This window comes from Ranitomeya variabilis, chromosome 5, assembly GCF_051348905.1.
Source record: "Ranitomeya variabilis isolate aRanVar5 chromosome 5, aRanVar5.hap1, whole genome shotgun sequence".
Taxonomy (NCBI): domain Eukaryota; kingdom Metazoa; phylum Chordata; class Amphibia; order Anura; family Dendrobatidae; genus Ranitomeya; species Ranitomeya variabilis.
This window is the reverse complement of record NC_135236.1, coordinates 526728888-526873066: the sequence shown is the minus strand read 5'-3', so window position 1 is coordinate 526873066 and position 144179 is coordinate 526728888.

The following is a 144179-nucleotide window of genomic DNA, read 5'->3' as shown; positions in this document are numbered from 1 at the left end:
CAGGTTACGGCCTTTGTCACACATGACCATGCCTGTCAGGTTCAGTGGTGTCATCCAAATATCTGACTGCTCTTTCAGCGCTGTCCACAACTCTTCTGCATTAGGCGGTTTGTCACCTATGCAGATTAGCTTCAGCACAGCCTGTTGCCGCTTGGCTGAGGCAGTGCTACAGTGCTTCCAGCTTCTGACTGATGTGTTGATTTCAGTGATGGAGGCTGAGGAGGAGGAGGAGGAGGTGCAGGAGCAGTAGACTGTGGGGGCAACCCTGATTGACATAGGGCCCACAATCCTCGGCATGGGGAGGATGTGTTCCATTCCAAGGTCTGATTGGGTCCCAGCTTCCACTATGCTAACCCAGTGTGCCATCAGTGAGGCAGTGCTGCAGTGCTTCCAGCTTCTGACTGATGTGTTGATTTCAGAGATGGAGGATGAAGAGGAGGACGTGCAGGAGCTTTAGACTGTGGGGGCAACACTGATTGACGTTCCATCCCAAGGTCCGACTGGGTCCCGGCTTCCACTATGTTAACCCAGTGTGCCATCGGTGAGACGTACCGTCCCTGCCCACAAGCACTTGTCCATGTGTCCGTGTTTAGGTGGACTTTCCCTGTAACATCATTGTTGAGGGCACGGGTAATGTTGTGGGACACATGCTGGTGTAATGCTGGTACGGCATACCGGGAGAAATAGTGCCGACTAGGGACCGAGTACCTTGGGATGGCCGCCACCATCAGGTTGCAGAAAGCTTCCGTCTCAACGAGCCTAAAAGGCAGCATTTCTAGCGCAAGCAGAAGAGAAATATTAGAATTTAGGACTGTGGCCTGTGGGGCGTTGGCTGGGTGTTTCCACTTGCGTTCCAAAGACTGGGTTATAGACAACTGATGGCTGTGCTGGGACAAGGACGTGGACTGGCTTGATGATGGTGCTGCTTGACTGTGGGCCACAACAGGTGCAGGGCTAGAGGCACCTTCACATGCACAGTGTACTGGGGATTGTCTTCTATGCAAAACAGTGGAAGAAGCAGTGGTGTGACTTGCAGGCAGTGTTCCTGGAGCTCACAAAGTCGGGTGCTTTGCTGCCATGTGCCTGATCATGATGGTGGTGGTCACGCTGGTTGTTTTGCTACCCCTGATGATGCTGGCATGGCAGGTGCTGCAAATGGCCTGTTTGGGGTTATCGGCAGAGTCTAAAATGACCATACTTGGGAAGATCTAACAGTTGGAATGGCAATTTCCCTCATGTTGGTGTTACGTGGAACGGATGCACGCCTTCTGCCTGTGGCCAACACACTGCTTATTCCTGCCTGTTGGGGTGATATGCCATCTTCCCCATGTGTGCTGCTGCCCTGGCTCTGCAAGTCCTCCTGGCAAGATGGGTCAGTCACATAGTCATCCACCACTTCATCTTCCATATCCGCACCCTGCTCCTCCTCCAGACACCTCCTGGAAGGGGCTCGCTTTCCCTTCCAAGTTTACACTGACCACAAAAGTTTGGTCTATTTACAGATTGCCCAGCGGCTAAATTCTCGCCAGGCTAGATGGTCCCTGTTCTTCTCCCGGTTGTAAGCAACCTGCAGATCTAATTTTGTAAATACCCTTGCTCCCCGTAGCCTATCAAAAAGCTCAGATATCAGGGGTAATGGGTACTTGTTCTTAACGGTGATGGCGTTAAGACCCCTGTAGTCTATGCATGGACGTAAGTCTCCACTCTTCTTCTGTACGAAGAAGAACCCAGCCCCTGCTGGTGACACTGACTTCCTAATGAATCCTCTTGCCAGATTCTCTTGGATGTACTGAGACATTGCCTCCATCTTTGGGAGAGATAATGGATAGACTCGACCCCGTGGAGGCTCAGCACCAGGCAAGAGGTCAATAGGACAGTCATAGGGGCGGTGAGGCGGAAGGGTCTCCGCAGCCCTTTTGGAGAACACGTCCGCATAGGGCCAATAGTGTTTGGGGAGAGAGGAAAGATCTGCGGGTACCTCTGTTGTAGCAACCTGAACGCAATCCCTCTGACATCTACCCTCACAGGATTTACTCCAAAATTCTCCCTGAGGATCACTCTATATGAGGAGAATGATAGCGTAGCCATGATATCCCCAACGGGACCTCATCAATTCCCTCAGGAATGACTAATAGGGAGATAATCTCCTGATGTGATGGAGACACAGATAGAGTGAAAGGAATGGTTTGGTGGGTGATCTGTGAGGGTAGTGTCAACCCATTTACCACTTGAATGGTTACAGGTTTGGGAGCATCACCAGGGGTATTGCGTGACGCTGGGCGAAAGTGGATGACATATAATTACCCTCCGCCCCAGAGTCCACGCATAGCTCTACCATAAGAGTGGATGGGCCTATGGTAATTGTCCCCTTGAAGGACAACTTAGAGGCAAACATCGCCGTGTCTAGTGTACCTCCTCCAACTGCCACTAGACGCTGACGTTTCCCCGACCGCTGAGGACACTTGGAGGCAAGATGTCCTGACTGCCGGCAAACATGACAGACCTTAAGTGCACGAGCGGACTGGGACTTGGATCCCACTCGTGTCACCTCTATGGCCTCATGTGACTCGGATGCCTGGACTGGAGGTTCCAAAGGTCTGGAGCCAGCTGAAACCTCTGCCTACACTGGGCTCGCTCCAACCTTCGCTCGTGAAAACGAAGGTCTATGCGAGTTGATACAGCTATGAGCTCCTCCAGTGTGGCAGGAATCTCCCTAGTGGCCAAAGCGTCCTTCACATGGTCAGCCAGCCCCCTCCAAAATACAGGAATGAGGGTTTTATCTGACCATTCCAACTCAGAAGCTAATGTCCGGAAATGGACGGCAAAATGGCTGACCATGGTTGAACCCGAGTCAAAGCCAACAGTTGGAGCGCTGTATCATGAGTGACTTGAGGTCCCACAAAGACCTGTTTCAGAGTGTCCAGAAACTGAGGAACACTCCGCACCACATGATCGTTGCGCTCCCACAGCGGCGTAGCCCACTCCAAAGCTCTGTCCGACAGGAGAGAGATTATAAATCCCACCTTTGCCCGCTCTGTGGGAAAACGTGCAGCCAGGAGCTCGATGTGTATACCACACTGGCTCATGAAACCCCTACAGGACTTACTGTCCCCAGAGTATTTCTCAGGCAATGGGAGGTGAGATAAAGTCGGAACAGAGGTGGCAGTGGGTAAAGCTGTTGCAGCCAGGCTAGCAGCCTGAACAGCTATTGCGGTAACATCCACCACTGAGGTTGCACGCTCAAGAGATGCCAACCGGCCCTCCAGCAGCTGGATGTACCCCTGCAATCGCTGTTCATCCGCCATTACTTAGCCAGATCCTGGCGCTGGTAGACTGTTAGGGTTGGCTGAACGCACCGAGTATATTTATTAATGAGATAGGTGCGTTCGCAACCCGGGATCCACCGTGCAGGAAAGAACCTGCTGCTAAGTAAGGCGGTGAAGTAAATGAGAATATATGAACTCTGTTACTTCACAGAGCCCATAGTAAAGAGAACGCTGTGCCCTGTTTAGCTCACAGGGAACACAGCTACTGAGTAGAGCCGACAGTGGTCATGCAGTCCCAACCAAACACGCTGCTCCTCTCCGGTGGAGCCAGAATTCTAATGGCTATTAGCCAGCCCTGAATTCACTCATGAGTAGTGTTGAGCGATACCGTCCGATACTTGAAAGTATTGGTATCGGAAAGTATCGGCCGATACCGGCAAAGTATCGGATCTAATCCGATACCGATACCCGATACCAATACAAGTCAATGGGACTCATGTATCGGACGGTATTCCTGATGGTTTCCAGGGTCTGAAGGAGAGGAAACTCTCATTCAGGCCCTGGGAACCATATTAATGTGTAAAATAAAGAATTAAAATAAAAAATATTGCTATACTCACCTCTCCGACGCAGCCTGCACCTTACCGAGGGAACCGGCAGCGTTGTTTGCTTAAAATTCGCGCTTTAACTTCCTTACGTGAAGTCCCGGCTTGTGATTGGTCGCGCGCTGCCCACGTGGCCGCGACGCGACCAATCACAGCAAGCCGTGACGTAATTTCAGGTCCTTCAGGATTTTAAAATTACGTTCCGGCGTTGTGATTGGTCGCGTCGCGGTCACATGGGCGACGCGACCAATCACAAGCCGTGACGTCATGGGAGGCAGGAGACGCGCGCATTTTAAAATGCGCGCGTGTCCAGCCTCCCGTGACGTCACGGCTTGTGATTGGTCGCGTCGCCCATGTGGCCGCAACGCAACCAATCACAGCAAGCCGTGACGTAATTTCAGGTCCTTCAGGATTTTAAAATTACGTTCCGGCGTTGTGATTGGTCGCGTCGCGGTCACATGGGCGACGCGACCAATCACAAGCCGTGACGTCACGGGAGGCTGGACACGCGCGCATTTTAAAATGCGCGCGTCTCCTGCCTCCCGTGACGTCACGGCTTGTGATTGGTCGCGTCGCCCATGTGACCGCGACGCAACCAATCACAACGCCGGAACGTAATTTTAAAATACTGAATGCCTAGAAGGACCTGAAAATTACGTCACGGCTTGCTGTGATTGGTCGCGTCGCGGCCACATGGGCGGCACGCGACCAATCAGAAGCCGTGACGTCACGGAAGGAAGGAAAAGCGCGCATTTTAAGAAAAGAACGCTGCCGATTCCCTCGGTGAGATCCAGGCTGCGTCGGAGAGGTGAGTATAGCAATATTTTTTATTTTAATTCTTTCTTTTACACATTAATGTTGTTTCGATACCGATACCCGATACCACAAAAGTATCGGATCTCGGTATCGGAATTCCGATACCCGTAAGTATCGGCCGATACCCGATACTTGCGGTATCGGAATGCTCAACACTACTCATGAGAAACTCCTCGCCGGAGGTGCCAGCATTCTAGGGGCTTATTTCAGCCGGGTCCCTGACTGCATACACACAAAAACTCCTCGCCAGAGGTGCCAGCATTCTAGGGGCTTATTTCAGCCGGGTCCCTGACCACACACACGACCACACTGGCGCTGAGCTCGTACATATTTGATACTAGCGCATGGCCGTGCGGTCATGAGAACCTTTTATAGTTGTAGCACCTACAGGACCTTCCAAGAAGGACCAATGGAAGTTGCTGCAGTACCTGAGCATGTGACCCTAGATCTCCACTGAGAGATCTTGCCCTGGGCATGCTCAGTGTGTGCAAAGCAGGACTTAGTCCCAGAAAAGCCTGCTCGCCGCAGAACAGTGCAGGGTACAATAGTAAAGCCTGGAGAGGTAGCAGTAACCCTTTGCACAGTATCCGATTCAGTGAGACGCTGGGACCGACGTCTCCGCTGAGCAGGCTTCACTGTGGCCGATGCAGAATGGCAGACCGCAGCAGACATGGTTTGAGATTTCCCCTGTGCAGCGGTGGGAACTTGACTCCTAACACCTTGTGTCCTCGTTATTCTCAGCTCCATTCACCATATTACCATCTACACACCGGGAAGCCCTGGGGATATACTTCACCTGTGGTAAGGTATACCATCTAGCTGCCATAACATCACCCCAGCGGACCCCCTTAAAGCAGCGTCGGTCACCCTGACCGAATACCACAGGTGGCGTCATGAACATTCCCCTTAAAGAACTTTCCCCCTTTACATGGACGTCCCAGGGCCACGGACTGGGTCAGCCACCGTGACATCCCCCTGTGAACCGCAGGACCCAGTACAGAGTACCCCACGGCCCTTGGGGGGCAATCCAGAGACCATCAGCACAATGCAATCGCATCGCTTTGTGCTTATGGAAGCACACAGGGACCCCACTCCCTGTTCGATCTCCTTGATGTTGCTGTCACTATTGACAGCGACATCAGAGAGGTTAAACGCCTGTGATCGGTTCTTGCACCGATCATGGATGTTGCTGCAGGGTGTCAGCTCTCATATAGAGCTGAGAAACACATCAGTTTGCCACAGTGCTCAGCGGGAGCCTGCTCAATCGTGACGCTGTATATATACTTCTTTTTGCAGGAATGCAACTCCCAGAGAGCAGTATATGTACGGTACATATCAGGGAGGGGTCAAAACTGTCCATCTCCACCAGCCATAATGGCAACATTTCAAAGGACAAGAATTTTGAAATGCTTTACTTCAGGACCAGAGCTCCTGGGTGGGTAGGGGGTACTTACGCTTTCTCTCCAGTGTTTGGGGGATGGGCAGCTGAACACTTCCATAAGACGGTGTGGAGAAGCTCGGTGACACTGCTTCTGGTGGTAGTGCTGTCACATCCACTCTTTGTGGGAAGCCAGGTAGCCCTGTTGATTGAGAGTAGGAGGAAGAGGCCACAACGGAAGAATGAGCTGGAGGAGCCTCATATCTTCTTTTTTTCAGATATGTTCTAAAATGCAGCTCGTGCTTTGAACACAGATACCTAGTCATGCAGGTCGTGCACAGATTCAGAACATTTATGCCTCATTTCAGGCTCTGACCTCACAGCATGCCACCCGTCTCTTGTCGTCACACATTGCCTAAAAAAATGCCATGCCAAGGTGTTCCTTTAAGCTGGCTTTCATGTGCTCAGTTGACAATTTGGCTAGGGACCAGCCACTGTGCTTTTACACTCTGCTCCCCTTTTGCTGTGTAGCTGGTGCACAGTGGTCATATTCTTTTGCTCCGAATTGCACACATTACACAGATGGCCTTCACTCCATGTGGGGTCTAGGACATCATCATCCCCAACATCATCTTCTACCCACTCCTTTCCCCTGCCCTCCTTGCTGGTTTGCACACTGCAGAAAGTTGGCACCTGTGTTCCATCATCATCACCATCATAAATTTGCTGTTGTGGTCTGCTGACCATGTGCACTGTTATGGACCTGGTTGTTAGGAGCACCCAGAATGACCTGATGAGTAAACTAGTAATCAGAACAAGGTCTGGGAAAGTGGGAACTCTGCTGACCGCAAATCCTACTCCTATCACACACACTAGAAATAGCTGTGGAGCGTACCTAACTCTCCCTAGACGCCTCTTCACAGCCTAAGAGCTAACTACCCCTAAAGATAGAAAAGAAGCCTAACCTTGCCTCAGAGAAATTCCCCAAAGGTAAAGTCAGCCCCCACATATATTGACTGTGAGTTAAGAGGAAAGTCACAAACACAAGAATGAAACAGGTTTTAGCATAGGAGGCCAGACTTCAGTAAATAGTCAGAGGATAGCAAAGGGAACTATGCGGTCAGCACAAAAAGACTACAAAAAACCACGCAGAGTAAGCAAAAAGACTCCCCACACCGACTGACGGTGTGGAGGTGCCACTCTGCACCCAAGAGCTTCCAGCTAGCAAGGAAATATCATGATAGCAAGCTGGACTAGAAATTAGCAGTACTAAGAAATATATTCAGGCAGCAGTAACAACAAATGAACTAGCAAAGACTTAGCTTCTGCAGGAGTAGACAGGTCCTCAGAGAAGTCCAAGAGAGATCTGAACCAATACTGAAACATTGACAGCTGGCATCAAGTAACGATCTGAGTGGAGTTAAATAGGGAAGCCAGCAGCAATAAACGAGAGCAGCTGACAAAGCCAACCTCAGTGACCAGCAGTTCCGCTCAAAGCCACCAGAGGGAGTCCAAGAGCAGAACTAACCAAAGTACCATTCATGACCACAGGAGGGAGTCCGAGAACGGAATTCATAACAGTGCACTAACCCTCCCATGGAGGTCTTACCTCTACTAATGAAGTCAGCTCAGATGGGGACAGCGAGCATACAGGCATGCTGTGGTCTGTGGACTTCTGTTTTCCAGTCCATCAGCTATCTCAGTCCGCGGGCCAGACAGCCAAAGGGTCGGATGTGACCCGTGGGCCGCACTTTGCCCAGGTCTGCCCTACAGCATAACTGTCCAGTTTGCATACTCAGAGCCATATATGGCTCATTGACTGGCCTTGTCTGACTGGTGGAAAAGGACAGCCAAAGAGTTGAAATAAAATGTAAAAAGTTTATGCAATACAACTGCTTTGCTGTTACTTGGAATGTGTCCGCTATTTTGTTTTTCAATCTATATATGTATATGTGACTACGCACTTTCACAGTAATCACTACTATAAAGGTGCATAGGCATCACGTACATATGTAAATTGAAAAGAAAATAGCAAGTGACTACAAGTGATACAGAAAAAGAACAGCATTTAACACTGACAGTACACACCTCCAGGTTGCATTTACAGTCCTGATTCTATATTATCTCATTCATCTTTTCCCTGTGTTCTAAGTGTGAATCCGGAAAGGTTATTATAGTATGCTTCCTTACACTTAAGACCAGTTGTTCTCTTATCCCCTTTACGTCCTATGACTAGTGTTGAGCGATACCGTCCGATACTTGAAAGTATCGGTATCGGAAAGTATCGGCCGATACCGGCAAAGTATCGGATCCAATCCGATACCGATACCCGATACCAATACAAGTCAATGGGACTCAAGTATTGGACGATATTCCTGATGGTTCCCAGGGTCTGAAGGAGAGGAAACTCTCCTTCAGGCCCTGGGAACCATATTAATGTGTAAAATAAAGAATTAAAATAAAAAATATTGCTATACTCACCTCTCCGAGGGAACCGGCAGCGTTGTTTGCTTAAAATTCGCGCTTTTCTTTCCTTACGTGAAGTCCCGGCTTGTGATTGGTTGCGTGCCGCCCATGTGACCACAACGCAACCAATCACAGCAAGCCGTGACGTAATTTCAGGTCATTCAGTATTTTAAAATTACGCTCCGGCTTTGTGATTGGTTGCGTCGCAGTCACATGGGCGACGCAACCAATCACAGCAAGCCGTGACGTAATTTCAGGTCCTTAAGGATTTTAAAATTACGTCCCGGCTTTGTGATTGGATGCGTCGCAGTCACATGGGCGACGCAACCAATCACAAGCCGTGACGTCACGGGAGGCTGGACACGCGCGCATTTTAAAATGCGCGCGAGTCCAGCCTCCCGTGACGTCCCGGCTTGTGATTGGTTGCGTCGCTGTCAACCAATCACAAGCCGGGAAGCCATTTTAAAATGCGCGCGTGTCCAGCCTCCCGGCTTGTGATTGGTTGACAGCGACGCAACCAATCACAAGCCGGGACGTCACGGGAGGCTGGACACGCGCGCATTTTAAAATGCGCGCGTGTCCAGCCTCCCGTGACGTCACGGCTTGTGATTGGTTGCGTCGTCCATGTGACTGCGACGCAACCAATCACAAAGCCGGGACGTAATTTTAAAATACTGAATGACCTGAAATTACGTCACGGCTTGCTGTGATTGGTTGCGTCTCCCATGTGACTGCGACGCAACCAATCACATAGCCGGAGCGTAATTTTAAAATACTGAATGACCTGAAATTACGTCACGGCTTGCTGTGATTGGTTGCGTTGCGGTCACATGGGCGGCACGCAACCAATCACAAGCCGGGACTTCACGTAAGGAAAGAAAAGCGCGAATTTTAAACAAAGAACGCTGCCGCTTCCCTCGGTAAGGTGCAGGCTGCGTCGGAGAGGTGAGTATAGCAATATTTTTTATTTTAATTCTCTCTTTTACACATTTTTACATTAATGTTGTTTCGATACCGATACCCGATACCACAAAAGTATCGGATCTCGGTATCGGAATTCCGATACCCGCAAGTATCGGCCGATACCCGATACTTGCGGTATCGGAATGCTCAACACTACCTATGACATATAGTCCATGAAATTACTGTGATCACAGTTCATAAAAATTTAGATTATATTGAATCAGCAAAATAGTTAATTCCCAGTCATGCCAGATGATCCTTGTTCTTCCTCTAGATTCAAGCTATCTATGATGTTCAGGCCATGGTCATGGAATGTGAAGGCTGACGCACTGTCACGCAGTCTTGATTCAGTTTCTCCTCCAGAAACTCCTTCCTCCATTCTTTCTAAGTGTATTGTAGTTTCATAGATGGAGGCAGAGAACACTAAAACTCAATCATTGGCCCGGTCCTCCACTCCAAGCTATTTGTACCTGTTGTAATGCTGAGGTAGCACCGTACGCAGTGAAGAGGCAGTGACCCACAAAGTTAAAACACAATAGTCTCTTTAATGTGTTACTTCACACATAAAGGTGCATAGCATTTTATAGTACACATCATAAAAGTTCAATACACACAGTTGCATCTTGTCTCAGTGCCCGTTTCATAGCACTACACATCATATGGCTTTTAGACTGCAGTCCATAAACATGCCGGACCTCTCCTTGTCCAGTATCCGTGGGGCAACCACTTGCCATATTAGTCTCCAAACACAGCTTCACATGTTGCAGACACTACACACGCCATCCTGCTCTGACTAGTTCCCGTGGGTATCCTGCTACGCTGTATCACAGACTCTTTACTCACACAGCCGTACACAGCCCAGGATATTCTTCGGATAGCAGCCGGGTACCATATCTACCTGTTTGCAATTGTTACACATGCCAGTCCTCAGGCATAGGACATCCACCTTCGGTACGCCTCTAGGCACAGGAGTGTCCACATCTGACTATTTCGGGCACAGGGCATCCACCTCTAGCTCCTCTGGGCACAGGACTGTCCATATCTGAGACCATTTACCATGGACAACTTGCATCGCTGTGTATGCTGCTGGTGCCACACACGAGTCATTGCCTCACACTGTGTACTTTTGATTATGCCTGCTTAATGAGTTTCATGATTCTGTCTTAATTTATCACCCTATGGTCACAGCTACGCAAAAAGCTATTTACAGACTCTTTTGGTAGCTGTCTATGAGTAATGCTGCTAAAGATTTTGTATCTCCCTGTGAAGTCTGCACATGTGCCAAAATTTTTCATAATGAGCCGGCCAGGGAATTGGTTCCATTGCCAATTCCGGAAAGACCATGGACACATCTATCCATTGATTTCATCACAGATTAGCCTGTTTTATAGGAAAACTGTTATCTGGGTGGTAGTTGACCATTTCATTAAACAAATTGATTTTGTTCTGTTGTCATGGTTATCTAATCCAGAAACACTCTCCAGGTTTCTTTATTCGTCATGTAGTGAGGTTGCATGGAATTCCTCTTAACATTGTGTATGATAGAGGAGTGCAATTTGTCTTCAAGTTCTGAAAAGCTTTTTGTAAGAAACTGATGATTAACTTGTCTTTTTACTCTGCTTACCACTCTGAAACCAACGGGCAGATGGAGAGGACAAATTAATCTTTGGAGCAAATTTTGAAGTGTTTTGTTGTTGCTCAGCAGGAGGACTGGTCCTCATTCCTACTTCATGCTGAGTTCGCCTTTAATATTCAGGTTAATCAATCCACTGGAACTTCATAATTTTTGTGTAATCCCGGTTTTCATCTCCATTTTGGTGAGTTTTCCAGGATATCTGAGTGTCCGGGGGGTGGAGGTCGCTAACTGAAGCTTGAGGATGTTTTGAAGGAGGTTGAAAGGAATATTGGGGTTGCTCTAAGTCACCAAAAATGACAGACTAATCGGAGACAGCTCCTGTTTCAAGATGGGCCATAGGGTCTGACTATCATCCAGAAACATTAAACTTAAGGTACCATTGACAAAGTTAGGTGAGGGACAATCGACTGGTCTGGGTCTTTCATGTTAGGTTTACTGGGAGCCTAGATATCCAGTGACCCTCTGGAAGAGAGGGAAGTGTCACGGTTTCATAACTGACTGTGGTCTAGGAACTCTAAGGGTATGTTTCACGGTCAGGAAACGCTGCGTGTTTGACACTACATACAGCCGCAGTGTCAAACATGCAGCTTCTAGATGTTACAGCATAGTAGAGGGGATTTCATGAAATCCCGTCTCCACTAAGCATTAAAAGATGCAGGCGGCAGACCTGCGTAAACGGACATGTGGCACATCTTTCCGAAATGCAGCATGTCTGTTTACAATGCTGCGTAAATTTTCCATAGACTATCATTACATGCGGTAAAACCGCATCTAATGATTAGTCACATGCGTAATAACTGGCTAAATGCAGCATACTATGTATGTCTACTTATTTAAATAAGGTCTTACCTGTCACACCGCAGGAAGTCCACGTCCACTGCAGTTCTTGCGATAACCTAGCTTACCACGAGAACTGTCGTGCACGTGACCAGAGGTTATCCTCGGTCAATCTAGGCTAGTTCTCATGGTCAGCTGACCGCGACAACTAGAGTGTAGGTGATAGCCAGAGAGTTATCTCAAGTGGTCGCCTACAAGCTCTGCTATGTCTGGATGTCAGGCATCCAGATGTAACAGAGCTGGACCCATCGTGGGACACTCATTGTTAAGGACTGCGTCGGACCAGGGAGTATACTGTTGGTTTACTTATTTATATATTTTTTTCAGAAGATCGATGGCTTTGCTTGGATTACCAGTGTAATAAAGATGGCAAAACTGCGTGGTGTTTTATTCCATTAAATTACTTTATTCTGCATGTGTGTGTGTTTTATTAACCCTTTACCAACTATAGGATTAGTAATGGTAGTAGTCTTATTGACACCTCTCCATTACTAAGCTGACTTAATGTCACCTTACAAAGGTGACATTAACCCCTTATTACCCCATATGCCACCGCTACAGGGCAGTGGGTAGAGAGAGGCTAAGCACCGGAATTGGCGCGACTTACAGATGTACCATTTATGGGTTTGCTGTGAGCTGGTATTTGTAGCTGGGGGGGCCAATATGCATGGTCCCTCTCTCGGCTATGAATATCAGCCCGCAGCTGTCTGCGTAGTCTTTCTGTCTACAAATAATGGGGGACCCCACGTCATTTTTTTGGGGGGTCCTCCTATTTTAATAGCCAGTAAAGGCTAAATATACAGGTGTGGGCTGATATTCATTGCCTGAGAAGCTCCATGGGTATAAACCCCTTCCCAAGCTGCAAACATTGGTCCCCAAGTGGCTGGCTTACCCTCTCTGGCGCAGAAAATTGCACAGGAGCCCTCACCATTTTTTTTCAATGTTTTCTTTAAATAAACAGATATTGTATTTAAGGCCAGGGTCACACTTGCGAGAGTCTCACACGAGTCTCGCACCTCAATACCCGGCACTGCCGCCAGCACTCGGACCGGAGCATTCAACCGCATAGAAATACATGCAGCTGCACGTTCTGCTCCCGAGTGCCAGCGGCAGTGCCGGGTATTAAGATGCGAGACTTGTCCGAGATTCTCACATGTGTGATCCCGGTCTATTTCTTTATGTACCATTTTATTATGTATATTACTAAACATCGGGCTTGGTATTTATAGATATATCTATTATCTATTATCTATCTATAGCTATATCTATCTATCTATCTATCTATCTATCTATATCTATCTATCTATAATCTATCTATCATCTATCTATCTATTATATATCTATAGATGTATCTATCTATTGTGATGCAGCGATAGCACAGTACACAGTGAAGAGGCAGTGACTCACAAAGTTCAAACACAAAATGCTCCTTTAATGTATTACTTCACACATTCCATTAGAATACATAGTACACGGCTTTAGATTGCAGTCCCTAAACAGGCCAGACTTCCCTTTGTCCAGTTTCTCTGGGCGGCCGCACGCTGGGACCAAGTCGCTTTACTCACACAGTGCACAGCACGCTGTATCCTACTCCTGGTCCACAGCTAGGAAAACAAAAGACAATCTGAGATGCATGGTGTCAGTCCATTTGGTTCCTCCTGCCCCTGTGTTGCCTCACACAGGGAGTTCTCTGCAGGCAACTGCTCTGTCTGCTTCCCAGACCAACACTGATACATCTCCCCCTATATTACAGGGCTTTTAATCAGTCACTGCTTCACCATTCTAATCACAGCTACACCTGTGACCGCAATACGCCCTAATGGCCTCACTACGCCTCCGTACACATTCTGGAGAGCACAAACAGCACCCCCTAGCTGTAACAGGGGTCACTGCCTCACACTATCTATCTGTGTGTGCAAACATTATTCTTCAATGGAGTATGTAAAAGAAGAGGTTGGACAAGGAAATTACATCACAATTCTTTTTTTTTGTATATCTTTATTTAGCTTACAAAAACAAACACAAATCCGCATGAAAAAAACATGAAAAACACATCAAAAAACGCAGGTTACCTGACAATGACCTCAGATGCAGATTTTATCTGCGTCAAATCCTGAGCAAATACTGAACCATTCCTGACCATGGAAACATACCCTAAGGCCGGGGTCGCACAAGAGAGGAATACGGATGTATGAGAGGCGCAAAAACAACACATTGCACACGGACCAACGATTCTCTATGGGGCAGCTGCTATCTGACGTATATTTCTCAGCTGTATTTTACGGGCTGAGAAAATCGCAGCATGCTGCGTTTGTCAGTGTATTGCGGAACAAATCTGCCAATAAAAGTCTATGGGGGTGAGAAAAATACAGATTGCACACGGACCATACGTGTGATTTGCGAGAAATACACAAGACTTTTGCAGGTGACAGGAAATGTGCCAAGCCCTCAATCAGGAAGCTTAGACATGCTAATTAGCTTAAAAAAACAAGCCAGACAGACTTCCCGGAAGTCTGCCGCATGCCTCCATGGAGTCACCTACATCATGGCTTCTATCATCAATGTGGATATGCTTCTGGTCCTGGTCCAAGAGAGGCCAGAAATATGGGATCAAAGGGATGCCCATCATTCAAACCGGACCAGAAAAGAGGCTGCATGGAGGAGCATATGTGGGCTCATTTTCCCGGATTATGAACAGCGGCCACATAAGGCACAGAAGCAAATAAGTTCACTCATGTTTCTCAAATAATATTCTATACTGCAGTAACTAACATGTTTTCGCACTATCCCCTTAAATCCTATTGTGCAGTTTGTGATTTTATTATTATTACTGAATATATTTTGTTAGAAATGCAGGTTACTAGGCCACATTAATATGTAAAATCACTGACACCTTGTTGTACCACTGTGCACAATGGCCTTATACATTATTTTCCTCTCTGTCATTGCAGTGGAAGATGTTATGAGATGATGGAGCAGCATTCGGGACCAGTACCACAGAAAAAGGCAGCAGCAGGCCAAGAGTGGGGCATCTGCTCCTTCAAAACGAAAATATATTTATTTTGACAGGCTGTCCTTTCTGGACCCCAGTATGGATCTGAGACCATAAGTACAAACCTCACACCACATTACACATAAGTTTTGAATGCTGATATATTAAATTGTATTTTATTATTCTCATACTTTCCTAACAGAACTCAGTCCAACCTCATTGAGAGGGAGACCGCCTCTGACTCTGAGGCTGTGATTGAGCCAGTCGGGGAAGAGGTGGCTGGCCCATCTTCGGATACTTCCAGGTCCATCCCTCCTGGTCTATCTTCTGCTGCACCACAAGCTCCGGCAACAACTGGGCCAGGTGCTGCACCACCACTCACAGCACCACCAGCTCCAATAAGTCAGGATGATCTTAGGAAGAGCAGTAATCCTACTGTCCCATTGGAGACCTCCCCACAGCCTGCTGTGACTTCACGTCGTGGCTGCAGAAGGAGAGAGCTTATGGAAAGTAGGCATGTGGACATTGGTGCCCTAAATTATCTGGCCAGGGCTGCTCAGGATGAGGGTGAGGAGGCATATTCGCGGAGCCTGGCCGGGTAACTCCGTCCCCTACCCTGTGAGGTGGGGCTACATGTGAGAGGGTGCTTTAAAATCCTTCTTGATGCATGCACCCCCCCAAATAGCCTTTATGAGTTATTTGAATACATTGCCTACACCTTACCAGATGCCATCCTACCAGCAACCTTTTCAATATGTCCACTTGTGTTGCCACTTGTGACCCAGTGTTGGAGACTGGTCCCAACCTGAGTTTGGATGACATGGCCATATTGGGGGGTATGAGTCATGTGACTATTACCATCCTCATGAGGCCCATAGTGTAAACCCTTATGGCTAATCCACAACTGGCCAATACGAGCATGCACAGTATTTGGTGCAGGGGCAACAGAGATTACCCACACAGGGTGAAGGACAATTGGCCCAACAAAGGCCACAAGAGCAACAACCTGAACTGCTGCCACAAAAGCAATATGATATAAATATGGCATTCGAAAAAAAGGATTTGGCTTTTGCTAAATTTAAAAAAAAATAGTCAAAGGCCAATTTATGTTTGTTGTACCAAATATTATAACACCATACACAATTATTAGATTCTTAATCATCTCTTAAATAAGTAAATTCAACTCATACAGTTAAGTAACATAATTTTATCTTTTTAGATGTACTATATATATATACATATATATATATATATATATATATATATATATATATATATATATATATATATATATATATATATATATATATATATGAACAAATCACTACATAGAGACATCATTATCTTGCCAGGGCAGCATCCTGAGGTGAAAGAAAATAATTTGTAAAAATATACCAAACTTTGATTCCAGAAAGGGGAAGATGCTGAGGAAGGACATGTGGTGTAGGACTACCCACTTTGGGCAACATGCCTTCAGCACTATCAGCTGAGGAGCATTCATGTAGTCTGGTGAAGTTATGTAATACTACACAAGCTTTAATAACATCATTGATGTTTGCTTCACTCAACTGAATTGCAGACTGGAGCACCCACCATTTGGCACAAACAATGCCAAAGGCGCACTCCACCAGTCGCCGTGCCCATGAAAACCGCAAATTGAAGATCTGCCACCGGTGGTCCAGGTTCCGACGGGGATATGGCCTCATGACATGCCTTGTCAACTGGAAGGCCTCATCTGCCACAAGGACATATGTCACAGCTTCTACATTGGAGCCTGGGAGTTGACGTGGTGGTGATAGGTCCAACTGGTTAGAACGCAAAACCGCCGACGCATAATGGAAGAATTGAAGACTCTAGAGTCTCCAGTTCTCCCAAAGGCCCCAATATCTACAATTATAAACCTGTAGTGACTGTCAACTACACCTAACAGCACTACAGAGAAATACTGTTTATAATTGTAGAATTGGGACCCTGAGATCGGCAGCTTACGCACCCAGATGTGTTTCCCATCAAGGGCTCCAATACAATGTGGGAAATCACAATGGTCCTGAAAGCCACATGCAATCTTCACCCAATCTTCTATTTTGGGCACAGGCATCACCAGTTCGTGTAGTCTGGACCAAATTTCCACACACGTAGCCCACACTATGCTGGAGATAGAGGACCTCCCAGCGTAAGAGATTCCAGTTGACAGGAAGCTGAAAGCAGACAAAAATATCAATTATTACCAATGTTAAAATGCTTGTGAAAATTCTTAGTCAACACAAGTAATGTGTGGATATAAAAAGGCAGGATGCCAGTACCTTCAAAAACATACACTGGCTATAGAAATGTAACATTAAATACATATTTTAAGTTGGAATTTAATATAATTTAGACATATAATATTAATCTATTTACTTCACCTGCTGGGGCAACAAAAAAAAAACACATTTAGATTAGAAAAACATCATCAACATAGAGTATGTGAGGATGGTGAATACACACCGTAAAGTAAGGAGAAGACACTCCTCTTCGGATATACATTTCCATATCCTGGTGTTCTGGTATGTAGTGCCAGGTCGCACTGTCTCCAACAAAATATCAAATGTGGATATACTCATGCGACAGTACTGGCAAAATTTGTCGGGATGTGTCCGCAGAGAGGTATACAGCCGGTGAAATAGGCCTTTAGTGAGGCATTGCCTCAAAAGCGGATGTACCCACATTCTTCTCCTCCTCCGTGGATCCACTATCACTGGGTATGGCTGGCCAAAGCGACGTGACAGCACCCAGTTATATAACACCCGCTCAGTTGGGGTGAAATGCAGAATGTCAGACATGTTGCCAAAGAACCACCAACACACCAAGAGAAGCACAGCAACAAAGTGGCCAGATTGGAGGGTGCCACCTGTTGTAGAGGCCTTAAATAAGGTTGATGATGATGATTTAAATTAATTTCAGGCCTGAAAACTGTATTATTATTATTATTATATAGGCAGGATTACATGGGCAAAATATGCTGCCACACCTTGCCAACGGATTACATACGGAACACTGTTTAGGGAACATTTCTGAAAATTACACCCGTAAAAAAAGGACTGTATTTTCCTACGCTAAGTGTGACGCTGACCTAAGAGTGATGGCTCAGCTGCCCTATGGAGTCTGAGTGTGCTGTACTGTTGAATTTGTGAGTGAAAGTCCACTCATCAAGTCTGATCATGAGGTGTGCTAGGATGAAAGCATTTTGATTGACAGCCCTGCTTCTCAATCTGGTCTAGTCTGTGTGCATTTCCCCATGTGATTTGCTGCTACTGGTAAGAATTAAGCAGAATTATGTTCAGCCCTCAATAACAATTTGTCATGTAGCTGCATAGCTGGTTAGGAAAATTAATTGCAAACCCCTGCTCTAACACTATTATGCAAACATTTCTCAACAGTTTTTACCTATTTGTGTACTGACTAGGGTTGAGAGACCTTAACTTTTATATAATCGGGTCGGGTTTCACGAAACCCGACTTTCTCAAAAGTCGGGTCGAGTGAAATCGGCCGATCCTATAAAAAAGTCGGGGTCGGCCGAAACCCGAAACCCAATGCACAGCAAAGGGATACTATGGTTCCCAGGGTCTGAAGGAGAGGAAACTCTCCTTCAGGCCCTGGGATCCATATTTAAGTGTAAAATAAAGAATTAAAATAAAAAATATTGATATACTCACCTGTCCGGCGGCCCCTGCAACTTACCGAGGGAACCGGCGGCCTGCTTTGGTTAAAATGAGCGCGTCCAGGGCCTTCCGTGATGTCACGGCTTTGTGATTGGTCGCGACGGCCCATGTGACCGCCACACGACCAATCACAAGCCGCGGACGTCATTCTCAGGTCCTAAATTCCTAGAATTCTAAATTCTAGGAATTTAGGACCTGAGAATGACGTCAGCGGCTTGTGATTGGTCGCGTAGCGGTCACATGGGCCGTCGCGACCAATCACAAAGCCGTGACGTCATCTTAAGGTCCTTCACGCGCTGATTCTTAGGAAGGAAGGCTGCCGGAAAGAAGCAGGGCGCGTCCGAGGGTGAGTATATTCCTATTAGGTATATACTCACCCTCGGCTTCTTTCTGGCAGCCTTCCTTCCTAAGAATCAGCACGTGAAGGACCTTAAGATGACATCACGGCTTTGTGATTGGTCGCGAAGGCCCATGTGACCGCCACGCGACCAATCACAAGCCGTGATGTCACCGCAGGCCATTCACGCGCTGATTCTTAGGAAGGAAGGCTGCCGGTTAGCACCAGGGCGCGTCAGAGGGTGAGTATATCAATATTTTTTAATTTGATTCTTTATTTTACACTTAAATATGGATTCCGATACCGATTCCCGATATCGCAAACATATCGGAACTCGGTATCGGAATTCCGATCCCAGATTCAGAAGATCGCCGACCTCATGGCCGACCCCACACAGGGGTCGGGTTTCATGAAACTCGACTTTGCCAAAAGTCGGCGACTTCTGAAAATGGCCGACCCGTTTCGCTCAACCCTAGTACTGACTAAGGCCTTGTTCACACGTTCACTATTTGGTCAATATTGTACATCAGTAATTGTAAGCAAAAATCAGGCATGAGAGGAAAAATATAAGAGAAGCACATGCAACTCTTCTGCATTTTTCACTCACTCCTGGTTTTGGCTTACAAGCAGGGATGTCTGAACCAGAATGGGAAAGTTTGGGGTCCATACTAAACACCTAGTATTCATTACCAAACCCCAAACATGGAATTTTTACTGTATGTTTGGGTTTTCCAGTCTAATAAAGACTAATCAACATGCTTTTAGACTTTGGACACTTCCGGGGCCATCACAACCATGACAAGTATTGGCATGTCTGTGAGTGACCAGCAATTGGAGTGTGCATAAATGCTGGAAAATGAGTGCTGCCACCACTATTATCTCATTAGTTTATGGATAGGATGCAGCTGGAGTGAGGGACAGTTTGTTAATGCACACTCTGTTAAAAAAAACACTGTACTCTGCACCTCATATCTTTGGTAGTACTGTGCTACTTACTGTGTTAAAAGCTGCTAGGTGTACTCTGCATCCATATCTGTGGGAGTACTGTCCTTTTAAGCCACTGTGTGTACTCTTCACCATGCTGCCTTTGGGAGTACTGTCCTTTAAGCCATCATGTCTATTCTACAACCCACCGCCTGTAGGAGTACTGTCCTTTTAAGCTGCTGTGTGTACTCTACACCCCCAGCCTGTGGGAGTACTGTCCTTTAAGCTGGTTTGTTTTCTAGTACTCTGAGAAATAAATAATTGGCATCCACTGTCTTGGTGCCACTAACCGGCCCAAAAAATAATTTTTATGGATTAGTGTGGTTTTTTTGCTAGTCTGGAAAATAAATAATTGGCATTAACCGTCTCCTTGCTATTTCTGGGCCTAAAAAAAATATTTTTCTGGACTAGTGTGTTTTTTAGTAAATAAGAAATACATAATTGTCATCATCCATTTCCAGGCGCAAAAAATATTTTTTCTGGAGTGTGTTTTCTACTACTGTTGCAAATAAATAAATCTATTCTTATGCTGTCTCTTTGCGAGTATTGTTTAGAACCACTGCAACATCCACGTTTTCCTTTACTTGGACCTATGCATCATAGCTCTAGATAGTTAGTTTTATTTTTGTAATATTGAGGCTGTGTTAAGTATCTTAACAAAAAAATAAACAAGAAAAAAAAATGAAGAAATAATTGAAGGATTACTCCTCCTTTGCCTCTTCCATCCATACCGGCATGTCCATCTCATGGTTCTAGAGAGCTAGTTTAGCTTTGTAAATTGTAGGATGTTTTAAGTTAATTCCATAACAAAAATAAAATATACAAAAAGTCTGAAAAAAAGCAAAAAAAATATACCATGAAAGCCAAAACACAATGTTGTATTACTCCTCAATTGAATATTTTACTCAGTTATTTAGTGCCATTAATTCCACAGTGCTTTACATACATTATCAGCACTGTACCAATTGGGGCTCACAATCTAATTTCCCTATCAGTATATCTTTGCAGTGTGGGTAGAAACAGGAGAACCAGGAGGAAACCCATGCAAACACTGGGACAAGATAAATATTCCTTGCAGATGTTGTCCTTAATAATAATATAATAATAATAATTTTTTATTTATATAGCACCAACATATTCCGCAGCGCTTTACAACTTATAGAGGGGACTTGTGCAGACAATAGACATTAGAGCATAACAGAAATCACAGTTCAAAACAGATACCAGTAGGAATGAGGGCCCTGCTCGCAAGCTTACAAACTATGAGGAAAAGGGGAGACACGAGAGGTGGATGGTAACAATTGCTTTAATTATTTGGACCAGCCATAGTGTAAGGCTCGGGTGTTCATGTAACGCTGCATGAACCAGTTAACTGCCTAAGTGTGTAGCAGTATAGTACAGACACAGAGGCTATTAACTGCATAAAGTGTATGAGAACATGATGCGAGGAACCTGATTATATATATATTTTTTTTTTGAATGGGCCACACAGGGATCATTAGGTTAATGCATTGAGGCGGTAGGCCAGTCTGAACAAATGAGTTTTTAGGGCATGCTTAAAACTGTGGGGATTGGGGATTAATTGTATTAACCTAGGTAGTGCATTCCAAAGAATCGGCGCAGCACGTGTAAAGTCTTGGAGATGGGAGTGGGAGGTTCTGATTATTGAGGATGCTAACCTGAGGTCATTAGCGGAGCGGAGGGCACGGGTAGGGTTGAATTTGAACACAGGACCCCAGCACTGCAGTGCTAACCACTGAGCCACCACACTGCCACTGTATGTATGCTTTAAACCATATCTGTGGGAGTATTGTGCAATAAAAGCCGCTGTGTGTTCTCTGCAACCCTGCCTATGAGGGTACTGTTCCCCATTGTCTGGATGTGGCATTTTTAATCAGATTTCTTGGGGAATTGTGAAAACATGATCTGTGGGGAAGTTTATTACTATCTTCTGTGGGGGTACTGTGCCCAAAAACCTCTGTGTACTCTGCAGCTGTGTCTGTACGAGTAGTATTCTATAACTTTGTGGCCAGGCCTAATGCTCATTAAGGATTAAACTACACATACAAATTACAGAACCTCTAAATTGTCATGAAGGACTATTTTGTTTGGCAATATCAACTGCTTAGCCCCTTAGTGACAGAACCAATTTGGTACTTAATGACCACTGTCACTTTATGAGGTTATAACTCTGGAACGCTTTAACAGATCCTGCTGATTCTGAGATTGTTTTTTCGGACATGTTGTACTTCATGTTAGTGGTAACATTTCTGCTATATTACTTGTGATTATTTATGAAAAAAATGGAAATATGGCGAAAATTTTTAAAATTTTGCAATTTTCAAACTTTGAATTTTTATGCCCTTAAGTCAGAGAGACATATCACACAAAATAGTTAATAATTAACATTTCCCACATGTCTACTTTACATCAGCACAATTTTGGAAAAAAAATTTTTTTGTTAGGAATCTATAAGGGTTAAAAGTTGACCAGCAATTTCTCATTTTTACAACAAAATTTACAAAACCATTTTTTTTAGGGACCATCTCACATTCAAAGTCACTTGGATGGGGTGTACATGACAGAAAATACCCAAACTTGACACCATTATAAAAGGGAGGAGGAAACGATGAATGTGATGGAAAGGGCAATGATGGGATTGCTGGGGAGGAAATGCTGGAGGTGCTGAAATGGGCAATGATGGGTGTGATGGAGAAGGCAATGATGGAGGTGGTGAAGAGAGCAATGATGGGGTGGGGTAGAGGACAATAATATGTGTGTGGACAATTTGAGTGGGGATAGGGGGATTTATTATGTGTGGGGAGAATTTGGGGATGGGGGAATTTAGTATGTGAGGGGTGAGATTTGGAGTGGGGATGGGGGATTTAATGTGTGGGGGAGATTTGAGGACACAAAATGAAGAGCAAAAGGGGAGATGGGGGGCATATATGAGGAAACAGTACAGGGGAATTGGGGGCATGTATGAGAAAACAGTATTGGGGAATGAGGGCATGGACAAGGAAACAGTATTGGGGAATGGGGGGCATGTATGAGGAAACAGTATGGGTTAATTGGGGGCATGTATGAGGAAACAGTACGGGAGAATGGGGGGCATGTATGAGGAAACAGTTTGAGGGAATTGGGGGCATGTTTGAGGAAACAGTATGGGGGAATTGGGAGCATGTATGAGGAAACAGTATGAGGGAATGGGGGCATGTATGAGGAAACAATATGGAAGAATGCGGGCATAGTATGAAGAGCGATGTGAAAAATGTATGTGGAAAGAGTATGGGGAGTGAGGGTGAGGGATGTGTGCAGACACAGTATAGGGAGTTAGGTGAGCAGGTAGTATAGAAAGTGAGTGGGTAAATATATGAGGAGACAGAATAGTGAACAGGGGGATGGGAGAGGAGACAGTATAAGGAGGGAGGGGAATAGTGTGAGGAGACAGTATGGGGGGATAAAAGTGAGTGGGCACAGAATAGAAACTGAATAGTGGGGGTGTAGCATGGAAGGACAGTGTGAGGGCACCGCCAAGAGGGGACAGTATACCAGGAAGGGTCGAGTGTGATGATAGAGTACAGTATAAATACTGGGCCCTATAGGGGGACACAGTACCAGAGGACAGTGTGAAGAGGGGGCCGGTATGGAAAGGAGATGTCAGTGTGAAGAGCATGTACCATAAGAGGGACAGTGCAGGGGTCATAGTTTGTGCAGACAATATAGTGAGGGACAATTTTTTATTCAGGAGCATTTTAATGACACTTGTATCTTTAATGGTATCATGTGGAAATTTTCTGCAAAAGAGCGGAGAAGATGGAAGTCTGCAGAGACGGCTGTGGATGAGAAAATGCATCATGGGATCTGGACAAGATAAAGAAAAGAAGGAGAATAACTCCAGAGACGACGTCATCTATAAGGTACCTGGATGTAAATGTTATGTGTGATGCTAACTAACTCTCATGTTTTTATTTGTTAGGCTGTTGTGGATTCTGTTTTTGGGCTCCCTCTGGTGGTTACGGCTGGTACTGGGTGACTTTGGTGGGTTGCGGTCTCTGCTTTCCACCTGTCCATCAGAGGCTGGGTGTTTCCTATTTAACCTGGCTTTTCTGTCATTCCCTTGCCGGCTATCAATGTACTCAGATGTGCTCAGTTTGGTTCCTGACTACCTGCTCCCAGATCTCTCAGGATAAGCTAAGTTCTGTTTTTTAGTTGTTTGGTTTTTTGTCCAGCTTGCTAATTATGACTCTATGCTAGCTGGTAGCTCTAGTGGGCTGAGGTTCTCCCCATGTGCCATGAGTTGGCACATGGGTTCTTGTAATCTCAGGATGGTTTTTGATTAGGGTTTTTTGCTGACCGCTCAGACCCCTTTTGTATCATTCTGCTTTCTAGTTATAGCGGGCCTCATTTTGCTAAATCTATTTTCATCTCTATGTGCGTGCCTTCCTCTCATTTCACCGTCAATACATGTGGGGGGCAACTATACCTTTTGGGGTTCATTCCTCTGGAGGCAAGCTAGGTCTTTATTTCCTCTGCAGTGCTAGTTAGCTCTTAGGCTGGCGCGTGGCGTCTAGAATCAACGTAGGCACGCTCCCTGGCTATTTCTAGTTGTGTTTGTCAGGAGTAGGGCAGCGGTCAGCCCAGGTTCCATCACCCTAGAGCTCGTCCGTTATTTATGTTATTTTGCTTGTCCAGTGCGATCCCCAGCCATTGGGATCTCATGACAGTATAGCCGGCCCACAAAGTGTTAATTGTTTGGGCTGAAGCAGGAGAAAAAGAAGTGTTTAAGGGAAATTTTTTTTTTTTTTCCCCCTCAGAGTTTTGCTGCCTAGCCCTTAATTGCTGTCTAGCTGCTTCTTACCTCCTCTTAACCCTTGAATGGCTCTGACCTTAGCTGTTTAACATGGATGTCCAGAGTTTGGCTTCCAGCCTGAGTAATCTTGCTGCAAAAGTTCAAAACATACAGGATTTTGTTGTTCACACTCCCATGTCTGAACCTAGAATTCCTATTCCAGAGTTTTTTTCTGGAGATAGATCTACCTTCCTGAATTTCAGGAACAATTGCAAATTGTTTCTTTCTTTGAAATCTCGCTCCTCTGGAGACCCTGTTCAGCAGGTTAAGATTGTAATATCTTTCCTGCGGGGCGACCCTCAGAATTGGGCATTTGCATTGGCACCAGGGGATCCTGCATTGCTCAGTGTGGATGCATTTTTTCTGGCACTGGGATTGCTCTATGAGGAACCTAACCTGGAGATTCAGGCTGAAAAGGCTTTATTAGCCCTCTCTCAGGGGCATGATGAAGCGGAAGTATATTGTCAAAAATTTCGGAAATGGTCGGTGCTTACTCAGTGGAATGAGTGCGCCCTGGCTGCAAACTTCAGAGATGGTCTTTCTGAGGCCATTAAGGATATTATGGTGGGGTTCCCTGCGCCTACAGGTCTGAATGAGTCTATGGCTATGGCCATTCAGATTGATCGGCGTTTACGGGAGCGCAAACCTGTGCACCAGTTGGCGGTGTCTTCTGAACAGGCACCTGAGACTATGCAATGTGATAGAATTCAGTCCAGAAGTGAACGGCAAAATTATAGGCGGAAAAATGGATTGTGTTTTTATTGTGGTGATTCAGCTCATGTTATATCAGCATGCTCTAAACGCACAAAAAAGGTTGATAAATCTTTTGCCATTAGTACTCTGCAGTCTAAGTTCATTTTGTCTGTAACTCTGATTTGTTCACTGTCATCCATTTCCGTCGATGCCTATGTGGATTCGGACGCTGCCCTGAGTCTTATGGATTGGTCATTTGCCAAACGCTGCGGTTTTAGTCTGGAGCCTCTGGAAGTTCCTATTCCTTTGAAGGGAATTGACTCTACACCATTGGCTATGAATAAACCGCAGTACTGGACACAAGTGACCATGCGCATGACTCCCGTTCATCAGGAGGTGATTCGCTTCCTTGTACTGTATAATTTACATGATGTACTAGTGCTTGGTCTGCCATGGTTACAAACTCATAATCCTGTCCTGGATTGGAAAACAATGTCTGTGTTAAGCTGGGGATGTCAGGGGGTTCATGATGATGCACCTCTGATTTCAATCGCTTCATCTACTCCTTCTGAGGTCCCTGCGTTTTTGTCTGACTATCGGGATGTTTTTGAGGAGCCTAAGCTCAATTCGCTCCCTCCTCATAGAGATTGTGACTGTGCTATAGAATTAATTCCTGGCAGTAAGTTCCCTAAGGGTCGTTTATTTAATCTGTCAGTGCCAGAGCATACTGCTATGCGGAATTATATTAAGGAGTCCTTGGAAAAGGGACATATTCGTCCATCTTCGTCCCCTCTGGGAGCAGGTTTTTTTTTCGTGGCAAAAAAAGATGGTTCCCTGAGGCCTTGTATAGATTATCGCCTTCTGAATAAGATTACAGTCAAATATCAGTATCCATTGCCATTATTGACTGATTTGTTTGCTCGCATTAAGGGGGCTAGGTGGTTCACTAAGATAGATCTTCGCGGTGCGTATAATCTTGTGCGGATAAAACAGGGTGATGAGTGGAAAACCGCATTTAATACGCCTGAGGGCCATTTTGAGTATTTGGTAATGCCTTTTGGACTTTCTAATGCTCCTTCAGTCTTTCAGTCCTTTATGCACAATATTTTCCGTGAATATCTGGATAAGTTTATGATTGTGTATTTGGATGATATTTTGGTGTTTTCTGATGACTGGGAGTCTCATGTTCTACAGGTCAGGAAGGTGTTTCAAGTCCTGTGGGCCAATTCTCTGTTTGTGAAGGGCTCAAAATGTCTCTTCGGAGTCCAGAAAATTTCTTTTTTGGGGTACATTTTTTCTCCTTCTACTATTGAGATGGATCCCGTCAAGGTTCAGGCGATTTGTGACTGGACACAACCTACATCTGTTAAGAGTCTTCAGAAGTTCTTGGGTTTTGCTAATTTTTATCGTCGGTTCATTACTAATTTTTCCAGTGTTGTTAAACCTTTGACTGATTTGACTAAAAAGGGTGCTGATGTTGCTAATTGGTCTCCTACGGCTGTGGAGGCCTTTCAGGAACTTAAGCGCCGGTTTTCTTCTGCTCCTGTGTTATGTCAACCAGATGTTTCACTTCCTTTTCAGGTTGAGGTTGATGCTTCCGAGATTGGAGCGGGGGCGGTTTTGTCACAGAGAAGTTCCAATGGCTCGGTGATGAAGCCATGTGCGTTCTTTTCTTGAAAATTCTCGCCCGCTGAGCGTAATTATGATGTGGGTAATCGGGAGCTTTTGGCCATGAAGTGGGCATTTGAGGAGTGGCGTCATTGGCTTGAGGGTGCTAGACATCGTGTGGTGGTCTTGACTGATCACAAAAATCTGATTTACCTTGAGTCTGCCAGGCGTCTGAATCCTAGACAGGCTCGTTGGTCGTTGTTTTTTTCTCGTTTCAATTTTGTGGTTTCATACCTGCCAGGTTCAAAGAATGTGAAGGCAGATGCTCTTTCCAGGAGTTTTGTGCCTGACTCTCCTGGAGACTCTGGGCCTACTGGTATCCTTAGGGATGGGGTAATATTGTCCGCCGTCTCCCCAGACTTGCGACGTGCATTGCAGGAGTTTCAGGCGGATAAACCTGATCGTTGTCCACCAGAAAGACTGTTTGTTCCGGATGATTGGACCAGTAGAGTCATCTCCGAGGTCCATTCTTCTGTGTTGGCTGGTCATCCTGGAATATTTGGTACTAGAGACTTGGTGGCCAGGTCTTTTTGGTGGCCTTCCTTGTCAAGGGATGTGCGCACCTTTGTGCAGTCTTGTGAAGTGTGTGCTCAGGCTAAGCCTTGCTGTTCTCGGGCCAGTGGGTTGTTGTTATCCTTGCCTATCCCGAAGAGGCCTTGGACGCACATTTCCATGGATTTTATTTCAGATCTCCCTGTCTCACAGAAAATGTCCGTTATCTGGGTTGTGTGTGACCGCTTTTCTAAGATGGTTCATTTGGTACCCTTGCCTAAGTTGCCTTCCTCTTCTGAGTTGGTCCCTTTATTTTTTCAGAACGTGGTTCGTTTGCATGGGATTCCGGAGAATATCGTTTCTGACAGGGGATCCCAGTTTGTGTCTAGATTTTGGCGGACGTTTTGTGCTAAGATGGGCATTGATTTGTCTTTCTCGTCTGCATTCCATCCTCAGACGAATGGCCAGACGGAGCGAACTAATCAGACCTTGGAAACTTATTTAAGGTGTTTTGTTTCTGCTGATCAAGATGACTGGGTTGCCTTTTTGCCACTGGCCGAATTTGCCCTTAATAATCGGGCTAGTTCTGCTACTTTGGTCTCTCCTTTCTTTTGTAATTCGGGGTTTCATCCTCGTTTTTCCTCTGGTCAGGTGGAGCCTTCGGATTGTCCTGGAGTGGACGTGGTGGTGGACAGGCTACATCGGATTTGGAATCAGGTGGTGGACAATTTGAAGTTGTCTCAGGAGAAGACTCAGCAGTTTGCTAATCGCCGTCGCCGCGTGGGTCCCCGACTTCTTGTTGGGGACTTGGTGTGGTTGTCTTCTCGTTTTGTCCCTATGAAGGTCTCTTCTCCTAAGTTCAAGCCTCGGTTCATCGGTCCTTATAAGATCTTGGAGATTCTTAACCCTGTATCTTTTCGTTTGGATCTCCCAGCATCGTTTGCTATTCATAATGTGTTCCATCGGTCGTTATTGCGGAGGTATGAGGTGCCCATTATTCCTTCGGTTGAGCCTCCTGCTCCGGTGCTGGTGGAGGGAGAATTGGAGTATGTTGTTGAGAAGATCTTGGATTCTCGTGTTTCCAGACGTAAACTCCAGTATTTGGTTAAGTGGAAGGGTTATGGTCAGGAGGATAATTCCTGGGTGGTCGCCTCTGAAGTTCATGCGACTGATTTGGTCCGCGCCTTCCATAGAGCTCATCCTGATCGCCCTGGGGGTTCTCGTGAGGGTTCGGTGACCCCTCCTCAAGGGGGGGGTACTGTTGTGGATTCTGTTTTTGGGCTCCCTCTGGTGGTTACGGCTTGTACTGGGTGACTTTGGTGGGTTGCGGTCTCTGCTTTCCACCTGTCCATCAGAGGCTGGGTGTTTCCTATTTAACCTGGCTTTTCTGTCATTCCCTTGCCGGCTATCAATGTACTCAGATGTGCTCAGTTTGGTTCCTGACTACCTGCTCCCAGATCTCTCAGGATAAGCTAAGTTCTGTTTTTTAGTTGTTTGGTTTTTTGTCCAGCTTGCTAATTATGACTCTATACAAGCTGGTAGCTCTAGTGGGCTGAGGTTCTCCCCATGTGCCATGAGTTGGCACATGGGTTCTTGTAATCTCAGGATGGTTTTTGATTAGGGTTTTTTGCTGACCGCTCAGACCCCTTTTGTATCATTCTGCTTTCTAGTTATAGCGGGCCTCATTTTGCTAAATCTATTTTCATCTCTATGTGCGTGCCTTCCTCTCATTTCACCGTCAATACATGTGGGGGGCAACTATACCTTTTGGGGTTCATTCCTCTGGAGGCAAGCTAGGTCTTTATTTCCTCTGCAGTGCTAGTTAGCTCTTAGGCTGGCGCGTGGCGTCTAGAATCAACGTAGGCACGCTCCCTGGCTATTTCTAGTTGTGTTTGTCAGGAGTAGGGCAGCGGTCAGCCCAGGTTCCATCACCCTAGAGCTCGTCCGTTATTTATGTTATTTTGCTTGTCCAGTGCGATCCCCAGCCATTGGGATCTCATGACATTAGGCGTTTTAAAGGGGATGTCCGGGTTTGTAATGAGTCTGCAGTTATTCTTTGTGATTGCAGACTTCTGAATTCTCACAGTGCGCCCTGCACGCTGTCAGGATTCTCTCATGCTGGCGATTTAGATACATGCGCCCATGTGCTGACAAGATATGTGTGGCCTCACTCAATGAAAATGAACTGAGTGAGGCCGGGCACGTCTAGTCGGAATGTGGCCAGAGGTATACAGATCGCATGCTTGTGCTGACATGACTGTCCACAGGCAAGGGAGAATCCTAAAAGTGTGCAATGCATTAATTGTGAGAATTCAGAAGTGTGCAATGTCAGGATTCAGCTCTGCAGGTTCCAGTAGTTGTCACATGGACACTTCACTCATATGCAACTTTCATACTTGTGGTCCTGTGACATCGAGCTTCTCTTCCTGCTTCTCTCAGTTTTTCACTGATCATTGAGAGCGTTAAGGAGAGGAGCTCGTCGGTACATGACTAAGTGTGAAAATCGCATATGTACTTGAGGGGGGGTGCCAAAATGAATTCTTGCCCCGGGTGCCAGAAACCCTAGACACACCTCTGGCCGATACCCCACATGTGGGGTAAACCACTGTTTGGGTGCGTGGTAGGGCTTGGAAGAGAAGGAGAACCATTTGACTTTTTCAATGCAGAATTGGCAGGAATTGAGATCCGACGCCATGTCGCATTTGGAGAGCCCCTGATGTGCCTAAACAGTGGAAACCCCCATAAGTGACACCATTTTGGAAAATATACACCTTAAGGAACTTATCTAGATGTGTGGTGAGCACTTTGAGCCCCCAAGTGCTTCACAGAAGTTTATAACGTAGAACCGTGAAAAAAAATCTTATTTTTTACACAAAAATGATCTTTTTGCCCACAAATTCTTATTTTCACAAGGGTAACAGGAAAGTTAGAAGACAATAGTTGTTGTGCAATTTCTTCTAAATACATCAATACCTCATATGTGGGGGTAAACCTCTGTTTAGGCGCACGGCTGAGTTTGGAAGAGAAGCAGTTCAGTTTGACTTTTTCAATGCAGAATTGGCTGGAATTGAGATGGGACACCATGTCGCGTTTGGAGAGCCCAAAACAGTGGAAACCCCTCACAAGGGACCCCATTTTGGAAACTAGACCCATTATGGAACTTATCTAAATATGTGGTGAGCACCTCGAAAGTGCTTCACAGAAATTTATAACGTAGAGCCGTGAAAATAAAAATTCCTTTTTTTTTCTCAAAAATGATTTTTTTAGCCCGCATTTTTTTATTTTCTCAAGGGTAACAGGAGAAATTGGACCCCAAAATTTGTTGTCCAGTTTGTCCTGAGTACACTGGTACACCACATGTGGGGAGGACCACTGTTTGGGCACACATCGGGGCTTGGAAGGGAAGTAGTAATTCAAAATGCAGACTTTGATGGAATAGTCTGGGGGCATCATGTTGCATTTGCAGAGACCCTGATGTACCTAAACAGTAGAAACAGCCCACAAGTGACCCCATTTTGCAAACTAGACCCCCCAAGGAACTTATCTAGATGTGTGTTGAGCACTTTGAACCCCCAAGTGCTTCACAGAAGTTTATAATGCAGAGTGGAGAAAATAAAAAATATATTTTTTTCCACAAAAATAATTTTTTTCATCGCTCAATTTTTTATTTTCTCAAGGGTAACAGGAGAAATTGGACCCCAATAGTTGTTGTCCAATTTGTCCTGAGTACGCTGATACCCCATGTGTAGGGGGACCACTGTTTGGGCACACATCGGAGCTCGGAAGGGAAGTAGTGACGTTTTAATATGCAGATTTTGATGGAATGGTCTGCGGGTGTCATGTTGCATTTCCAGAGCCCCTGATGTACCTAAAACGTAGAAACCCCCACAAATGACCACATTTTGGAAACTAGACCCCCCCCCAAGGAACTTATCTAGATATCTGGTGAGCATTTTGAAGTGCTTCACAGAAGTTTGACGCAGAACCGTGAAAATAAATAATAATTTTTTTTCCAGAAATTTTTTTTATTAACCTGCTTTTTTTATTTTTGCAAATGTAACAGGCGAAACTGGACCACAAAAGTTGTTGTCCAATTAGTCCTGAGTATGCTGATGCCCCATATGTGGGGGTAAACCACTATTTGGGTGCAAGGCAGAGCTCAGAAGGGAGGGAGCACCATTTGACATTTTGAGTGAAAAATTGTCTGTTGCGTTTGGAGACCCCCTTATGTAGCTAAACAGTGGAAACACCCCAACCTTAACTCCAACCCTAACTCCAACCATAACTCCAACCCTAACTCCAACCCTAACCCCAACACACCCATAACCCTAATCCAAATCCAATCCATAATCATAATCACAGCCCTAACCATAACCCAAATCACAACCCTAACCCCAAAACACCCCTAATCCTAATGTCAACCCTAACCTCAAACCTAACCCTAATCCCAACCCTAATCCCAATGCACCCATAACTCTAATCCCAACCCTAACCTTAACCCTAATCCCAAACCTAACCCTAATGCCAACCCTAAACCTAATGCCAACTCTAACCCTAGCGCCAACCCTAACCCTAATGCCAACCCTAACCCTAATCCAAACCGTAATCCCAACTCTAATCCTAATCTCAGCTCTAACCCTAACTTTAGCCCCAATCCTAACCCTAACTTTAGCCCCAACCCTAACCCTAACTTTAGCCCAACTCAGTTTAGCCCAACTGTAACCCTAATTGGAAAATGGAAATGCATATTTTTTATTTTATTTTATTTTTTTCCCAACTAAGGGGGTGATAAAGGGGGGGATATTTACGATTTTTTTATTTTGATCACTGTGATAGGAGCTATCACAGTGTCCAAAATGAAACAAGAGGAAGAATCTTCCTCTGCCGGCCGTCAGATCACAGCGGGGGCACTGCGCATGCGCCCGCCATTTTCTTACCGGAAGAAGAAGCCGGCAGCCAGGAGGGGACGCAGGAGGACCCAGGAACACCGGTATGTATGACAGGGTCCCCAATCCCCCTATTTCTCTGTCCTCTGATGACAGACAAATCGCTTTTTTTCCAGTCGCCGGTAAACGGTTAATTACCGGCGATCGCAAAACAGGGGTCGGTAAAAAACGGCCCCGATCATGTTCTTTGGGGTCTCGGCTACCCCCGGCATCTGAGACCCCAAAGATCTGCCAGGTGCCAGCCGGCGGGCGCACTGCGCATGCGCCCGCCATTTTTTTGCTCGAAGAAGATGGCGGCACCCATGGGGAACCACGAGGAGCTCCGGGGGACACGAGTAAGTATCAGGGTGATCGGGGACCGCATTTCTCTGTCCTCTGATTTGCTATCACATCAGAGGACAGAGAAATTAAATGGCAAATCACATTTTTTTTTTTTTGCGGTAGCCCGTAAACGGTTAATTACCGGCGATCACAACCCGGGGTTCGGTAAAAACCAATCATGTTCTATGGGGTCTCGGCTACCCCCGGCAACCAAGACCCCAGAGAAAATCCAACTCTGGGCTGCACTATACACTTTTTCCACAGTGCCATTAATTAACGGCGCTGTGGTATAAGTACCCTTAACTACCGCCGTTAAGATGCGTATCTGCGTTCATTAAGGGGTTAATCAGTTGAGAAATTATTAATTTGTTTGACTTCTGCCTCCCTTGGATGAGAGTGCATCCAGTTTCTTTACTTTGTGTTCCACCGGGTCCCCTCCTAATTATGGCCACAGATCAATTAAACAGTAAAATAGAAATAGAAAATAGAAATAGAGTATAATTCCATTATCCTTAGCTGATGTATTCATGTGTAGTTATCTGCTTTGAACACTAATTTTTTCAAGGTAAACTCTTTGGGATTTGGGAACTACCATGTTTTCCTTAGATGCATTTGCATCACACACAATACTGAGGTAGTAGTGTGCATGATGCTTTGTGGGTTGAATTTTAAGCCCCCCGAAAAAATGTACATAGTCATCTAATCCAGACTGGTGCTTAAGGCCCTAATTCAGGTGTGCTTGCCTGCTTTGAACAGGAATTTTCTTCCAGGTAAACTCTTCAGGATTTGAGACCTACTATATTTTCTTCAGATGCATTTGTAGTACACACAGTACTGTAGCTTACATTTTTGAACATTTGGGATATCATGCCCCATGCTCTATGGCTGAAATTTAGTGTAATCTCATGTGGTGGTATTGTTACCCAGCTCTGAAGCGGTAATTTTTAAACTTCTGTGGGGCTATTGTGCACCATGTTCTGTGATTGAAATCTTTAATAATCTTATGTGGGAGTATTGTTACCAATGCTTTGCTGGTGAATTTTGAATCAGCTTCTGTGGGGTTGAAGTTTGCAAGCTGTTTCTGTGGGGATACTGTGCCCCATGGTCTATTAGTGATATGTGTATGCTGCTTCTGTGTGGATTCTCTCCCCCATGCCCCGTGGGTGAATTTTTTAACTGAACTGGCTGTAGCAAGCCTCAGTCTCTGTGAGGGCACTGTTAAAATGTTCATGCTTATTCATTTGCTTCCTATTTTACCATGATTACTATGGTGACAGAAAGGAATTTTTCTATTCAATTTTTTTGCAGGGCAAATAACCTGCTCTTTCCCCCATTTTTCTTCCATTTTAATCCCTCCTACCCATTTTAGCCAGATTCTGACCATTTGACAGGACTGAAGTTTGGGTCCGTATTGACTTTGTTGGGCTTTGTTGTCCGGGGTCACGTTTGGTTTGAGTTCGGGTCCCTAACAGAACTTTTTAAAAAGTCTGGCCAAACACGGCAAATTTCAACATCCATGTAAAATACTGACCAAATACTGAGTATCTGGAAATTGTATGAAGATGAGCAGATCAGGCAAAATTCTAATTTTGCATGTTCAGGCTGATTTTCCCAGGAAATTCAATTTGTGCAGAATTGAATGTCACTAACTATGATATATGGTCTGTTAAGATCTTAAAGCATAATAAACATCATATGTAACTAAAACAAACTCCTTATTCTCATCTTCCAAACTCAGGTAGCTCTCTCTAAAATTCTCCCATGTGTTTACACATAACTTACCTGGGTCTGATGAAATGTGGAAGTCCCCACTCAGCACAGGAGGATTTTGGCGTGATTGGTGGGTAATCAGAAGATGTGGTGATGACCAGAAGGGTGGCAATAATTAGTGCAAGGTACGGAGAGGTAAAAGGTAAGATGAGTATAATTATTTTCTTATTGATTTAACCTGTTGATGGCACTTTATGGTTCAGAAAAATGTTATCCACTGCCCCCCATTTTGCTGGATTTGCACAGAAGTTAATCACAAAAAATTCACATTTTGGCTAATGTGGCTTTTTGAAAAACTTCAGTAGAATTCAATCACACTCAAATATATTCACTCATATCTAATACTGATTGTAAATATTAACATTTTTGCAATCTTTTATATTTTCCTGACACTTCTATGATTGTAGTTAAAGGGAACCTGTCCTCATTAAAATGCAGTCCAATCTACAGTCAACATGTTATAGAGCAGGTGGATTTGTGCAGATTGATGTATTGTTTTCATAAGAAAAGATTCGGCTTAAACCGTGTTACAATAATTTAAACCTTTTTCGGGGATTTTCAATCCAGTGGGCGGTCCTAGCAGTGACTGACAGCTTTCCATGCATAATTATGCATACAGATATAGCTGTCAGTCACTGATAGGACTACCCACTGGATTGAAAATCCCAGAAAAAGTTTTAAATTATTGAAACACAGGTTATACCGAATCTTTTCTTATAAAACTATATATCAATCTACCCTGCTCCTTATTCTTTATAACATGATGCCTATAACAGATTGAGTGACATTATCATGGTGACAGGTTTCCTTTTAGCACATTTACATTAATCTAGTTTAACCAGTGTCTAAACCTTGCAAAATGTTTCATTTTTAAGATTTTTTTTAAAAATGCATTAGAATCATTGGGGTCACTAGCATGCAATTGGTTAAACAAATCCTCTGTGCAATTTGTATTGCTGAAAGCTGAAAAAAAAAAACTTAAATGAAACATCTGTTACACAAAGCATGCAAACCAAAGCTAAATACCAGGCGATAGAACGTTTTATCAGTTCAGGGAGATTATGTTGATTCAAATCAAATGAAGAGCTGTAAAGTGTTGTCTAGCCCTAAATGTTCACATTGGGTGAACTGAATCACATTATTGTGTCTATAGATATGATCATCCCATGAACATGCTGTATGTGACAACTATTTATTTACAGGTTTATTCAGTAAGAATGGCATTGTACCCGCCAATCTTACAGAACGGGACCGCTGGAGTAAGGTGTGCCAAAATATATTGAGAGGTACATTAAGAAATGTATCTTATCATTTCCATGTGCCCCACTAGAAATGCATAGTGCACAGCATAAATGAGTACACACCTTTTAATATCTCACTGAACACAAGACATTTTCCAAAATTGTGACAAGACTGAGATTCATGGAACATTTTTTAACCCGTAACATAAAAGTAAGATTAGTAATATAACTATCATTAAAAAAAAAACAGTTTTACTCAAATTAGTTGATGAAAAAATTATTACACCCCACATTATAAATGACTACATGTAATATTTTGCATGACCTCCATGATTTTTAAGGAGAGCAACAAGCGTTCTAGATAAAGAATGAACAAGTTGGTGACATATTGCAATATCTATCTCTTTTCTTTCATCAAGTACTAATGCTTTTAGGCTATGTGCGCACGATCAGTTATAGTAGCATTTTGGACCCAGCGTAATTTCGATGCATCCAAAACACTGCGTTGTAATTGCTGCACTTCTGTTTAGGTACAGGTGGATTTACCAAACATTGGTAAATAATGGTGGCATTCTATTGCTGAAAATACTCAGAGGAGTCAAGCGTAGCTGCTACAGACATTCACATGCTGAGACTCGTAAACCCACTCCGCGGGTGAGTTTATGCAGCGTTACATAGAAGCACATTGAGCATGAGATTTCTACAAATGAGGCGTTTTAGATGCAGCCTAATATGCTGCGTCCAAAACGCTGCTATTCCTGATCGAGGGCAGATAACCTTAGAGCTTGGATGCTGAATGGAGAGTAATGCTCAACTTGTGTCTTCAGAATTCCACATGGGTGTTTTGGTTGGGTTCAGCTTTGGAGACATTCTTGGCACTGAATCATTCACTTAGAAAAAATGCATGTCTAGCAAGTGCATAGAGGGATGGTAGCATCTTATCTTTCACTATAGACCAGTACATCTGTGAACTCATGATATCATCAATGAAATGTAGTTTCCCCTACTTCAGCAGCACTTATGTAGCCCACATAAGAACACTGCCACCACTATGTTTCATTGTAGGCCACATGTGACTTGTCTAAAGTATTTTTTTCCAAATGTATGGTGCCTACAGTGAAACATGGTGGTGGCAGTGTCCTTATGTGGGGCTGCATGAATTCTGCTCATGTCAGGGAGCTACATTTCACTAATGGTATCATGAATTCACAGATGACTGCTCTATATTGAAAGAGAAGATGCTACCATCACTCTGCACCTTTGATAGATGTGCATTTTCAAACATGCCAATCATCCAAAACACTTATGCATTGCTGAAGAAGCGGGTAAAAGTGATTCAGGCCAAAGTATGTCTACTGATCTGAACCAAACCAAACCACTTACTGGGAATTCTGAAGTGACAACTTGATTTCTGCCCCATCAAACAATCACATGGTTAGCCAAAAGCAAAAAAAAAAAAAAAAAAGTAAAAATACTTAAATAAAGTGCTTAGTGCTGGATATGCAAAGCAATAACAATAAAGACAAATTGTGTTTGATATTATGGAACTAGCAATAAAGATTAATCAAAAACAAGTAGTTTAATACAATGTGTAGGTGGTCAATGTATGTCATATTAGGTGAGTATTCACAAACATCACCTAACTCTGATAGGCATAATGAAGAGTATGCACATTAATGAAACATATCACATCAGTTGAATAAATGGTGAAAATCACCTGACCCTCGTAGGCATAACTATGGGTCAAAAAATTTACATACTTCCATATATACAGTACAATCAATTAAACAAAATGGATGAGTTTATTCAGGTATGAAACAGGACCTGCTAAGGTAACCTGGATCCTTAAAAACGCATCGATAGGGGAAAAAAGCGATACCCTACACGTATCACCACTAGAAATGTGGCTTCATCAGGGAGAAGGATGCAAAGTTGGTAAATGCAGCCAGGGTGATGTCAATCAAAACAAAACACTGCACAGTGTGAACACTTAACTTTTGCTGCCTCTGAAACAAACAGTCAAATATGTATGAATAGATTATTAGGTCATCTCTAGAGATGAGCGAATTTGTTTGGAAAATGTTCACAAATCTCAAATTTGGCACGATTGTTGCACATTCGGATTCATGTTTGGATTCCCATGCTTTTTCCCTAAAAATCATCAAAAGTCGGCCAAAGTCTTATAAATGATAGATTTCAGTAAGTGCTCTTTCAAATGTCAATGTTCCTGGTAGCAGTGCCGGCCGCAAACATCCATGAGTCATTAATCTGACACATACCGGTGCCTGGGAATCAGTGGTACTGTATGCGCTGTTCCCCAGCGCTGGGTGCTGAAGTGAAGACAGCTCACATCACTGTCCCCTACTCTTGTGCAATCAGTGCTAGCAAGGAACAATGTTGAGAATTGTATTCCACTGTGGCTGATCGAAGTATTCATGAATAAATAAAATGTGGTGTATTCCCCTGGATTTTTGATAACCAGCCAGGCAAAAAAACAGCTGCAGGCTGCAACCCTCAGCTGTCAGATTCAGCAAGGCTGGTTATCAAGAATAGAAGGGTTCACACTTCATATTTATTAATTATTTAAATAAGTAATTTTAAAAAAACAATGTGGCGTCCCCCCCATTATTGACAACCAATGAAGCTAAAGCAGACAGCTTGGGGCTGGTATTCTCAGGCTGCTAAGGTACCATGGATATTGGACCCCCAGCCTTAAAACAGCAGTCAGCAGCCATCCCAAAAAAAGTGTATCAATTAGATGCACCAGTTCTGGTGCTTTACCCGGCTCTTCCCACTTGCACTGTGTCAAGATGACTCTCTATTAGTGTTGAGCATTCCGATACCGCAAGTATCGGGTATCGGCCGATACTTGCGGGTATCGGAATTCCGATACTGAGATCCGATACTTTTGTGGTATCGGGAATCGGTATCGGGATTAATATCAATGTGTAAAATAAAGAATTAAAATAAAAAATAGGGATATACTCACCTCTCCGGCGGCTCCTGGACTTTACCGCCGTAAACGGGAGCCGTTGTACCTAAGAATGCGCACTTGAAGGGCCTTAGATGAGGTCACTGCGCTCTGATTGGTCCGTAGCGGTCGCGTGACCGCTACGCGACCAATCACAAAACAGTGACGTCACCTAAGGTCTTTCAAGCGCTTGAAATACCTTAGGTGACGTCTCTGCTTTGTGATTGGTCGCGTAGCGGTCACGTGACCGCTACGGACCAATCAGAGCGCAGTGACCTCATCTAAGGCCCTTCAAGCGCGCATTCTTAGATACAACGGCTCCCGGTTACGGTGGTAAAGTCCAGGCTGCGTCGGAGGGTGAGTATATCCCTATTTTTTATTTTAATTCTTTCTTTTACACATTGATATGGATCCCAGGGCCTGAAGGAGAGTTTCCTCTCCTTCAGACCCTGGGAACCATACAGGATACCGTCCGATACTTGGTGTCCCATTGACTTGTATGGGTATCGGGTATCAGTATCGGATTAGATCCGATACTTTGCCGGTATCGGCCGATACTTTCCGATACCGATACTTTCAAGTATCGGACGGTATCGCTCAACACTACTCTCTATTACTAATTCTATAGATATACAGCTATATTGTAAATAAACACACACCAGGAATAAAGTCCTTAAATTGAAAAAATGACACAGACTCATTTAATGAATCTAAATTAAACCCTACTCACGTCATCGCCCACTGCACAGAAGACATGGTCTCCTGTAACAGAATAAAAATATTAAACAACAATGTTCTTCACTTGTCCACTGAGAAGATAATAACCCATATGTCCCATGATGGGTCTGGCTCTGCTACATCTAGATTGCAGGCTGCATTGTTGCATGATGTAGCCTGCTATCCTGCAGAGACCCTGAGCAGCATGTCCTACCACTTCTCAGTGACTTGCGGTGAAGTTCTACGACCTGACTGACGTCACCGCAAGAGTGAGAAATTTGTCTTGCGGTACTGTCAGAAAGGTTCTGGTAGTTTAGAGCCAATTAACTCACTTCAACTCACTGAAGTCTGCGTGAGTGCCATGGAAAACATTGTAATGTCTCTCTTTCTGATGTCAGTGATTTGAACTGACTTCAATAGTTGTGAACTCCCATGACCTTTCTGATGACACCGTGAGTTTGAGAGCTTTTTCACGCTTGAGATGAAGTCATTCAGGTCACAAGAACTCACTGTGAGATGCACGCTAGTCAGTGTCTCTGCTGGATGGCAGGCTGTATAATCACATCATGCAAAAATGCAGCCTAGGTGTACCAGAGCTAGACCCATCTTCTAGACACCTCTCCATTACTAACCCATAGACTTGAAGTTTTGAAGTCACAAGACTATACAAAGGTGATATCAACCCCAAAATTATGAAACCCACTTGTCACCGCCACAAAGCTGGGCAAAGCACCAGAATTGACTCATCTAATAGATGCGCCTATTCTGGGGTAGCTGCAGTCAGCTATTTTTAGACTGGGGGGGCAATATCGATGGATTTTTAGCAGTTACAGAATACCAGCCCCAGCTGTCAGCTTTAGCTTGGCTGGTTGTCAAAAATGAGGGGGACACCATGCTGTTCTTTTAAATTATGTTTTTAAATAATTAAAAAAACATTGTGGGGACCCCTCTATTTTTGATAACCAGCTTTGTGAATGCTGATAGTTAAGGGTTGCAGCCCACATCTGTCAGTTTTGCCTGGCTGGTTATCAAAAATACAGGGGCATCCACGTCAATTTTTTATTAAAATTATTTATTAATATGGCAATTAATGGGTCATTTGATGCCACTTTTGGTTTCCACAGAGAGGAAAAAGTTATCGGCACAGCTGCAGCATCTGCGTAAGAACACCTGTTCAGAGAGTCAAAAACCACTGTTAGCATCCATGCCCAGGCTCTCAGGTGCCGACTCAGAGGAAAAAACAAAACATAAACGGAAAAATAACCGTGGCACTCACCGTCCGATAAAATCCAGTTTATTGAAACAGTTTAAAACATCCTCAGCATGGGAGTCACATGTGGAGTGCAATGGACGATGGCCGTTTCATGCAACTGCGCTTCTACAGATCCTCACGTTTCCCTCCCTGGAAAGGGACGCGCACATGCTGGAGTACCAAAATCCGCATGTAGAAAATCTTAACAGTGGTTTTCCCCAGACAGCAGTGATGCACACAGTTTGCATCGCCGGTATAGACTTCCAACACCTGGAATGTCAAGTCGTCAACACAAAAACATTAGCAACAGCAGCATTGTGGCATAGTGGCATAAGCAATTTCTGGTGTCTGCCCATTATTTGAGCTGTTTTGGCAGATTTTGTTGTCTATGCTTTTGGTTTTGTCTACACTGAATACAATGGGGTTCAGGACAATCGCCAATCCAAAGTGAACCATAAAAGGTTTGCTCATCTCTAATCATGTTTTATGAGCATGCTCGGGTGTGGTCCGAATATCTCGGTCATGATTGAGTAATATGTTCCAGTCCCCTGGCTGCATGTTTCTCATCTGTTAGGCAATGCCCTCTTGTGTTGCTGCTGTCTAACAACCACGAATCATTCAGACGCAGGGACTCGAAGATATTACTACTACTAGAGAACACCCAAGATACTTGGATAACACACGAGCATGCTTTGCTAAAACGACACCCAAGCATGCCCTCTTATCACTTTTAGTAATTCAAAATCTGAATGATTTTGTAATTTAGAACAGTAAAACCATTCCTCTTTAATGAATTAGTTTTTCATTTATAATGAATCCTATAAATTTGTCAGTCAAAAAATAAGCACTTCTTTCTCTTCTTTCAGGGAGTTAGTAAAGCAGACTTTCTATAATTTATTTAGAGAGCTTTATTCAACGTGATGCTCATTCACTTTTATAGTTTTCCTTCACTGTTTGACCTAGTTGCTTCCTAGAAAATCACACAGGAGAGTCCTTCTTTTGTAACCTAAATACCTAAATTATATTAGAGATTAAACAAATATGAAGAATTCACAGAGAAAGTAGTAAAAATGTGTTTACTAAACAAGAATATATATATATATATATATATATATATATATATATATATATATATATATATATATATGTATGTATATATACACTCACCGGCCACTTTATTAGGTACACCATGCTAGTAACGGGTTGGACCCCTTTTGCCTTCAGAACTGCCTCAATTCTTCGTGGCATAGATTCAACAAGGTGCTGGAAGCATTCCTCAGAGATTTTGGTCCATATTGACATGATGGCATCACACAGTTGCCGCAGATTTGTCGGCTGCACATCCCAAAGATGCTCCATACAAGGCAGGATGGATCCATGCTTTCATGTTGTTTACGCCAAATTCTGACCCTACCATCCGAATGTCGCAGCAGAAATCGAGACTCATCAGACCAAGCAACGTTTTTCCAATCTTCTACTGTCCAATTTCGATGAGCTTGTACAAATTGTAGCCTCAGTTTCCTGTTCTTAGCTGAAAGGAGTGGTACCCGGTGTGGTCTTCTGCTGCTGTAGCCCATCTGCCTCAAAGTTCGACGCACTGTGCGTTCAGAGATGCTCTTAGGCCTACCTTGGTTGTAACGGGTGGCGATTTGAGTCACTGTTGCCTTTCTATCAGCTCGAACCAGTCTGCCCATTCTCCTCTGACCTCTGGCATCAACAAGGCATTTCCGCCCACAGAACTGCCGCTCACTGGATTTTTTTTCTTTTTCGGACCATTCTCTGTAAACCCTAGAGATGGTTGTGCGTGAAAATCCCAGTAGATCAGCAGTTTCTGAAATACTCAGACCAGCCCTTCTGGCACCAACAACCATGCCACGTTCAAAGGCACTCAAATCACCTTTCTTCCCCATACTGATGCTCGGTTTGAACTGCAGGAGATTGTCTTGACCATGTCTACATGCCTAAATGCACTGAGTTGCCGCCATGTGATTGGCTGATTAGAAATTAAGTGTTAACAAGAAGTTGGACAGGTGTACCTAATAAAGTGGCCAGTGAGTGTATATATATATATATATATATATATATATATATATATATATATATATATATATACACAGTACAGACCAAAAGTTTGGACTCATTTGAAGATTTTTCTGTATTTTCATGACTATGAAAAGTGTACGTTCACACTGAAGGTACAGTATCAAAACTATGAATTAACACATGTGGAATTATATACTTAACAAAAAGTGTGGAACAACTGAAATTATGTCTTATATTCTAGGTTCTTCACAGTAGCCACCTTTTGCTTTGATGACTGCTTTGCACTCGTGGCATTCTCTTGATGAGCTGCAAGAGGTAGTCACCGGGAATGGTTTTCACTTCACAGGTGTGCCCTGTCAGGTTTAATTTCTTGCCTTATAAATGGCGTTGGGACCATCAGTTGTGTTGTGCAGAAGTCTGGTGGATACATAGCTGATAGTCCTACTGAATAGACTGTTAGAATTTGTATTATGGCCAGAAAAAAGCAGCTAAGTAAAGAAAAACGAGTGGCCATCATTACTTTAAGAAATTAAGTCGGTCAGTCGAAAAATTGGGAAAACTTTGAAAGTGTCCCAAGTGCTGTGGCAAAAACCATCAAGCGCTACCAAAGAAACTGGCTCACATGAGGACCGCCCCATGAAAGGAAGACCAAGAGTCACCTCTGCTTCTGAGGATAAGTTTATCTGAGTCACCAGCCTCAGAAATCGCAGGTTAACAGCAGCTCAGATTAGAGACCAGGTCAATGTTACACAGAGTTCTAGCAGCAGACACATCTCTACAACAACTGTTAAAAGGAGACTTTGTGCAGCAGGCCTTCATGGTAAAATAGCTGCTAGGAAACCACTGCTAAGGACAGGCAACAAGCAGAAGAGACTTGTTTGGGCTAAAGAACACAAGGAATGGACATTAGACAAGTGGAAATCTGTGCTTTGGTCTGGTGAGTCCAAGTTTGAGATATTTGGTTCCAACCACCGTGTCTTTGTGCGACGCAGAAAATGTGAACGGATGGACTCTACATGCCTGGTTCCCACAGAGATGCATGGAGGAGGAGGTGTGATGGTGTGGGGGTGCTTTGCTGGTGACACTGTTGGGGATTTATTCAAAATTGAAGGCATACTGAACCTACATAGCTACCACAGCATCTTGCAGCAGCATGCTATTCTATCCGGTTTGCGTTTAGTTGGACCATCATTTATTTTTCAATAGGACAATGACCCCAAACACACCTCCAGGCTGTGTAAGGGCTATTTGACCATGAAGGAAAGTGATGGGGTGCTACGCCAGATGACCTGCCCTCCACAGTCACCAGACCTGAACCCAATCAAGATGGTTTGGGGTGAGCTGGACCGCAGAGTGAAGGCAAAAGGGCCAACAAGTACTAAGCATCTCTGGGAACTCCTTCAAGATTGTTGGAACACCATATCCGGTGACTACCTCTTGAAGCTCATCAAGAGAATGCCAAGAGTGTGCAAAGCAGTCATCAAAGCAAAAGGTGGCTACTTTGAAGAACCTAGAATATAAGACATAATTTCAGCTGTTTCACACTTTTTTGTTAAGTATATAATTCCATATGTGTTAATTCATGGTTTTGATGCCTTCAGTGTGAATGTACAATTTTCATTGTCATGAAAATACAGAAAAATCGTTAAATGAGAAGGTGTGTCCAAGCTTTTGGTCTGTACTGTATATATACTGTATGTATATATATATTAATACGTATAAGTATATACTGTAACAATAGTTTGTGAGCCCATCAGAATTTTCCATATTTCTGCATAAATTTTACTTGAAACCATGAGATTTTCACATAAGTCTTAAAAGCAGATAAAGACAACTAAATCAAACAAGTGAGTCAAAAATATTAGACTTTGTTATTTTTTAAAAGTGGAACATGATCCAATATCACGTCATTGAGTGGGAGAAGTATGTGAATAGTGATGAGCGAGAGTGCACGTCACTACTCGTTACTAGCTCGATCATCAGCTCCTTTGCTCGTCAATTATTTTTTGAATGTCTGATCCATGATGCCATGCTCGGCACACTGTACCCGGACGGGGGCAGCGTAGGGAGAGGTGCTGGTGAAAGAGGGATAGAATTGTAGCTGCATATTAGCTAGGGATTCAACTACATTTATATTTCTGTGAAATACAGCAACAGCCCTTCATAGGGCTTATTATACTGTAATCAATATTAATACTGCTGTTAGCAGCAATAAGGGAGAGATTGTGTTTAAGGGACTGTGTAGGACAGGATAGGACGCATTGCATGTCCTCTATGCTGCAGCCTGCAACTGATAGTAAAACCTCTTTTCCGGGCTAATATCCTTATTGCTCTCAATCATGCAAATTGTTATGAGCAGGGAAATATTATACACTATTTTTACTGCGGCAGTTGTGCATCAAAAGCATACAGCCTAACTTGGTTGGATCTCATTCGCATTGCTATATTTATACTGCAGTCTCATAGTGCATCTCAATTGGGCAAGTTTTAGTGGCATTGTAATACTGCAATTTTTTTGAGCAGTGAAATTTTATACGGCATTGTAATACTGTGCAGTATTTTCTCAACATGGGTATATCATACTTAATTAAAAATGGGCAAGTTGCATGTTAATGGACAGGGAAGTGGACGTGATGTTGATGGTGAGCGCAGAGGCTGAGGCTTTGGTCAAGGTGAAACTGTACCTGCCGTGGGAGCACAACATACACAAACATCATGTCGATCTAGCTTCCTGTCCCACTTTGTAGGGGGGCACGGAACACCACTCTTGAAGCCAGACCCCTGTGTAAAAGTTGTTGGATGGAGAGCAGATAATGCTTACAGTCACTTTGCCAGTACTACCCTGTCTACCACACCTTTCAGTCTCAGTAGCCGTAATTCTGAAGCACATTATCCTCACCCTGATCCTCCTTCCTCCCTCCATACTGAGTGACCGGAGATAAGTGATCCCACAGTTGAACACTCCAAAGAGCTGTATACATTTCTTTTCATAGATTCTGGCCTCTCTCCCTGCCCATTTAAAACAGGGACATGAGGGGATCGCATGTAATGATGCTCAAATATTTGAGCAGCCATGCTCACAAGAAGGTGATGTTAAGAAAATGCAATTAGTGTTGCAAGAGCTGCATGATGATAAGACAAAATTGCCATTAAGTAGTGTTGTTATATCAGCAAGTCAGGAGGAGGACCAGGGTGGGGAAGTGGAAGACGAGGTAGTGGACAATGAAGTCACTGAGAAGGAGGCATGCAAAGCAAGGACATTAGTGCACAGAAACAGGAACCCACAGCACCACAACAAGCAGGAAGAGGCAGTGGTGTGGCTAGAGACACAAGGCGGGCAACTGATTTCCAGAGCACCAACACGGGTGAAGTTGCGAAACCAAGGGTTAGGTGTTACCGACTCTGGCACTTTTTTTTAAAGATAGTCCAGTTAACCGAAAAAGGCCATTTGCAACATCTGCTATGCTAATGTGGTACCCCAGGAGTTCGGGTACCATAGGGGTACCTTCCTCTCGGGGAGGGTACTGCCATGCCTGGAGACAGGAGGGAACCCTTTGGCGGGTAATCTTACATTCAACACATTCTGACTCCAAGCCAGGAGGGGGAGTGCAAAACTGGGTTTTAAGGGAGCTTCCCTGATATATACATCCTGGTCTGGAGCAGGAATTAGTTAGTTCGTAGTACAGAGGAACAGAGGAGCTTGAGGAGGCTACGATTGGGCCTCTAAAAGCTGAGCGCGGAAACCGGGCACCGGGAGCCTGAGGTTGTGGGCAACTGCAAGTCCCACAGCAGAACCAGAAGGCAGAGAGCTGAAAGTAACCTTCCCACATAAAACTTGAGGTACAGCAGCATTAAAATACCATAAGAGGAAAAATCTCCACTATTCTAGACAAAAAACACCAGTACACAGGCAGAGATGCTTACCTGTCCAGAGCCTCCAAACAATTGCACTAACCAAGGTGCAGCGGACCCAAATAATTGCACCTGTGTATTTGCCATCTTTATTTGGGTCCACTGCACCTTGGTTAGTGCAATTGTTTGGAGGCCCTGGACAGGTAAGCATCTCTGCCTGTGTACTGGTGTTTTATTGGTACAGCAGCATTCCAGAGCCTGGAGTCACCGTGTAAAGAGACTCTAGAGAAACGGCTCAAGCTGCCTACCATGCAGGCACTGTCCAAGGACAGGAGGGAACGAGGACCTAGTTAGGATACTACAGGCAGCAAGGCACTAATAGACCAGCGCAAAGTGGAAGGCTTCCAAACTGACCTGTCAAAGGGGTTTCCAGCTGTCCTCAGGCTGCCTGTATACCATCTACACCTATTGCTGGTAAACCAGGTAAAGAATACAACCCTGTGTCCTCCATTTATTTACCAGCATCCCACCATCCTTGCACACTACACTGGGAGCCCTGGGAACCCCGCTTCATCTGTGGAAACCATCACCATTTATGCTGCAGTAACATCACCCCAGAGGACCCCTTTAAGCAGCGTCGGTCCCCTCTGACCGAGAACCACATGTGGCGTCACGGATATCAACTTTATTACAACTCCCCTTAAAAGACCTTTCCTTTATTTGACAGCCCAGGGCCACTGACCGGGTCGCATCCACTGTGACCACCCCCTTTAATTGTGATCGGACCCGATGCCGAGTACCCCACTGCCCTGGCAGGCAACTCACTAGCATCAGCAAAAGCAGCATAATTACCAGCCTGACCACCACCAGCATGCTCAGGCACATGCAAGCAAAGCACCTGAATACTTGGGCGGGATGCCAGGGTCCAGAAACAATCTCTGCTGGTGACACCACTGTCTCTTCTGTTGTTCTATGGGCACGCCAATCCCATGTCCATGACATAGCCAAAGATGCCACCCACCTTGAACCAGTCATTGCAGACTTACAACTACTGTCAGCACCCACGTCCATGTCCTTGTCCCAGTGCAGCATACAGTTGTCCTTATTAGAGATGAGTGAACATTGTCAGCTCCTTCCTTATTCGGCAAGCTACAGCGCTTACCGAAGAAGCTGCATTGGTAACCCAGATACCTGGAGTGCTCCAGATAATCAGCTGTTCAGTGACTTAGCTGCATGTGTTGCGGCTGTGTGACAGTCACAACACACAGGCTCTCCATATTTTGTGACTGCAACACACCTGCGGCACATGCAGCTGCGACGCCAAACAGCTGATTATCGGGAGCACTCCAGGTATCCGGTTCCCGATGGAGCTTCTTTGCTAAACGCTATAGCTTGCCAAATAAGGAGGGAGCCAATGATGTTTGATCATCTCTAGTCCCTACTAGTGATGAGCAAGCATGCTTGGAAGAGCTCGGTGCTCGCCCAAGCCTCTCGCTGCTTGCAATGCTTGGCGAGCGCCGAGCATTTCCGTGGTTGTTCTGCGGGACCTCGGGTCTCCGTCTTGCATGTTTGGTGCTATTTAGAGCGCCAATCAACATGCAGGGATTGTCTGCCGCACACTGTAATGCTGCAGCCATGTTGGTTGTAGCATTATAGTGAATGGCTGGCAGCAGAGCGTCGTCAAGTGTCTGTATCAGACCTGGCACCGCCCTGCTCATCACAGTCAGCTCTGGACTTAGGCAGTATAGGGAGAGCTGCTGCAGAGATAGGGACATATTTGGTGGTATAAGTGTATAAGTTAGTGTGGGAATACCATATTGAGAACACAAATCCATCTAAACCAACAGTCCTTCTGAGTAGGGTTGAGCGACTTTTGCTTATTTAGGATCGAGTTGGGTTTTGTGAAACCCGACATTCTCGAAAGTCGGATCGCGTGAAATCGGCCGATTCTACTGTAAAGTTGGGTTCTGGACCGGAACACGAAACCCAATGCAAGTCAATGTGGATTCATATATATATATATATATATATATATATTTTTTTTTTTTTCTCTCTCTCTCTCTCTCTCTCTCTCTCCCCACCCCCCCCCCTCCGTAAAGCATAGGTTGTGTTTGACTGCGGAAATCACTGCAGCCCAAACGGTAATATGGCTCTATGACGCCGCAGAAACCAGGCCGGAACCTATGTCATCACGCTGCCCACACTCCTTAATTGGCTGAAAAAATGGCGGGGAAGGCGTCATACAAAACGCGACTTTGGCACCAAGATCGCCGACCATGTGGCCGATCCCACGCTTGAGTCGGGTCGGGTTTCACGAAACCCGACTTTGCCAAAAGTCGGCGACTTTTGAAAATGAACGATCCGTTTCACTCAACCCTACTTCTGAGGACTAATTACGGTGTATATGGGTATCAGTGGTGTATATAGGTATCAGAGCTAGGTAGGCTAGGCAGGCATTGTACGTGGCATACTTCATTGTATACAGCAAGAGGGTCCATTCCATTACTGTCTGCTGCTGCCTATTACATAGGTATCATTGGTATCATTGGCTAGGAATAATATTTTATGCATTTTAATCCTGATTATTTTCTTCAAAAGCAATCCAGAGCAGGCTGTTTTTTTGCTCCATTTGCTTGTTGGCAGCACAGAATACAGTCAGCTCCTTCCCATATTACAGCTTGAAAATCCAGCTATTTTAACCAAGGTTCACATCTGAGTGCGCAGACAATTTTGCCATTTCTGGGCTGCTAGAAAATTTTGTTGGAGTGTCTTGTACAAGTTATTGACACCAGTTTGCTGAAAAAAATAGTTACCTACAGGCCAGCTATTTTAAACAGGGGTTTGGCCGTCACAGCGATCACATCTGAGTGGGCAGAAAATTCTGCCATTTCTTGGCTAGTGTAAAATTTTGTTGGACTATCTTATATAAATAATTGACACCAATTTGCTGAAAAAAATAGTTACCTACATGCCAGCTATTTTAAACAGGGGTTTGGCTGTCACAGGGTTCACATCTGAGTGCGCAGAAAATTCTGCCATTTCTAGGCTACTGTAAAGTTTTGTTGGCGTGTCTCACACAAATTATTGACACCAGTTTGCTGAAAAAAAAATTGTTACCTACAGGCCAACTATTTTAAACTCAGCGATTTGTAGTGACCATGCAAAATATTGTCCTCCATTTAAAATGGGCAAGGCGTGTGGCAAGGGATGAGAAACTGGACGTAATGGTGCATGCAGAGGCTGAGGATGAAGCCGTGGACAAGCTGAAATTGTGCCACAACAAACACCACATCTTCTCACTCGACCTTCCTGTCCCAATTACTAGGGGACCACTGCAGCACACCACTGTTGAACCCAGAGTAGTGTCAAAAAGTTGTTGGTTGAATAGCAGATAACTATTCCAGAAAGTTTGCCACAACCACCACCACCCTGTCATCCACATGGTCAAGTCTCAGTAGCTGTGAGTCTGGACTGTATATTCCTTACCCTGAACCTCTTTCCTCCCACCATGTCGAGTGCCCCGAGACAACTGATCCCACACTTGGACACTCTGAAGAGCTGTTCACTTTTCCATTTAGAGATTTGGGGCCCTTGCCCAGTCTACTTGAAGCAGGGCAAGAGGAGATGGCATGTAGCGATGCCCAAATATTTGAGCAGCCACGGTCACACGAAGGCGACGGTGGGAACATGTCACAAGAGGTGGACGATGAGGAGATACAATTGCCAGAAAGTCAGGAGGAGAACCAGGATGCGGAAGTGGAAGACGAGGTGGTAGATGATATAGAAACTGACCTAAGCTGGCAGGAGCACTTTCAGAGAGAGGACAGCAGCACACAGGGGGAGGGAGGTGTAGTACCACAGCAGGCAGGAAGAAGCAGTGTGGTGGTGGCCGCAGACAGAAGGTGAGCAACCGTTACCCGTAAAACTGACAAGACGGAAGTTGCCTTTCCAACTGTAAGGTCTCCCTTAGTCTGGTTGTTTTTTAAAGACTCTGCCGATAACCCCAAAAAGGCCATTTTCACCACCTGCCAGGCCAGCATCAGCAGGGGTAGCAAAACTATCAGCCTGACCACCACCAGCATAATCAGGCACATGGCGGAAAAGCACCCGACTTTGTGGGCCGAATCAGAGGGTCCATGAACAATGTCTGCAGGTGACACCACTGCTTCCTCCGCTGTTGTGCGTGAAAGCCAATCCCCATCCATGGTGCATGCAAAGATGTCGCCTGCCCTGCAGGTGTCGCTGCGCACACTCAACTAGCACCATCATCAACCACGTCCAAGTCTTTGTCCCAGCACATCGTTCATTTGTCCATATCACAATACTTGGTACATAAGTGCAAATACGCAGCCAACACCCCACAGGGCATGCTACTAAATTCACACATTTCTCGTCTGCTTGCGCTCAAAATGTTGTCTTTTAGGCTCGTGGAGACTGAAACTTTCCGCAACCTGATGGCGATGGCCATCCCAAGGTACTCGGTCCCCAGCCACCACTATTTCTTACGCTGTGCCGTCCCCGCATTACACAACCACGTGTCCCACAACATTACCTGTGCCCTCAATAATGCAGTTACTGTGGAAAGTCCACCTAACCACAGATATGGGAACAAGTGCTTGTGGGTAGGGCCGGTACAACTCACTGAAGGCACACTGGGTTAACATAGTGGAAGCCGGGACCCAGTCGGTCCTTGGAATGGAACATGTCCACTAAGGATTGCGGTCTCTAGGTCAATCAGGGTTGCACCCAAAGTCTACAGCTCCTCCTCCTCCTCTTCAGCCTCCATCTCTTAAATGACCACATCAGTCACAAGCTGGAAGCACTGCAGCACTGTCTCAGCCAAGCGCCAACATTTTGTGCTGAAGTAAATATGCTTAGGTGACAAACCGCACAATGCTGAAGAGTTGTGGACAGCTCTGAAAGAGCAGGCAGATCTGTGGCTGACACCATTGAAGATATAGCCAGGCATGGTCATGTGTGACAATGGCCAGAGCTCACAAACATACCATGCTTGGCCCATGTGCTTAACCTCGTTGTTCAACGCTTTCTCAAAAGCTACCCAAAGCTGCTGGATCTTCTTGTGAAAGTACGCCGCCTGTGTGCCAATTTTAGAAAGACAGTTACAGCTTCTGGTGCCCTTGTCATGCTTCAGCAGCGCTTGCAGCTTACAGCTCACCGACTGGTGTGTGATGTCCCCACACATTGGAAGTCTTCACTGCAGATGTTGGAAAGGAGTTGTGATTAGAAGAGGGCAGTTGTTGCCTACCAGCATCGGCATGGCCATCGGTATTCAGTTCAGACTCCACACATAAGACCTGAGGAGTGGACATGGATGTCAGACTTATATATCATCCTCCAAAACTTTGAGGCCTAGTTCAAGATGGTGAGCAGTGCGACTCCATAATTAGCATCACCATCCCACTTCTCTGTGTTCTGAAACGCTCTCTGCTCACAGTCAAAGAGCATGCATTGCAGGCAGAGCATGATGAGATGGAGCAAGGAAACAAACAGGGTGATTAAACACAGCCCAGCCTCATCTAATCCCAATGTGGGTTGAATGACAATGAGGAAGTGGTGGAGGAGGAAGAACAGGAGCTAGTTTCATGCCCTATAGACAGTACTAAAAGCACAACTGTCATACTATGTGTTCAGCGTGGATGGCCTGAGGACAGGGAGGAGAAGGAGGAGAGCATAGTCAGACATCCTCTTGGTGAGGACACGGAAGTTTTGCCTGTTAGCAGTCTGGCATGCATGGCTGAGTTTATGTTATGCTGCCTTTCCTGTAACCCTTGCGTTCTCAAATTTTTGGGTGACAGTCATTACTGTTTGGTGGCACTTATTGACTACAAGGAGAACTTTCAATCTCTTACTCCAGAGGCAGACAGATCTACTAAAATAGTGCAGTACCAGAGGGCCCTTGTTGCGGAATTATTACAAAAATTTCCATCTGAAAATGCTGGCGGCAGAGGTCACAGTTTGTTGGACAACCAAGGAGTTCAGGAAAGAGAGACAACTCCAATCCAGCAGAGGCAGGGGAACACTGGCAAAGTTCTGATAGAGTTTTCTCAGACCCTCCCATCGCGCAAGCCCTGAGCCTTTAAACCTAGGTACTGGATGGCCAAAGGGAAAGCCTCTTCACATTCTTCAGCTGGTCCCTCCATACTGTTTTCTAATGGATTACCTGCAAGGCCTGCCCTGCTATCAAGTCATATGCAACCCAATAAGCTTATGAACCTAAGTACTGGAAGGCCACAGGAAAAGTCACTTCACATTCTTCAGCTGGACCTGCCATACTGTTTTCTTATGTATTACCTGCAAGGCCTGCCCTGCTATCAAGTCATATGCACCTCAATAAGCCTTTGAACCCAGGTATTGGATTGCCACAGGAAAAGCCACTTCACATTCTTCAGTTTGTCCACCCATACTGTTTTCTTATGTATTACCTGCAAGGCCTGCCCTGCTATCAAGTCATATGTAGCCCAGTAAGCCTCTGAACCCAGGTACTGGATGGCCACAGGAAAAGCCACTTCACATTCTTCAATTGGTCCTGCTATACTGTTTTCTTATGTATTACCTGCAAGGCCTGCCCTGCTATCAAGTCATATGCAGACCAATAAGACTTTGAACCCAGGTACTGGATAGCCACAGGAAAAGCCACTTCACATTCATCAGTTTGTCCTCCCATACTATTTGTACTGGATGGCCACAGGAAAACCCATTTCACATTCTTCAGTTGGTCCTGCCATACTGTTTTCTTTTGTATGAGCTGCAAGGCCTGCCCTGCTATCAAGTCATATGCACCCCAATAAGCCTTTGATCCAAGGTACTGGATGGCCACAGGAAAAGCCACTTCATATTCTTCAGCTGGTCCTGCCATTTTTTTTTCTTATGTATTACCTGCAAGGCCTGCCCTACTATCAAGTCATATGCACCTCAATAAGCCTTTGAACCCAGTTAGTGGATGGCCACAGGAAAAGGCACTTCACATTCTTCAATTGGTCCTGCCATACTGTTTTCTTATGTGTTACCTGCAAGGCCTGCCCTGCTACCAAGTCATATGCACCCCAATAAGCTTTTGAATCCAGGTACTGAATGGCCACAGGAAAAGCCACTTGACATTCTTCAATTGGTCCTGCCATACTGTTTTTTTATGTATTACCTGTAAGGCCTGCCCTGCTATCAAGTCATATGACCTCAATAAGCCTTTGAAACCAGGTACTGGATTGCCAAAGGAAAAGCCACTTCACATTCTTCAGTTTGTCCACCCATAATGTTTTCTTATGTATTGCCTGCAAGGCCTGCCCTGCTATCAAGTCATATGTAGCCCAGTAAGCCTCTGAACCCAGGTACTGGATGGCCACAGAAAAAGCCACTTCACATTCTTCAGTTGGTCCTGCCATACTGTTTTATTATGTATTACCTGCAAGGCCTGCCCTGCTTTCAAGTCATATGCACCCCAATAAGACTTTGAACCCAGGTATGGGATGGCCACAGGAAAAGCCACTTCACATTCCTCATTTCGTCCCGCCATACTGTTTTCTTTTGTATTACCTGCAAGACCTGCCCTGCTATCAAGTCATAAGAACCTCAATAAGCCTCTGAACCCAGGTACTGGATGGCCACATTAAAAGCCACTTCACATTCTTCAATTGGTCCTGCCATACTGTTTTCTTATGTATTACCTGCAAGGCCTGCCCTGCTATCAAGTCATATGATCCCCAAATAAGCTTTTGAACCCAGGTTCTGGATGGCCACAGGAAAAGCCCCTTCACTTTCTTATTTTGGTCCTGCCATACTGTTTTCTTATGTATTACCCGCATGGCCTGCCCTGCTATCAAGTCATATGCAGCCCAATAAGCCTCTGCACCCAGGTATTGGATGGCCACATTAAAAGTCACTTCATATTCTTCAATTGGTCCTGCCATACTGTTTTCGTATGTATTACCTGCAAGGTCTGCCCTGCTATCAAGTCATATGCACCCCAATAAGCCTTTGAACCCATGTACTGGATGGCTATAAGGAAAACCCACTTCACATTCATCAGTTGGTCCTGCCATACTGTTTTCGTATGTATTACCTGCAAGGTCTGCCCTGCTATCAAGTCATACGCACCCCAATAAGCCTTTGAACCCAGGTACTGGATGACCAAAAGAAAAGCCACTTCACATTCTTCATTTGGTCCTGCCATACTGTTTTCATATGTATTGCCTGCAATGCCTGCCCTTCTATCAAGTCATATGCACCCCAGTAAGCCTCTGAACCCAGGTACTGGATTGCCACAGGAAAAGCCACTTCACATTCTTCAATTGGTCCTGCCATACTGTTTTCCTATGTATTACCTGAAATGCCTGCCCTGCTATCTATTCATATGCACCCCAATAAGCCTTTGAACTCAGGTACTGGATGGCCACAGGAAAAGCCCCTTCACTTTCTTATTTTGGTCCTGCCATATTGTATTCTTATGTATTACCTGCAAGGCCTGCCCTACTTTCAAGTCATATGCACCTCAATAAGCCTCTGAACCCAGGTACTGGATGGCCACATTAAAAGCCACTTCACATTCTTCAATTGGTCGTGCCATACTGTTTTCTTATGTATTACCTGCAAGGCCTGCCCGGCTATCAAGTCATATGCACCCAATAAGCCTTTGAACACAGGTATTGGATGGCCACAGGAAAAGCCACTTCACATTCTTCAATTGGTCCTGCCATACTGTTTTCTTATGTATTAACTGCAAGGCCTGCCCTGCTATCAATTCATATGCAGCCCAATAAGCCTTTGAACCCAGGTACTGGATGGCCACAGGAAAGGCCACTTAACATTCTTCAATTGGTCCTGCCATACTTCTTTCTTATGTATTACCTGCAAGGCCTGCCCTGCTATCAAGTCATATGCACCTCAATAAGCCTTTGAACCCAGGTACTGGATGGCCAAAGGAAAAGCCACTTTACATTCTTCAGCTGGTCCTGCCATACTGTTTTTTTCTGTATTACCTGCAAGGCCTCCCCTGCTATCAAGTCATATGCAGCCCAATAAGCCTTTGAACCCAGGTACTGGATGGCCACAGGAAAACCCACTTCACATTCTTCAGTTGGTCCTGCCATACTGTTTCCTTATGCATAGAATGCAAGTTCCGCCTTGACCCAAATCTGCACGCACCCCAATCCCCTTTGGAAGAAACATGGAATAGGGCCTCATAAAAAAACTGTCTCATTACAAAGGAGTGTGTCTCCTAGACTTGAAATGCACTAAGTGTATAGGCTGACAAACATTTCCCCATGGGGGTTACATTGTTAAAAAATTATTTATGGGGATCATAGCCGCCCTTGGCCAAAAATTCAATGGCTGTAGCAGCACAGAACACGTTCACCATGGTGTTCAAGTGGTGGAGAATGATGATATGTGGAGGAAGTCATTATTAAAAACTAGGTCCAATGTTAAGGAGCGTGTCTCCTAGACTTGTAATGCCCATACACTAAGTGTATGGGCTGACAGACATTTCCACATGGGGGATACATTTGTAAAAAAATATTTAAATTGGCATCACAGATACCCTTGTCAAAAAGTTGACTGTCTGCAGCAGCACGGAACATGTGAACCCTGGTGATCTAGTGGTGCAAAATGATGAGAAGTGGAGGAAGGCTTCATTAAACTACTACTAGGCTTATACCGACCATACACGAAGTGCATGGGCTGAGAAACATTTCACCATGGGGGTACCTTTTTTTAAAATATTTTATGGACATCATAGACAGGCTTGGCAAAAATTGTACTGCCTGTAGCATCACAAAGATGTTAAGTATGGTGATCTAGTGGTGGAGAATGAGGAGACATTGCTGAATGCCTCATTAAAAACTAGGCCCAATTTAAAGGAGCGGGATGCCTAGACTTGTAATGCCTATACACTAAGTGTAAGGGCTGATAAACATTTCCCCATGGGGGTTAAAATTTTTAAAAAAATATACTATGGGCATCATTGACACCCTTGCAAAAAATAGACTGTCCATAGCAGCACAGAAGATGTTAAGCGTGGTGATCTAGTAGTGGATAATGAGGAGATATTGCTGAAGGCCTCATTAAAAACTAGGCCCAATTTAAAGGAGTGTGTCTCCTAGACTTGTAATGCCCATCCACGCAGTGCATGGGCTGACAAACATTTCCCCAAGGGGGATACATTTTTTTAAAATATACTATGGGCATCATAGACACAGAAGAGGTTAAGCCTGGTGATCTAATGAGGAGACATAAAGATAAATCATAATGAAATCAAACAAATAAATATAAAATGTGAATCCACCAATAACCGTAAATAACAAAGGGGGGCGAACACTGGTTCTTAGATTTCAAGCCAGAATGTGTCCAACTAGATATGTTTGTCCCTAGCAACAGCTCAGAGACAAGGCTATAAATAAAAATATAACATAAAAGTCTTTGAATAATTGTCTATTGTAGAGGCAAACACTACCTTATTAGAGGACTGTCCAGAGATAGGGAAAATGTAAAATATAATAATAACTGGGAATAATAGACAAACATCTTTTTTTTTTTACATTTCCCCTTGTGTGAGTAATATTTCATTTGGTTTCCAATTAGTAACGGGCATCATAAAAACACCCTTGCACAAAATCAATTGTGACTTTGGCATCACATAATCCGTTCACCTTGGTGTTCTACTGGTTGTGGATGATGAGGATGAGGATAAGGAGGAGGATAACAACAAACAGACCAAATCTGGAAGCGTAAACCCATGTGTGGTTGTGAAGAGGTGCAAAAGAACACACCTCCCCAAAAAAGAGAATGTATTAGAGGTTATGTTTCACTGTTTTCACTTGGTGGTCCACAGAAGTCTTTCCCAATCCAGCCCTTGTTGATTTTTATAAGAGTCAGCCTGTCAGCATTTTCAGTTGACAGGCGGATGCGCTTATCTGTTATAATTCCACCAGCGGCTCTAAAAACACGCTCTGACAGAACGCTAGCAGCAGGGCAGGCCAGGACCTCCAAGGCATAGAGAGCCAGTTCATGCCACGTATCCAGCTTGGATACTCAATAATTAAAAAGCACAGAGGAATCACGGAGGATGTTTACACGATCTGCAAGGTACTCCCTCAGCATCTTCCCAAACATTGCACTTCTTGTGACAGCACCCCTTGCCTCTGTCCCAGCATGATGGGAGGGTCTGAGAAATCTGACCCAGAACTTTGCCATTCTTCCACTGCCTGAGCTGGATTGTACTTCTGTCTCTCTCGCTTGGACAACATGGTTGTACAACAAACTCTGACGTCTGCTGCCAGCATTCTCACATGGGAATTTTCTAAGTAATTCCGCTACAAGGGCCCTCTGGTATTGCAACATTTTAGTACACCTCTCTGCCTCTGGAATAAGAGATTGAAAGTCCTCCTTGTAGCGTGGGTATAGAAGCATCACCAACCAGTAATGAGTGTCACCAAAAATTTTTATAATGCAAGGGTCACGTGAAGCGCAGCGCAACATAAAGTCAGCCATGCATGCCAGACTGCTAACAGGCAAGACTTCTGTGTCCTCACCAACAGGACGTCTGACCACTGACCATGCTGTCCCCCTCCTCCCTGTCCTCAGGCCATCCCCGCTGAACAGACGGTATGACAGCTGTGCTTGTAATACCGTCTATAGCGCATGAAAGTAGCTCCTGTTCTTCCTCCTCTTTATTGCCTACCAATCCACATTGGTAAGACATGAGGCTGGGCCGAATGTAATCTCCCTGTATGGTTCCTTGCTCCATGTCCTCATGCTGTGCCTGCAATGCATCCTCTTTAATTGTGAGCAGAGAGATTTTCAGAATGCTGAGAAGCGGGATAGTGATGCTAATTATGGCGTCATCGCCGCTCATCATCTTGGTGCAGTCCTCAAATTTTTGTAGGATGTTACATATGTCTGACATCCATGTCCTCTCCTGAGGTCTTATGTGTGGAGTCTGAGCTGAATATCGATGGCCTTGTTGATGTTGGTAGTCAACAACTGCCCTGTTCTGCTCACAAATCATTTCCAAAATATGCAGCATAGAGTTCTAGCATGTGGGGACATCACACACCAGTCGGTGAGCCGTGTTGTGAACTCTATTTCGGGGCTCCCTCTTGTGGTCACAAGTGGTACTGTTGTGAACTCTATTTCTGGGCTCCCTCTTGTGGTCACAAGTGGTACTGTGTGAGTGCTGTCTTTCTGCAGGTTTGTGACTGGCATCAGCTGTCTCGTTATCTGTGGGCTGGTTTTCTATTTAAGCTCACTTGGACTCTCAGTCTATGCCTGCTGTCGTTGTATTCAGTGCTATTCTGATTGCTCCTGTCTACATCCGATATCAGTCTCTCCATGAGAAGCTAAGTTCTGTTTGCTTATTTTTGCTCATCTATGTTCTATATGTTTCCTAGAATATTATGAGTTTTGTCCAGCTTGCTAATATGTGATTTCTCTGCTTGCTGGTAGCTCTGGGGTGCTGAGTTGCTCCCCCCACATCGTTAGTTGGTGTGGGGGTTCTCACATTCTCTGCGTGGATATTTTTGTATAGGGTTTTTTACTGACCGCACAGATCCCTTGCTATTTTCTGCTATCTAGTGTTAGCGGGCCTCATTTGCTTAACCTGTTTCATCTCTGCGTTTGTCTTTTCCTCTTAACTCACCGTTATTATTTGTGGGGGGCTGTTCTATATCTTTGGGGTTATTTCTCTGAGGCAAGTGAGGTCTTACTTTATCTCTAGGGGTAGTCAGTTTCTCAGGCCGTGAAGAGACGTCTAGGATTTCAGGAAACGCTCCACGGCTACCTTTAGTGTGTTTGGTTAGGATCAGGTTTGCGGTCAGTCCAGTTACCACATCCCCAGAGCTTGTCCTATTATCTCTGACTTAGCTGGTTAGATTTGTGATCCTAAGCCACTGGGATCATAACAGTACAGCAGGCCTGAAAAGTGTTTAATGCATCGCAGAAGTGGGATAAGAGAAGTCCTGAGTACAATTTTTTTCTTTTTTTTGTCCTCTCCCTTTGCTGCAGTCTGTCCAGCTTCTCTCATCCCCTTAATCTCTGGGTGGCTTTGAGTTCAGCTGCAGACATGGATATTCAGAGTTTGACTTCTAGTGTGGATCATCTTGCTGCAAGGGTGCAAAGCATTCAGGATTTTGTTGTTCACAGTCCCATGTCTGAGCCAAAAGTACCTATTCCTGAGTTGTTTTCTGGAGATAGATCTCGGTTTCTGAATTTTAAGAATAATTGTAAATTATTTCTTTCTTTGAGACCTCGTTCCTCTGGTGATTCCGCTCAGCAAGTTAAAATTGTTATCTCCCTGTTACATGGCGACCCTCAAGATTGGGCTTTCTCCCTGGCGCCGGGAGATCCTGCATTGCTGCATGTGGATGCGTTTTTTCTGGTGCTTGGATTGCTTTATGAGGAACCTAATCTTGAGAACCAGGCAGAAAAGGCCTTGCTGGCTCTCTCAGGGACAGGATGAAGCTGAGGTGTATTGTCAAAAATTTTGGAAATGGTCGGTGCTTACTCAATGGAATGAGTGTGCCCTGGCTGCAAACTTCAGAGAAGGTCTTTCTGAAGCCATTAAGAATGTTATGGTGGGGTTCCCCAAGCCTGCAAGTCTGAATGACTCAATGGCTTTGTCCATTCAGATTGATCGTCGTTTGCGGGAGCGCAAACCTATGCACCATCTGGCGGTGTTTTCTGAACAGAGACCTGAGTCTATGCAATGTGACCGAATTCTGACCAGAATTGAGCGGCAAAATCATAGACGTCAAAATGGGTTGTGCTTTTACTTGATTCAACTCATGTTATCTCAGCATGCTCTAAGCGCGTAAAAAAGATCGCTAAATATGTCACCGTTGGTACTATACAGCCTAAATTCATTTTGTCTGTTACTTTAATTTGTTCTTTGTCATCCTACTCTGTTATGGCTTTTGTGGATTCAGGTGCTGCCCTGAACCTGATGGATTTGTCGTTTGCCAGGCGCTGTGGTTTTGTCCTGGAGCCTTTGGAATTCCCTATTCCACTGAGGGGTATTGATGCTACACCATTGGCTGAGAATAAGCCTCAGTATTGGACTCAAGTGACCATGTGCATGACTCCTGTACATCAGGAGGTGATTTGCTTTCTTGTGCTGCATAATCTGCATGATGTTGTCGTTTTTGGTCTGCCATGGCTGCAGGCCCATAATCCAGTTCTGGATTGGAAAGCTATGTCTGTGTCAAGTTGGGGTTGCCAGGGGATTCATGGCGATGCTCCCTTGGTATCAATTGCTTCCTCTTCTCCTTCTGAGGTCCCTGAGTTTTTGTCGGACTACCAGGATGTATTTGATGAGCCCAGATCCGGTGCCCTGCCTCCTCACAGGGATTGTGATTGTGCTATAAATTTGATTCCTGGTAGTAAGTTCCCTAAGGGACGACTTTTTAATTTGTCTGTACCAGAACATGCCGCAATGCGGAGTTATATAAAGGAGTCTATAGAGAAGGGACATATTCGCCCGTCCTCCTCCCCTCTTGGTGCAGGATTCTTTTTTGTGGCCAAGAAGGATGGTTCTCTGAGACCTTGTATATATTATCGTCTTCTAAATAAAATCACGGTCAAATTTCAGTATCCTTTGCCATTATTATCTGATCTGTTTGCTCGGATTAAGGGGTCCAGTTGGTTCACCAAGATAGATCTTCGTGGTGCGTATAACCTTGTGCGTATTAAGCAGGGGGATGAAGGGAAAACTGCATTTAATACGCCCGAGGGCCATTTTGAGTACTTGGTGATGCCTTTTGGACTCTCTAATGCTCCTTCTGTGTTCCTGTCCTTCATGCATGACATCTTCCGAGAATATCTGGATAAATTTATGATTGTGTATCTGGATGACATTTTGGTCTTTTCTGAGGACTGGGAGTCCCATGTGAAGCAGGTCAGGATGGTATTTCAGGTCCTGCGTGCTAATGCCTTATTTGTGAAAGGCTCAAAATGTCTCTTCGGAGTACAGAAGGTTTCCTTTTTGGGTTTTATTTTTTCTCCTTCTACTATTGAGATGGACCCAGTCAAGGTCCAGGCTATTCATGACTGGACTCAGCCTACATCTGTTAAGAGTCTTCAGAAGTTCTTGGGTTTTGCTAATTTTTTCCGTCGCTTCATCGCTAATTTTTCTGGCGTGGTTAAGCCCTTGACGGATTTTACCAAGAAAGGTTCTGATGTGACTAATTGGTCTCCTGCGGCAGTGGAAGCCTTTCGGGAGCTGAAGCGCTGGTTTTCTTCAGCTCCAGTATTATGTCAGCCTGATATCTCTCTTCCTTTCCAGGTCGAGGTGGATGCTTCTGAGATTGGAGCAGGGGCTGTTTTGTCGCAGAGAAGCTCTGATGGCTCTGTGATGAAGCCTTGTGCCTTCTTTTCAAGAAAGTTTTCGCCTGCCGAGCGGAATTATGATGTTGGTAATCGAGAATTGTTGGCTATGAAGTGGGCATTTGAGGAGTGGCGACATTGGCTCGAGGGAGCTAGGCATCGTGTGGTGGTCTTGACTGATCACACAAATCTGATTTATCTCGAGTCTGCCAAGCGCATGAATCCTAGACAGGCTCGTTGGTCGTTGTTTTTCTCCCGTTTCGATTTTGTGGTCTCGTACCTGCCTGGTTCGAAGAACGTGAAGGCTGATGCCCTTTCTAGGAGTTTTGTGCCTGACTCTCCGGGAGTTTCAGAGCCGGCTGGTATTCTCAAAGAGGGAGTGATTTTGTCTGCCATTTCCCCAGATTTGCGACGAGTGCTGCAGAAATTTCAAGCTGATAGACCTGACCGTTGCCCACCAGAGAGACTGTTTGTCCCAGATAGATGGACCAGCAGAGTTATTTCCGAGGTTCATTCTTCGGTGTTGGCAGGTCATCCTGGGATTTTTGGTACCAGAGATTTGGTGGCTAGGTCCTTCTGGTGGCCTTCCTTGTCGCGGGATGTGCATTCCTTTGTGCAGTCCTGTGGGATTTGTGCTCGGGCTAAGCCTTGCTGTTCTCGTGCCAGCGGTTTGCTTTTGCCTTTGCCTGTCCCGAAGAGGCCTTGGACGCACATTTCCATGGATTTTATTTCAGATCTTCCAGTCTCTCAGAGAATGTCTGTCATCTGGGTGGTGTGTGATCGTTTTTCCAAAATGGTCCATTTGATGCCCTTGCCTAAGTTGCCTTCCTCCTCCGATTTGGTTCCTATATTTTTTCAGAATGTGGTTCGCTTGCACGGCATCCCTGAAAATATTGTGTCTGACAGAGGATCCCAGTTTGTGTCCAGATTTTGGCGGTCCTTTTGTGCTAAGATGGGCATTGATTTGTCTTTTTCGTCGGCCTTCCATCCTCAGACGAATGGCCAAACCGAGCGAACTAATCAGACGTTGGAAACTTATTTGAGATGTTTTGTTTCTGCTGATCAGGATGATTGGGTGACTTTTTTGCCATTGGCCGAGTTTGCCCTTAATAATCGGGCTAGTTCTGCTACTTTGGTTTCGCCTTTTTTCTGCAATTCTGGTTTTCATCCTCGTTTTTCCTCGGGTCAGGTTGAGCCTTCTGACTGTCCGGGGGTGGATTCTGTGGTGGATAGGTTGCAGCAGATTTGGAACCATGTGGTGGACAATTTGAAGTTGTCACAGGAGAAGGCTCAGCGCTTTGCCAACCGCCATCGCAGTGTTGGTCCCCGACTTCGTGTTGGGGATTTGGTATGGCTGTCTTCTCAGTATATTCCTATGAAGGTTTCCTCTCCTAAATTCAAGCCTCGCTTCATCGGTCCTTATAAGATTTTGGAAATCCTTAACCCGGTGTCTTTTTGTTTGGAACTCCCAGCATCGTTTGCCATTCATAATGTGTTCCATAGGTCTTTGTTGCGGAGGTATGTGGTGCCTGTGGTTCCTTCTGTTGAGCCTCCTGCTCCGGTGCTGGTTGAGGGCGAATTGGAGTACGTGGTGGAGAAGATCTTGGATTCTCGTATTTCCAGATGGAGGCTTCAGTATTTAGTTAAGTGGAAGGGCTATGGTCAGGAGGATAATTCCTGGGTTGTCGCCTCTGATGTTCATGCGGCCGATTTGGTTCGTGCCTTCCATGCGGCTCATCCTGATCGCCCTGGGGGTCTTGATGAGGGTTCGGTGACCCCTCCTCAAGGGGGGGGTACTGTTGTGAACTCTATTTCTGGGCTCCCTCTTGTGGTCACATGTGGTACTGTTGTGAACTCTATTTCTGGGCTCCCTCTTGTGGTCACAAGTGGTACTGTGTGAGTGCTGTCTTTCTGCAGGTTTGTGACTGGCATCAGCTGTCTCGTTATCTGTGGGCTGGTTTTCTATTTAAGTTCACTTGGACTCTCAGTCTATGCCTGCTGTCGTTGTATTCAGTGCTATTCTGATTGCTCCTGTCTACATCCGTTATCAGTCTCTCCATGAGAAGCTAAGTTCTGTTTGCTTATTTTTGCTCATCTATGTTCTATATGTTTCCTAGAATATTATGAGTTTTGTCCAGCTTGCTAATATGTGATTTCTCTGCTTGCTGGTAGCTCTGGGGTGCTGAGTTGCTCCCCCCACATTGTTAGTTGGTGTGGGGGTTCTCGCATTCTCTGCGTGGATATTTTTGTATAGGGTTTTTTACTGACCGCACAGATCCCTTGCTATTTTCTGCTATCTAGTGTTAGCGGGCCTCATTTGCTTAACCTGTTTCATCTCTGCGTTTGTCTTTTCCTCTTAACTCACCGTTATTATTTGTGGGGGGCTGTTCTATATCTTTGGGGTTATTTCTCTGAGGCAAGTGAGGTCTTACTTTATCTCTAGGGGTAGTCAGTTTCTCAGGCCGTGAAGAGACGTCTAGGATTTCAGGAAACGTTCCACGGCTACCTTTAGTGTGTTTGGTTAGGATCAGGTTTGCGGTCAGTCCAGTTACCACATCCCCAGAGCTTGTCCTATTATCTCTGACTTAGCTGGTTAGATTTGTGATCCTAAGCCACTGGGATCATAACAGAGCCGTAAGCTGCAAATGCTGCTGAAGCAGGGCAAGGGCGGCTGAAGCTGTTACTGACTTTCTAAAATGGGCAGACAGACGGCATACTTTCACTAGCAGATCTGGCAGCTCCACGTAGCTTTTCAGAAAACAATGAACCATGAGGTTAAGCACATGGGCCAAGCAAGGTACATGTGTGAGCTCACCTTGCCTCAGAGCCGCCACCAGGTTATGGTCATTGTCACACATGACCATGCCTGGCTGTAGGTTCAGCGGTAGATATCTGATTTCTCTTTCAGCGCTGTCCACAACTCTTCTGCATTGTCCGGTTTGTCACCTATGCAGATTAGCTTCAGCACAGCCTGTTGCCACTTGGCTGAGGCTGTGCTGCAGTGCTTCCAGCTTCTGACTGTTGTGATGATTTTACAGATGGAGGCTGAGGAGCAGGAGGAGGTGCAGGAGCAGTAGACTGTGGGGGCAACCCTGATTGACGTAGGGCCCCACAATCCTCGGCGTGGGGAGGATGTGTTCCATCCCATGGTCCGATTGGGTCCTGACTTCCACTATGCTAACCCAGTGTGCCATCAGTGAGATGTACCATCCCTGGCCCCAAGCACTTGTCCACGTGTCTATGGTTAGGTGGACTTTCCAGTAACATCATTGTTGAGGGCATGGGTAATGTTGAGGGACACATGCTGGTGTAATGCCGGTACGGCACACCGGGATAAATAGTGGCGACTGGGGACCGAGTACCTTGGGATGGCCACCGCCATCAGGTTGCAGAAAGATTCTGACTCAATGAGCCTAAAAGGCAACATTTTGAGCGCAAACAGAAGAGAAATGTTAGTATTTAGTACTACGTCCTTTTGGGCGTTGGCTGGGTGTTTCCGCTTGCATTCCAATATCTGGGGTATAGACAACTGCAGGCCGTGCTGGGACAAGGACCCTGGATGGGCAACAACAACAGGTGCAGGGCTAGAGGCATCTTCACATGCATGGTGGACTGGGGATGGGCTTCTACGCAAAACAATGGAAGAAGCAGTGGTGTCCCCTGCAGACAGTGTTTCTGGAGCCTGGGGGTCGGCCCACAAAGTCGGTTGCTTTGCTGCCATGTGACTGATTATGCTGGTGGTGGTTAGGCTGGTAGTTTTTCTACCCCTTCTGATGCGGGCATGGCAGGAGCAGCAAATGGCCTGTTTGGGGTTATCGGCAGAGTTATTAAAAATAACCAGACTCATGAAGATCTAACAGTTGGAATGGCAACTTCTCTCATGTTGGTGTTATGGGAACGGATGCACGCCTTCTGTCTGTGGCCACCACACTTCGTTTTCCTGCCTGTTGGGGTGATATGCCTCCTTCCCCATGTGTGCTTCTGTCCTCACTCTTCATGTCCTCCTGCCAGGTTGGTTCAGTCACATACATTTGAAAAAACTGACCGTCACATCCAAACATAGATCAAGTGTGAACAGGTGCTGAACCTTAGAGTCACCAACTCCTATACAGTCAAGCAAAAAAGGCAGCACACTGCAGCGCTAACACATGAAAAAATGAAACACAGAAATTGAACTGCATTACTGCACTAAAAATATGAAAAATGAGAGCGTTTAGCGCATAAAAAAGGCCAATTTTATGTGTGCCTGGTAGTCACTCTATGGCATCTCTCTTATACCAGGTCCTGCGCTATCCTTCCTCGCTGAGAATAAACGTCTCCATGTGAATGGGCACCTATGAAAACCTCTCATGAGACTAACATTCTCCTTCTCTGTGGAGGGGTACTGGACCTGCTGCAATTAAGACACTTGTGACTAGGAGGCGGAGTGCTCAGTCAGAAGGCTAGACAATACATTTAAAAAACTGACCGTCACATTCAAACATAGATCAAGTGTGAACAGGTGCTGAACCTTAGAGTCACCAACTCCTATACAGTCAAGCAAAAAAGGCAGCACACTGCAGCGCTAACACATGAAAAAATGAAACACAGAAATTGAACTGCATTACTGCACTAAAAATATGAAAAATGAGAGCGTTTAGCGCATAAAAAAGGCCAATTTTATGTGTACCTGGTAGCCACTTTACGGCATCTCTCTTATACCAGGTCCTGCGCTATCCTTCCTCGCTGAGAATAAACGTCTCCATGTGAATGGGCACCTATGAAAACCTCTCATGAGACTAACATTCTCCTTCTCTGTGGAGGGGTACTGGACCTGCTGCAATTAAGACACTTGTGACTAGGAGGCGGAGTGTGTTATGATCCTAGTGGCTTGGGATCACAAATCTAACCAGCTAAGTAGAAGAAAATAGGACGAGCTCTGGGGATGTGGTAACTGGACTAACCGCAAACCTGATCCTAACCGCAAACACTATAGGTAGCCGTGGAACGTTTCCTGAAATCCTAGACGTCTCTTCACGGCCTGAGAAACTGACTACCCCTAAAGAGAAAGTAAAGACCTCACTTGCCTCAGAGAAATAACCCCAGAGATATAGAAGCCCCCCACAAATAATAACGGTGAGTTAAGAGGAAAAGACAAATGCAGAGATGAAACAGATTAAGCAAATGAGGTCCGCTAACGCTAGATAGCAGAAAATAGCAAGGGATCTGTGCGGTCAGTAAAAAACCCTATGCAAAAATATCCACGCAGAGTATGCAAGAACCCCCACACCAACTAATGATGTGGGTGGAGGAACTCAGCGCCCCAGAGCACCAGCAAGCAGGGAAATCACATGTTAGCAAGCTGGACAAAACTCATCATATACTAGGAAACATCTTGAACACAGATGAGCAAAAATAAGCAAACAAAACTTAGCTTCTCTTGGAGAGACTGATAACGGATGTAGACAGGAGCAATGAGAATAGCACTGAATACAACGACAACAGGCAAGGAATGAAGGACCAGGTGGATTAAATAGGAAACCTAACTAGCAGATGACGAGACAGCTGATCCCAGCCAGAAACCTGCAAAATAACAAAAAGAGCCACCAGAGGAGCCCAAAGAGAGAACTCACACAGTACCACCCACGACCACAGGAGGGAGCCCGTAAACAGAGTTCACAACAGTACCCCCCCCTTGAGGAGGGGTCACCGAACCCTCACCAGAACCCCCAGGGCGATCAGGGTGAGCCACATGGAAGGCACGAACCAAATCGGCCGCATGAACATCAGAGGCGACAACCCAGGAATTATCCTCCTGACCATAGCCCTTCCACTTAACCAAATACTGAAGCCTCTGTCTTGAAATACGAGAATCCAAGATCTTCTCCACCACGTATTCCAATTCTCCCTCAACCAGCACCGGAGCAGGAGGCAAAACAGAAGGAACCACAGGCACGACATACCTCCGCAACAAAGACCTATGGAACACATTATGGATGGTAAACGATGCCGGGAGGTCCAAACGAAATGACACAGGGTTGAGGATTTCCAAAATTTTATAAGGACCGATAAAACGAGGTTTAAACTTAGGAGAAGAAACCTTCATAGGAACATAACGAGAAGACAACCACACCAAATCCCCCACACGAAGTCGGGGACCCACACAGCGACGACGGTTAGCAATGCGCTGAGCCTTCTCTTGTGACAACGTCAAATTGTCCACCACATGGTTCCAAATCTGCTGCAACCTATCCTCCACAGAATCCACCCCAGGACAGTCAGAAGACTCAACCTGACCCGAGGAAAAACGAGGATGAAAACCAGAATTACAAAAAAAAGGCGAAACCAAGTAGCAGAACTAGCCCGATAATTAAGGGCAAACTCGGCCAATGGCAAAAAAGTCACCCAATCATCCTGGTCAGCAGAAACAAAACATCTCAAATAAGTTTCCAAGGTCTGGTTAGTTCGCTCAGTTTGGCCATTCGTCTGAGGATGGAAGGCCGACGAAAAAGACAAATCAATGCCCATCCTAGCACAAAAGGACCGCCAAAATCTGGACACAAACTGGGATCCTCTGTCAGACACAATGTTTTCAGGGATGCCGTGCAGACGAACCACATTCTGAAAAAATAACGGAACCAAATCGGAGGAAAAAGGCAACTTAGGCAAGGGCACCAAATGGACCATTTTAGAAAAACGATCACAAACCACCCAGATGACAGACATTCTCTGAGAGACTGGAAGATCCGAAATAAAATCCATGGAAATATGTGTTCAAGGCCTCTTAGGAACCGGCAAAGGCAAAAGCAAACCACTGGCACGAGAACAGCAAGGCTTAGCCTGAGCACAAATCCCACAGGACTGCACAAAGGAACGCACATCCCGCGACAAGGAAGGCCACCAGAAGGAACTAGCCACCAAATCTCTGGTACCAAAAATCCCAGGATGACCCGCCAACACTGAAGAATGGACCTCGGAAATAATTCTGCTGGTCCATCTATCTGGGACAAACAGTCTCTCTGATGGACAACGGTCAGGTCTATCTGCCTGAAATACCTGTAACACCCATCGCAAATCTGGGGAAATGGCAGACAAAATTACCCCCTCTTTGAGGATACCAACCGGCTCAGAAACTCCAGGGGAGTCAGGCACAAAACTCCTAGAAAGAGCATCAGCCTTCACGTTCTTCGAACCAGGAAGGTACGAGACCACAAAATCGAAACGTGAGAAAAACAACGACCAACGAGCCTGTCTAGGATTCAACCGCTAGGCTCACTCAAGATAAATTAAATTTTAGTGATCAGTCAAGACCACCACACGATGCTTAGCTCCCTCTAGCCAGTGTCGCCACTCCTCAAATGCCCACTTCATTGCCAACAACTCCCGATTACCAACATCATAATTTCGCTCAGCCGGCGAAAATTTTCTTGAAAAGAAGGCACATGGCTTCATCACAGAGCAATCAGAGCTTCTCTGTGACAAAACAGCCCCTGCTCCAATTTCAGAAGCATCAACCTCGACCTGGAAGGGAAGAGAGACATCTGGCTGACATAAAACTGGAGCCGAAGAAAACCGGCGCTTCAGCTCCTGAAAGGCCTCAACGGCCGCAGGAGACCAATTAGTTACATCAGAACCCTTCTTGGTCAAATCCGTCAAAGGTTTAACCACACCAGAAAAATTAGCAATGAAGCGACGGTAAAAATTAGCAAAACCCAAGAACTTCTGAAGACTCTTAACCGATGTAGGTTGAGTCCAATCATGAATAGCCTGGACCTTGACTGGGTCCATCTCAATAGTAGAAGGAGAAAAAATAAAGCCCAAAAAGGAAACTTTCTGGACTCCGAAGAGACATTTGGAACCCTTCACAAATAAGGCATTGGCCCGCAGGACCTGAAATACCATCCTGACCTGCTTCACATGGGATTCCCAATCATCTGAAAAGACCAAAATATCATCCAGATACACAATCATAAATTTATCCAGATATTCTCGGAAGATATCGTGCATGAAGGACTGAAACACAGAAGGGGCATTAGAAAGTCCAAAAGGCATCACCAAGTACTCAAAATGGCTTTCGGGCGAATTAAATGCTGTTTTCCATTCATCGCCCTGTTTTATACGCACAAGATTATACGCACCGCGAAGATCTATCTTGGTGAACCAACTAGACCCCCTAATCCGAGCAAACAGATCAGACAACAATGGCAAGGGATACTGGAATTTGACCGTGATTTTATTTAGAAGGCGATAATCTATACAGGGTCTCAACGAACCATCCTTCTTGGCCACAAAAAAGAATCCCGCACCAAGAGGGGACGAGGAGGGGCGAATATGTCCCTTCTCCAAAGACTCTTTTACATAGCTCCACATAGCGGCATGCTCTGTTACAGACAAATTAAACAGTCGTCCCTTAGGGAACTTACTACCAGGAATCAGATTTATAGCACAATCACAATCCCTATGAGGAGGTAGGGCACTGGATTTGGGCTCATCAAATACATCCTGGTAGTCCGACAAAAACTCAGGGACCTCAGAAGGAGTAGAGGAAGCAATTGATACCAAGGGAGCATCGCCATGAATTCCCTGGCAACCCCAACTCAACACAGACATAGCTTTCCAATCCAGGACTGGATTATGAGCCTGCAACCATGGCAGACCCAACACGACAACGTCATGCAAATTATATAACACAAGAAAACGAATCACCTCCTGATGTGCAGGAGTCATACACATGGTCACTTGATTCCAGTATTGAGGTTTATTCTTGGCCAATGGTGTAGCATCAATTCCCTTCAATGGAATAGGGAACTGTAATGGCTCAAGGATAAAACCACAGCGCTTGGCAAATGACAAATCCATCAGATTCAGGGCGGCACCTGAATCTACAAAAGCCATAACTGAGTAGGATGACAGAGAGCAAATCAAAGTAACAGACAAAATGAATTTAGGCTGTACAGTACCAATGGTGACAGATCTAGCGAAGTTTTTTGTGCGCTTAGAGCATGCTGAGATAACATGAGCTGAATCACCCAAGTAAAAGCACAACCCATTCTGACGTCTATGATTTTGCCGCTCAATTCTGGTCAGAATCCTATCACATTGCATAGACTCAGGTTTCTGTTCAGAAAACACCGCCAGATGGTGCGCAGGTTTGCGCTCCCGCAAACGCCGATCAATCTGAATGGCCAAAGTCATTGACTCATTCAGACTCGCAGGCATGGGGAACCCCACCATAACATTCTTAATGGCTTCAGAAAGACCTTCTCTGAAATTTGCAGCCAGGGCACACTCATTCCATTGAGTAAGCACCGACCATTTCCGAAATTTTTGACAATACACCTCAGCTTCATCCTGACCCTGAGAGAGAGCCAGCAAGGCCATTTCTGCCTGGTTCTCAAGATTAGGTTCCTCATAAAGCAATCCAAGCGCCAGAAAAAACGCATCCACATTCAGCAATGCAGGATCTCCTGGCGCCAGGGAGAAAGCCCAATCTTGAGGGTCGCCACGTAACAGGGAGATAACAATTCTAACTTGCTGAGCGGAATCACCAGAGGAACGAGGTCTCAAAGAAAGAAATAATTTACAATTATTCTTAAAATTCAGAAACCTAGATCTATCTCCAGAAAAAAACTCAGGAATAGGTACTTTTGGCTCAGACATAGGACTGTGAACACCAAAATCCTGAATGCATTGCACCCTTGCAGCAAGATGATCCACACTAGAAGTCAGACTCTGAATATCCATGTCTGCAGCTGAACTCAAAGCCACCCAGAGATTAAGGGGAGGAGAGAAGCAGGACACACTGCAGAGCAGAAAAAAAAATTGAACTCAGGATTTCTCTTATCCCACTTTTGCGATGCATTTAACACTTTTGGCCTGTTGTACTGTTATGATCCTAGTGGCTTAGGATCACAAATCTAACCAGCTAAGTAGAAGAAAATAGGATGAGCTCTGGGGATGTGGTAACTGGACTAACCGCAAACCTGATCCTTACCGCAAACACTATAGGTAGCCGTGGAACGTTTCCTGAAATCCTAGACGTCTCTTCATGGCCTGAGAAACTGACTACCCCTAAAGAGAAAGTAAAGACCTCACTTGCCTCAGAGAAATAACCCCAGAGATATAGAAGCCCCCCACAAATAATAACAGTGAGTTAAGAGGAAAAGACAAACGCAGAGATGAAACAGATTAAGCAAATGAGGCCCGCTAACGCTAGATAGCAGAAAATAGCAAGGGATCTGTGCGGTCAGTAAAAAACCCTATGCAAAAATATCCACGCAGAGAATGAAAGAACCCCCACACCAACTAATGATGTGGGGGGAGCAACTCAGCACCCCAGAGCACCAGCAAGAAGGGAAATCACATATTAGCAAGCTGGACAAAACTCATCATATACTAGGAAACATCTTGAACACAGATGAGCAAAAATAAGCAAACAAAACTTAGCTTCTCTTGGAGAGACTGATAACGGATGTAGACAGGAGCAATCAGAATAGCACTGAATACAACGGCAACAGGCAAGGAATGAAGGACCAGGTGGATTAAATAGGAAACCTAACTAGCAGATGACGAGACAGCTGATCCCAGCCAGAAACCTGCAAAATAACAAAAAGAGCCACCAGAGGAGCCCAAAGAGAGAACTCACACAGTACCACTCACGACCACAGGAGGGAGCCCGGAAACAGAGTTCACAACAGGAGTGCTCAGTCAGAAGGCTAGACAATACATTTGAAAAAACTGACCGTCACATCCAAACATAGATCAAGTGTGAACAGGTGCTGAATAGTGTTGAGCATTCCGATACCGCAAGTATCGGGTATCGGCCGATACTAGCGGTATCGGAATTCCGATACCGGGATTCCGATACTTGGCGCGTATCGGATACCGGAATCGGAAGTTCAATGATTCAAAATTCAGAAATTCAGCCAATGAGAAAGATTCCAAGTGTGGGCACATCCTGTTTAGCATGGAGGGCATGAAACTACTGGCAAGGCTGTGATTGGCTGCTGAAATGATGTCATGATGCAGTTTAAAAGTCGCTGGCGCCATTTTGCGATCACTCTACTGTGAATTCAGTTAGTGACAGGACGCTGTTTGCTGACTGAGGGACAGTTTAGAGATAGCGATTTGCTTCTTTGTGCTTTCCAAAGGCTAATTTAGCAACCGCTGTGTTCACCTACTATTCACCTTCCTTTTGCCTTGTAGCGCTGTTTTCACAGCGATCTGCAAGGTCTCTCTGTGTGTGTGTGTGTGAGTGCAGCCCACTCTCTAGTCTGAGTGCAGCCACATAGGCCATCCATAGCTGGTTGTATTCAGTTCAGGGAGGGTGGTTCATTGCCTCATACTGTCCTTTTTTTTTTTTTTTTTTGAAGTAGTGCAGGCTGCTGCACATTTTTTCCAAAAATTCCTATTAGTGTCTTTCCACCCGTCTCCAGCTAATTTGTGGAAAAACACTACATAGGATAAAGTAGAGGAGGGTTTTTGGGCCTTGCAGCGCCGTTTACGGCTGTCTGCACGGTCTCCGTGTGACTGCAGCTCGCCCTGTAATCTGTGAGCAGCTATAGCCTGGTTGTCTCCAGCTCAGGGTTTTTCACTGCGTCATACCGCCAAATCAATTTTCTTTTTTTTCAAAGTAGTGTAGTCTGCTGCTAATTTATTTTAAAAAATCCTATTAGTGTCTTTCCACCCGTCTCCAGCTAATTTGTGGAAAAACACTACATAGGATAAAGTAGAGGAGGGTTTTTGGGCCTTGCAGCGCCGTTTACGGCTGTCTGCACGGTCTCCGTGTGACTGCAGCTCGCCCTGTAGTCTGTGAGCAGCCGTAGCCTGGTTGTCTGCAGCTCAGGGTTTTTCACTGCGTCATACCGCCAAATCAATTTTCTTTTTTTTCAAAGTAGTGTAGTCTGCTGCTAATTTATTTTAAAAAATCCTATTAGTGTCTTTCCACCCGTCTCCAGCTAATTTGTGGAAAAACACTACATAGGATAAAGTACAGGAGGGTTTTTGGGCCTTGCAGCGCCGTTTACGGCTGTCTGCACGGTCTCCGTGTGATTGCAGCTCTATCCGTTGTCAGTTCAGCCCCAAAAAAATAAATAAATAATAAAGTTCACCAAACACACCAGTTACACACCACTTTACATTTGTGTAGGCCACATTAGCTCATATTCAAGTCTAGTCCACACTTTAGAAAATTAGTGTGTCTTATACCTGTTAGGAGGAGTTGCTCAGGAATAAGCACACAAAGCCGTTAGTACTTTTCTGCTTATCTTTATCAGTCAACCAAGATGAAGAAGGCAGTGAGTAAGGCACGTGGGCGTGGGCGTGGGCGCGGAGCAGGGAGGGGACGTGGGGATTCTGTGCCTGCTGCGGGCACCGGTGAGTCATCAGCACCCACTTTCACAAGGGAACAGTCGTTCATGCGCAGCTTTGTCGCCGAGCGCCGTACACCGCTGCTGCGTGAAGACCAAATTGAAGCCGTTGTGGGATGGATGGCAGCTAATGCATCAACTTCCATTAGTGCCACATCCTCTCAGACACAGAGCACTGGAGAGCAGCCATCTGTCTCTTCACCACCTGCAAAATTGCCCAGGCAGACAGAGATCCCAGGACAGGAGCAGTCTCTACTTCTGTTCTCTGAATCATCTCTTGGCTTGGAAACAGGGGGCCAGCCAAGCAGCATTGGAGAAATGGAAGAAGAGGCAGGGTGCAGTGATGCCCAACAGCTTTTTCTGTCTTCCTCTGAAGAGGCGGGTGGGCCAGTGGCTCCGGTCACCACCTCGCAGGCCGCATCAGCTGATGATGACACTCAGGTGCCACTTACTGGTGCGTGCTCTGCTGCTGAGACTACCCAGGAGGAGCAGTTGGGGGCAGAGGGTAGTGTAGATGATGAGGTCCTTGACCCATCTTGGCGTCAGGGACAGGAAGGTGGTGGGAGCAGCTCTGAGGAAGAGATTCCCCGTACGGCCCAAAGAGGGAGAGGGAGGGGGAAGACTGCGGATCCTGCAGCCTCCGCTTTGGCACCCGTAAGGAGCATGTCTCTTCCAAAAGTCAAAAGGGGGGCTCCCAAGACTTGCAGTGCCTGGTCCTTTTTTGACACAGTTGCAGATGACATTTGCTATGTCAGATGCAAGGTGTGTCATCAAAAAATCAAAAGAGGTCAAAAAGTCGCCAACCTCAATACCTCCAACATGTGGAAACATGTGCGCAACAGGCACCCGGCGGAGTTAGACAAACACACTGAAGAGCTAGGCCAACCAACAGCGGCAGCTACCACCTCTTCAGCTCGTGTTGCCTCTTCCTCTAGCTCACACGCAGCTGGTTCGGCTTCCTCCCAGGATCGCCGTGGAAGAACCTCTGGCCCTGTTGTCCAGAGACCCGCTGTCATTCCACCCGCAGCACCACTTTCCCAGTCAACCACACACTCCCAGCCCAGTCTACAGCCATCGGTAGTACAGGCATGGGAGAAAAGGCGGCCTTTCTCGTCAAACCACCCACGAGCACAGGCTCTGACTGCAGGCATTGCCAAACTTCTGTCACTGGAAATGCTGTCATTCAGGCTGGTGGAGACTGACAGCTTCCGTGACTTGATGTCATTGGCAGTCCCACAGTACAGTGTGCCCAGCCGCTTTTACTTCAGCAGGCAAGCCGTCCCTGCCCTGCACAAGCATGTGGAGGGACACATAAAACACGCGCTACTGAACGCCGTCAGTAGCAAGGTCCACCTCACCACCGATGCGTGGACCAGTCAACATGGACAGGGGCGATACCTTTCCCTCACTGCCCATTGGGTTAATGTCGTTGAGCCGGGTACAGACCGTGCGAGTGGCGCAGGACGTGTCCTGCCCACTCCAAGGATTGCAGGAATCCATTCTGTACGCATTGACTCCTCCTCTTACACCAGTTCCTCAGAATCATCGCTGCAGGAGCCGTCACAGTCCACCTCCACATGGACCCGTGATGAACGTGTACCTGTTACGACCGACATGAGCACAGCCGTGGCCAAACGTCAACAGGCCGTGTTGAAATTAATTTTTTTGGGGAATCGTAGCCACACAGCGCAGGAGCTCTGGAATGCCATCAAGCAGGAGAGCGATGTGTGGTTTGAGCCAGCGAATCTCCAGCCAGGCATGGTAGTGTGTGATAATGGCCGAAATCTGGTGGCAGCCCTGGGCCTCGGCAACCTCACTCACATCCCATGTCTGGCACATGTGCTCAATTTGGTCGTGCAGAGTTTTTTGAGGGACTATCCGGATCTTGATGCACTGCTGCACAAGGTCCGCCTAGAGTGTGCTCACTTGCGGCGTTCCAGCACGGCAAAAGCGCGCATTGCGGCTCTGCAGCGCCGACACCGCCTGCCGGAACATCGCATCATATGTGACCTACCTACCAGGTGGAATTCCACGTTACATATGTTGGAGCGGTTGTGTGAGCAGCAGCAAGCTGTAATGGAGTACCAGCTGTATCAGGCGCAAAAAAGTCGCAGTCAGCGCCGTACAGACTTCACAACCACAGAGTGGGCCACTATGAAGGATGTCTGCCAGGTTTTGCGTCCCTTTGATTATTCCACGCGGATGGCGAGTGCAGATGATGCACTAGTCAGCATGACTGTCCCCCTTATCTGCCTGCTTGAAAAATCACTGCAAGCGCTAAGGGATGATGTTGTGGAAGAGGTGGAGGATGAGGATTCACCACTTCCATCATCTTCTGGACAGTCAGCGCCACGTGGTTCCTCACAAACGCGTAGGCAGGGGACAGTTTGTGAGGAGGATGAGGAGGAGTCAATGGAGGAGGAAGACATCCGTCCAGAGGAGGGAGTTCCCGAATTGTCCAGTACTCAGTGTGTACAGCGAGGGTGGGGTGATGACGAGCGGGCAGAGATCACGCCTCCAGCTGGGGACAGCGTTTCTTGGGCAGTTGGCAGTCTGCAGCACATGGTGGATTACATGCTGCAGTGCCTGAGAAACGACCGCCGCATCGACCACATTCTCAACATGTCTGATTATTGGGTGTTCACCCTCCTCGATCCTCGCTACCGGGACAACGTAGAAAGCCTCATCACACCGTTGAACCGGGAGCGAAAAATGCGGGAGTACCAAGACACACTGGTCAGTTCCATCATCTTCTCCATTCCAACTGAGAGAAGTGCTGCTAGTGCATTCCAAAGCAGCTCAGTGCGTCCAGGCAGTGGTGGAGGCTCTGCACAAAGAGGGAGCAGAAGCAGTGCCTCTGCCCAAGGCAAGACCAGTATGGCCGAACTGTGGCACAGTTTTCTGTGCCCGCCACAAAAGTCTACACCATCACAGACGGCTCCAGTCAGCAGGAGGCAACGGTTCCGTCAGATGGTGACAGACTACATGTCTTGCCCTCTTGCTGTACTCCCAGACGGCTCTTCCCCTTTCAAGTTTTGGGTCTCAAAGCTGGATACATGGCCAGAGCTAAGCCAGTATGCATTGGAGGTGCTGTCTTGCCCTGCGGCCAGTGTATTATCGGAACGTGTCTTTAGTGCTGCAGGTGGTGTACTAACTGACCGTCGCATGCGACTATCCTCCGATAACGTTGACCGGCTTACTTTCCTGAAAATGAACAAGGCCTGGATCTCGCAGGAATTTGCCACTCCTCCTCCTGATTAAATAATTAGGTCACTGTATACGTTATCCAGGTCTCCTGTTGTGTTCATCTTTCTACCACCTGAACTTAAATTCCTGGGCTCCAACACCGCCAGTTGAGGCTCAGATGTGCCGTCTGCACAGTCAAAACATACGACCCAGTGTTATTGGGTTTCAGTAACGTCAGCTGATCCCCAGCTGTGTAGCCGGCAATGTGTCATGCGACCGCCACGCTGACACAACAACTGAAATGTAAGGGAATCTGTCCCCCCCCCCCCCCCAAGGCGTTTGTTACTGAAAGAGCCACCTTGTGCAGCAGTAATGCTGCACAAGGAAAAAGGTAGCTATTTTGGTTTTGCTCCTTGCACACGCAAAACTTAACACTTATAAAATGTGTCCACTGATACCGTAAAACCGTCCCGGAGGTGGGACTTTCCTTCGTAATATGACGCAGCACAGCCGTCATTCCTACCCCCCCGGCGCCGCGCCCCGGCTCCTCAGCGTTGTTTGATTCCGTCCCGGAGCCTGCGCTGTTATGTTATCCCGTGGCCAGGCACACTTAGCGCTGCCCGTCTTCTGGCATCATTTGGTGTCAGGCTGGCTGCGCCTGTGCGGCCACGCTGGCCGAGAGCCCGCCTCGCAGTGTCTTCTGATTTAATCCCACTGGGGGCCTGGGATCTATGGACATGCGCAGTGCATATCTGAACCTCCACCTCTCACTCATCTCCCTATGGCTTCTTCAGACTGTTCGGTGTCAGCTGGTCCCTAATAGCATGCCACGGCCGTGACACCGCACAGTCTGAAAAAGAAGCCGTAGGGAGGGGAGTGAGAGGTGAGGATATGCACTGCGCATGGCCATGGATCCCAGGCCCCCAGTGGGATTACATCAGAAGACACTGCGAGGCGGGCTCTCGGCCAGCGCGGCCGCACAGGCGCAGCCAGCCTGACACCAAATGATGTCAGAAGATGGGCAGTGCTAAGTGTGCCTGGCCACGGGATAACATAACAGCGCAGGCTCCGGGACGGAATCAAACAACGCTGAGGAGCCGGGGCACGGCGGCGGGGGGGTAGTAATGATGGCTGTGCTGCGTCATATTACGAAGGAAAGTCCCACCTCCGGGACGGTTTCACGGCTTCAGGGGACACATTTTAAAAGTGTTTAGTTCTGTGTTTGCAAGGAGCATGATGAAAAGAGCCACCTTTTCCTTTTGCATCTTTTGTGCTGCACAAGCTGGCTCTTTCAGCTACAAACGCCTTGGGGGGGGGTTAAAGGTTCCCTTTCGACTTTCTCAGGCTTCGGCCTACATTGTGTTCCTCTGCTTTTCCACCTGCCCCTGGGCTCCAACACCGCTAGTTGCCGTCCAGAAGTGCTGTACGCACAGTCAACAGTCGCTCCTCTGTTATTGGGGTTCAGTAACGTCAGCTGTTCCCCTGCTGTGTGTGTGGCAATCCCTCCTACCTCCTCCAACCTCCTCCAACCTCCTCCTCCTCCACCTGTCCCTGGGCTCCAACACCGCCAGTTGCCGTCCAGAAGTGCTGTACGCACAGTCAACAGTCCCTCCTCTGTTATTGGGGTTCAGTAACGTCAGCTGTTCCCCTGCTGTGTGTGTGGCAATCCCTCCTACCCCCTCCAACCTCCTCCAACCTCCTCCTCCTCCACCTGTCCCTGGGCTCCAACACCGCCAGTTGCCGTCCAGAAGTGCTGTACGCACAGTCAACAGTCCCTCCTCTGTTATTGGGGTTCAGTAACGTCAGCTGTTCCCCTGCTGTGTGTGTGGCAATCCCTCCTACCTCCTCCAACCTCCTCCTCCTCCACCTGTCCCTGGGCTCCAACACCGCCAGTTGCCGTCCAGAAGTGCTGTACGCACAGTCAACAGTCCCTCCTCTGTTATTGGGGTTCAGTAACGTCAGCTGTTCCCCTGCTGTGTGTGTGGCAATCCCTCCTACCCCCTCCAACCTCCTCCAACCTCCTCCTCCTCCACCTGTCCCTGGGCTCCAACACCGCCAGTTGCCGTCCAGAAGTGCTGTACGCACAGTCAACAGTCCCTCCTCTGTTATTGGGGTTCAGTAACGTCAGCTGTTCCCCTGCTGTGTGTGTGGCAATCCCTCCTACCCCCTCCAACCTCCTCCTCCTCCACCTGTCCCTGGGCTCCAACACCGCCAGTTGCCGTCCAGAAGTGCTGTACGCACAGTCAACAGTCCCTCCTCTGTTATTGGGGTTCAGTAACGTCAGCTGTTCCCCTGCTGTGTGTGTGGCAATCCCTCCTACCCCCTCCAACCTCCTCCTCCTCCACCTGTCCCTGGGCTCCAACACCGCCAGTTGCCGTCCAGAAGTGCTGTACGCACAGTCAACAGTCCCTCCTCTGTTATTGGGGTTCAGTAACGTCAGCTGTTCCCCTGCTGTGTGTGTGGCAATCCCTCCTACCCCCTCCAACCTCCTCCAACCTCCTCCTCCTCCACCTGTCCCTGGGCTCCAACACCGCCAGTTGCCGTCCAGAAGTGCTGTACGCACAGTCAACAGTCCCTCCTCTGTTATTGGGGTTCAGTAACGTCAGCTGTTCCCCTGCTGTGTGTGTGGCAATCCCTCCTACCTCCTCCAACCTCCTCCAACCTCCTCCTCCTCCACCTGTCCCTGGGCTCCAACACCGCCAGTTGCCGTCCAGAAGTGCTGTACGCACAGTCAACAGTCGCTCCTCTGTTATTGGGGTTCAGTAACGTCAGCTGTTCCCCTGCTGTGTGTGTGGCAATCCCTCCAACCTCCTCCAACCTCCTCCTCCTCCACCTGTCCCTGGGCTCCAACACCGCCAGTTGCCGTCCAGAAGTGCTGTACGCACAGTCAACAGTCCCTCCTCTGTTATTGGGGTTCAGTAACGTCAGCTGTTCCCCTGCTGTGTGTGTGGCAATCCCTCCTACCCCCTCCAACCTCCTCCAACCTCCTCCTCCTCCACCTGTCCCTGGGCTCCAACACCGCCAGTTGCCGTCCAGAAGTGCTGTACGCACAGTCAACAGTCCCTCCTCTGTTATTGGGGTTCAGTAACGTCAGCTGTTCCCCTGCTGTGTGTGTGGCAATCCCTCCTACCTCCTCCAACCTCCTCCAACCTCCTCCTCCTCCACCTGTCCCTGGGCTCCAACACCGCCAGTTGCCGTCCAGAAGTGCTGTACGCACAGTCAACAGTCCCTCCTCTGTTATTGGGGTTCAGTAACGTCAGCTGTTCCCCTGCTGTGTGTGTGGCAATCCCTCCTACCCCCTCCAACCTCCTCCAACCTCCTCCTCCTCCACCTGTCCCTGGGCTCCAACACCGCCAGTTGCCGTCCAGAAGTGCTGTACGCACAGTCAACAGTCCCTCCTCTGTTATTGGGGTTCAGTAACGTCAGCTGTTCCCCTGCTGTGTGTGTGGCAATCCCTCCTACCTCCTCCAACCTCCTCCAACCTCCTCCTCCTCCACCTGTCCCTGGGCTCCAACACCGCCAGTTGCCGTCCAGAAGTGCTGTACGCACAGTCAACAGTCCCTCCTCTGTTATTGGGGTTCAGTAACGTCAGCTGTTCCCCTGCTGTGTGTGTGGCAATCCCTCCTACCTCCTCCAACCTCCTCCAACCTCCTCCTCCTCCACCTGTCCCTGGGCTCCAACACCGCCAGTTGCCGTCCAGAAGTGCTGTACGCACAGTCAACAGTCCCTCCTCTGTTATTGGGGTTCAGTAACGTCAGCTGTTCCCCTGCTGTGTGTGTGGCAATCCCTCCTACCCCCTCCAACCTCCTCCAACCTCCTCCTCCTCCACCTGTCCCTGGGCTCCAACACCGCCAGTTGCCGTCCAGAAGTGCTGTACGCACAGTCAACAGTCCCTCCTCTGTTATTGGGGTTCAGTAACGTCAGCTGTTCCCCTGCTGTGTGTGTGGCAATCCCTCCTACCTCCTCCAACCTCCTCCAACCTCCTCCTCCTCCACCTGTCCCTGGGCTCCAACACCGCCAGTTGCCGTCCAGAAGTGCTGTACGCACAGTCAACAGTCCCTCCTCTGTTATTGGGGTTCAGTAACGTCAGCTGTTCCCCTGCTGTGTGTGTGGCAATCCCTCCTACCTCCTCCAACCTCCTCCAACCTCCTCCTCCTCCACCTGTCCCTGGGCTCCAACACCGCCAGTTGCCGTCCAGAAGTGCTGTACGCACAGTCAACAGTCCCTCCTCTGTTATTGGGGTTCAGTAACGTCAGCTGTTCCCCTGCTGTGTGTGTGGCAATCCCTCCTACCCCCTCCAACCTCCTCCAACCTCCTCCTCCTCCACCTGTCCCTGGGCTCCAACACCGCCAGTTGCCGTCCAGAAGTGCTGTACGCACAGTCAACAGTCCCTCCTCTGTTATTGGGGTTCAGTAACGTCAGCTGTTCCCCTGCTGTGTGTGTGGCAATCCCTCCTACCTCCTCCAACCTCCTCCAACCTCCTCCTCCTCCACCTGTCCCTGGGCTCCAACACCGCCAGTTGCCGTCCAGAAGTGCTGTACGCACAGTCAACAGTCCCTCCTCTGTTATTGGGGTTCAGTAACGTCAGCTGTTCCCCTGCTGTGTGTGTGGCAATCCCTCCTACCCCCTCCAACCTCCTCCTCCTCCACCTGTCCCTGGGCTCCAACACCGCCAGTTGCCGTCCAGAAGTGCTGTACGCACAGTCAACAGTCCCTCCTCTGTTATTGGGGTTCAGTAACGTCAGCTGTTCCCCTGCTGTGTGTGTGGCAATCCCTCCTACCTCCTCCAACCTCCTCCAACCTCCTCCTCCTCCACCTGTCCCTGGGCTCCAACACCGCCAGTTGCCGTCCAGAAGTGCTGTACGCACAGTCAACAGTCCCTCCTCTGTTATTGGGGTTCAGTAACGTCAGCTGTTCCCCTGCTGTGTGTGTGGCAATCCCTCCTACCCCCTCCAACCTCCTCCAACCTCCTCCTCCTCCACCTGTCCCTGGGCTCCAACACCGCCAGTTGCCGTCCAGAAGTGCTGTACGCACAGTCAACAGTCCCTCCTCTGTTATTGGGGTTCAGTAACGTCAGCTGTTCCCCTGCTGTGTGTGTGGCAATCCCTCCTACCTCCTCCAACCTCCTCCAACCTCCTCCTCCTCCACCTGTCCCTGGGCTCCAACACCGCCAGTTGCCGTCCAGAAGTGCTGTACGCACAGTCAACAGTCCCTCCTCTGTTATTGGGGTTCAGTAACGTCAGCTGTTCCCCTGCTGTGTGTGTGGCAATCCCTCCTACCTCCTCCAACCTCCTCCAACCTCCTCCTCCTCCACCTGTCCCTGGGCTCCAACACCGCCAGTTGCCGTCCAGAAGTGCTGTACGCACAGTCAACAGTCCCTCCTCTGTTATTGGGGTTCAGTAACGTCAGCTGTTCCCCTGCTGTGTGTGTGGCAATCCCTCCTACCCCCTCCAACCTCCTCCAACCTCCTCCTCCTCCTCCACCTGTCCCTGGGCTCCAACACCGCCAGTTGCCGTCCAGAAGTGCTGTACGCACAGTCAACAGTCCCTCCTCTGTTATTGGGGTTCAGTAACGTCAGCTGTTCCCCTGCTGTGTGTGTGGCAATCCCTCCTACCTCCTCCAACCTCCTCCAACCTCCTCCTCCTCCACCTGTCCCTGGGCTCCAACACCGCCAGTTGCCGTCCAGAAGTGCTGTACGCACAGTCAACAGTCCCTCCTCTGTTATTGGGGTTCAGTAACGTCAGCTGTTCCCCTGCTGTGTGTGTGGCAATCCCTCCTACCCCCTCCAACCTCCTCCTCCTCCACCTGTCCCTGGGCTCCAACACCGCCAGTTGCCGTCCAGAAGTGCTGTACGCACAGTCAACAGTCCCTCCTCTGTTATTGGGGTTCAGTAACGTCAGCTGTTCCCCTGCTGTGTGTGTGGCAATCCCTCCTACCCCCTCCAACCTCCTCCAACCTCCTCCTCCTCCACCTGTCCCTGGGCTCCAACACCGCCAGTTGCCGTCCAGAAGTGCTGTACGCACAGTCAACAGTCCCTCCTCTGTTATTGGGGTTCAGTAACGTCAGCTGTTCCCCTGCTGTGTGTGTGGCAATCCCTCCTACCTCCTCCAACCTCCTCCAACCTCCTCCTCCTCCACCTGTCCCTGGGCTCCAACACCGCCAGTTGCCGTCCAGAAGTGCTGTACGCACAGTCAACAGTCCCTCCTCTGTTATTGGGGTTCAGTAACGTCAGCTGTTCCCCTGCTGTGTGTGTGGCAATCCCTCCTACCCCCTCCAACCTCCTCCTCCTCCACCTGTCCCTGGGCTCCAACACCGCCAGTTGCCGTCCAGAAGTGCTGTACGCACAGTCAACAGTCCCTCCTCTGTTATTGGGGTTCAGTAACGTCAGCTGTTCCCCTGCTGTGTGTGTGGCAATCCCTCCAACCTCCTCCAACCTCCTCCTCCTCCACCTGTCCCTGGGCTCCAACACCGCTAGTTGCCGTCCAGAAGTGCTGTACGCACAGAGCCAAACACCTCGCCAATGTGTTAGTGGGGTTCAGCACCGCCAGCTGTTCCCCTGCTGTGTATACGGCAACGTGTACTGCGACCGCCACGCAGGCACAACAAGTTAAATGTAAGGGAACCTGACCCCCCCCCCCCCCAGGCGTTTGTTACTGAAGGAGCCACCTTGTGCAGCAGTAATGATGCAAAGGGAAAAAGTGCCTCTTTTCGTGATGCTCCTTGCACATGCTGAACCAAACACTTATGAAATGTGTCCCCACACAGCGTTAAACCGTCCGGTAGGTGGAACTTTCCTTTGTCGTGTGACGCAGCACAGCCATCATTTTTACCCCCTTGGCGCCGTGCGCCGCCTCCTCAGCGTTGTTTTAATCTGTCCCGGAGCCTGCGCTGTTAGGTTAGCCCTTGGCCATGCACACATGTTGCGCTGCCCGTCTTCTGACCTCATTTGGTGTCAGGCTGGCTGCGCCTGTGCGGGTGCGCTGGCCGAGATCCCGCCTCGCAGTGTCGTCTAATGTAATCCCACCGCGGGCCTGTGATCCGTGCCCGTGCGCAGTGCATATCCTCTCCTCTCACTCCCCTCCCTACGGCTTCTTCAGACTGTGCGATGTCAGCTGGTCCCTAATAGCATGCCACGGCCGTGACACCGCACAGTCTGAAAAAGCCGTAGGGAGGGGAGTGAGAGGAGAGGATATGCACTGCGCACGGGCACGGATCACAGGCCCGCGGTGGGATTACATTAGACGACACTGCGAGGCGGGATCTCGGCCAGCGCACCCGCACAGGCGCAGCCAGCCTGACACCAAATGAGGTCAGAAGACGGGCAGCGCAACATGTGTGCATGGCCAAGGGCTAACCTAACAGCGCAGGCTCCGGGACAGATTCAAACAACGCTGAGGAGGCGGCGCACGGCGCCAAGGGGGTAAAAATGATGGCTGTGCTGCGTCACACGACAAAGGAAAGTTCCACCTACCGGACGGTTTAACGCTGTGAGGAGACACATTTCATAAATGTTAGGTTCCGCATGTACAAGGACCATAATTAAAAGAGCTAAGTTTACCTTTTCCAGCATTAGTGCTGTACACAATGGCTCTTTCAGCTACAAACGCCTGGGGGGGGGTTAAAGGTTTCCTTTCAACTTGCTCGAGTGCAGGCTTCGGCCTACACTCCGCTCCCCCTGCTCCTCCTGCTGACCCTGGGCTCTAACACCGCCAGTTTTTGCCCAGATGTGCTAGCTGCACAGAGAAAAACACCAGCCAATGTGTCAGTGGGGTTCAGCACCGCCAGCTGTTCCCCTGCTGTGTAGCCGGCAACGTGTCCTGCGACCACCACGCAGACACAAGAACTGAAATTGAAGGGAACCTGTCCCCCCTCCCCCAGGTGTTTCTACGTTTTACAGCTACCTTGAACAGCAGTAATGCTGCATGTGTTCAAGGTGGCTCAGAAACTTATTCTCCTTGCCCATGTTGAAGTGAACACGTCTAAAATGTGTCCTCTGTGACCATTAAAACGTCCCTCAGGTGTGATTTGACTTTGTATTGACACACGTAACAAGCTCCTTGGTAGCGCTGCCCGTCTTCTGGCATCATTGTTTGGCTGGCTGCGCCTCTGCGGCCGCCCTGACCCACACAACGCCCCTCGGTGTCTTATTTATTGGGACTGCGAGGGTGTGATTGATGGGCAGGATCAGTGCATCAGTTCGCCTGTCCCTCCTCTCCTTCCGCCTTCTTCGGACTGTGCGGCTTCATGGCCGTGGCATGCGATAAGGGATCAGATGACGCCGCACAGTCTGAAGCGGGTGTAAGGACCCGAGTGTGAGAGGCGAACATATGTGCTGCGCCAGGCCCTGAATCCCAGCCCCGCAGTGTTTTAACAATGTTAAGACACTGCGGGGCTGGGATTCATGGGCATCGCGAACCGCACCGGCCGACATTACATGATGCCAGAAGATGGGCAGCGCTAACGGCGCTAGGCCAGGGGATAACACGACAGCGCAGACTCCTGTACAGCAAATAACAACGCTCGGGAGGCTGCACCCAGCACCAAGGTGGGATTCTTGACACCTGTGCTGCGTCTCATTACAAAGGGAACTCTCGCCTCCATTACACAGTTTGACTGTATAAAGGGCTAAATGTTATACGTGTTCCATTCAGCGTGTGCAAGGAGAAAAATTACAAGAGCAACCTTTGACTTGCGCAGCACTGCTGCTGCATAAGCTGTGGCTCTTCTACTTTGTAACCCCTGAGGGGGGGTTAAAGGTGACTTTTGAAATCGGTTCAATTAGGCTTCGGCCTACACTCTGCTCCACCTGCAGAGCCCGGGCTCCAACAACGCTAGTTGCTGTCCGGAAGTGCTGGCTGCACAGAGCCAAACACCTCGCCAATGTGTCAGTGGGGTCCAGCACCGCCAGCTGTTCTCCTGCTGTGTAGCCGGCAACGTGTCCTGCAAAAGCCACGCAGACACAACACACCCAAAGCTGCCGCCTGTGCAGGCTTCGGCCTACACTCCCCTCCCCCTGCTCCTCCTCCTCCTCCTGCTCCTCCTCCTGCTGTCCCTGGGCTCTAACACACCGCCAGTTGGGGCCCAGATGTGCTAGCTGCACAGAGAAAAACACCAGCCAATGTGTCAGTGGGGTCCAGCACCGCCAGCTGTTCCCCTGCTGTGCAGCCGGCAACGTGTCCTGCAAAAGCCACGCAGACACAAGAACTGAAATTGAAGGGAACCTGTCCCCCCTCCCCCAGGCGTTTTTACGTTATCCAGCCACCTTGTACAGCGGTAATGCTGCATGTGTGCAAGGTGGCTCAGAAACGTATTCTCCTCGCACATGTGGAACTGAAAACACGTCTGCAATGTGTCCTCTGTGTGACCATTTAACCGTCCCGGTGGTGTGACTTTCCTTTGTAATGACACGCTGCAACCCCCTTGGTAGCGCTGCCCGTCTTCTGGCATCATTGTTTGGCTGGCTGCGCCTCTGCGGCCGCCCTGACCCACACAACGCCCCTCGGTGTCTTATTTATTGGGACTGCGAGGGTGTGATTGATGGGCAGGATCAGTGCATCAGTTCGCCTGTCCCTCCTCTCCTTCCGCCTTCTTCGGACTGTGCGGCTTCATGGCCGTGGCATGCGATAAGGGATCAGATGACGCCGCACAGTCTGAAGCGGGTGTAAGGACCCGAGTGTGAGAGGCGAACATATGTGCTGCGCCAGGCCCTGAATCCCAGCCCCGCAGTGTTTTAACAATGTTAAGACACTGCGGGGCTGGGATTCATGGGCATCGCGAACCGCACCGGCCGACATTACATGATGCCAGAAGATGGGCAGCGCTAACGGCGCTAGGCCAGGGGATAACACGACAGCGCAGACTCCTGTACAGCAAATAACAACGCTCGGGAGGCTGCACCCAGCACCAAGGTGGGATTCTTGACACCTGTGCTGCGTCTCATTACAAAGGGAACTCTCGCCTCCATTACACAGTTTGACTGTATAAAGGGCTAAATGTTATACGTGTTCCATTCAGCGTGTGCAAGGAGAAAAATTACAAGAGCAACCTTTGACTTGCGCAGCACTGCTGCTGCATAAGCTGTGGCTCTTCTACTTTGTAACCCCTGAGGGGGGGTTAAAGGTGACTTTTGAAATCGGTTCAATTAGGCTTCGGCCTACACTCTGCTCCACCTGCAGAGCCCGGGCTCCAACAACGCTAGTTGCTGTCCGGAAGTGCTGGCTGCACAGAGCCACACACCTCGCCAATGTGTCAGTGGGGTCCAGCACCGCCAGCTGTTCCCCTGCTGTGTAGCCGGCAACGTGTCCTGCAAAAGCCACGCAGACACAACACACCCAAAGCTGCCGCCTGTGCAGGCTTCGGCCTACACTCCCCTCCCCCTGCTCCTCCTCCTCCTCCTGCTCCTCCTCCTGCTGTCCCTGGGCTCTAACACACCGCCAGTTGGGGCCCAGATGTGCTAGCTGCACAGAGAAAAACACCAGCCAATGTGTCAGTGGGGTCCAGCACCGCCAGCTGTTCCCCTGCTGTGCAGCCGGCAACGTGTCCTGCAAAAGCCACGCAGACACAAGAACTGAAATTGAAGGGAACCTGTCCCCCCTCCCCCAGGCGTTTTTACGTTATCCAGCCACCTTGTACAGCGGTAATGCTGCATGTGTGCAAGGTGGCTCAGAAACGTATTCTCCTCGCACATGTGGAACTGAAAACACGTCTGCAATGTGTCCTCTGTGTGACCATTTAACCGTCCCGGTGGTGTGACTTTCCTTTGTAATGACACGCTGCAACCCCCTTGGTAGCGCTGCCCGTCTTCTGGCATCATTGTTTGGCTGGCTGCGCCTCTGCGGCCGCCCTGACCCACACAACGCCCCTCGGTGTCTTATTTATTGGGACTGCGAGGGTGTGATTGATGGGCAGGATCAGTGCATCAGTTCGCCTGTCCCTCCTCTCCTTCCGCCTTCTTCGGACTGTGCGGCTTCATGGCCGTGGCATGCGATAAGGGATCAGATGACGCCGCACAGTCTGAAGCGGGTGTAAGGACCCGAGTGTGAGAGGCGAACATATGTGCTGCGCCAGGCCCTGAATCCCAGCCCCGCAGTGTTTTAACAATGTTAAGACACTGCGGGGCTGGGATTCATGGGCATCGCGAACCGCACCGGCCGACATTACATGATGCCAGAAGATGGGCAGCGCTAACGGCGCTAGGCCAGGGGATAACACGACAGCGCAGACTCCTGTACAGCAAATAACAACGCTCGGGAGGCTGCACCCAGCACCAAGGTGGGATTCTTGACACCTGTGCTGCGTCTCATTACAAAGGGAACTCTCGCCTCCATTACACAGTTTGACTGTATAAAGGGCTAAATGTTATACGTGTTCCATTCAGCGTGTGCAAGGAGAAAAATTACAAGAGCAACCTTTGACTTGCGCAGCACTGCTGCTGCATAAGCTGTGGCTCTTCTACTTTGTAACCCCTGAGGGGGGGTTAAAGGTGACTTTTGAAATCGGTTCAATTAGGCTTCGGCCTACACTCTCCTCCACCTGCAGAGCCCGGGCTCCAACAACGCTAGTTGCTGTCCGGAAGTGCTGGCTGCACAGAGCCACACACCTCGCCAATGTGTCAGTGGGGTCCAGCACCGCCAGCTGTTCCCCTGCTGTGTAGCCGGCAACGTGTCCTGCAAAAGCCACGCAGACACAACACACCCAAAGCTGCCGCCTGTGCAGGCTTCGGCCTACACTCCCCTCCCCCTGCTCCTCCTCCTCCTCCTGCTCCTCCTCCTGCTGTCCCTGGGCTCTAACACACCGCCAGTTGGGGCCCAGATGTGCTAGCTGCACAGAGAAAAACACCAGCCAATGTGTCAGTGGGGTCCAGCACCGCCAGCTGTTCCCCTGCTGTGCAGCCGGCAACGTGTCCTGCAAAAGCCACGCAGACACAAGAACTGAAATTGAAGGGAACCTGTCCCCCCTCCCCCAGGCGTTTTTACGTTATCCAGCCACCTTGTACAGCGGTAATGCTGCATGTGTGCAAGGTGGCTCAGAAACGTATTCTCCTCGCACATGTGGAACTGAAAACACGTCTGCAATGTGTCCTCTGTGTGACCATTTAACCGTCCCGGTGGTGTGACTTTCCTTTGTAATGACACGCTGCAACCCCCTTGGTAGCGCTGCCCGTCTTCTGGCATCATTGTTTGGCTGGCTGCGCCTCTGCGGCCGCCCTGACCCACACAACGCCCCTCGGTGTCTTATTTATTGGGACTGCGAGGGTGTGATTGATGGGCAGGATCAGTGCATCAGTTCGCCTGTCCCTCCTCTCCTTCCGCCTTCTTCGGACTGTGCGGCTTCATGGCCGTGGCATGCGATAAGGGATCAGATGACGCCGCACAGTCTGAAGCGGGTGTAAGGACCCGAGTGTGAGAGGCGAACATATGTGCTGCGCCAGGCCCTGAATCCCAGCCCCGCAGTGTTTTAACAATGTTAAGACACTGCGGGGCTGGGATTCATGGGCATCGCGAACCGCACCGGCCGACATTACATGATGCCAGAAGATGGGCAGCGCTAACGGCGCTAGGCCAGGGGATAACACGACAGCGCAGACTCCTGTACAGCAAATAACAACGCTCGGGAGGCTGCACCCAGCACCAAGGTGGGATTCTTGACACCTGTGCTGCGTCTCATTACAAAGGGAACTCTCGCCTCCATTACACAGTTTGACTGTATAAAGGGCTAAATGTTATACGTGTTCCATTCAGCGTGTGCAAGGAGAAAAATTACAAGAGCAACCTTTGACTTGCGCAGCACTGCTGCTGCATAAGCTGTGGCTCTTCTACTTTGTAACCCCTGAGGGGGGGTTAAAGGTGACTTTTGAAATCGGTTCAATTAGGCTTCGGCCTACACTCTGCTCCACCTGCAGAGCCCGGGCTCCAACAACGCTAGTTGCTGTCCGGAAGTGCTGGCTGCACAGAGCCAAACACCTCGCCAATGTGTCAGTGGGGTCCAGCACCGCCAGCTGTTCCCCTGCTGTGTAGCCGGCAACGTGTCCTGCAAAAGCCACGCAGACACAACACACCCAAAGCTGCCGCCTGTGCAGGCTTCGGCCTACACTCCCCTCCCCCTGCTCCTCCTCCTCCTCCTGCTCCTCCTCCTGCTGTCCCTGGGCTCTAACACACCGCCAGTTGGGGCCCAGATGTGCTAGCTGCACAGAGAAAAACACCAGCCAATGTGTCAGTGGGGTCCAGCACCGCCAGCTGTTCCCCTGCTGTGCAGCCGGCAACGTGTCCTGCAAAAGCCACGCAGACACAAGAACTGAAATTGAAGGGAACCTGTCCCCCCTCCCCCAGGCGTTTTTACGTTATCCAGCCACCTTGTACAGCGGTAATGCTGCATGTGTGCAAGGTGGCTCAGAAACGTATTCTCCTCGCACATGTGGAACTGAAAACACGTCTGCAATGTGTCCTCTGTGTGACCATTTAACCGTCCCGGTGGTGTGACTTTCCTTTGTAATGACACGCTGCAACCCCCTTGGTAGCGCTGCCCGTCTTCTGGCATCATTGTTTGGCTGGCTGCGCCTCTGCGGCCGCCCTGACCCACACAACGCCCCTCGGTGTCTTATTTATTGGGACTGCGAGGGTGTGATTGATGGGCAGGATCAGTGCATCAGTTCGCCTGTCCCTCCTCTCCTTCCGCCTTCTTCGGACTGTGCGGCTTCATGGCCGTGGCATGCGATAAGGGATCAGATGACGCCGCACAGTCTGAAGCGGGTGTAAGGACCCGAGTGTGAGAGGCGAACATATGTGCTGCGCCAGGCCCTGAATCCCAGCCCCGCAGTGTTTTAACAATGTTAAGACACTGCGGGGCTGGGATTCATGGGCATCGCGAACCGCACCGGCCGACATTACATGATGCCAGAAGATGGGCAGCGCTAACGGCGCTAGGCCAGGGGATAACACGACAGCGCAGACTCCTGTACAGCAAATAACAACGCTCGGGAGGCTGCACCCAGCACCAAGGTGGGATTCTTGACACCTGTGCTGCGTCTCATTACAAAGGGAACTCTCACCTCCATTACACAGTTTGACTGTATAAAGGGCTAAATGTTATACGTGTTCCATTCAGCGTGTGCAAGGAGAAAAATTACAAGAGCAACCTTTGACTTGCGCAGCACTGCTGCTGCATAAGCTGTGGCTCTTCTACTTTGTAACCCCTGAGGGGGGGTTAAAGGTGACTTTTGAAATCGGTTCAATTAGGCTTCGGCCTACACTCTGCTCCACCTGCAGAGCCCGGGCTCCAACAACGCTAGTTGCTGTCCGGAAGTGCTGGCTGCACAGAGCCAAACACCTCGCCAATGTGTCAGTGGGGTCCAGCACCGCCAGCTGTTCCCCTGCTGTGTAGCCGGCAACGTGTCCTGCAAAAGCCACGCAGACACAACACACCCAAAGCTGCCGCCTGTGCAGGCTTCGGCCTACACTCCCCTCCCCCTGCTCCTCCTCCTGCTGTCCCTGGGCTCTAACACACCGCCAGTTGGGGCCCTAGGAAGACAAGCTTGAATAGGTCCCCATCCGGGTTCAAGTACCGTCAGCTGGTTCTCGGCAGTGTCTTTTGCTCTTGTACCTTCTGCTCCCCATCCTGGTTCCAGTACCGTCAGCTGGTTCCGGGCAGAGCCTTTGGCTTAGGTGCCTCCCTCTGGGTATCCGAGTTCCACCAACGTCAGGTGGTCCTTGGTAGTGCTTTCAGGCACGGGTACCTCCTGCTTAGTAACCGGGTTCCAGTAACGTCAGCTGGTCCTCGGTAGTTCCATTGGCTCTTGGACCTTCGGCTACCCATCCGGGTTCCAGTACCGTCAGCTGGTTCTCGGCAGTGTCTTTTGCTCTTGTACCTTCTGCTCCCCATCCTGGTTCCAGTACCGTCAGCTGGTTCCGGGCAGAGCCTTTGGCTTAGGTGCCTCCCTCTGGGTATCCGAGTTCCACCAACGTCAGGTGGTCCTTGGTAGTGCTTTCAGGCACGGGTACCTCCTGCTTAGTAACCGGGTTCCAGTAACGTCAGCTGGTCCTCGGTAGTTCCATTGGCTCTTGGACCTTCGGGTAGCCATCCGAGTTCCAGTTCCATCAGCTGTTTCTCGGCATTTTCTCAGCCTTCTTGTACCTTCTGCTACATTTCCAAGTTCAAGACCCGAAAGACGATGACCCGGAAGACCACCCCTAAGATGATGACGACACCAGAGACGACAACCACCGAGATGACGACGACCCTGGAGACGATGACCCTGAAGACGACCCCGATGACGATGACCCCGATGACGACGACCCCGATGACGACGACCCTGGAGATGACGACCCTGGAGATGACGACGACAACCTGGAAGACCGAGAAGCAGAAGAACAAGAGGCTGCAGAACAAAGAGCAGAAGAACATTAAGCATAAGACTAAATATCAGAGCAAAAGATATTATCTAAATTATAAGCAGAAGAAGACTAAGCAGTGTATGGGGGTGAGTCCGTTCCTCCTCGTGGTGCCCCTGGATAAAGCCTGATGCTGCAGGCCAAACTGAACGCGGACAAATGTAACTGTTTTGTGACAGGCAGAACGGAAGGTGTAATCTTCAAACTTTTATAGATAACAACTACGGGAATGCCTGTCACAAATAAGAATATGATGAAGAAGTTGAATATAAAAAAGATAATAGTTAAATAAAAAGAATATGAACAATGTAAAAAAAAAATATATATATATACGTAGAAAAGAAGAAGATGAATAAGGTGAAGAAGTTGATGTCACAGAAGCTGATGATGAGGATAATGAAGAAGAAAGTGTGGGAGAAGTAAAAAATAGGGTGAAGGGCGTGGAAGTAGTGAAACATCAATATCTGACAAAATAAATAAAAAATTAACATAGTCAAATTCTTTCTAACGCCGAACATCATAAAAAAATTAAAAATACTGCTATTCTATTTGATTGGGATAAACCCCTGTGCCTTTAATGTCTCCGCCACCTCCCCCAATACATCCTACATTATTCTTAGTTGTTTTCCTTCATGTAGAATTAACCTACAAGGAAAGAAAGGGTTTATTTTAATTCCGATATTTTCGTCCCATTGACTTGCATTGGGATCGGGTATCGGTATCGGATTGGATTCCGATACTGTGACGGTATCGGCCGATACTTTCCGATACCGATACTTTCCGATATCGGAAAGTATCGCTCAACACTAGTGCTGAACCTTAGAGTCACCAACTCCTATACAGTCAAGCAAAAAAGGCAGCACACTGCAGCGCTAACACATGAAAAAATGAAACACAGAAATTGAACTGCATTACTGCACTAAAAATATGAAAAATGAGAGCGTTTAGCTCAAAAAAAGGCCAATTTTATGTGTACCTGGTAGCCACTTTACGGCATCTCTCTTATACCAGGTCCTGCGCTATCCTTCCTCGCTGAGAATAAACGTCTCCATGTGAATGGGCACCTATGAAAACCTCTCATGAGACTAACATTCTCCTTCTCTTTGGAGGGGTACTGGACCTGCTGCAATTAAGACACTTGTGACTAGGAGGTGGAGTGCTCAGTCAGAAGGCTAGACAATACATTTGAAAAAACTGACCGTCACATCCAAACATAGATCAAGTGTGAACAGGTGCTGAACCTTAGAGTCACCAACTCCTATACAATCAAGCAAAAAAGGCAGCACACTGCAGCGCTAACACATGAAAAAATGAAACACAGAAATTGAACTGCATTACTGCACTAAAAATATGAAAGATGAGAGCGTTTAGCGCATAAAAAAGGCCAATTTTATGTGTACCTGGTAGCCACTTTACGGCATCTCTCTTATACCAGGTCCTGCGCTATCCTTTTTAGTGCAGTAATGCAGTTCAATTTCTGTGTTTCATTTTTTCATGTGTTAGCGCTGCAGTGTGCTGCCTTTTTTGCTTGACTGGGTCAGTCACATAGTCATCCACCACCTCGTCTTCCACATCTGCACCCTGCTCCTCCTCTTGACTTTCTGGCAATAGTATCTCACCATCGTCCACCTCTTGTGACACTTTCCCACCATCGCCTTCATGTGACTGTGGCTGATAAAAGCTTTGGGCATCTCTACATGTGATCTCATCTGGCCCCACTTCAAGTTGACCGGCCGAGAGTACAGAAGCTTGAAAGGGAAAACTGAACAGCTCTTCGGAGTGTCCAACTGTGGGATCAGTTGTCTCTGGGCACTCGGCATGGTGGGAGGAAGGAGGATCAGGGTGAGGAATATTCGGGCCACACTCATGGCTACTCAGACTTGACCGTGTGGAAGACATGGTGGTGGTGGTGGTGGCTAAGTGACTGAAAAGATTATCCACTATCCAATTAACAACCGCTTCACACTGCTCTGGCTTCAATAGGGGTGTGCTGCGATCCATTTAAAACTGGGACATGAAGGTCGAGAGAGAAGATGTGGGTCTTTGTTTTTCAGCTTAGCCATTGCCTCGTCCTCTGCATGCACCATTAGCATCATCCCCCACTTCCCTGTCCCTTGCCTTGCCCATTTTAAATGGACTAGTGAACTATTTCAAAAGCTCAACACAAATGTATTTATTTGGAGCAAAATTATATCTGATCAGTATGCCTTCAAAGCTACAGTTTTTCCACCACAGATACACCAGGCCTCAGCCTGACATAACAGCCTGTATAAAATATATTTTTTGGGGGTGAATTTACAAAAAATAAATAAATTAAAAAAAAGGAGATCAAGGCTAGCACACAGAACTATGATACGTATTCCTGCGAAAATAAGATTTTTCCATCACAGATACAATAGGCCTCAGCCTGACATAACAGACTGTATAATTTTTTGGGGTTTGGAGAATTTGTAAAATAAAAAAAAGAGAGTAGAACAAGGCTAGCAGACAGAACTATGAAACTTATGCCTGCGAGGCTATGATTTTTCCCCCACCGATACAACAGACGACAGCCTCAGATAACAGGCTGATGTAAATATGGCCTTGACTTTTTTGGGCACAACTAAATTGTGTCAACAACTTGGCTATGACACAAAAAAAAAAAAAAAAAGATTTTTTGGCTACTCACATCTGGTGTCTGGGACAAAAAAAAAGGTAGATTTGCACGTTCTTAGATTTCAAAAACCTGGCTGTAGTAGGCAGCGTGAACAAGGAAATAAATGTTAAAATGAGGGAGCTATGGATTGCTTTAGAATAAAAGGAGCAGGTATCAGGTGTAGAAAAAAAAGCCACAGAAAACTGCAGCTAGATATATATTAAATAAGCAGCATAAGACAGTAATTGAGCTTTTGAAGGTATGCAGTGAGAGCTATGTACTCACATACAGTGCCTGCAGGCCTTGCACTGATGTGGATATGCGCACATAGACTCCCCTGCCTACCTAGCGCTGCAATCTCAGGACCCCGAATTAGCCCTAAAAAGGACTGATGGTTTCTTTGGAGTTGTGGACTGAACAGTTGCAGACTTACACTAACTCTTAAAAGCATGATTCTGACCCTATCTCAGCAGCAGCTCTCCCTACACTCACTAAGTCTGGAGCAGAATGCGGTGAGCAGGGTGGCATCAGGTCTCTTATAGATCTGACGATGCTGTGCAGCCAATCACTGTAATAGCACAACAAAAATGGCTGTGGAATTACAGTGTATGGCTGACAATCCCTGCACTGTCATTGGTGCTCTAAAAAGTGCCAGAATTGCAGGGCGAAGACCGGAGCTCCCGTCGAATAATCCTGGAAATACTCAGTGCTCGCCGAGTACACCGAGCATAGTGATACTCGGGTGAGTAACGAGTAGTGGCGAGCACGTTCGCTCATCACTAATGAAGATGTCTATACTTGTAACCTCGTTTATGGGCGGCATCCTCATACCTTTTTCTTTTCATATTTGTAAATGGTCTCTTACCTCGTTCCTGATCATTCTCCCTCAAGGAACCTAATCTAATCAGCCTCCCCAATATGCAGCATGAGCCCCACACACCCTTCCCCTTATGCAGCATGAGCCCCGAACAGTCACCCCCATATGTAGCGTGAACACCAACAGCCTATCTCATATGCATCATGATCCCCACACAGCCTCCTCATATGCAGCATGAACCCCACACAGCCTCCCCAAATACAGCATGAGCCCCACAGAGCCTTACCATATACAGCATGAGACCCACAGAAACACCCCATATACAGTATGAGCCTCACAGAGCCTCTCTTTATGCAGCATGAGCCACACTCAGCCTCCCTATATACAGCATGAGCCCCACACAGTCTCAATATATGCAGCATGAGCCCCACACAGCCTCAATATATGCAGCATGAGTCCCACAGAGCCTCCCCATTTGCAGCATGAGTCCCACATAGCCTTCTCATATATAGCTTGAGCCCCTGTTAAAGAAATGGTTAATCTTCATCTCTTTAACCCCTTAGTGACGGAGCCAAATTTTTGAAATCTGACCAGTGTCACTTTATGTGGTAATAACTCTGGAATGCTTCAATAAATCCCAGTGATTTTGAGATTGTTTTTTCATGACACATTATACTTTATGATAATGGTAAATTTAGGTCAATATGTTTTGTGTTTATTTATAAAAAATATCAAAAATTTGAGAAAAATGTAAACAAATTTGCAATTTTTTAAATTTGAATAATTATCCCTTTAATCCAGATGCTCATACCACAGCAGACCATGAATAAATAACACTTCCCACATGTCGGCTTTACAGCAGCACCATTTGTAAAATGTTATTTTATTTTGTTAGCATTTTAGGAGGTTTAAAAATGTAGCAGCATTTTTTCATTTTTTCAAGGAAATGTACAAAATTTATTTTTTTAGGGACTTATCCATGTTTGAAGTGAATTTAGGGGTTTTATATATTGGGAAACCCCCAAACGTGATACCATTTTAAAAACAGTACACCCTGACATATTGAAAACTGAAACTGCTGTCAGGTAGTTTATTAACCCTTCAGGTGCTTTACAGGAATTAATGCAAAGTGGTATGACAGAAATGAAAATGTGTATTTTTAGCACCTAAATGTCTCTAACTTCTGAACAGATTACTATAGCCGGCAGACTCTAAGGCCACTATTTGATCATGAATTGCCATGGCAAACATCAGGACCACACAATCATGATCTGAGGGCACCAATTTGGATAAAGTGGAAGCACTCACACTCTGTTAACTATTTATAATGATGTAGTCACTATTGACAGCAGCATCTAAGGGGTTAAACAGATTTGGATGGTGCAAACACTGATTGTGGCTGATACAGCAAGTTGTCAGCTATAGTGTACAGCTGACAGTTGCGGGATTGTCACCTGTATGGGGAGGCTATTCTCTTATATCTCAGGTCAGTTAAAAGACGTATTGGCTGTCATCAAGGGGTTAATATCAGAAAAATAACAGAAAAACAAGTATTGTGCAATGTTATCATCTGAGTCTCTTCTAGCACAATTTCCCGGACATTCCACATAGCAGTGGTCAATAATTCCCAGAAATTGCCAAGGACATCTTGTTGTTTTTGTCTAGATTGATGATATGTGTCTGTTTTTATCTGAATCTGCCCAAAAATCCTGAATGTTCAGCCAAAATCTCAGAACCAGAGCACACTGACATTTTCTTATGTAATTTATCTTATATACTAGGATGTGTCTGACAACCCATTGCCAATTTATTATGTAACTCTATATTTCCTTTTGATCTTGGGGCTTTAAAAGCCCAGCCCTGAAAATAAAGAGCATGAGACATAGAACAGAACACCTGAGTAGGTTAGAAATCCCTTCTCTAACACCCCACACAACCTCCCAAACATACTGCATAAGGCCCCACACAGAATCCCCATGTACAGCATGAGCCCCACAAAGCCTTACTTTATACTGCATGAGCCCCACATAGCCTCTCCACATAATCAATGAGCCCCATATAGCCTCCCCATATACTGCATGAGGCCCCAATGCTTCTCCATGTCCTGGAGGAGACCACATAGCCCACACATATACTGCATGAGGCCACCATAGCCTCCCTAAGTCCTGGATATGGCCCCATATCCTCCCCTTGTGTAGCATGACTGGTCCATAAACTCCCTATGTGCAGCCTGACACCTCCATAACCTCCCCAAGTGCAGCAAGACACACCAATAGCCTCCCCATGTTCACCCAAACATCACCTACACATAAAAAAGAACACCACATGGTCACCTCAGTCACATTCCCCGACACTCTGATTCTTTTCCTGTCTCCGGTGTCCTGACTCTCCGCAGTACACAACTGATATGATGAAATTACGTTATTGCGTCCACTGTTTGGTGGAGGATGTAGCTGGAGGCCTCTCCTCCACCAATGAAGTCAGCGCAGATGGAGACAGCAAGCAGGCAGGCACGGTGTGGCCGGTGGCCTCTGTTTTCCAGCCCCTCGACTGTCTTGATCCATGGGCAGGACTGAGACAGCCAGAGTACCAGATGTGGCCCGCGAGCTGCACTTTGCCCAAGTCTAGACTAAGGGATAATTAGTTTTCCAAAGACTGTCTCCTTTTAGCTAATTCTCTAACCTTGATCCAGAATTTTTTGAACAATATTACGTTGGTGCAAAATATTTAAATATCTATTTATAATCATTTTTAAACTGTTGAATCGAAGACTATAAGGTGTACTGAAAGTGGACAAACTGCCATTTTTTACTTTATTTTTTTATTTATTTTTTCCAACCAAAAGTTCTGTTTGAGTTCTTCTCACTACATTTTTATGTAATTCCTCAATGTTTTTTCTCTTTATAGCCTCTAGCCTTCAGTCTGTTTTTAATTAAATACCTTTCATTGTGTATGTTTTACCTTTACAAATTCATTATATGGAATTGCTTTCATAGTTTGTGCTGGGTGACTTGTAGTGTTGTATGTCCACTGACCAGTGTGTGTTACATTGTTGTGTGAACAGTGTTTAAGATCCAATTCCCCTCCAATTAGATATCCCAAAAATGTAATTTCTTACTAGAGAGAGAGAGAGGATGTAAATGTGAGATTGAATTCACTGGAATTTATATATTTCATGAAGTCTGGTATGGTAACTATGCTTCCTCTCCAGATTATTAGGATATCGCCAACATAGCGGCCATACCAAAACAAATCGAATAAAAATTGATTATTTTCAGAATAAAAAAAAAACTCCTTCCACCATGCTTCAAAGAAAAATATTAGGGATGGTGAAAATCGTGATCCCACTGCTGTTCCCCCTATTTGTAAAAAATACTCACTCAATGTATAAACTATACTTTCGAACAGCAGATCAAAGTTGTGGCCAGGGGCTTAAATTTCATCCCGGATCAAAAACTTCGATTTATTTCACTTGACTGCAACAAGTTTGTAAGAACAGTGAAAAAAACTTTTTTCTCTGAAAATGAGAATATATATAAGAGGATGATGATTGTGATTATGCCTGTAGCAATGAGTTCAATAACTTATTACTTCAGCAACAAAATGCTTTGATTACACTAAACAGCTTGAAGGAAGAAAACTGTGATAATGCAACAGATTATGAAACACATGTTCGATTTAAAACTTCAAACCCTATATACTATTCTATAAAATCACACGTTCCAGAATTAAATACTTTTCAAACATTGGTTGATGAAGAATTAAAGGCATTACATGACAAATTCAATTATGCACAAAAAAATCTTATTCCATGTTCTTGCTTATCACTTAAAGTTAATAAATACCTTTTAAAAAACCTGACAAAACTTTCTGCACAGTAATTATTGAGAGAAATATGCACTCCACACAAGTGCGTAATATTTTGAATAACATTGAAACATATACACGAATAACACATTAATTAATAGTAGAACACAAAAAAATGTTAGAAAAGTTTTTAAGGAAGGTGAAAACACTAGTGTTTAAAATAGAAAATTCAAAGAATATTTATTACCACTATATAATTTCACCCCTCCACCCCAAAGCCTGTTTTCACCTTCCTGACCAGGAAAAAATTAAAAATTCTGACAATTGTCACTTTGTAAGGTAATATTTCTAGAATGTTTCATCATGTCCCAGTGATTCTTAAAATATTATTTCCGTAACATGTTGTACTTTATGTTAATGGCAAATTTGGGCTCATATTTTTTGCGTTTGTGAATTTATTAGAATATTAGCAAAAATGTTGAAAATGTCATAATTTTTAAACTTTAAATTTTTATGCCCTTAAATCAGATAGTGATATCATATAAAATAGTTAATATATTAATAACATATTGTGAGGACTGGCGGAGCGCACCGAGTTAATATGGATGTTATAATTGGTGCGTTCGCAGCCTGGGGTCCACCGTGCAAAAGACAACCTGCTGCTAGAAAATGACGGCGGCACTATATGGCGGTATAAGTGAACTCAGTTACTTCACTGAGCCACACAGAAAAGAACACGCTGTGCCCTGTTAGCATTACAGGGGAACACAGCTAAATGCTGAGCTGATGGCAGTCAGTGGTCACGCACACAGAGAAGCACACAAAAATTCCTCACCGGAGGTGCCGGTATTCTAGGGGCTTATTTCAGCCGGGTCCCTGAATACAATCATACAGGTGCAACCACAATTAGCAAGCTTATAACATGAAGTGATACTAGCGCATGGCTGTGCGGCCATGCAAACCTTTTATAGCTGCAGCAGCTTCAGGACCTTCCTAGAGGAGCAATGGAAGTTGCTACAATACCAGAGAAACTTCCGGACCTTCCTAGAGGACCAATGGGAGCTGCAGCAGTACCTGAGCATGTGACCCCTGACCTCCAATGAGAGGTCTTACCCTGGGCATGCTCAGAAGGGAAAAAGCAGGACTTAGTCCCAGAGACGTCTGCTCGCCGCTGACCAATACTAGCTACAATGGCTGAGCCTGGGAAAGCAGAAGAAACCATCCACACAGTATCAGGCTGAGCCAGAAGCTGGGACCAACGTCTCCACTGAGCAGGCTCCACTGTGGCTGGAGAGGAATGGAAGACCGCAGATGAGATGGCTCGAGATTCCCCTTGTGCTGAGGTGGGAACTCGACCCCTAACACATATACTGTACAGACAGAATGATAGAGAGGTGAGGGATATTGTTGTTTTCTATTTTTGGAAATTTGCAAATTTCTACTGTTGGTTTATTGATGTCACTTTTAATGGTGTATGCTCATATTTTTAGCAGTTTGGGAAGCTTTTTGTCACCCCTTAAGATGTTGTCTATGCATTTGGTTTTATCTCCTATTGAATGATATGTTTGGCAAACTGTTCAACATACTGTTCGGGGAACAGTGGTCCGTTAAACGAATATGAACCAAACATTGAAAGGTTCGCTCATTTCTAGTCCTCAAAATTATCACTAAAATAGAGTGGAATAAATATTATAGAATTTTAACTTGTGGCACAGTAGTTCTATCATCATATGTCCGGCACATTTCAGCCATAAAGGCAAAAGAACATCATAGTAAGAAATATGACACAGCAATGAATTAAAACAGTTCATTTTGTCTACATTTGAATATCTATTGTAAAACAACTTTATTTCATTCAAATAATGAATATGTTTTACAAAAGGATCTCCATTTCCTCCATCTCTAGCAATTTTATTTGTCGCATGGTGGGCGGAGTTTTATTTATTTTGAAAATAATTATTTTTTCTCTGATTTGGTCTGGTATGGCTGCTATATTGATGATATCCTTTTGATCTGGAGAGGAAGCATGGTGATCATACCAGACTGTCAGGACTCTGAACATTTTTTATTACCTTTTTGTGCATTACTGCCCTTTTCCAAGATGGCGTCTTTGGTCTCATGTGCACTGTGTCTTCCTGCTATAAAACTCCACCCCAGCCTTCAGTCTGTGCTAGAGTATTCTGCCTTGCATCCAGCTCCTGACCTCTGGTGACTCCCTGGCTATATACCTGCTCCTGTGAACCTGTGGGGTTATACTGCTACTCTACTCTGAGTTCCTGCTGAGTACACCAGTTCCAGTAATCCTCCTTCATCTGCTGCTCGTGTTTGCTTCCATCTGCATTTGCTGGACATGTAAGCTGTTTCTGCTCTGCAAGAACCTGAGAATATTACCCAGACCTCCCTGGTTGAGCGAAGATAATATTTGAACTGCCTTATAAGCATATCTATCTGTGTTGTGGACTAAGCAAGGACTTATTCATGTCAAGTATCCTCAAGAAAAATTGTGCTTCATAGACTTTCTGCGTGATTGCATTTTCCTCTGGAGTTTCCTATAGACTGCTGAGCTGCATTTGATATTTACACCAAGTGTTGTGGACTTGAGTTTCTCTCTGCACCTGTTTGAATCACCATGTTATAATATAGACTTTACCACTTATAAAACTGTGTCCTGTAGTTGTCTTTTTCCACGCAAAGAGTCTCCTGAGTTATCCCCTATAATTATTACACAGACTTTATTAAATATTTAAATTCTATTGAACTACTTTAAATTTCACATTTTCATCTTCTCTTCCTGATAAGAAAGTATGTTTTTTGAAGAAGAATTTGATCTTGAAAAATGTTCACACAACTATTTAAAGCAAACTGGTCAGCAGAAATACAAAATTAAAAGATGATAGTTGCACACACTATAATGGCAAGTCCACATAATGAATTTAGAAAGGCAAAATGTGCTAGAGCACTCAGGAATTCTGCAATATAAGTTATTTTTATTAAAAAAAAAACAGATTGAATGCACTAATTTATAAAGAGATTTGAGGAATTGAGTGGAGAAGAAGAGGCAAGAACTGGAATAGATCTTATGGTTGGAAAAAATAAAGTAAAAAAATGCCAGCTTGCCCACTTTCAATACACCTTGCAGTCTTCAATTCAACAGTATGAAAAAAATCACAAATAGATATTTATCTATTTTACATCAAAATAATATTATTTTTAAATTCTGGATCAAGGTTATAGAATATTAGCTAAAAGGAGACAATTTTTGGGAAACCAAATATCCCATAGCCTATACAATGTATCAATTACATTAACAGTTCATGTTACATAGGTTTTACAAGAAAATAAAAAAAAAATACATCACGAAACATATATGTAATATAAACAAAAACAAGACTACAAACTTTGACTAGGTGAAACATTTTGTAGAGGTACATAAAACGATATTGAAAGCGTAATCTGCTTTGGAATTACAAACGTAAATTGCTCTGAGAGAGGGAGAAATTGGCAAAAAACCCTGTTATTATGAGACATGTATTGGATCCTATTAATGAATGCAAAACAATCGATACATGATGACATAGATGATTTTGGTATTTATCTATGAGTGGTCAATGATGGCTTTAAAAGGGTTACTATTAGTGATGAGCGAGTGTACTTGTTGCTCGAGTTTTCCCCGAGCACACTCGGGTGACCTCCGAGTATTAATGACTGCTCAGAGATTTAGTTTTCATCGCGGAAGCTGAATGATTTACAGATACTAGCCAGGCTGAGTACATGTGGGGGTTGCCTGGTTTCTAGGGAAAACCTGAGCAACGAGTACACTCGCTCATCACTATTTACTAGACATAGTTTTATAGGTTGAAAAAAGACCTGGGTCTATCTAGTTCAGCCTTTCTCCACCAATTGTACATTTTAACACTAGTTTAACTATAACCCGCAATGCTACCTGTATCAAGGAAATTGTCCAGCCCTTTTTTAAAAGCTGTTAGTGTCTGCCATCACTAAGTTTTGAGTTAGCGCATTCCACAGTCTAACTGCTCTAACTGTAAAGAACATTTTCCTATTTCACTGCCGGAATCGCCTTTCTTTCACCCATAATGTGTGCCCCCTGGTATATAGTATGGTTTTTGGTAGGAATAAGTCATATGCTAGTCCTTTGTACTGACCACACATATGTACATGTACATGAGATCCCCTCTGAGGTGTCTTTTTTCTAAGCTAAGCAAGCCCAACTTTTCCAACCTCTCCTCATATGAGAGGCCATCCATCCCCTGTAATAATCTAGTTGCCCGTCTTTGAAGTGAGTCTTAGGCCAGGGTCACACTATCAGTATTTGGTCAGTATTTTACATCAGTATTTGTAGCCAAAACCAGGAGTGGAACAATCAGACGAAAAGTATTACAGAAACATATCACCACTTCTGGATTTATCACCCACTCCTGGTTTTGGCTACAAATACTGATGTAAAATACTGACCAAATACTGATAGTGTGACCCCAGCCTAATTCTGAATATCACTTTTAAAATGTGAAGCCCAAAACTGGATCCGATATTCTAGATGTGGCCTCAACAGTGGTTTACAAAGAGGTAATAATACGTTGGGATCGCAGGATTTTCTCTTTTTTTATACGTTTTAAAATCTTGTTTGCTTTTGCAGCTGCTGCTTGACATAGAGTACTGCTGCTCAGCTTACTTATAACCAGAATAACCAAATCCTTCTCCTGTTCTGTAGTTCCGAGTATACTCCCATTTAATGTATGTGCAGCAAAAGGATTACTGCATCCTAGGTGCATTACTCTACATGTATCTACATTAAACCTTATTTGCCAAGTGTTTGCCCATTCGGTCATCCTATTCAGATAGTTTTGCAATATTGTAGTGTTAGGCCATGTGCACACGTTCAGTATTTTTCGCGTTTTTTCGCTATAAAAACGTGATAAAAACGTGAAAAAAACGCTTACATATGTTCATTAAACGTCATCGAAGGTCCTGCACACACCATCTATAGGAACGGAAGCCGCTGAGGAGATCAGCTGTCTGCAGAAGGTGAGTATAACCATTTTTTTTTATATTTTTTATTATTTTTAACATTCTATCTTTTACTATTGATACTGCATAGGCTGCATCTATAGTAAAAAGTTGGTCACACTTGTCAAACATTATGTTTGACAAGTGTGACCAACCTGTCAATCAGTTTTCCAAGCGATGCTACAGATCGCATGGAAAACTTTAGCATTCTGCAAGCTAATTACACTTGCAAAATGCTAAAAAAACGCGAAAAAATTGGGCAAAAAACGCAAAAAGAAACATGCGGATTTCTTGCAGAAAATTTCCGTTTTTCTTCAGGAAATTTCTGCAAGAAACCCTGACGTGTGCACATACCCTAAGGGTATGTGCACACGTCAGGATTTCTTGCAGAAATTTTCCTGACAAAAACCGGACATTTCTGCCAGAAAACCTCATGCATTTTTTTCACGTTTTTTCATGCGTTTTTGATGCGTTTTTTGTGCGTTTTTTTCCAAATGCATAGAATTGCAGGAAAAACATTTAAAATCCGTAAAATTAACCAGACATTTCTGCCAGAAATCCGCATGCATTTTTTTTCCGCGATTTTACAGCGATTTTACCACATTTTTTGTGCGTTTTTTGTGCGTTTTTTTCCAAATGCATAGAATTGTGGGAAAAGCGTGGAGAATCCGCAAAATTAATGAACATGCTGCTTTTTTTACCATGATGCGTTTTTGTTGCGGAAAAAAACGCACCATGTGCACAAAACATGCAGAATGCATTCTAAATGATAGGATGCATAATGTATGTGTTTTAATGAGTTTTTATAGCATTTTTATCGCATAGTTTGGTGTCATCAGCAAAGACTGAGGCTATGTGCACACATCAGGATTTCTGGCAGAAATTTTCCTGACAAAAACCGGACATTTCTGCCAGAAAGCTGCATGCGTTTTTACCGCGATTTTACCACGTTTTAACCGCATTTTTGATGCGAAAAAACCTGAACGTGTGCACATAGCCTGACATTTTAGGCTATGTGCACACGTTCAGGTTTTTTTGCGTTTTTTTCGCGTTTTTTAAAAACGCTATAAAAACTCATTAAAAACGCATACATTATGCATCCTATCATTTAAAATGCATTCTGCATGTTTTGTGCACATGGTGCATTTTTTCCGCGAAAAAAACGCATCGCGGTAAAAAAAGCAGCATGTTCATTAATTTTGCGGATTTTCCGCGTTTTTCCCGCAATTCTATGCATTTGGAAAAAAACGTACAAAAAACGCAAAAAAATGTGTCAAAAACACGGTAAAATCGCGGTAAAATCGCAGAAAAAAAAAGCATGCGGATTTCTGGCAGAAATGTTCGGTTTTTGTCAGGAAAATTTCTGCCAGAAATCCTGACGTGTGCACATAGCCTTAGGCCATGTGCACACGTTCAGTATTTTTCGCATTTTTTTCCACGTTTTTTCGCTATAAAAACGTGATAAAAACGCGAAAAAAAATGCTAACATATGCCTCCCATTATTTTCAGGGTATTCCGCATTTTTTGTGCAAATGTTGCATTTTTTTTCCGCGAAAAAATCACATCGTGGAAAAAAAAGCAACATGTTCATTAAATTTGCAGAATTGCGGGGTTCCGCACACCTAGGAATGCATTGATCTGCTTCCTTCCCGCACAGGGCTGTGCACACCATGCGGGAAGTAAGCAGATTATGTGCGGTTGGTACCCAGGGTGGAGGAGAGGAGACTCTCCTCCACGGACTGGGCACCATATAATTGGTAAAAAAAAAAAGAATTAAAATAAAAAATAGTCATATACTCACCTTCGATGGCCCCGGAGTCTTCCCCCCTCTCAGCGGTGCATGCTGCCGCTTCGGTTCCTATAGCTGGTGTGTGTGAAGGACCTGCGATGACGTCGCGGTCTTGTGATTGGTCGCGAGACCGGTCATGTGACCGCTCACGTGACCGCGATGTCATCGAAGGTCCTGCACACACACACCATCTATAGGAACGGACGCCGCTGAGGAGATCGGCTGTCTGCAGGTGAGTATAACCATTTTTTTTATTTTTTTTATTACTTTTAAACATTCTATCTTTTACTATTGATGCTGCATAGGCTGCATCTATAGTAAAACGTTGGTCACACTTGTCAAACACTATGTTTGACAAGTGTGACCACCCTGTCAGTCAGTTTTCCAAGCGATGCTACAGATCGCTTGGAAAACTTTAGCATTCTGCAAGCTAATTTCGCTTGCAAAATGCTAAAAAAACAGGAAAAAAACGCAAAAAAAAAAATGCGGATTTCTTGCAGAAAATTTCCGATTTTCTTCAGGAAATTTCTGCAAGAAATCCTGACGTGTGCACATACCCTTACTCTCACTCCCATCCACTAGGTCATTAATAAAAGGGTTGAAAAGAATTGGTCCTAGCATAGATCCCTGCGGTCCCCATTGCTGACTATATCTCATTTAGAGAACGTTATCATTTATGATGACTCTTTGTGTCCTGTCATTTAGCCAATTAATTTCCCTTCTACATATAGTTTCTCCCAGTCCTTGCCTATGTAGCTTCAGTAAAAGAGTGTTATGTGACGCAGTATCAAATGCAAAGTTTGGATAAATCACCTGCACTACCAACAACCAGATTTGCACTAACCTCCTCATTAAAACAGGAAAAAAGACATGACCTATCCTTCATGACTATGTGCTGGTTGTCATTTATTATATAATTATATTATTCTCTGCAATACAGTATAGCTCTGCAGATTATTTCCTATGATGCTCTCAAAAACTTTGCACACTACTGATGGCAAGTTTGCTGGACAGTAGTTACTTGGATTTACATTCTTACCTTTGTTAAAGGTAAATGTTTAAGTAGCAAATATAATGACAGCAGTTACTCTCAATAACACTGACTAAAGGTACCGTCACACTTAGCGACGCTGCAGCGATACAGACAACGATGCCAATCGCTGCAGCGTCGCTGTTTGGTCGCTGGGGAGCTGTCACACAGACCGCTCTCCAGCGACCAACGATGCCGAGGTCGCCGGGTAACCAGGGTAAACATCGGGTTGCTAAGCGCAGGGCCTCGCTTAGTAACCCGATGTTTACCCTGGTTGCCAGCGTAAAATGTAAAAAAAACAAACAGTACATACTTACATTCGCGTCCCCCGGCGTCCGCTTCCCTGCACTGACTGAGCCCGGCCCTAACAGCAGAGCGGTGACATCACCGCTGTGCTGTACTTTCACTTTGCGGCCGGCGCTCAGTCAGTGTGGGAAGCGGACGCCGGGGGATGCGAAGGTGAGCATGTACTGTTTGTTTTTTTACATTTTACACTGGTAACCAGGGTAAACATCGGGTTACTAAGCGCGGCCCTGCGCTTAGCAACCCGATGTTTACCCTGGTTACCAGTGTAAAACATCGCTGGTATCGTTGCTTTTGGTGTCAAACACGACGATACACGCCGATCTGACGACCAAATAAAGTTCTGAACTTTCTTCAACGACCAGCGACATCACAGCAGGATCCTGATCGCTGCTGCGTGTCAAACTAAACGATATCGCTAGCCAGGACGCTGCAACGTCACGGATCGCTAGCGATATCGTTTAGTGTGACGGTACCTTAAGGCTACTTTCACACTACTGTCTTCTTCCCTCGCAATCCGTCGTTATGGCGACAAAACGGATCCTGCAAATGTGCCCCAGGATCCGCTTTTTTGCCATTGTCTTTAACTAACGGCGGATTGCGATGGATGGACACACGTCGCATCCGTCATGCGACGAATACGTCATGTTTTTGTGGTCCGTTGTCACAAAAAAACATTCAATGTAACTTTTTTTGTGCGACGGGTCCACCATTTCCGACCACGCATGCGCGGCTGGAACTCCGCCCCCTCCTCCCTGCTCATCACAATGGGCAGCGGATGCGTTGTAAAACTGCATTCTCTGCCCACATTGTGCTACATTTAGCACAATGTCCGTTGGTACGTCGGGCTGACGGTTTGCGACGGTTCCGTACCGACGTATGTGTGAAAGTAGCCTAAGAGTATGCATAGGTAGATTTAAACAGAATTAATAGTTATAGGCAAACAAAATACAATGTGATTAACCCTTTCTGTATGTAAGGTGGCCAGGGTGGTTATTGTGGCAACGAGCAGTAGTGTTTCCACACCCTAGCGCCCCACAGATGAAATACAATGTCCCTTCTGCTGCATGTGCAGCGTGTGTAACAGTACACTCACATTTATTGTTTGAGTCCCCTCTGCTTCTGTCACTCCAGCTCCGCATCCACAAGCTCCACAAACCATTTCAGAGATAATGTCCTATTTCAACAAGTATGCAAATTGCCTCTTCTGAGAAAAAGAGGACTTAAACTCTATAGTGCCACCTGTTGGAAGTAGCAATCCTACAAGTCACAATCAACCCTTTAATGAGTCATGCATTATGACTTAGGATAAAAATAGCCAGCTGGTATGTCACTCTCCATAAGGAGAAACGTGACGCCTTTTTCAACAGTTCAACTTTATTGAACAATAGGGTATCCATCACATATGCAGCACAGTATACACAGAGTGGCATATCTCCAGCTTTCCCTGCCTTCCTGGCAACCTCTAATTTTTCTGGCAGTCCCTGCCTCACTTCTGGCATTCTCTGCTTCGCTTCCAGCAATCCCTGCCTTGTTCATGGACTATCTTTGTCCTGCTCCTGGACAATCTCTGCCTCGTCCGGGCCTTAAAGCATACCAGCTTCCTACCATCCCCTGGTCCAGCTTTACTTGAAAAAGGTGCCAGGCTTGCTGTCTCAGCTTCACCTGCCCCAGTCGTAGACATGGGATTCTCTTCGGGTTGGTCTTTATTCACGTTTGGTGACCGCCTGCATGATACTCAGCCTGGGGCCCCTTCCTGACTTAGCAGCCTTATCCCCATGGCTAGCAGACTGTCTCCTTTCACTGCTGCATCCTGACTAACTCCAACCAGGAAGTGCCTGCCTATATCACCCTGCTCTATGCTGCACTACTCTGTAGCCCCTCCCAACTGGAAAACCACTATGCTAGCTAAACCTACACTAGTACTCCTATTCCCTATCTCTAACGTGCCCCAATAATCTAATCCCACTATTGCCCTAGGCTATCTTCTATTTTATCCCTACTTCTATACATAACACACATCAAATGCATCACACTACAGTACATAAACAATACAGCAACATTATACTTACATTAGTGAATGACAAGGTGCCGCACATAATCATGTGAACAGTGTCCAAAGAAGGGGAGGTACATGACAACCCTGGTCACCCCCTTAAATATACAGTATGTAAATCAATAAAATGACAGTATTGTGCAAGTACTTTAGTAATTGCCTACTCAGCAATTTTTGAAGTGTCTCTTACAGAAGAGGCTTTTTCTCCTAACTAACTGGACCTTTATAAGGCTATTTATATATGCGCCTATATATTCAGTTGCATCATGAAACTGAACTAGAATTTCCTTGCTGTGCTGACTCCTGAATAATCAGAAATGCCATCTTGGAGCTCTTTGGCTACTTTCACACTTGCGTCGTGCACTGCACATCGCAATGCGTCGTTGTGGCTAAAAAACGCATCCTGCAAAATTGCTTGCAGGATGCGTTTAATGTCCATAGACTAACATTAGCGACGCATTGCGATGCATTGCCACACGTCGCAACCGTCGTGCGACGGTTGCATCGTGTTGCGTTGGACCGTCGGCACCAAAAAACATTGCATGTAACGTTTTTTGGTGCGTCGTGTCCGAAATTTCCGACCGCGCATGCACGGCCGGAACTCCGCCCCCTCCTCCCCGCACCTCACAGTGGGGCAGCGGATGCGTTGAAAAGCAGCATCCGCTGCCCCCGTTGTGCGGCGTTTTCACTGCTTGCGTCGGTATGTTGCAACAACGCAATTGGTCGTGCGTCGTACGACGCTAGTGTGAAAGTAGCCTTAGGCAATGCTAATCTCTCGAATACATTGCCTATGTCCTTAGACATTAGGCCTCACATAGCCTAGCCCAAGATTCTGTGTACTTGGCTGTCCTTACCGTGTCGGCTCATGTTAAGCTGAACAATACATCCCGAGTCACTAACAACAGATTCAGGGTGGCACCACCCTATCCAGACTTTCTCCAAGGATCCTCAGCTTCACTTACACCCAAAGTCTTCTTCAATTTCTGCCAAACACCAAGAAACCCAGTGCTCCAACCCTGATCTCTCGCAGCTTCCTCTTCTGGCCAAATCATATAAAGTAGATCACAAATCTCCAACAATATAGTAAACTGTTATTAACCCTTAGGGATCAAATTCTGGGCATTTGCTGGAGAAATGCACACTAGAATATGCTAGGAGTCGAGTTCCTGCCACTGCACAGGGGGAATCTCGAGCCATGTCTGCTGCGGTCTTCCATTTTACATCAGCCTCAGCGGAGACATTGATCCCAGCGTCTCACTCAGTCCGATACTGTGCAAAGGGTTACTGCTGCCTTTCCAGGCTATGCTGTTGTAGCCTGCACTGGTCAGCAGCGAGTAGGATTTTCTGGGACTAAGTCCTGCTTTGCACACACTGAGCACGCCCAAGGGAGGACCTCTCATTGGAGGTTGGGGGTCACACCCTCAGGCCCTGTAGCAGCTTCCTTTGGACCACTAGGAAGGTCCTTGTCTGCTGCAGATATAAAAGGTTTGCATGGCCGCATGGCAATGCGCTAGTATCAACCTGTGTTATGAGCTTTGCTATTTGGTGGTCATGTCTGCATGTGGTTAGGGTTGGCTGAAATAAGCCCCTAGAATACCGGCACCTCCATGAGGAGTTTTGTATGCTTGGATTCAGGGCCCGGCTGAAATAAGCCCCTAGAATACCAGCACCTCCGGTGAGGAGTTGTTTGTGTGCTATGTTGACTGCATGACCACTCTTTGCTTTGCTCAGTTAGGTAGCTGTGATCCTCTGTGAGGCTAACAGGGCACAGCGTTTTCATATCTTTGCAATTCTGTGAAGCTAACAGAGTTCGCTTATACCACCATATAGTACCGTCAATTACTTTGCAGCCGATATCTCTGCATGGTGGACCCCGGGCTGCGAAAAAACCTTGTTGTTTCCTTCCTATACTCGGTGCGTTCCACTAGCCCTAACAGTATACTAGCGCCAGGGTCTGGTTAAGCCATGGCGGACAAACAGCGATTACAGGCATACATCCAGCAGCTGGAGGGCAGGTTGATGACTCTCGAGCATGCAACCTCAGCTGTGGATGTAACTGCAATAGCTGTTCAGGCTGCTAGCACGGCTGCTGCAACTTTGTCCACTGCCACCTCTCTTCCGACTTTATGCCATCTCCCACAGCCAGAGAAATACTCTGGTGACAGTTAAACCTGTAGGGGTTTTGTGAGCCACTGCGGTACACACCTCGAGCTTTTGGCTGCACGTATTCCTACAGAGCAGGCAAGGGTGGGATTTATAATCTCTCTTCTGTCGGACAGGGCTTTGGAGTGGGCTACGCTGCTGTGGGAGCGCGACGATCATGTGGTGCAGAGTGCTTCTTGGTTCTTGAGCACTCTGAAGCAGGTCTTTTTAGGACCTCAAGTCACCCATAATATGGTGCTCCAACTGCTGGCATTGACTCAGGGGTAGTGTTGAGCATTCCGATACCGCAAGTAACGGGTATCGGCCGATATTTGCGGTATCGGAATTCCGATACCGAGATCTGATACTTGCCGCATATCGGATACCGGAATCGGAAGTTCCCAGGATTCAAACTGCACGAATTCAGCCAATGAGGAATGATTCCAAGTGTGGGCACATCCTGTTCAGCATGGTGGGCATGTAACTACTGGCAAGGCTGTGATTGGCTGCTGAAATGATGTCATGATGCACTATAAAAAACGCTGTCGCCCTTTCTGGCTCACTCTGCTGTGAATTCAGTTAGTGACAGGACGCTGTGTTCTGACTGAGGGCCAGTTGAGATAGCGATTTGCTTCTTTGTGCTTTTCCCAGGCTAATTTAGCAACCGCTGTGTGTTCACCTTGCTTTTGCCTTGCAGCGCTGTTTTCACAGCGATCTGCAAGGTCTCTGTGTGTGTGTGAGTGCAGCCCACTCTCTAGTCTGTGTGCAGCCATAGCTGGTTGTATTCAGGTCAGGGTAGTTCACTGCCTCATACTGTTGTATCCTTTCCATTGTCCTTTTTTGCAAGTAGTGCAGGCTGCTGCACATTTTTTTCAAATAATTCCTATTAGTGACTTTCCACCCGTATCCAGCTAAATTGTGGAAAAACACTACATAGGATAACCTAGAGTAGTTTTTTGGGCCTTGCAGCGCCGTTTACGGCTGTCTGCACGGTCTCCGTGTGAGTGCAGCTCGCCCTGTAGTCTGTGTACAGCCACAGCCGGTTGTATCCAGCTCAGGGTGGTTCACTGACTCATACAGTTCTATCCATTCCATTGTCCTTTTTTGCAAATAGTGCAGCCCACTGCACATTTTTTCAAATAATTCCTATTAGTGGCTTTCCACCCGTATCCAGCTAAATTGTGGAAAAACACTACATAGGATAATGTAGAGGAGGTTTTTGGGGCCTTGCAGTGCCATTTACGGCTGTCTGCACAGTCTCCGTGTGAGAGCAGCTCATCCTGTAGTCTGTGTGCAGCCACAGCCGGTTGTATCCAGCTCAGGGTGGTTCACTGACTCATACAGTTCTATCCATTCCATTGTCCTTTTTTGCAAATAGTGCAGCCCGCTGCACATTTTTTCAAATAATTCCTATTAGTGGCTTTCCACCAGTATCCAGCTAAATTGTGGAAAAACACTACATAGGATAACCTAGAGGAGGTTTTTGGGGCCTTGCAGCGCCGTTTACGACTGTCTGCACGGTCTCCGTGTGAGTGCAGCTCGCCCTGTAGTCTGTGTGCAGCCACAGCCGGTTGTATCCAGCTCAGGGATCACTGAGTGCAGCTCTCCCTGTTGTCAGTTCATCCCCCAAAAAATAAATAAAGAATAAAGTTCACCAAACACACCACTTTACAGTTGTGTAGGCCACATTAGCTCATATTAAAGTCTAGTCCACACTTTAGAAAATTAGTGTTTCTTATACCTGTTAGGAGCTGTTCAGGAATAAGCACACTAAGCCGTTAGTACTTTTCTGCTTATCTTTATCAGTCAACCAAGATGAAGAAGGCAGGGAGTAAGGCACATGGGCGTGGGCGCGGAGCAGGGAGAGGACATGGGGATTCTGTGCCTGCTGCGGGCACCAGTGACTCATCATCACCCAGTTTCAGCAGGGAACAGTCCTTCATGCGAAGCTTTGTCGGAGAGCGCCGTACACCGCTGCTGCGTGAAGACCAAATTGAAGCCGTTGTCGGATGGATGGCAGCTAACGCATCGACTTCAATTAGTGCCACATCCTCTCAGACACAGAGCACTGGAGAGCACTCATCTGTCTCTTCGCCACCTGCCAAATTGCCCAGGCAGACAGAGAGCCCAGGACAGGAGCCGTCTCTACTTCTGTTCTCTGAATCTCTTGGCTTGGAAACAGGGGGCCAGCCAAGCAGCATTGGAGAAATGGAAGAAGAGGCAGTGTGCAGTGATGCCCAACAGCTTTTTCTCTCTGAGTCTGAAGAGGCGGGTGGGCCAGTGCCTCCGGTCACCACACCGCAGAACGCATCCGCTGATGACACTCAGGTGCCACTTTCTGGTGCGTGCTCTGCTGCTGAGACTACCCAGGAGGAGCAGTTGGTGGCAGAGGGTAGTGTAGATGATGAGGTCCTTGACCCATCATGGCGTGAGGGACAGGAAGGTGGTGGGAGCAGCTCTGAGGAAGATATTCCCCGAATGGGCCAAAGAGGGAGAGGGAGGGGGAAGACTGCGGATCCTGTAGCCTCCACTTTGGCACCCGTTAGGAGCGTGTCTCTTCCAAAAGCCAAAAAGGGCGCTCCCAAGACTTGCAGTGCCTGGTCCTTTTTTGACACAGTTGCAGATGACATTTGCTATGTCAAATGCAAGGTGTGTCATCACAAAGTCAAAAGAGGGAGAAATGTCAGCAACCTCAATACCTCCAACATGTGGAAACATGTGCGGACCAGGCACGCGGTGAAGTTACAGAAACACACTGAAGAGCTAGGCCAACCAACAGCGACAGCTACCACCACTTCAGCTCGTGTTGCCTCTTCCTCCAGCTCACACACATCTGGTGGTTCGGCTTCCTCCCAGGATCGCCATGGAAGAACGTCTGGCACTGTTGTCCAGAGACCCACTGTAATTCCACCCGCAGCACCACGTTCCCAGTCATCCTCACACTCCCAGCCCAGTCTACAGCCATCGGTAGTACAGGCATGGGAGAAAAGGCGGCCTTTCTCGGCAAACCACCCACGAGCACAGGCTCTGACTGCAGGCATTGCCAAACTTCTGTCACTGGAAATGCTGTCATTCAGGCTGGTGGAGACTGACAGCTTCCGTGACTTGATGTCATTGGCAGTCCCACAGTACAATGTGCCCAGCCGCTTTTATTTCAGCAGGCAAGCCGTCCCTGCCCTGCACAAGCATGTGGAGGGACACATAAAACACGCGCTACTGAACGTCGTCAGTAGCAAGGTGCACATCACCACCGATGCGTAGACCAGTCAACATGGACAGGGGCGATACCTTTCCCTCACTGCCCATTGGGTTAATGTTGTTGAGACGGGTACAGATCGTGCGAGTGGCGCAGGACGTGTCCTGCCCACTCCAAGGATTGCAGGAATCCAGTCTGTACGCATTGACTCCTCCTCTTACACAAGTTCCTCAGAATCATCGCTGCAGGAGCCGTCACAGTCCACCTCCACATGGACCTGTGAATGTTTACCTGTTACGACTGACATGAGCACAGCCATGGCCAAACGTCAACAGGCCGTCTTGAAATTAATTTCTTTGGGTATCGAAGCCACACAGCGCAGGAGCTCTGGAATGCCATCAAGCAGGAGAGCGATGTGTGGTTTGTGGCAGCGAATCTCCAGCCAGGCATGGTAGTGTGTGATGTCATGTCTGGCACATGTGCTCAACTTGGTCGTGCAGAGTTTTTTGAGGGACTATCCGGATCTTGATGCACTGCTGCACAAGGTCTGCCTAGAGTGTGCTCACTTGCGGCGTTCCAGCATGGCAAAATCGCGCATTGCGGCTCTGCAGCGCCGATTCCGCCTTCCGGAACATCGCATCAAATGTGACTGTCCCCCTTATCTGCCTGCTTGAAAAATCACTGCAAGCGCTAAGGGATGATGTTGTGGAAGAGGTAGAGGATGAGGATTCACCATTTCCATCATCTTCTGGACAGTCAGCGCCACGTGGTTCCTCACAAACGCGTAGGCAGGGGACACTTTGTGAGGAGGATGAGGAGGAGTCAATGGAGGAGGAAGACATCCGTCCAGAGGAGGGAGTTACACAATTGTCCAGTAGTCAGTGTGTACAGCGAGGGTGGGGTGATGACGAGCGGGCAGAGATCACGCCTCAAGCAGGGGACAGCGTTTCTTGGCCAGTTGGCAGTCTGCAGCACATCGTTGATTACATGCTGCAGTGCCTGAGAAATGACCGCCGCATCGCCCACATTCTCAACATGTCTGATTATTGGGTATTCACCCTCCTCGATCCTCGCTACCGGGACAACGTACAAAGCCTCATCACACCATTGAACCGGGAGCGTAAAATGCGGGAGTACCAACAGGTGAATTCCATCATCTTCTCCAGTCCAACTGAGAGAAGTGCTGCTAGTGCTTTACAAAGCAGCTCAGTGCGTCCAGGCAGTGGAGGAGGCTCTGCACAAAGAGGGAACAGAAGCAGTGCCTCTGCCCAAGGCAAGACCAGTATGGCCCAACTGTGGCCCAGTTTTGTGTGCCCGCCACAAATGTCTACACCATCACAGACGGCTCCAGTCAGCAGGAGGCAACGGTTCCGTCAGATGGTGACAGACTACATGTCTTGCCCTCTTGCTGTACTCCCAGACGGCTCTTCCCCTTTCAAGTTTTGGGTCTCTAAGCTGGATACATGGCCAGAGCTAAGCCAGTATGCATTGGAGGTGCTAGCTTGCCCTGCGGCTAGTGTATTATCGGAACGCGTCTTTAGTGCTGCAGGTGGTGTACTAACTGACCGTCGCATGCGACTATCCTCCGATAACGTTGACCGGCTTACTTTCGTGAAAATGAACCAGGCCTGGATCTCACAGGAATTTGCCACTCCTCTTCCTGATTAAATAATTGGGTGACTGTCTACAGTATCCAGGTCTCCTGTTGTGTTCATCTTTCTACCACCTGAACTGTAATTCCTGGGCTCCAACACCGCCAGTTGAGGCTCAGAAGTGCCGTCTGCACAGTCAAAACATACGACCCAGTGTTATTGGGTGTCAGTAACGTCAGCTGATCCCCAGCTGCGTAGCCGGCAATGTGTCCTGCGACCGCCACGCTGACACAACAACTGAAATGTAAAGGAACCTGTCCCCCCCCCCTGAAATAGCCACCTTGTGCAGCAGTTATGCTGCACAAGGAAAAGATGACTATTTTTGTTTAGCTCCTTGCACACGCAGAACTTAACACTTTTAAAGTGTGTCCACTGATACCGTAAAACCATCCCAGCGGTGGGACTTTCCTTTGTAATGTGATGCAGCACACCCGTCATCCCTACCCCCTTGGCGACGTGCGCCGCCTCCTCCGCGTTGTTTAATTCTGTCCCGGAGCCAGCGCTGTTATGTTATCCCTTGGCCAGGCACACTTTGCGGTGCCCGTCTTCTGACATCATTTGGTGTCAGGCTGGCTGCGCCTGTGCGGCCGCGCTGGCCGAGATCCCGCCTCGCATTGTCTTCTGATTTAATCACACTGCGGGCCTGGGATCCATGGGCATGCGCAGTGCATATCTTCACCTCCGCCTCTCACTCATCTCCCTCCACCTTCTTCAGACTGTGCACCGTCAGCTGATCCCTAATAGCATGCCACGGCCGTGACACCGCACAGTCTGAAGAAGCCGGAGGGAGGGGAGTGAGAGGCGAGGATATGCACTGCACATGGCCATGGATCCCAGGCCCGTGGTGGGATTACATTAGACGACACTGCGAGGCGGGATCTCGGCCAGCGCGGCCGCACAGGCGCAGCCAGCCTGACACAAAATGATGTCAGAAGATGGGCACCGCAAAGTGCGCCTGGCCAAGGGATAACATAACAGCACAGGCTCCGGGACGGAATCAAGCAATGCTGAGGAGGCGGCGCATGGCGCCAAGGGGGTAGGAATGACGGCTGGGCTGCGTCACATTACAAAGGAAAGTCCCACCTCCGGGATGGTTTAACGGTGTGAGGGGACACATTTCATAAGTGTCTAGTTCAGCCTTTGAAAGGAGCATAATTAAAAGAGCCACCTTTTCCTTTTGCATCATTAGTGCTGTACAAGATGGCTCTTTCAGCAACAAACGCTTGGGTGGGGGGTTAAAGGTTCCCTTTCAACTTGCTCTAGTGCAGGCTTCGGCCTACACTCTGCTCCTCCTGCTGACCCCGGGCTCTAACACCGCCAGTTGGCGCCCGGAAGTGCTAGCTGCACAGAGAAAAACACCAACCAATGTGTCAGTGGGGTTCAGCAACGCCAGCTGTTCCCCTGCTGTGTAGCCGGCATCGTGTCCTGCAAACGCCACGCAGACACAACAGAGCTAAAACTGCCTCCATTGCAGGCTTCGGCCTACACCCTGCTCCCTCTCCTCCTGCTGTCCCTGGGCTCTAACACCGCTAGTTGATGCCTGGAAGTGCTGTCCGCACAGTAAACAGTTGCTCCTCTGTTATTGGGGTTCAGTAACGTCAGCTGCTCCCCTGCTGTGTGTGCTGCAATACCTCCTATCTGCTCCTCCTACTGTCCCTGGGCTCTAACATCGCCAGTTGGTGCCTGGAAGTGCTGGATGCACAGTTAACACTTGCTGCCATGTTATTGGGGTTCAGCACCGCCAGCTGTTCCCCTGCTGTGTAGCTGGCAACGTGTCCTGCAAAAGCCACGCAGACACAAAGCTGCCACCAGTGCAGGCTTCGGCCTACTCTCTGCTCCCTCTCCTCCTGCTGACCCTGGGCTCTAACACCACCAGTTGGCGCCCGGAAGTGCTAGCTGCACAGAGCAAAACACCCGCCACTCTGTCAGTGGGGTTCAGCACTGCCAGCTGTTCCCCTGCTGTGTAGCTGGCAACGTGTCCTGCAAAAGCCACACAGACACAAAGCTGCCGCCAGTGCAGGCTTCGGCCTACACTCTGCTCCCTCTCCTCCTGCTGACCCTGGGCTCTAATACCGCCAGTTGGAGCCCGGAAGTGCTGGCTGCACAGAGGAAAAACACCAGCCAATGTGTCAGTGGGGTTCAGCACCGCCAGCTGTTCCCCTGCTGTGTAGCTGGCAACATGTCCTGCAAAAGCCACGCAGACACAAGAACTGAAATTGAAGGGAACCTGTCCCCCCCAGGCGTTTGTATGTATTACAGCCACCTTGTACAGCAGTCATGCTGCATTTGTGCAATGTGGCTCATAAACTTATTCTCCTTGCACACGTGGAACTGAACACGTCTAAAATGTGTCCCCTGAGACCATTAAAACATCCCTCAGGTGTGACTTTCCTTTGTAATGACAAGCTGCACCCCCCTTGGTAGCGCTGCCCATCTTCTCACATCATTGTTTGGCTGGCTGCGCCTCTGCGGCCGCCCTGCCCGACACAACGCCCCTCAGTGTCTTATTTATTTTGACTGCGAGGGTGTGATTGATGGGCATGAGCAGTGCATATGTTCGACTGTCACTCATCTCCTTCCGCCTTCTTCAGACTGTGCGGCTTCATGGCCGTGGCATGCGATAAGGGATCAGCTGACGCCGCACAGTCTTAAGCAGGTGTAAGGACCCGAGTGAGAGGCGAACATATGTACTGTGCAAGGCCATGAATCCCAGCCCCGCAGTGTGAAACAATGTAAAGACACTGCTGGGCTGGGATTCATGGGCATCGCGAACCGCACCAGCCGACATCAAATGATGTCAGAAGATGGACAGCGCATGGCCAAGTTATAACGCAACAGCGCAGACTCCTGTACAGCAAAATGCGATTCTCAGGAGGCCGCGCCAAGCACCAAGGTGGTATTTTTGCCAGCTGTGCTGCGTCTCATTAAGAAGGGAACTCCCTCCTCCAAGACAGTTTTGTCTGTAAAAGGGCCTAAATGTGGTACGTGTTTCATTCAGCGTGTGCAAGGAACAAAATTAAAAGAGCAACCTTTGACTTGGGCAGCATTACTGCTGCCCAAGGTGTGGCTCTTCTAGTTTGTAACACTTGAGGGGGGGTTAAAGGTTACCTTAAAAATTGGTTCAATTAGGCTTCGGCCTACACTCTGCTCCCTCTCCTCCTGCTGTCCCTGGGCTCTAACACTGCCAGTTGGTGCCCGGAAGTGCTGGCTGCACAGAGCAAAACACCCGCCACTCTGTCAGTGGGGTTCAGCACCGCCAGATGTTCCCCTGCTGTTTAGCTGGCAACGTGTCCTGCAAAAGCCACGCAGACACAACAGACCTCCAAATGCCTCCAGTGCAGGCTTCGGCCTACACTCTGCTCCCTCTCCTCCTGCTGACCCTGGGCTCTAACACTGCCAGTTGGTGCCCGGAAGTGCTAGCTGCACAGAGAAAAACACCAGCCAATGTGTCAGTGAGGTTCAGCACTGCCAGCTGTTCCCCTGCTGTGTAGCTGGCAACATGTCCTGCAAAAGCCACGCAGACACAAAGCTGTCGCCAGTGCAGGCTTCGGCCTACACTCTGCTCCCTCTCCTCCTGCTGACCCTGGGCTCTAACACCGCCAGTTGGCGCCAGGAAGTGCTAGCTGCACAGAGAAAAACACCAGCCAATGTGTCAGTGGGGTTCAGCACTGCCAGCTGTTCCCCTGCTGTGTAGCTGGTAACGTGTCCTGCAAAAGTCAAGCAGACACAAGAACTGAAATTGAAGGGAACCTGTCCCCCCCCAGGCGTTTGTATGTATTACAGCCACCTTGTAGAGCAGTCATGCTGCATTTGTGCAAGGTGGCTCATAAACTTATTCTCCTTGCACACGTGGAACTGAACACGTCTAAAATGTGTCCCCTGAGACCATTAAACCATCCCTGAGGTGTGACTTTCCTTTGTAATGACACGCAGCGACCCCCTTGGTAGCGCAGCCCTTCTTCTGACATCATTGTTTGGCTGGGTGCGCCTCTGCGGCCGCCCTGCCCGACACAACGCCCCTCGATGTCTTATTTATTTTGACTGCGAGGGTGTGATTGACGGGCATGAGTAGTGCATATCTTCACCTGTTGTCACTCATCTCCTTCCGCCTTCTTCAGACTGTACGGCTTCATGGCCGTGGCATGCGATAAAGGATCAGCTGGCGCCGCACAGTCTGAAGCAGGTGTAAGGACCCGAGTGAGAGGCGAACATATGTACTGCGCAAGGCCATGAATCCCAGCCCCGCAGTGTGAAACAATGTAAATACACTGCTGGGCTGGGATTCATGGGCATCGCGAACCGCACCAGCCGACATCAAATGGTGTCAGAAGACGGACAGCGCATGGCCAAGGGATAACGCAACAGTGCAGACTCCTATACAGCAAAATGCGATGCCCAGGAGGCCGCGCCAAGCACCAAGGTGATATTTTTGGCAGCTGTGCTGCGTCTCATTAAGAAGGGAACTCCCTCCTCCAAGACAGTTTTGACTGTATAAGGGCCTAAATGTGGTACGTGTTTCATTCAGCATGTGCAAGAAACAAAATTAAAAGAGCAACCTTTGACTTGGGCAGCATTACTGCTGCCCAAGGTGTGGCTCTTCTAGTTTGTAACACCTGAGGGGGGGTTAATGGTTACCTTTAAAATTGGTTCAATTAGGCTTCGGACTACACTCTGCTTCCTCTCCTCCTGCTGTCCCTGGGTTCTAACACTGCCAGTTGGTGCCTGGAAGTGCTGGCTGCACAGAGCAAAACACCCGTCACTCTGTCAGTGGGGTTCAGCACCGCCAGCTGTTCCCCTGCTGTGTAGCTGGCAACGTGTCCTGCAAAAGCCACGCAGACACAAAGCTGCTGCCAGTGCAGGCTTCGGCCTACACTCTGCTCCCTCTCCTCCTGCTGACCCTGGGCTCTAACATCGCCAGTTGGCGCCCGGAAGTGCTAGCTGCACAGAGCAAAACGCCCACCACTCTGTCAGTGGGGTTCAGCACTGCCAGCTGTTCCCCTGCTGTGTAGCTGGCAACGTGTCCTGCAAAAGCCACGCAGACACAAGAACTGAAATTGAAGGGAACCTGTCCCCCCCCAGGCGATTGTATGTATTACAGCCACCTTGTACATCAGTCATGCTGCATTTGTGCAAGGTGGCTCATAAACTTATTCTCCTTGCACACGTGGAACTGAACACGTCTAAAATGTGTCCCCTGAGACCTTTAAAACGTCCCTCAGGTTTGACTTTCCTTTGTAATGACAAGCTGCACCCCCTTGGTAGCACTGCCCTTCTTCTCACATCATTGTTTGGCTGGCTGCGCCTCTGCGGCCGCCCTGCCCGACACAACGCCCCTCGGTGTCTTATTTATTTTGACTGCGAGGGTGAGATTGATGGGCATGAGCAGTGCATATGTTCGACTGTCACTCATCTCCTTCCGCCTTCTTCAGACTGTGCGGCTTCATGGCCGTGGCATGCGATAAGGGATCAGCTGACGCCGCACAGTCTGAAGCAGGTGTAAGGACCCGAGTGAGAGGCGAACATATGTACTGTGCAAGGCCATGAATCCCAGCCCCGCAGTGTGAAACAATGTAAAGAATCTGCTGGGCTGGGATTCATGGGCATCGCGAACCGAACCAGCCGACATCAAATGATGTCAGAAGACGGACAGCGCATGACCAAGGGATAACGCAACAGCCCAGACTCCTGTACAGCAAAATGCGATGCTCAGGAGGCCGCGCCAAGCACCAAGGTGGTATTTTTGCCAGCTGTGCTGCGTCTCATTAAGAAGGGAACTCCCTCCTCCAAGACAGTTTTGACTGTATAAGGGCCTAAATGTGGTACGTGTTTCATTCAGCGTGTGCAAGGAACAAAATTATAAGAGCAACCTTTGACTTGGGCAGCATTACTGCTGCCCAAGGTGTGGCTCTTCTAGTTTGTAACTCCTGAGGGGGGTTAAAGGTTACCTTTAAAATTGGTTCAATTAGGCTTCGGCCTACACTCTGCTCCCTCTCCTCCTGCTGACCCTGGGCTCTGACACCGCCAGTTGGCGCCCGGAAGTGCTAGCTGCACAGAGAAAAACACCAGCCAATATGTCAGTGAGGTTCAGCACCGCCAGCTGTTCCCCTGATGTGTAGCTGGCAACGTGTCCTGCAAAAGCCACGCAGACACAAAGCTGCCGCCAGTGCAGGCTTCGGCGAAGACTCTGCTCCCTCTCCTCCTGCTGACCCTGGGCTCTAACACCACCAGTTGGCGCCCGGAAGTGCTAGCTGCACAGAGAAAAACACCAGCCAATGTGTCAGTGGGGTTCAACACCACCACCAGCTGTTCCCCTGCTGTGTAGCTGGCAACGTGTCCTGCAAAAGCCACGCAGACACAAAGCTGCCGCCAGTGCAGGCTTCGGCCTACACTCTGCTCCCTCTCCTCCTGCTGACCCTGGGCTCTAACACCGCCAGTTGGCGCCCGGAAGTGCTAGCTGCACAGAGAAAAGCACCAGCCAATGTGTCAGTGGGGTTCAGCACTGTCAGCTGTTCCCCTGCTGTGTAGCTGGCAATGAGTCCTGCAAAAGCCACGCAGACACAAGAACTGAAATTGAAGGGAACCTGCCCCCCCAAGCGTTTGTATGTATTACAGCCACCTTGTACAGCAGTCATGCTGCATTTGTGCAAGGTGGCTCATAAACTTATTCTCCTTGCACACGTGGAACTGAACATGTCTAAAATGTGTCCCCTGAGACTATTAAACCGTCCCTGAGGTGTGACTTTCCTTTGTAATGACACGCAGCGACCCCCTTTGTAGCGCAGCCCTTCTTCTGACATCATTGTTTGGCTGGGTGTGCCTCTGCGGCCGCCCTGCCCGACACAACGCCCCTCGATGTCTTATTTATTTTGACTGCGAGGGTGTGATTGACGGGCATGAGTAGTGCATATCTTCGCCTGTTGTCACTCATCTCCTTCCGCCTTCTTCAGACTGTAAGGCTTCATGGCCGTGGCATGCGATAAGGGATCAGCTGGCGCTGCACAGTCTGAAACAGGTGTAAGGACCCGAGTGAGAGGCGAACATATGTTCTGCGCAAGGCCATGAATCCCAGCCCCGCAGTGTGAAACAATGTAAAGACACTGCTGGGCTGGGATTCATGGGCATCGCGAACCGCACCAGCCGACATCAAATGATGTCAGAAGACGGACAGCGCATGGCCAAGGGATAACGCAACAGCGCAGACTCCTGTACAGCAAAATGCGATGCTCAGGAGGCCGCGACAAGCACCAAGGTGGTATTTTTGCCAGCTGTGCTGCGTCTCATTAAGAAGGGAACTCCCTCCTCCAAGACAGTTTTGACTGTTTAAGGGCCTAAATGTGGTACGTGTTTCATTCAGCATGTGCAAGGAACAAAATTAAAAGAGCAACCTGTGACTTGGGCAGCATTACTCCTGCCCAAGGTGTGGCTCTTCTAGTTTGTAACACCTGAGGGGGGGTTAAAGGATACCTTTAAAATTGGTTCAATTAGGCTTCGGCCTACACTCTGCTCCCTCTCCTCCTGCTGTCCCTGGGCTCTAACACTGCCAGTTGGTGCCCGGAAGTGCTGGCTGCACAGAGCAAAACACCCGCCACTCTGTCAGTGGGGTTCAGCACCGCCAGCTGTTCCCCTGCTGTGTAGCTGGCAACGTGTCCTGCAAAAGCCACGCAGACACAAAGCTGCCGCCAGTGCAGGCTTCGGCCTACACTCTGCTCCCTCTCCTCCTGCTGACCCTGGGCTCTAACATCGCCAGTTGGCGCCCGGAAGTGCTAGCTGCATAGAGCAAAATGCCCGCCACTCTGTCAGTGGGGTTCAGCACCGCCAGCTGTTCCCCTGCTGTGTAGCTGGCAACGTGTCCTGCAAAAGCCACGCAGACACAAAGCTGCCACCAGTGCAGGCTTCGGCCTACACTCTGCTCCCTCTTCTCCTGCTGACCCTGGGCTCTAACACCGCCAGTTGGCGCCCTGAAGTGCTAGCTGCACAGAGAAAAACACCAGCCAATGTGTCAGTGGGGTTCAGCACCGCCAGCTGTTCCCCTGCTGTGTAGCTGGCAACGTGTCCTTGAAAAGCCACACAGACACAAGAACTGAAATTGAAGGGAACCTGTCCCCCCCCAGGCGTTTGTATGTATTACAGCCAACTTGTACAGCAGTCATGCTGCATTTGTGCAAGGTGGCTCATAAACTTATTCTCCTTGCACACGTGGAACTTAGCACGTCTAAAATGTGTCCCATGAGACCATTAAACCATCCCTGAGGTGTGACTTTCCTTTGTAATGACACGCAGCGACCCCCTTGGTAGCGCAGCCCTTTTTCTGACATCATTGTTTGGCTGGGTGATCCTCTGCGGCCGCCCTGCCCGACACAACGCCCCTCGGTGTCTAATTTCTTTAGACTGCGAGGGTGTGATTGATGGGCATGACCAGTGCCTATCTTCGCCTGGCACTTATCTCCTTCCGCCTTCTTCACACTGTGCGGCTTCATGGCCGTGGCATGCCATAAGGGATCAGCTGGCGCCGCACAGTCTGAAGCAGGTGTAAGGACCCGAGTGAGAGGCGAACATATGTACTGTGCAAGGCCATGAATCCCAGCCCCGCAGTGTGAATTAAGGAAAAGACACTGCGGGGCTGGGATTCATGGGCATCGCGAACCGCACTGGCCGACATTAAATGATGTCAGAAGACGGGCAGCGCTAACAGCGCATGGCCAAGGGATAACATGACAGCGCAGACTCCTGTACAGCAAATAACAACGCTCTGGAGGCAGCGCCCAGCACCAAGGTGGCATTTTTGACAGCTGTGCTGCGTCTCTTTACGAAGGGAACTCCCGCCTCCAAGACAGTTTGACTGTATAAGGGACTAAATGTTGTACGTGTTTCATTCAGCATGTGCAAGGAACAAAATTAAAAAAGCAACCTTTGACTTGGGCAGAATTACTGCTGCCCAAGGTGTGGCTCTTCTAGTTTGTAACACCTGAGGGGGGGTTAAAGGTTACCTTTAAAATTGGTTCAATTAGGCTTCGGCCTACACTCTGCTCCTCCCGCAGAGCCTGGGCTCTAACACCGCCAGTTGGTGCCCGGAAGTGCTGGCTGCACAGAGAAAAACACCCGCCAATGTGTCAGTGGGGTTCAGCAACGCCAGCTGTTCCCCTGCTGTGTAGCTGGCATCGTGTCCTGCAAATGCCACGCAGACACAACAGACCTCCAGATGCCTCCAGTGCAGGCTTCGGCCTACACTCTGCTCCCCCTGCTGACCCTTTGCTCCAACCCCACTAGTTGGGGCTGTAAGAAGACAAGCTTGAATAGGTCCCCATCCTGGTTCCAGTACCGTCAGCTGGTTCCGGGCAGAGCCTTTGGCTTAGGTGCCTCCCTCTGGGTATCCGAGTTCCACCAACGTCAGGTGGTCCTTGGTAGTGCTTTCAGGCACGGGTACCTCCTGCTTAGTAACCGGGTTCCAGTAACATCAGCTGGTCCTCGGTAGTTCCATTGGCTCTTGGACCTTCAGCTACCCATCCGGGTTCCAGTACCGTCAGCTGGTTTCGGGCAGAGCCTTTGGCTTAGGTGCCTCCCTCTGGGTATCCGAGTTCCACCAACATCAGGTGGTCCTTGGTAGTGCTTTCAGGCACGGGTACCTCCTGCTTAGTAACCGGGTTCCAGTAACGTCAGCTGGTCCTCGGTAGTTCCATTGGCTCTTGGACCTTTGGGTAGCCATCTGAGTTCCAGTTCCATCAGCTGTTTCTCGGCATTTTCTCAGCCTTCTTGTACCTTCTGCTACATTTCCAAGTTCAAGACCCTAAAGACGATGACCAGGAAGACCACCCCTAAGATGACGACGACACCAGAGACGACAACCACTGAGATGACGACGACCCTGGAGACGATGACCCTGAAGACCACCCCGATGACGACGACCCCGGAGACGACGACCATGGAGACGACGACGACATGGGAGCCCGAGAAGCAGAAGAACAAGTGGCTGCAGAACATTTAGCATAACACTAAATATCAGAGCAAAAGATATTATCTAAATTATTAGCAGAAGAAGACTAAGCAGTGTATGGGGGTGAGTCCGTTCCTCCTTGTGGTGCCCCTGGATAAAGCCTGATGCTGCAGGCCAAACTGAACGCGGACAAATCTAACTGTTTTGTGACAGGCAGAACGGAAGGTGTAATCTTCAAACTTTTATAGATAACAACTACGGGAATGCCTGTCACAAATAAGAATATGATGAAGAAGTTGAATATGAAGAAGAATAATAGTTAAATAAAAAGAATATGAACAATGTAACAAAAAAAAATTATAGGTAGAAGATGAAGAAGAAGATGAATAAGGTGAAGAAGAACCTGATGTCAAAGATGCTGATGATGATGAAGAAGAAAGTGTGGGAGAAGTAAAAAAGAGGGTGAAGGGCATGGAAGTAGTGAAACATCAATATCTGATAAAATAAAAAAAATCTTAACATAGTCAATATCTTTGTAACTCCGAACGTCTTAAAAAAAATTAAAAATTCCTGCTATTCTATTTGATTGGGCTAAACCTCTATGCCTTTAATGTCTCCGCCACCTCCCCCAATACATCCTACATTATTCTTAGTTGTTTTCCTTCATGTAGAATGAACCTACAAGGAAAGAAAGGGTTTATTTTAATTCCGATATTTTCGTCCCATTGACTTGCATTGGTATCGGGTATCGGTATCGGCGAGATCCGATATTTTGCCGGTATCGGCCGATACTTTCCGATACCGATACTTTCCGATATCGGAAGGTATCGCTCAACACTACTCAGGGGTCGTCCATGGTCAGCCATTTTGCCGTCTGTTTCCGGACTCTAGTCTCTGAGCTGGAGTGGCCGGATAAAGCTCTCATCCCGGTATTTTGGAGGGGGCTGGCTGACCATGTGAAGGACGCTTTGGCCACTAGGGAGAGTCCGGCCACACTGGAGGAGCTCATAGCTATATCAACTCACATCGACCTTTGTTTTCACAAGCGAAGGTTGTAGCGAGTCCAGTGTAGGCGGAGGATTCGGCTGGCTCCCACCTTCGCTAAACCTCTGGAATCTCCAGTTTAGGCGTCCGAGTCACATGAGGCCAGGGAGGTGTCACGAGCAGGATCCAAGTCACGGTCCACTCGTGCACTTAAGGTCTGTCATATTTGCTGGCAGTCAGGACATCTTGCCTCCAGGTGTTCTCAGCGGTCAGGGGAAAGTCAGCGTCTAGTGGTAGTTGGAGGTGGTACACTAGACATGGAGAAATTTTCCTCTAAATTGTCCTTCAAGGGGACAATTGCCATAGGCCCATCCACTCTTATTGTAGAGCTTTGCGTGGACTCCGGGGCGGAAGGCAACTTTATGTCATCTGCTTTCTCCGAGCGTCACGCAATACCCTTGGCTAGCCAAACCTGTGACCGTTCGAGTGGTAAATGGGTTGACACTACCCTCACAGATTACACACCAAACCTTTCCAGTCACTCTTTCCATGTCTCCATCTCATCAGGAGATTATTTCCCTACTTGTCATTCCCGAGGGAGTTGATGAAGTCCTATTGGGGATACCATGGTTATGCTACCACTCTCCTTATGTAGAATGGTCCTCAGGGAGAATTATGGGATGGAGTAAATCTTTTAAGTGTAGATGTCAGAGGGAGTGCATTCAGGTTGCTTCAACTGAGGTACCCACAGATCTTTCCTCTCTTCCCAAGCACTATTGGTCCTTTGCGGACGTGTTCTCCAAAAGGGCTGCGGAGACCCTTCTGCATCACCGCCCCTATGACTGTCGTATTGAGTTCTTGCCTGGTGCAGAGCCTCCTCGGGGAGGAGTCTATCCGTTATCTCTTCCAGAGACGGAGGCAATGTCTCAGTATATCCGAGAGAATCTGGCAAGAGGATTCATTAGGAAGTCAGTGTCATCTGCAGGGGCTAGGTTCTTCTTCGTACAGAAGAAGAGTGGAGAACTGCGTCCATGCATAGACTACAGGGGTCTTAATGCCATCACCGCTAAGAATAAGTACCCACTACCCCTGATATTTGAGCTTTTTGATAGGCTACGGGGAGCAAGGGTATTTACTAAATTAGATCTGCGGGGTGCTTACAACCTGATTCGCATCCATGAGGGGGACGAATGGAAGACGGTTTTTAACACTAGGGATGGGCACTGTGAATATCTGGTGATGCCCTTCGGGCTTTGTAATGCCCCAGCCGTTTTCCTAGACTTTGTAAACGACATCTTTCAGGATATGCGCTCCACCTTGGTAATAGTTTACCTGGATGATATTCTCCTCTACTCTCCAGATACTGACTCCCACCGGAGAGATGTTTGCAAGGTCTTCGACCTCCTATGGGCTAACTCCCTCTATGCCAAGTTGGAGAAGTGTGTGTTTGAGCAGGAGTCTTTGCCTTTCCTGGGCTATATCATCTCCACCCGGGGGTTGGCTATGGATCCTGCCAAGCTACAGGCTGTGATGGACTGGCAGGAACCCCACTCTCTCAAATCGGTACAGCACTTTATGGTGTTCATTAATTACTATCGCCAGTTCATTTCCCATTTCTCAACTTTGGTAGCTCCCTTGGTTGCTCTCACCAAGAAGGGAGCAAATCCCAAGTTGTGGTCAGAGGAGGTCTCCAAGGCCTTTCTCTCAATTAAGGCACACTTCGCTAGCTCTCCCATCCCATATCGCCCCAATGTAGATAAGCACTTATTATGGGGGTGGATGCCTCATCTGTTGGTGCTGGAGCAGTTCTCTTCCAAAAGGATGCTCAAGGTCAGAAGCATCCTTGCTTCTTTTTCTCCAAGACCTTTTCACCAGGGGAGAGGAATTATTCCATTGGGGACAGGGAGTTGCTAGCCATGAAGTTGGCTTTCTCAGAGTGGAGACACCTCCTGTAGGGAGCTCGTTTTCCCTTCCAAGTGTTCACAGACCACAAGAACTTGGTGAATTTACAGACAGCCCAGCGGCTAAATTCTCACCAGGCTAGATGGTCCCTGTTCTTCTCTCAGTGCCATTTCACCCTCAATTTTCTTTCCGGGGAGAAGAACATTCATACTGATGCTCTCTCTCGCTCTGTAGGGTCATCAGAGGAGCCTGAGAACTGTGGCTCAGGTTTCGCTAGAGTCTGTGCCCCCAGGCAAGACTTTCAATCCATCTAATATGCGACTGGAGGTTCTCTCTTGGCCTCACTCATCCAGGGTGGGTGGACATTTTGGGACCAAGAGGACATCTGAGCTCTTGGCGAGGACGTACTGGTGGCCGCATATGGCCCGTGACATTGGGGACTATATTTGGGAGTGTGTCTCCTGCGCTAAGAATCAGTCTCCTCGGCAACGGCCTGCTGGGCTACTTTACCCTCTGCAGACAGGCCCTGGGAGATGGTCGGGATGGACTTCGTGGTAAGCTTACCCAAGTCTCGTAGCTGTACAGTTATCTGGGTAGTCACCGACCATTTTTCTAAGATGGTGCACTTGGTTCCACTTCAACGGTTACCTTCTGCACGGGCTTTAGTGGCGTTGTTTGTCAAACATGTTTTCCGTCTACATGACATGCCTGACAAAATTGTCAGTGACCGGGGTCCTCAATTTGGAAAGAGCTCTGTTGTTTACTCAGCATTGAGCTGAATTTCTCTTCTGCACACCATCCCGAGACGAATGGATTGGTAGAGAGGGCCAACCAGACTCTGGATACATACTTGCGACATTTTGTCTCCACCAGGCAGGATGACTGGGCATCTTTGCTACCTTGGGTGGAATTTGCCTTGAACAACGCCGTAGCTGACTCTACCGGGCAGACTCCATTTCTCCTTAATTACGGCCAGCATCCGCCTGTCCCTGTGCCCATGCCCGTGTCATCCACCGATTCTAGGGTGGCAGACTGGGCGGTGGAGGCACGTGACATTTGGGACCACACACAGGATGCCATCCGAGCCTCCAAGGAGAGAATGAGGGTTTTTGCTGATGCACATCGGCGCCCCGCTCCGACCTTTGCTCCTGGCGACTTAGTGTGGCTCTCCGCCGTAACATCAGGCTGGTTGAGTCCACTAAGTTTTCGCCTCACTACATTGGTCCTTTCAAGGTTCTGGAACAGGTCATCCCTGTGGTCTACCGTTTGGCTATTCCTCCGCACCTTGGTATCGCCGACACATTTCACGTTTCTCTCTTAAAGCCCGTCTATTTGTTCCGGTTTTCCGAGTCATCTGCTGGGACATCGGGTTCATACATGGATGAGTTTGAGGTGAATGCTATCATGGAGTGCAAGGTGGTATGTGGCAAGAAATATTATCTGGTGGACTGGAAGGGTCATGGCCCAGAGGGCAGAAGCTGGGAACCTGTGGAGCACATTCGGGCTCCGCTGCTCATTGCAACCTTTGAGCGTGGCGAGACCCAATGAGGGGGGCCTAGGAGGGGGGTAATGTTAGGAGTCGAGTTCTGCCGCTGCACAGGGGGAATCTCAAGACATGTCTGCTGCTGTCTCCCATTCTACATCAGCCGCAGTGGAGCCTGCTCAGCGGAGATGTCGGTTTCAGCATCTCACTCAGTCTGATACTGTGCAAAGGGTTACTGCTGACTTTCCAGGCTCTGCTGTTGTAGCCTGCACTGGTCAGCGGCAAGCAGGCTTTTCTGGGACTAAGTCCTGCTTTGCACACACTGAGCTTGCCCACGGAAGAACCTCTCATTGGAGGTCGGGGGTCACACACTCAGGCCCTGTAGCAGCTCCCATTGGACCACTAGGAAGGTCCTTGTCTGCTGCAGATATAAAAGGTTTGAATGGCCACACGGCCATGCGCTAGTATCAACCTGTATTATGAGCTTTGCTACTTGGTGGCCATGTCTGCATGTGGTTAGGGTTGGCTGAAATAAGCCCCTAGAATACCGGCACCTCCAGTGAGGAGTTTTGTATGCTTGGATTCAGGGCCCGGCTGAAATAAGCCCCTAGAATACCTGCACCTCCGGTGAGGAGTTGTTTGTGTGCTATGCTGACTGCATGACCACTCTTTGCTTTGCTCAGTTAGGTAGCTGTGATCCTCTGTGAGGTTAACAGGGCATAGCATTTTCATATCTTTGCGATTCTGTGAAGTTAACAGAGTTCTCTTAAACCGCCATAAAATGCCGCCAATTACTTTGCAGCAGATATCTCTGCATGGTGGACCCCGGGCTGCGAACGCACCTTGTTGTTTCCTTCCTATACTCGGTGCATTCCGCTAGCCCTAACAGAATAAACTTTCATTTTATCAATGAATCTTCTGCCTACACTTTGTAGAAAGGTATGTTTAAAATCCCCTACAGGTGTCCCGCCTTCCTTATGGCAGTTCTGCAGTGTTGAAATTGCTGATAAAACCCGGATACTGAATTGCTAAAAGGACTGCTCTGATAGTTCAATATAAAAGACTATTTAGAAATGGTTAGCAGTTCACATTAACATTTGTATATACTATGTTTACATTTGATTTCTTCCATCTGATTTAATAGATTATTTTTTGGAGCAGAAATATATGAAGACAATTAGAATTTCCTTATCTCATTTTTTTGGGAGACTAGATGTATCTGCAAAGCAGTGACCCATAGATTTAAGCTCTCGTGTGTATGTGGCACTTGTTTTCATTCCAGAATCTATATTTAGGATTGTACTGATGCATTTAGCTCTAAGCAGACCTCAGCTGCATGATCCTTGCACTGGCTGGTCTAGCAGTATTCTTTAGCTAATGAACTCATGAAGATTCATCCTTGCATTTCCACTACTTGCATCACTTGGGTGCCCTTAAGGGCATCTTTGCTAAGGTGACTCCACAAAGTCAGAAGGCTGATCTTAATTCACTTGATTAAAATAAAATGCTTATGTTAAATGGCTCTCTTGATTGCATTGTTATTTGTCATCATGCTAAGCGGCGGTAGAAAAATCTAATCTGCTCTGAAAATCTGTGTTGTGAAATATCCAACAGTTGAACTGTATTTTTCTTCTTTTGTCTGACATGTTTTTACAGAACACTACCTCTAGTGCCCCAGGCAAGAAAACAGCCGCTGCTATTTTTTATTTGATTTTCAAGGATCATAACCACAAGAACAATTTTGTGGTATTTTAAGATCTGTAGCATTAAGTAAACCTTCGTATTCATCGTATTCATCTAATGCCTGTTAACTCTTCAAATCAAAAAATATCGTGTGCACGCAATACTGTACAACCTGGAAATATCATTTGATTCATTGACTACACACAGTTACCCCAGCTCTGTGAAGGATATAAATATATATTAGTGCTTTGTCATATTTGTTGCTAAAAAGCCTCAGGGTGCATTGCTGAAAAAAGTCATATTTTCAAAGTAATACTAGTCAGCAATGAAAAAGTCAGCTTAGAGATCATATAAGAAAAAAAATGATAAAGCTCCCTGGCGCTTTCATAAAAGAATGTAAATGTGTACTGGCTACTCTGATTGTGACGAAGTAAGCAGTTTTATATAATATGCTTTTTAAAACTAAAATAGTTACAAAAATGACCACTTTTAGAGGTCCATTCGTAAATGTACTTATGTCAGAATTCCGGCATAAAACACCATATTAAATAACACAATTTATGCTCATCTTGGACAGTGCACAAAAATATTAGTCTTCTGTGATGTGGCAGACAGTTATGTCGCTGTCTGTAAATACAGGAGAATTACGGAAATTTCCTGCGCAAGGGCCTACTAAGAATTCATCTGATTGGATATGTGGTCCATGCCAAACTTGGTTTGATTATGAATTTCAAAAACAATTCAGGCAGAGATTAGAGGCCGACAATCAATTTTTATGTAACTGTCTGTAATATCAACCTTGTTTGTTGATTTGTCCACGAAAAACATCCTCAGTGATTGATTCCTCATTCTATTAGCCTCTGAACCATGTCAGCTCGTAATGAAAAAAAGCAATGTAACAGACTTTTATGTTCCAAGGCCTGGGCAGGGACCTATTCACATAAATCGAGGCACCAGAAAAATTCTTGAACTTTTGTTTGAACATTTATTCTGCCTTTGTGTCCAGTTCTGCCACACCAGGCATACTCAGGACTTGATTCCTGGTTCAAGTACCATCTTCATCTACATGAGTTAGTGATGACAAATAAGTAGTGATGAGCGAATATACTCGTTACTCGAGATTTCTCGAGCATGCTTGGGGGTCCTCCGAGTATTTTTTAGTGCTCGGAGATTTAGTTTTTCTTGCACACAGCTGAATGATTTACATCTGATAGCCAGCATAAGTACATGTGGGGGTTTCCTGGTTGCTAGGGAATCCCCACATGTACTTAAGCTGGCTAACAGATGTAAATCATTCAGCTGCAGCAAGAAAAACTAAAACTCCGAGCACTAAAAAATACTCGGAGGAGACCCGAGCGTGCTCGAGAAATCTCGAGTAACGAGTATATTCGCTCATCACTAAAATAATACTACAAAAGCATTTTCTTTTTTGCTTTCTTGGGTCGAGGCCTAACCATGTGTGAGTGCAAAAACCGTAAGCACAACTGATAGGTGGTGCACAAGTAGGATCCCAAACCGTGCTTGACTTAGTAAAATATACTTAGGACATACCAAATGCTGAAGTGATAATTTTAATGAAATCCATGTGTAGTAGCAGGATACGTACATACAAACGTTTAAATCACTCAGACCTTCCTCAGTGTACCGACTACATACAGGGATATAATATAAAGATATTGCTCCAGGGTTAGACTGTCCATAAACACTATGTGGAAATAGGGTTGAGCGACCTTTACTTTTATAGGATCGGGTCGGGTTTCACGAAACCCGACTTTTTCAAAAGTCGGGTCGCGTGAAATCGGCCGATCCTATAAAAAAGTCGGGGTCGGGGTCGGCCGAAACCCGAAACCCAATGCAGTGCATTGGGTTTCCAATGGTTCCCAGGGTCTGAAGGAGCGGAAACTCTCCTTCAGGCCCTGGGATCCATATTTAAGTGTAAAATAAAGAATTAAAATAAAAAAAATATCGCTATACTTACACTCTGACGGGCCCTGGTACTAACCGGGAACCTTCCTTCCTTAGAATCAGCCTTCCAAGACCTGCGGTGACGTCGCGGTGACGTCGCGGCTTGTGATTGGTCGCGCGGCCCCCATGTGACCGCTCGCGCGACCAATCACAAGCCGCGACATCTCCGTGACGTCACCGAAGGCCCTGGAAGGGCTGATTCTTAGGAAGGAAGGCTGCCGGAACGAAGCCGAGGGTGAGTATATTCCTATTAGGTATATACTCACCCTCGGACACGCCCTGCTTCTTTCCAACAGCCTTCCTTCCTAAGAATCAGCCCTTCCAGGGCCTTCGGTGACGTCACGGAGACGTCGCGGCTTGTGATTGGTCGCGCGAGCGGTCACATGGGGGCCGCGCGACCAATCACAAGCCGCGACGTCACCGCGACATCACCGCAGGTCTTGGAAGGCTGATTCTAAGGAAGGAAGGTTCCCGGTTAGTACCAGGGGCCGTCAGAGGGTAAGTATGGCGATATTTATTATTTTAATTCTTTATTTTACACTTAAATCTGAATTCCGATACCAATTCCCGATATCTTAAACATATCGGGAATCGGTATCGGAATTCCGATTCCAGATTCAGAAGATCGCCGACTTCATGGCCGACCCCACACAGGGGTCGGGCCGGGTTTCATGAAACCCGACTTTGCCAAAAGTCGGCGACTTCTGAAAATTGCCGACCCGTTTCGCTCAACCCTATGTGGAAACAATCATAGGCCTTCTCCTGTTGCAGTGCATAGTTTGGTGTGACGCAGTATCCATCACTAGTCATATGACTAGCGTGGATTTAATTAAAATTATCACTTCAGCATTTGGTGTGTGCTAAGTATATTTTACTAGCCATGTGTGAGGGCCTTCCAGATGAATTCACATCAGTCGAGGCATCAATAATCCTTATTTTAGCAAAAATAAGGATGATCCTAGTCAATAAAGCCTTGAATTTTTGTTGATTTTTTTTGCCTTTTGTTTCAAGCCATGCGCATGGCTCTTATCAGGGGAATTCACCCCAATGCCCCCAAAATAGCAAAAATTAAGATGATGGTAAAGAAAATTATAGGTGTGGAATGGAATCTCATGCCTTTTTGCTTTAACCCCTTCCCAACCTGTGACGCCACATAGGCGTCTTGAAAGTCGGTGCCAATCCGACCTGTGACGCCTATGTGGTGTCATGGCGGGATTGCGTTCCTGCAGGTCAGTAGAACAGGTTAACTCAAATGTCACCAGACCTGAAGGTACAGGAGGACTTGTACTTGAGCGCAGGGGGGGTGGCTTTGCCCCTCCGTGGCTATGATTGCTCTGATTGGCTGTTGAAAGTGAAACAGCCAATCAGAGCAATTGTAATATTTCACCAATGAAACTTGGTGAAATATTACTATCCAGCCAAGCTGATGCTACAATATCATCGGCCACGGCTGGAGACTGTGATCTGCCCCCACCACCGACTGATGGCAGCGTCGTCAGTCTTTCCTTTCCTCTGTCCTGTCCACAGCTGTCCTCCGTTCCCCCTGCAGTCTAATCCCACCCCCGGTACCTCCCAAGTCCCGGTGTCCATCCTGGTGTCCTTCCCTCTTCCCCCATGGGTGCCGCCATCTTCCAAAATGGTGGGCACAGGCGCAGTGCACCTGCCGAATCTGCATGCAGGCGGATTCATTCATTCCAGGTACATTTTGACCTCTGTGATAGACCCTATCACAGTGATCAAAATAAAAAAAAATAGCAAATAAACCCCTCTTTATCACCCCCATAGGTAGGGGAAATAGTGAAATTAAGAAAATATATTTATTTTTATTTTTCTACTAGGGTTGGGGTTGGAATTAGGGCTTAGGTTGGAATTAGGGTTAGGGTTAGAATTAGGGTTAGGGTTGGAATTAGGGTTAGGGTTGGAATTAGGGTTATGGTTGGAATTAGGGTTAGGGTTGGAATTAGAGTTAGGGTTGGGATTAGGGTTGGGATAAGATTTAGAGTTAGGGTTGGAATTAGGGTTAAGATTAGGGTTAAGGGTGTGTTGGGGTTAGGGTTAGGCTTGTGGTTAGGGTTATGGTTAGGGTTGGGATTAGGGTTAGGAGTGTGGTGGGGTTAGGGTTGTGGTTAGGTTATGGTTAGGGTTAGGGGTGTGCTGGGGTTAGGGTTGTGGTTAGGGGTGTGTTGGGGTTAGGGTTGTCATTAGGCATCGGGCACTTCTGGCAAATGCCAGAAGGGCCGGTGCCAGGAGTGGGGCACTGCCGCTATCAGCGGCGCCAAGGCCGACTCCTCCCGCAAGCACCGACTCACTTCCCCACCGATCGCCCACCCGCCCCGCATTTAACTATACCGGCATCTATGACGCCGGTACAGTTGAATGCAATGATGGAGGAGAGAGCATCTGCTGACACTCCCTCTCCCATCATTCCCCGCTCTGCCTCTGACACTGCGGGTGCACGATGACATCATATCATCGCGCACCTGCTGTGTGGTCGGGCAGGGTGCAGCTGCTGAGACTGGAGCTTGGAGCAGCGCAGCGCACGAGGAGAGGTAAGGAGAGTGTTTTTGTTTTATTTTAATATAGCAATGAGTGACAACTGGATCGTGGGGCAATTGAGGGGCTGTATTACATTCTATGGGGGCTGGCGGCATTACATTCTATGGGGGCTGTGCTGCATTACATTCTATGGGGTAAGGCTGCATTACATTCTATGGGGGCTGTGCTGCATTACATTCTATGGGGTCAGGATCTATTACATTCTATGGGCGTTGGCTGCATTACATTCTATGGGGGCTGTGCTGCATTACATTCTATGAGGTAAGGCTGCATTACATTCTATGGGGCTGTGCTGCATAACATTCTATGGGGTCAGGCTACATTACATTCTATGGGGTCAGGCTGCATTACATTCTATGGGGGCTGTGCTGCATTACATTCTATGGGGTCAGGCTGTATTACATTCTATGAGAGCTGGCTGCATTACATTCTATGGGGGCTGTGCTGCATTACATTCTAAGGGGGCTGGCTGCAGTACATTCTATGGGGCTGGCTGCATTATATTCTATGGGGCTGGGCTGCATTACATTCTATGGGGTCAGCCTGCATTACATTCTATGGGGGCTGTGCTGCATTACATTCTATGGGGGCTTTGCTGCATTACATTCTATGGGGGCTGGCTGCATTACATTCTATGGGGTCTGGCTGCATTACATTCTATGGGGTCTGGCTGCATTACATTCTATGAGGGCTGTGCTGTATTACATTATATTGGGCGGGCTGCATTACATTCTATGGGGGCTGGCTGCATTACATTCTATGGGGCTGGCTGCATTACATTCTATGGGGGCTGGCGGCATTACATTCTATGGGGGCTGTGCTGTATTACATTCTATGGGGGCTGTGCTGTATTACATTCTATGGGGGCTGTGCTGTATTACATTCTATGGGGGCTACATTATATTCCATGGGGGGTTGTATTATATTCTGTGGGGAGGTTGGCTGTATTACATTCCATGGGGTGCTGTATTATATTCTATGGGGGGCTGTATTATATTCTATGAGGGGTGATTGCATCATACTCTGAGGGGGCTACATTATATTCTATGGGGAGCTTCATTATACTATATGAGGAGGGCTGCATTGCATTCTATGGAGGGGCTACATTATATTCTATGGGGGACTGCATTATGCTCTTTGAGGGGGCTACCATATATATGCAGAGGCTGCATTATACTATATGAGGGGGCTGCATTATATTCTCTGGGGGGTTACATTATACTCAGGGGGCTACAATATATTCTATCAGGTGGCTGCATTATACTCTGGAGTGGCATCATTATACTATATGTGGGCTGCATTATACTGTATCTAGGACTATGGGGAATACATTATACTAAATGAAGAATTATGGGGTGCATTATACTATGGGAAGTGATTTGTACTACATGGATGACAATGGCGCTGCATTATACTATATGGAGCACTATGAGGAGTGTATTATGCTATTTGGAGGACTGTGGCAGTACATTATACTATATGGAGGACTGAGGAGTGTATTTTAATATATGGAGGACTATGAGGAGTGCATTATACTATATGGAGGACTTAGGAGTGTATTATACTATATGGAGGACTAAGGAGTGTATTATACTATATAGAGGACTGAGGTGCACATTATAATATATTGAGGACTATGGGGTGTATTATACTAAACAAGCAAAATGCTGCCTATTCATCGAGTGATTGGATTGTTTATGTGGGAAGAGAAATCCTTGTTCTCAGCAGCACATTGCCGATGTAAACTGTAGATGTGCTGCTGATAATATGATACTGTATGGGGACAGATTGATCTAATTGTGATTGTTCTGTCCCCATCATTCTTTCTCAGTTGGTGTAAAGAGGCTGGGAAACAAGCAAACAACTTCACTATTGTCGATCACACTCATTTAGCGGCCTGAGATCAGCGCATGTAAATACAACAGAAATGCTTTGCAGGGAGACCAGGCAAGGATGATGACAGTTGTAGTTAGTACCCGACTCCTGGAAATAGCGCTAACTCTACTGCTTTTCCCAGCCACCAAAGCATTTAATTCTGGTATGTGTAATGATTTTTAGGGTTGATGTCAGCTGCATAATGTCAGCTGCTATCAATCCCTGGTGTAAGTAATGGAGAGGTGTCTATCAGACACCCCCACTACTAGCCCAGACCTGGCGAGACCCAGCGACTTTGAAGAACGGTGACGGTAGTAACAATACCGCTCTTCACAGTCCCCGAACTCAGCACAAGACATGGAATATCTGAAGAGCGGTGACATTACTGATGTCACCGATCTTCAGAATCACCGGGTCTCGTGCTGCGCAGCGGAGCCAAAAGAGGCTGTAGGCAAAGTTTATGGAGCATCAGAATGAGGTTCCATAGCCTTTGGTCAGCTCAATGCCTTAATTAGCTATGAGATCCAGTTATGTAGGTAAAGTAGCGGCTTTTCTTGGTACTGCAACTAAAAGCAATAAATAGGACTGAGCTGTAATGCTGGTTACAGCTGTGATTATATGTTATATAGTCGTGTTACACTCCCCTCACTTCTTGTAACCTACAAGTGTACAACTTTGTAACTTTAAATGCCTGGGCTGAATTTTAGTCCCAGTCCGGCTCTGTCATTAGGGTTATGGTTAGGGTTTGGATTAGGGTTAGGGGTGTGTTGAGGTTTGTGTTGGAGTTAGAATTGAGGGGTTTTCAATGTTTAGGCACATAAGAGGCTCGCCAAACGTGACATGGTGCCACCATTGATTCCAGCCAATCTTGCATTCAAAAAGTCAAACAGTGCTCCTCCCTTCCGAGCCCCGGCGAGCGCCCAAACAGTGGCTTACCCCAACATATGGGGCATCAGCGCACTCAGGAAAAAATGCACAACAACGTTGGCGGTCTAATTTTTCCTGTTACCCTTGGGAAAATAAAAAATTAGGGGCTAAAAAATTATTTTGGGGGGTTCAAAGTGCTCACTATGCATCTAGATAAGTTCCTTGGGGGGTCTAGTTTCCAAAATGGAGTCACTTATGGATGAACTCCAAAGTTTAGGTACTCAGGGCACTCCAAACGCGACATGGTTTCCACTAACGATTGGAGCTAATTTTCCATTCAAAAAGTAAAATTGCGCTCCTTCCCTTCCTAGTCCTGCCGTGTGCCCAAACAGTGGTTTCCCCCACATATGGGGTTTCAGCGTACTCAGGAGGACAAATTGGACTACAACTTTTAGGTCCACTTTCTCCTTTTACCCTTGGGAAAATAAAAAAATTGTTGCTAAAAGATCATTTTTGTGACTAAAAAGTTAAATGTTCATTTTTTCCTTCCATGTTGCTTCTGCTGCTGTGAAACACCTGAAGGGTTAATAAACTTCATGAATGTGGTTTTGATCAGCTTGAGGGGTGCAGTTGTTAGAATGGTGTAACTTTTGGGTATTTTCTGTCATATTGACCCCCCAAAGTCACTTCAAATGTGATTTGGTCCCAAAAAAATGGTTTTGTAAGTTTTGTTGTAAAAATGAGAAATCGCTGGTCAACTTTTAACCCTTATGACTTCCTAACAAAAAAATTTAGATTCCAAAATTGTGCTGATGTAAAGTAACATGTTGAAAATGTTGTTTATTAACTATTTTGTGTCACATAACTCTGGTTTAACAGAATAAAAAATCAAAATTTGAAAATTGAGAAATGTTCGCCAAATTTCCAATTTTGTCACAAATAAACACAAAAAATTATTGACCTACATTTACCACTAACATGAAGCCCAATATGTCACGAAAAAATCTCAGAACCGCTAGGATCTGTTGAAGCGTTCCTAAGTTATTACCTCATAACGGGACACTGGTTAGAATTGCAAAAAATGGCCAGGTCATGAAGGGGTTAAAAAGCATTCTTTCTTTTGTGCTAAGACATGTCTATGTTCCCAATCCTAGGCAAGGTTCTAACTAGGGAAATTCACACAAGTTGAAAAACAAAAATCCTCATTTTTAGGAAAAATTAGAATGATAATAAAGAAAACTGTAATCATGGAAATAGAGGTGAGCAGATCATTTGAAATTGAAATTTGCCAGTTTTGCCAGATTTTTACAACAATTTGCGCTTAAAAGTTCTTTGGTTCTCTGCAGGTTCAACTTTAATATGTTCTGTTACTGGCATCCACAGGAATCCATGCTTTTTCATTTATACAGAAATACCATATTATTACTGTACATAGTACTAGCGATTAGAAGCTCACAGGTTTAAGTTTCTGAAGTGAAATACAAGCTACAATTAAATAATGTTTTAAACACATTAAAAAATTAAAAAAAAGTTCAAATCACCTTTCTCTCACATTAAAAAATAAAATAAATAAAAAAATATAAATATGTTGTGTCTCCACATATATAAAAGTCCAATCTATTGAAATATAAAATTAATAAAGCCGATCGGTAAACACTAAAGCGGAACGCCAGAACTGGGGGTTTTCAGAGCCCACAACACCACAAAAAATGCAATAAGCCACAATCAAAACATAACATCGTCCCTAAAATTGGATTCACCAAAAATGTTTTCTCAGGGCACAAAAACAAACCCTCACATAGCTCCATTCACTACAAATTCAAAGCACTGTAAATCTAAAAAAAAAATGGCAACACAAATTATTTTTTTTTTTACAAATTTCAATTTTTTTCATCACCTAAATACAAAATTAAAAAAATACATGTTTGGAGTTAGGGCTAGCGCAACGCACCGAGTAAAGATAGGTAGCTACAAGGTGTGTTCGCAGCCCGGGGTCCACCGTGCAGAGATATCTGCTGCAAAGTAACAGTGGATAAACTTTGAGCTCACATGTGGGTTAAGCTTCACCCCGTGTGAACTGGAAGCAATCTCTGTTGCCTCACAGAGTCGCGCTGTACACAAAACTATTACCCTAACTAGGGTTGTGCTTGCTCTGAAACTCTTCTGTGCTAACCGCACACATGAAGGAACCAGATGCTAAGCCAAGGCTAATTGCCCCCACTGACGCTAGCTGCCTGCCTGAGTGTAAAGTCCCAAAGCTACAGCCTCACACCACATAGGTATAGTATCCACTGGCATAAGCCAAACACATTTGATACTAGCGTGCGGCCATGCAAACGTTTTATAGTTGCAGCTCTTCAAGACCTTCCTGTTGGACCAATAGGAGCTGCTACAGGGCCTGAACGTGTGACCCCCGACCTCCAATGAGAGGTCCTCCTGTGGGCATGCTCAGTGCGTGAAAAGCAGGACTTAGTCCCAGAAAAGCCTGCTCGCCGCTGACCAGTGCTGGCTACAAAAGCAGAGCCTGGAGAGGCAGCAGTAACCATTCGCACAGTTTCAGGCTTAGCCAGAGCCAGACGCTGGGACTGACGTCTCTGCTGAGCAGGTTCCACTGTGGCTGGAGGAGAATGAGAGACCGCAGCCGACATGGTTCGAGATTCCCCCTGTGCAGCAGCGGGAACTCGACACCTAACATTTGGTATCACAACATTCATACTGATCCTGATAATTAAATTGCCAGGTCAATTTTTAATATACAGGGTGTGCCATGTATGTGGATACACCTAAATACAATTGGAATGGTTGGTCATATCAACTTCCTGTTTGTGGCACATTAGTATATGGGAGGGGAAAAGTTTTTTAAGATGGGTGGTGACTAGTGTTGAGCATTCCGATACCGCAAGTATCGGGTATCGGCCGATACTAGCGGTATCGGAATTCCGATACCGGGATTCCGATACTTGCCGCGTATCGGATACCGGAATCGGAAGTTCAATGATTCAAAATTCAGAAATTCAGCCAATGAGAAAGATTCCAAGTGTGGGCACATCCTGTTTAGCATGGAGGGCATGAAACTACTGGCAAGGCTGTGATTGGCTGCTGAAATGATGTCATGATGCAGTTTAAAAGTCGCTGGCGCCATTTTGCGATCACTCTGCTGTGAATTCAGTTAGTGACAGGACGCTGTTTGCTGACTGAGGGACAGTTTAGAGATAGCGATTTGCTTCTTTGTGCTTTCCAAAGGCTAATTTAGCAACCGCTGTGTTCACCTACTATTCACCTTCCTTTTGCCTTGTAGCGCTGTTTTCACAGCGATCTGCAAGGTCTCTGTGTGTGTGTGTGTGTGAGTGCAGCCCACTCTCTAGTCTGAGTGCAGCCACATAGGCCATCCATAGCTGGTTGTATTCAGTTCAGGGAGGGTGGTTCATTGCCTC